We start from the raw sequence: 143,136 nt of genomic DNA, 5'->3' as shown, positions 1-143,136 counted from the left end.
CATCAGGAGGAGTGTATTGCCGGGCTATACTTGCTTGGGGACACCGGGGGTTTGCGGTTATTCTGAGTGTTTTGATGAGGGTCCTTCTTCCTTTTCTGTGGATGAGGAGCTGGATTTGAGTGAGCTTAACCTCCGCCAATGTCGGCGGAAGATTTCGATGGCCATTATCTCTGCCGTTGTCACGAGTGCTTTCTTCCTCTGGGGTCGCCCCCTACTCCGATGCCACTCTCGTGGCCTTGCGTGAGAAGCATCCTGTTGCCCCGCCTCCTTCCTTGCCTCCTCTGTCTGGGGATCATCATCCTCTGGTTGCCTCTTCGGCCGTGGTATTGGATATGATTAGGAGCTTCCCTCGTGGCACTTCCTGTGGGAGGGATGGTTTTCGTGCCCAGCACCTTATGGACTGTTTGAGTGGCGGCTACGTGGGTCAAGTTTTGGATGAGTTGATCACTTCTATTACTAGGGTGGTTAATCTTTTTCTTGAGGGCCGTTGTCCTCTTCCTCTGGGTGAGTACATTGCTAGCGCTCCTCTCACGCCACTCGTTAAACCGGGTGGTGGGGTTAGATCTATATTCTTTGTTGGTACGGTTTGGAGACGGCTTGTCTCCAAGGTTGGTGCGTCTGTGGTTGGTCCGTCCTTATCTTCTTATTTTGATGGGCTTCAGTTCGGGGTTGGGGTGTCTGGTGGAGGAGAGGCTATCTTGCATGCCTTGAACCGGCTTGTTGAGGATCGGGGGACTCAGGTAGGGCTTTCTATGTTGCTGGTTGATTTCCAGAATGCGTTCAACCTTGTTGATCGTTCGACCATGCTTCAGGAGGTCCGCCGTCGTTGCCCGGCCCTTTCCCGTTGGGTGGAGTTTTGTTATTCCAGCCCGGCCCGCCTTTTTTATGGGGAGCACTGCTTGTGGTCTTGTCAGGGTGTTCAGCAGGGCGATCCTTTGGGCCCCTTGCTTTTCGCTTTGGTTTTGCATCCGTTAGTTTGCAAGATCCGGGACACTTTTGACCTTACTTTGCAGGCTTGGTACTTAGATGATGGCACCATCGTGGGTGATACTTTGGAGGTGGGGAAGGTTTTGGACTTGATTATGTTGGATGGCCCTAGTTTTGGATTACATCTTAATGTATCCAAGACGGAACTCTTTTGGCCTGTTGAGGATCCACGGAGTCGGCTTCCTGGGATTTTCCCCGCTTCTATTTCTCGGCCACTGCGCGGTGTTACAGTTTTGGGAGGACTCACAAGATTTGTCCTGGTTTAGCAGTGAGATTGTGGCGAAGAGAGTAACTAAGACCATTGAGCTAATGGACTTGGTTGCGAGGATTGAGGACCCGCAATGTGAGTTGCTTCTTCTTCGAGCTTGTACTGGTATTTCTAAGCTCTACTTCTCTCTTCGTACTTGCTCCCCTTGTGTTTTTGGGTCTGTTCATCTTCCTTTTGATGCCGCTCTGCGTTCTAGCTTGGAACGTATTGTCACCGCGTCGGGGCCGGGCTTTGGGGATTGGTAGTGGCGCCTTGCTACTTTCCCTTTTCATCTCGGCGGTCTTGGTGTCTATGCGGCGGGAGATGTTTTATTTTATGCTTTTATTGCGTCCCGCTTGCGATCTCTTTGGTTTTGCGAGGCTAAGCTCCTCGGCCCTTCCGGTATTGTAGCTGCTGCCACGCTTTTGATGATGCCGCGCAGTGTTTCACTGCGACTACGGGTTCGATAGATTAGGTCACCCTAGTGAAATTGCTGCCCCAAACTTATGAAGAAATTGGCGGACATTTATTTCACGACGGTTCTTTCTTTGCCTCGAGTCTGTTTTCTCTTTGACACCGCGCCGGCTTGCTTTATAAGCGATCTCGGCAGGTTCTCACTCCTCGATTGGTTACGTGCGGTTCCTATCTCGGGGTTGGGGCGGACTATGAATGGGAGGACTTACCGTAGTGTCTTTGGGGTATCGTCTGGGGTGTTCCGTTATTCACGGTATCTAGGCCCCGTCTGCTTGCTCTCGGGTTCTTCTTTGGGATGTTTTTGAGGACCACGCTGTTTCTTGTCTTTGTCTTGTGGGCGTTAAACATCGGCATAACCTTGTCCGGGACACTCTTTTCGACATCTGCTATAGATCCGGTATTCTGCGGGAAGGAGGTTGACATCGGTTTGGTTGATGGGCATGGTGGCTCTCTTCGTCCTGCGGATTTATTGCTTTATTCTTGGGACGGGGGCGTGATGTGTGCGTCGACCGACGGGTTCTTCACCTTTGACTCGAGGCCGGTTGGCGATTTTGTGCGGGCCGGGTTGTCGCCGATCTTTGCTCGGCGAAAGTGTGCTAAGTATGGGGATTTGTGCGCGGTGCGAGCTGGTTTCCTACCTTTCTCTTTCTCTTCACTTGGGAGCTGGGTTCGGATCTTTGTTGCCTTGCTCAAGCGGATCCAGAAATTCTCGGTATCTCGGGATGCGGGGGCTCGGGTGGCCGCTTACATTTTTACTAGACTTAGCTTTGCTATTGCTAAGGGTGTGGGAGCCCAGATTGTCTCTCGGCTCCCCACCAATTTCATGTAAACTTTTATTTTTATTTTAATGAAAGCTGCGCGCATCCCTTCATAATAATAATAATAATAATAATAATAATAATAATAATAATAATAATAATAATAATAATAATAATAATAATAATAATAATAATAATAATAATAATAATAATAATAATAATAATAATAATAATAATAATAATAATAATAATAATAATAATAATAATAATTACAATAACAATAATAACAATAACAATAATAACAATAATAATAATAACAATAATAATAATAATAATAATAATAATAATAATAATAATAATAATAATAATAATAATAATAATAATAATAATAATAATAATAATAATAATAATAATAATAATAATAATAATAACAATAACAATAATAACAATAATAATAATAACAATAATAATAATAATAACAATAATAATAACAATAATAATAATAACAATAATAATAATAATAATAATAATAATAATAACAATAATAATAATAATAATATCAATAATAATAATAATAATAATAATAATAATAATAATAATAATAATAAGGGTAATAATAATAAGGGTAATAATAATATACGATAATAATTAACTCGAGACGGTAGTAATTGTGACGGTTGCTAGAAACTTTCACCCACCTTCCTTATATACTCCACCCTTATCCACCCACCAACTTTATCCTTTCATAATCTCACAAAATTCACCAAAAACATGAGAAAAGAGAGAAGAGAGAAAAGGAAGAGAAAATGGAGATTTCGTCCCTCCGCCTCGAGATCGTAAGGTAAAACCGTCTCACACTTGTTTATATATTATTTAATTTATACCGTTGACCCGCCTTGACCCCGACTCATCTTTGACCCGTCTTTGACCACCCATTGACCGTCGTTGACCATGTATATGGTGGTTTGACCGAGCATATAAAGGGTGTTATTGTTGTTGTTGTGTGACCGTCTTAAGACGGATTTTTATCCCCTTTTCGTGGCCTGACTTGGGGATACTTTCGGTGGTTATGGTTATGAGTAGAGTGGGGATCACGGTGGTGGTCTTGGGTGGTGGTTTGGGTGGCTATAGGTGGCGGAAATGGGTGGTAAACATGGGGTGTACAGTATTAGAGGATAGTAGAGAATATCGTATTAGAGAATATTACAATAAAATATAAGATAAGATAGAATATTAGAAAAATATATTATCAATAGATAGAATATTAGGAATATTAGTGAGATATTATCTTTAGGAATATTCTTTGGATTATTCTCTAATACGATATTCTCTACTATCCTCTAATATACAGGCTGTTTTGTTGTTGTGTCGTGTGTTTCTTGTTGTTGTTTGTTGCAGTTGTCGTTGTTGGTTGTGGCTACTGGTGGCGGCCAAGAGTGTGGGTCAAGCCGTGACCACCGTTGTGGTGGTGGCTCATGGTGGTGGCTACTTTGGTGTTGTTTAAAAGGGGCGTATTTGTTGCGGTTGTGCCATTGCTTTGTGTTGTTGTTGTTGTCGTTGGTCGTGCGTGTTGCTGCTGGCCGTGGCTACCATGGCTGGTGGTGGTGACCTACGGTGGCAGCGACAGGTGGTGGTCGGAGTATAGGGGTAGTCGGGAGTTGTGAGTCGGGTTTGAAATATGTTTAGCGGGATATGTGAGTCGGGATTTGAATTTAATTATATTTAATTATATAATTATAATTTAATTATATTTAATTATATAATTATAATTTAATTAGATTAGTTAGTAATTAAATGTATTTAATTATTTTATGTAGGTGACGATTTTTGTGCAAGATTATTATTATTATTCGGATTGCTTACGAAGTATGCTAAAAGTTAGATTAATCCTACTCAGTTTTAATATATTTGAATGGTCATGTGAGTCGTATTTTAATGGTCATTGCATTATAACATGATATTGGTTAATTGCATTGAATGAGTTGGTAACTGGCATGCTATACGGTATCTTGCATTTATTGTTTTGTCTTGTATGTCGGAGGATATGGTGTATTACTTGTTATGGAGACGTAAGGCGGTTGGGAGACCGTCTTACGCTTGAGTCGCCTCTTGGAGCTTTCCATTCCAAAAGGGATGTGCACATTAATGGCTTGAGTTACGGAGGGACTCGTGTGGTTGAGACACGATGTCTGGCAGGGGATCCGATTGGCTTCCGGACCCGATACGTTTGGGTGTGTCCCGGTACCTGCTTGTGGTTGTTGGTATGTCCGGGCGTGTCCCGGTACCAGTATTGTTGTCGGTATATCTGGGCATGTCTCGGTACCGTGGTGGTGGTTGTTTGATAGCATGCCATTCATATCATAGTCATGTTGCATATTCACAAACTTGAGTCGTGTCACACTTTATTTATTTATTGAAACTGGCGTTTGTGTGTCTGTGTAATTGTCACCTATTTCCGGGGTGGCCTGTGTCGATCCATATGATATTTCTGATCATATGAGGAGCAAGTTGAGTATGTACAGGTTTTGCTTGTTGACGTGATCAGGATTCGGGCCGCGCTACAGACTTTGGAGTCGAGTTCATAGTCACTAGGTGGATGACATAGTCATAGACGAGTTGTATTTCATTTATCATTAGTTTATGGTTTGTAATCCCTAAACTTGTTATTTATAATAAATATTTCTTGATTGTATCTCCGATTTACCGCCTCGGGAAACCGAGATGGTAACATCTCCTAATTACCTTGGCCGCATAAGAAAAGGTGTTACACACACCGCAGGTGGATGCCCGCAACCAGTCTACCTAAAGCCTCGTTCATCGCAATGAGCGAACCCAAGTCCATTAATGTGCACATCCTCCTTGCGTCGAGAGACACAAGAGGCGAACAATGGGGGTGAGACCATCTCTCGATGTGGCTCACAATATCCACACAATATCACCATCATATTCCAGAGTAACCACGATCATCATATTCCACAATAATCACAACCATCATATTCCACAATAATCACAATTATAGAAATAATTACACATCATTATACTGAGTAGGAAAACCCTACTTTTTCGCAATCCAAGCACCCACAAGTAATCGCAATAATAATCCTCCATGAAACCGTCACCTACAAATAATAATCGCATATAATTACTAACTCCCCCTCAACAATCAATCTAATCTGCCCAATTACCAATTCCCGCAAATCCCAAAATTAGGGTTAGGCAAACCTCTAAGATAAACAAAACTGACTAAAGGTACTGGAGACTTACTAAAGCTATTGATACGAAAATGAGAGATCCAGAAACCCACAACTGCTTAAACCGTGCTAGAGAATTGATAAAAATGACTAAAGAGGGTTTAGAGTATGATTAGGTTTTGTATAAAATGAATCAGAAACTGACGTGATGTTTTAAATACCTCTTTAATCATTTTAATCAAAAACGCAAAACAAACTCGTATCAGACTGGACACTCGGCCGAGTACACCACCGTACTTGACCGAGTACACGATACTCGATCGAGTACCACACATACTCGGTTGAGTATCTCTAGATCAGTAGCCTGACCAGAACACCCAACAGACGTACTCAGTCGAGTGCACCCTACTCGACCTAATACTCGACGACCAGAAAAGCGTAGTATTACAGTCTTCCCTCCTTAAAAATGATCTTCGTCCTCGAAGTTCATGCCTATATCTGTATAACACAACAACTTAAACATATTATAACACACACTGTACTTACTTAAACGCAACATAAAATTCACAAACACAGATGGAAACACGATTATTACATTCTACCCCAGTAAAACAAGGTTACGACCTCGTAACCGAACTTATATATGAACAACTAAAACCAATCATACCACCACAAGGAAAACAATACAAGAACTACGTTAAGAACCAACGATTGATTGATTGATGATTGATTGAGAAGATGAAGTTTGTGAAACCCCGCGATAAAGCGGAAAATATAACTAATAAATTGAATCGGAAATTTGTGATATTTTAAAAAAATTTAAAATTACTAGTTAAAGAATAGCACGCGGGTACCACTAATGAAATTATACGAATACAACAATAGACAAATTTAGGTTATTACAACCCAAGTCTAGAAAACGGGGAAAAGACATCCCACGAATAAACATATAAAGTGTTTCTAAACTAGCAACTAAGGTCCAAGGGTTTAGTTCTCGCTAGCCCACACGTCTTCCCCACGTAAGCATCTTCACCACCTGTCATTCATGTAAACATGAACGCCACAGTCAGTGGGGAGTAACTCAAGGTTCTCCCAACCACAATATGTCGAAACGAACATAACAAAGAACATAAACAAACAATCATATTAGATAAGACATGAGTGAATCGAATAATAACTAAACATGGGATCATACGTGTTTAAACCAACAAGGATAAAAAAAATGATGGAATAAACAAGTAAGGCATAAGCAACAATAAATGAATGGAGAAGGAAGACAAGGAAACAGACACGACCACTTAGCCACGAGCACGTATTTCAAGGAGATATGACCAAAGTAACCATCCAAATAATGCAAGACATTTACTACTCTTAGACTATAATTTCCCCGGGTAGGACTACGATAATGATACGGTCCTAGTCTAAATCTGCAGATTCTCGGGTGTACATCCCGATTCGACATGCGCCCGCCAAAGACAAAGACGCACCCAAGACTCGACTACTAAGGAGACCGAGTACCCCAATCGCGAACAAAGACGAAAGTGGCGGAAAGACTAAGATAAGACTCACTTGCGAAACAAAGACAAGTGGCCAAAAGCCGTACTTGCCAGAACAGCACAAGTAGGCCAAAACCGTACTTGCCAGAATAGCACAAGTAGGTCAAACCCGTGCTTGCCAGAACAGCACAAGCAGGGCAAAAATATATGTCAAGCACGTACGATGGTAATATGGTATTTCTACAAGAATACGACTCTTAGAAGTAATTATTTATAATAACCTTTTCATGCTTGTAACATATAAATAAACATTTCATTTCATAATTATACATGCCGGTTAAATAGAATAAACAAGTACAACAAACAAGTACATGAGACGGGATTATTAATGTCACACTCATACTTATGGCTTGCATCTCACCATAAGTACGGATGGGAACATCGGTCCCGACGATCATATCGCAACTAGAGGGCCTATGGCTCACCCCTAGTGTCCGATAGGACCACGACTCACACCACCGAACAATACAAGACATTATCAAGGATATGACCCTTCACAAATAATTATTTAACAATAAATACCTCATACTTGTCTTATGCAGATAAATATTTCATTTTATAATTTATCATGCCGGTTAAATGAAATATAATGAATGATAATGGATAATTTTACGTTATATGAAATATACGGGATAAAACGTTACCAAGCCTATAAGACCCACTTATGAGCCCAATAGTCAAACCATGCGAGGCCCAATACTAGAAATCACAAGGAACCCAACATGTGAACCATCACAAACCCAATGAATATAACAACTTAGCCCAACAAGCAAGCTAGACAAGTCCAACTAAATTAATAAGACAATTTTAATTAAATTAGCAATGCAAAACCAAATAAACCAATATGAGAAGTCCAATTAGATTAACAAGTCAAAACCAAATAGATAAATATGACAAGTCCAATTCAAATAATATGTAAATGGATGACATTTAACGAGCTACGTAATATAAAACACGAGACGGTCATTAAACTTATTCAAATGGAGCGGACTTGATACCAAAAATGCCCATAAATTAAATGTGGTCTAATAACTAAATCATGCAAACCCAACTAAATAAATATGTCGAGTCCAATTAAATTAACGATTCAAACCCAAAAGAATAGATATGACAAACCCAACTTACTAAGTATAACTAGTTCAATTCATTAACCTAACTAGTCCAATTTATCAACACTACTAGCCCAATTACCAAGATCAAATGAGCCCTCAAACTAAATCGAATAAGCCCAACAAAATAAATGTGTGAGAGAACGATATTAACGAATTACGTTATAAAAATATGAGACGGGAATAAAAGAATTCAAATGAACCGAACTTGCGCCAAAGCCACTTATCATCACAACTTAAGGGAAACCATATGGGCAGCCCCTTTCTCGCCCCAAGAAACACCTACAACCACCATCATTCCACCCCCAAAGTAATCACCATTCGTCTACCCACCAGTGACCCTCACACTACTCCATAACCCATCCCAAAACCAGTCCAAAAATAGGCCGAAACAGGCTACTAGAATCCATGAAAAACAGTCTGTATTGCAGTCTCAAAGCCGAGGTAAGCCTAGACCGAAATCTGGGTTTTCAAGTGGGAAAAACGAGGATACAAGTGACGATGTTACACGAAGAGGGCAAGCATATACACAGTCCCCACATGCTACCATATCCGTCCCAAAACGACTTGTAATACGACTTCTAAAACAGAGCCCAAACAGGCCGAGACAACCACCTATGACCACCATATCGACTCGAAGTCCGTGCAACACGGCTCCCACAACGACACCCCCAACCAGCCTAAAATGAACGAGCCATTTCAGTCATGAACAAGACGGAAATTAAAACGACACTCCATGAACAAAGCCATGAAAATCTCGCTCAGACAAACTCGGATTATCCGACTCAAAACAGCAGTACCAACAACAATTTGAGACGGAAATTAACATATGAAGGAGAAAAGGCGCAAGAACCAACCTTTATCGAACAAAAACATATAAAACGACCCATAAGACGAAAGTTCGACATTTTTGTCGAGTAACCTATCACCGTTACCTTAACTCTTCGAATTCCCGAGTAAAAACGTCCATACCACGAGCCTATCTTCAGTCTTCAACCAAAAAGGAGGAAAAACGAGTAACATGGGTCACAAAACCGAGTTTGTAATAAGGTGCCCATTTTGAAAATTCAACAAAATCAAAGCTTTATTACCTTAAAAGAACGAGGAAAGGACGAGGAAGCTAATGGAGTAAGAATTATGAAATTTGGTTGAGAATTGGAGGAGGGATCTTGGTTTTTAGGCGACGAAAATGGAGGTTAGGGTAGCTCTGTGTTTTGTTGGTGTTGCTGCTGCTCTTTCGAAAGGAGGAAGGAGAAGAAAAAAATGGTGTGGGGACGGGTTCATCAACAACCACAAAAACGTACTCCCTCCTATTCACCATTTTATTCCCTATTTCCTTATTTGGATTATTCGGGTTTTCTTCCCTATTTCCTTTTTTGGGTTGATTTGTGTGTTCCAAATTAAATTACATGTGGGGTAATGTGTTTTGTGTGGTCCAAAATCGGTTTCTTATTTCTTGTGCAAAAAGGAAAGGGGAAGAATATAGTGAATAGGAGGGAGTACAATAATAATAATAATAATAATAATAATAATAATAATAATAATAATAATAATAATAATAATAATAATAATAATAATAATAATAATAATAATAATAATAATAATAATAATAATAATAATAGTAATAATAATAGTAATAATAATAATATATAAATGATATATTTAGAGGTAAGGTGTAAGAGGGTAGCTGAGCGTGTTGTCAATTTTCGATTGGTCCGTGTTTAGATAACATTCCCTATTAAAATGTGACGGTCTAATGTTAGACAGATTTTAAGACATAAATTATTATTATTGCGGCCATTATTATTATCCGACTAAAAAAATGCGAATAAATATGTTCTTATAAAAATCATGCCTTAAAATATAATTTAATAATACGTATTTTTATAAAAACGAGCTTTTATATAATACGTTTATAAAAATCGTGTTTTGACATAAAATTAATTAAATTGAATAATTCAAAAATATATAATAAAGTGATTAAACGGTTTAATAAATTTAAATGTCAAAAAGGGAAATTCGCGGGTGTTACAAAGTTGCCTGAATTCAGTTTCGAGTAGTTGGGTTTTATAAATTTTTTTATAAAATAAAGTCTATGGGTGTTTTGGGCCTTATTGATAATGGACTGATCTCATGATAACAAGAGTTAGCTCAGGTGGTAAGAGTTGTCTTACCTCAACCAAGGAGTTAGGGTTTCAATTCTCACCCGCGAAATAGTAATGGATTGGATCTCATGGTAAAAGTCCGTCTTATATAGCAATTTGTGTTAATAAACGGAATTACTTTTTCACATACGGAAATTTACATTTTCTTTTTCATTATTTTTCCGTTTACTACCCTTCTTACCTAAAACTTAAGCATATTCATATTTTGACATTTTTCCTGAAATCTAATCCAAATTGTTTCACGAATTTCAACAATAGATCTAAATTCGCACTTGAAGTAATTTAATTATTGGACTAATTTCTATATTCAAGAAAAAGGAAAAAATTGGAACAACAGTCAATTTGAATTCACCATCCCTGGCATCTTCGCTCGATGTTACCTTCTTCTTCTTGCGATTGAGCCGAAGAACCAGAGTCTGTTGTTGTTGATTTGGGGATTAAGTCGTTTCTAGGGTTTCAGTTTGGGTGATTGTCTGATTGATGGTGAAGTTGACGTAACTGTCGTTATTGTTGGTCGAACAAGGTGGTTAGTTTGGAGGTGGTCGGCCGATGTTTTGACGAGGGTATCCGACTAGGGAGGTGGTGGTGACCGGTGGTGAGGTCGGTCGACGTGAAGTTTACTGGCCGGAGGTGGTGATGGGAGATAAGGGAAGTCGGGAAAAAAATTTAATTGGGTAAGAGAATGAAAAAATAACAAGGATAATAGTGTAAAAGTCGTATATAAAAGAGTAGACTTCGTATGTGAAAACGTACATACATCTCTTAGTAAACACAAATTGTTAGAAAGGACCATTGAAAAACCACAAAAGCCCAAATTACATCTATATAACACTATTAAAAGGCTAGTCTAAAAAAAGCCACATAGACAATGCCACATGGGATGAAAAAAAGCCATGTATGCAATAACAATGTGACTTGGCAAACTAATATGACATGGATTATCAATTTATTATTATATTGCATTAATTTAATTCACTTATTTCTTTTACAAATCCATCCATATTTCATTAGCTTTAAACTTAATTAACTAAAAAAAACTACAATAAAAAAATACGCATTAATTATAAGCTAATAATTTCAAGATATTTCATATGGAGTAGTATTATATGTATTTGAAATAAAAACGAATACATGAAATTAAGAACAAAGAAGAATAAATGAAGTTGAAAAAAAAAAAATTGTACATATACAATATAGTTAAAAGGCTACTAACAACATTAAATTTTAATTCACATGCCGATTTTTTATTGGTAAATACTAATTCATCTATATTGATTACTTGATTATTTATTTATACAATATTATAAAAGTCTAGATTATGTATTAAAAAGTTATCTTTAAAACTGTCACATGCTTATAAGTAAAAAAAAATTAAAAAAAATATTATTTACAAACACAAAAAACAAATTAATACAAACTCTTTATTTTCTCTCATAAATTTAGTTGTTAATCTACTTATTTATTTAACCTTTAATTTCTTTTATTTAATAGGATGGTTTTTTGGTTTTCTCTCACCATCATTATAATTTTTAGTTATCATAATTTTTTTCTCTCCCTTTTAATTCACAAAATCGTTCCTCTTCCCTCGAATAAATTAAATAAATTATTGAATTTAATCAATAATTAATAACAAAAAGTTTTCTATATAACTATTATAACAATCCTAATTTTCATTTTTATTCAATAAGTTGGAAGGTAAAGTATACATACATAGATAATTAAATGAATTCTTTCGCTTTTTATCCTTATTATGTTTTAAATTTATTAATAGTAATAATGTTATTTAGTTATTGTTTTTGTGTTTGTATTGAAATTTCAGGAAGATGACATACTCAATTATCAATAACATTGCATGAAATTTATACTATCTAATTAAAAGGGTAGCTTAGAACATTCAATTTCATTTCACATGACATTTTCACACCCCATTAATTCTTATTCATTTTTATTGATTATTTAATTATATTGACAATATAACATGCATGGAATAATATTTGAATTTATAAAACTATAATCTATAATTAAAAAGTAAGTCAAACTATCTACCATTATCTGAATGTCCTATTTTAAATTTCATAAGATCATTTCTAAACCACTCTTATGCAAAGTAGATTTTTTTTAAAAAAAAAAAAAAAAAAAAAAAAGAATATGAATAAAGCAAATATTTTACATTCCATTTCTCCTTTCCTTCATATTTATGTCTATATTAAATTTCATAATAATGAGACAAATCTATAACTCAATAATCTAAATATAAAATATATAAATCTAATTAAAAGGCAAGCAAAACTAACTATCATCATTTACATGTCATATTTTAATTACATAATAAGACAACATCTTAAATAATTCTCCTGTAAAGTGGATCTTGTAAAAAATAAAATTATAATAATAATAATAATAATCAAGCAAAGCTTATACATTTTATTTCTCTTTATTCCTTATTAATGTTTATATTAAATTTCATAATAATGAAAAATGATGCTCAAAAGTCGTGAACCTTGATTGATATTTATGCCTATATTAATTTTGTTAATAATGAAAAAAGGATGCTCAAAAGTCATAAAACGCATCCTCAATTCTGTATATATTTTTTATGGAAGACAAAATTTATAAGCCAAAATTTTTCTTATCTCTATCGTCAGTAGAACTAAATGTATCATTAAACTTTCCTATTATTCTATTAACATCAAGCCAAATGTATTAAGGTTTTAAAATTATTAACTAATTTATTTACCTTTTATGTAAGTTCCATTGGGTTATGAAATGTTCATCACATTTTCAATTCCATCGTTTGTGTTTGTTTTGTTCTCATTTAGGGGATATCAAGATTTGTGGTGTTGAGCTATTCAAAGGTAATATTCATTCTCCACGACTTCATTCTCATTCCTTTTTCTTTCAGTTTTTAAGAGGAAACTTAAGTTAACAACGATAATATTGTATAAAACAAATTTCACAATTTTGTTGGTTAATTCAGAATAATTATTGAGTTACTTTTTTTTATTATAGAGTCGATCGTTGGAAAAAGAAGACTATATGAAGAAGTAAAATACTGCGATAGCTTAAATAACTATATATTGGAGACTAACTGCAAGATTGAAGACATCCACGTGAATGACTAATAGTTTTTTTTCAAAAGTATATTTTTATTTTGGTATTTGTTTTTTTTCTCCATCATTTTACCTTCGAAAAAATAGCAATATTCACCTACTTTGGCTTATTTAATTTATCGATTTTGATCTTTATGTTAACATGTAAATGCCCGTAATCTTAGTACGCAATCAATGCTGAATTATCATAAGGGGAGCTTACTATATGTTTTGATATTTATAAAATTTCAATTAATAAAAACACTAGAAACATCACACTCAAAACAAAACATCCCGTGAATTTCACGGGCCACAAAACTAGTTATCTAATTATTAAAAGTGGGCATATGATAGAAAACCCCTTATTAAAAATCTCTTCAAAACCATGAATCCATGATAATAAAATCTGACGGTTTATTTCTATACACAAAATAGTCACAAATACTCCTATCTAATTTTAACTCCCTTTTCATCAGATCTTCCCATAAATTTATGAGGATCATACTCCAACTCTTGAGCTTCTAATTCATATCTTCTTATTCCACCAACGATATCAAGAATAATTTGGTAAACAAGGTTTGTTTTCTGCCCTTATTTTTTTATGGGTGATTAAGGATATCATGTTTAATGTTAATCCATTATAGTATGTTAAGCCACAGGGGTATGAGATGGTAGTAAAATATCTCAAGTCACCATTATCGATCATGAAGCTATTCATTCGAATTTTCCATTTAATTGTAAGATTGAATATTATGGTTGTCGAAGAGTTTTCTAAGTTTCACACAACATTCCAAGTTATTAACCTTGGTGAATTCACTAGCAAAATCATGTTGGACTTATTGCTAATATTCATGAATTAGATATGCTCATGATCAAATTTCATGTTTTTTACTGCTTTACTCCCTCCGTTTTTTTGGAATAGCACACTTTTTAAGATTTACGAAGAATACTTTAATTAAATAGTGCAATTTCAAAGAATCGAATGGAGTTTAATTTTACCCTATAATTTATAATTGTCAAATTTAAGTTATACCCATAATTTATATAGACTTCTTAAAGATAAATCGGAGCAGATTAAAAATACTATATTAATATTACTTTAAGAGATGCGAAAACCAAATGAAAGAAGGTGAGTATACTTTTTAGGTAAATCAGAGTCGATTAGCTCAAATGGAAGAGCGTGTGTAAAAAATATAAGGTGTGGGTTCGATTCCCATATCGGCTATCTATATATAAAGTTGGTCATTTTAAGTTGAAAACTGTCGTTTATAAATTGAAATCTCATGGTTGAATTTGGAATATGTATGTTTTAAGGTGGAAACGCAAAATTATAGTTTCACATGGTGTAAATTTATACTAGAATTTAAGAAGCTACTTTAAAATTTTCAACTTTTAAGTTGAAATCTTAGTGTTTAAAATTGAAAACTTGCGCTTAGATCGATGTAAATAATACTTGTTTCTAATTAGAAAACTCGTGTATTTTAGCTTAATTAGTTGTTCCTCCGCGCGCGATGCGCGCGGAGTTCCAAGGCACATCTCCGGTTTTTTTTAAAACTATATAGGTTTCGTATAATTCGGAAAGTATTATTGTATAATATTTTTTTAAACAACAATTGTCATCAAGTATTGTCAGAAAAATATATGAGCTTTCGAGCGCTCCTAATTTAGAATTCCCAGATAATAAAGAGTTTGCATATGGGCTCCATAAAGAGTGCAAGAAAAATGCAGTGCTTGTGCCTTTAAAAAACTCGTCATATCAATCGAGCGCTACACAAACGTATAAGAAATTTCTCCAATCAATATAGTGACAAGAAGTTTTTACTTGAGTTTGAAAAAATATGTAGGAAAGAGCTCCGACATAATCTCCAGTTTCATATCTGAGAACAAGAGGATGGTAAACTATAAGGATTATGGGTTAGTTACAATCAAGCACAAATATCTGAAAGCTTACATTCAGATAAATCCGAGGAGGACGTTTATGACCAAAGATAGAGACATAGAGTGTATCAGGATATATTAAACGTCAAAATAACCACCAGTCTGCAGTTCTGCACTGTTAAAGTTTCAGTGGACAACGTCAACTGCAAACAAAAGTGGCAGGGTATCAGAGATCACTACTTTTCAAGATTAAAAACGAAAAGTGATAGATCTCTCCGGCAACGACGACGGGGAATTTGGAAATGGAAAAAAAGGACTGAAATCTTTGGCCTTCAGCTTCTCACCATAATTGCTACGAATATATCGTTGGTTGCCCATGGTCTAATATGTGCTCATGTCGATAAAAAAAAATATTCTTTAGAATGTGTTTGATAAATGTGGGCTGTCAGTTCTCCAATGGAATATTGCCCGAGAAGCATAACCATAGGCTTAACATCTAGGAAAAGGCCAAGATCATGGGTTTAAAATTGTAATGGTATCGACGTAAAGAGTGTGAAAGATTGAGATTCAATATTAAACATACGCAACGCATAGTCGCATACTAACAACAAATTCATGAAAATGATAAGTTGGCTCTAATGGTTTGAACTTCTGACCATCGTACAATCTCTTGAAACAATCACTATTTTGAAACAAACTCACCAAATAGGAAAAAGTTGCAAGAGATTCTTGCGTGTTAGACACGCCAATTTAATAGGGCAGAGCCAACAACAACAACAACAACATCAGAGCCTTAATCCCAAGATGATTTGGGGTCAGCAGAGCCATTCGACAAAAAACACATCAATGCAGAATATGAAATTACGATTCCCAAATGGGCAGTAGGAAAGAGTTTATTTACCTAAGAGAGGCATCATCATCTTGAGATAGTCCACATAAACTATAGATTAGGCAGTCCCGTGGAACAATTTCAACAGTCCATCCGGTCTTATCGTGCAGCAACCCATCAGGCCACCTCAGCAACCAGCACACCCTGCAGACCACATACAAACATCATTTACGACTCCAATTAGCAAATGTTACCTTAATCCCCAGACACTTATGTTCCCAAATGCTTAAGGAGCCACTCCATTCTTAAAGTCTTGAGTTCTCATCCAAATTGAATGATAAACAAGGCTCTTAAATAGACAAAGAAGGGAGTAAATCAAATTTGTACAAATGCAAAAATTCATTAAGCTGCATAAATGAAATTTAACAAAGCTAAAATATATACTCCCTCTGTCCAGATCTATTCTATAAACTGAAATGTAAAGAAATGATTGAGACACTCAAATAAGAAAAACATAACGAACTGACAAAGACAGAAGGAATAAATTAAGGAAGAAAAAAACCCCAAAGAGATACAGCAGTATTCAAAACCCAACCGGGTTGACCGCTTAAAGAAAGATAAGTTAATCCCACAGCTAATGCAAGATTACCCAACACTCTTGCAGTTGTCAAATTCAAAATTAAACCCTTGATTAAACTTCAAAGTTGAGTGTTACTCTCTCAGAAATTATTGGTTTGTTATTCTCTCCGTCAGAAACTATTTTCTTCGTATCCTCCTTGCTCTTGAGCCAAGGTTGCAATACTGAATTAATCCAATTTGACCCGACCTAAACCTTCCTCGGACCCCTAAAGTATAGTTCGAAGCGAAATTATCCAAACCTAAACTGACTCAACCTGACAATCACACGAAAGAACTCATTTGAACCAAAAACCTTCATAATCACAACCCAGAGACACTTGACCCCTTATAACCCAACTATGAGCTACCCGTACCCAAAATAAGTTACGCTAATTGTCATGTCTACTCTCAACTCATTGTTTTTTGAAAGTATTTCAATGTACCATTTCTTGTTCTAACTGAAATGCAAACTGAATTTTGCTAGTGAATGTCTCAACAGTTCATGGTTGTCTATAAATCATTGACATTTAAATATGACAAAACATAGGTCCATAGTATGGTGTTAACTCGAAGAGTATTGGTTTGTTTAAGTGTATTAGTATGAAGTACACAACAAACAAAATAGGATGCGATATGATCATTCCCTCCAAAAAACTAAGCAAAAGCTCAATCAATTAGCCGTACCTCTGATGCATCAGCTCTGAGAATGATGAACAAAACATTGCATTATCCCTTCGCTTCTATCGCCACACCCACTCCACACGCCTTAACCCATCCTAATACACCAACCCCCAGCCTGCGCCGCCCCCTCCTGCATTGTTAATAACAAAGGAAGGTTTATTAACTTGAAAGTGATGATGCAATCTGAGCTTCTATGATATATGGAGCAGCCAATATCTCCAGACATTGATTTACTCAAGCACAGACTCCTTAATAACAGCCAAAAATGGCTTATGGATCATGTTTAAGAAAAGAAAATCAGCAAAATAAGCATCATGGCCACCCTCAAGTTACACTCTAATTTGACTCTTACTAACATCTAATTAAGAAGACTTGTCAAAGACACGCAATCCAAAGCAAATAAACAAATTACTTACCATCGTCGTGTCTCCTGACATCCTCATCGTCACATCACCACCACTGGCCATGTCGATACTCTGCGTGTTTGGGTAGCTAATTTAATCATCCTTAGCTTGCCATCATGCTCCTAGCAACAATGTTGGTTGTAACAATTATAACAACAAGAAAACATAAGCAATCATTAGAGAAATATAGTCCGCGTGTTTGCATTTTTAAAGAAGTAATCATAGCTATTTATGAGATATGAAGCTAATCTTCGTCGCCCTTACCAACTGCAACAACACCCACAAAAAATTCAGTCATAAGCAATGTAATCAGACAACTCAATTAAATTTTAACCTAGTTAACGAAATCAATCCAAATCTAAAATGAATAAATGAATCAATCTAAAATGAGTTAAAAGAAATAATTACAAAATGATACAACAACAGAAATCAATCTAAAATGAATAAATGAATCAATCTAAACTGAGTAAACAAATAAATAAATAAATAACAAATAAAATACAATGGCAGATGAATAACACCTTACCTATCAAATTAAATAAATACCGATTACACTCCCCAACCTCTTTGAAGTTCGTACGAAAATTAAATGATTAATTGTGAAAACGAGTAAAAAAAATTAGATTAGGTTATGATGTTATGAGGAGAGATTTACACAATAATATTTCCAGAAGAAGAAGAAAGCGAACCAACCTTCAAATCAATCGATCAACAATGGTCGAAGTTGAAAGGCGATTACAATGTTGATGATGCAGATTAAAAATGAAGAAATGAAGAGAGATGGAGTATTAGTAGTAAAAGAAGAGGGAGAGAGGCGGTCATCGATGAAGGAATGAAGAGAGAGAGAGAGAGTGAAATAATAACAGAAGTAAAAAAGAGAAAGAACACTGTGCATCACATGCCTCGCACGGTTGTTACTGCTCTACTGCTCATTTGTGAGTGAATTTCCAATGTTTAGACATTTAGAAAACAGAAGTAAAAAAGAGAAAGAACACTGTGCATCACATGCCTCGCACGGTTGTTACTGCTCTACTGCTCATTTGTGAGTGAATTTCCAATGTTTAGACATTTAGAAGGGTTTTAGAAAACTTGACGTTTTGGCTTGAAAACTAAGGATTTTAGATACACATTTTAATTTTGGATGCACATTTTATCCTGGATTTTTTTTAGAGAGTGTTATCCTTTTAGCATAATTTTTAATTTAACTGTGCTTTAAAGTTTAAAAGTATACATTTTAAGGTGAAAACTTAAATATCTAACACTATTTTATTAATTTGAGAGCTTAATTAATATTTTTAAGTTAGATACTCTTTTGTTTTAACTTAAGAACTAGGTTTGTGACCCGTGAAATTCACTGGTTTATCTGTTTTAGTTTTGATATTTTTATCGTATTGTTAATATTTGTTCGATCAATTAGTTGTTGATCCATTTAAAAATATATAGTCTTGAAATACATAGAAATTAGTTAGTTAATACCTTATTTCTTTGACAACTTTGGTTTATTTTTTAAATCGAATTGTGACACCCTTAAATATAGCGATAAATTAAGGCGTAAATTCTACGGAAAAACTGACAGGATATGTTTGTAATTGGTTCAACTAGACAAAACCTGTAATTTCAAAAACTTTCCTAAACCAACCACAAACATTTCCAACATTCCCAAGAGGAGGGTGCCAAAACCTGCAATGCTAACGAACTAATTTACATGCCATAGCTAACGATAAGAAAATATAATGATACAACCCAAAGAAAAAGAGGGAGACATATGTCCATTCAAAATATATACAAAACCAAAAGTCTAAAGGTTTACTATAAAAATAGCCAAAACTAGGTCCAAGGTTCTCTTGCTCACTAGCTCGTCCGTGAACCCCAACTAAGCATCAAGTACCTGTCAATCGCATTTTATACAAACACGAAAGCCACAATTCAGTGGGGAGTAACTTGAGTCCTCCCGCCCACGAAACGTCATATTTAATGTAACATGTAGTGTAACATGTAAACAACATGATAATTAATCTAATTTCCAAGTATTCTAACATATGAATACTAAACTCGACCAATTTAAACTATCATGTGAAACATATAACAAGTAGTAATCCAAACTTTATCAATCAGAACCGGCTTACATCTCACCTATTACAGTTCATAAAGTCACCATACAAGAAAGGGCAATATATCAAAGACAGGCATAAGTTTTTAGCACGGTCAATAGTCACTCAGAATCTCGAGTCTATACCACGAGGTAGGGAAGGTAATCGAACCGGTATCTTGGCTCGGCGGTTAATATTAATAAAACATGGCCAAGACACAACACAACCCTAGCCTAAAATCACTGCAGAGACCTAGACATGCGGATACACACCACCGCACCCAAGACCCACAATTTTTCTAAAACAAAGTGAGTACCCTAAGGAGTCCACCAAAGGGTTGGCTAGTACTTAAGCTGACCACTTACTATCAAAATAAGTAACGAGGTCATGCCCCAACTTGGATATAAATCCACTAGTCAGGAACACAAAGGCTATTAAGCAGTGAACATATACTCGTCAAAGACTATAAAGACCTATCTATGATGAAGGCCGAAATACTCACCTAGGACCTAGTCCCAGCTAGTCCCAGCTTGAATACTTTAGCCCACACCACACAAGACAAGTAAGACACCCACTTAACCATAAGAGGGCAGAGAGTCCAACTTACCAACATAAATGCTAATATTCTATCATGTGAAAGGCTATATATAAATGTCTATTCAGCAGACACTCCAACAATATCCTCAATAAGTATTCAATACCAATTTCCAATTCTAACAATATTAACCATATTAAAGGCTTCAGGGAATCTAGGGCCGTTTCTACAATATAAGAAGCTACTTAAATCAACTAACTACACATGTGAAATAAAAATATAATAAATGGCCTAAAACAAGAAAAAGGCCGATTATCTAATTCATTCAAAATTTCATCCAACCGAATTTTTACCCGCAACCCCAGCCCTGCGACAGGTACGGGTTAAATTGCGGCTGACCAATCACTCAATTAATCGACATCGAATCACCAAAGGGACTAAGGCTCGCTTTTCGCACAATCATCAAAACATTACACTTATCACTATAAAATTCATTTTGAGCCTATTAATTACAATTTCAATTTATAAACTATCCTAACATGTGATAACTATCAATATAAACATAATTTTTACCAACCTTATTATCTTTACTACTAACATTATTCATTTCAAAGGTTTAACCATATGTTACTTATTCTAATTATATCCTTAATGAACCTAAAATGACGAACAATGCATGGAAAACCGCGAAACAAGCAACGGGCTGACCCGGGCCAGCCGTGGGCCTCACGGCTCTTCCGCCACCCTTACACCTCCATTTCTCCATTTTTGTTCAAGATAAGACCGTCTGAAACATAATTAATCGTCCCTAATACTAACATGTTAACTTAAACTAACAAAAATACATGAATTAGCCATGCATGCAACCATTTTATCATATGGAATTAACTACTTAAATAAAAATCACAAAACATACAAAAACAACAAAGATTGCGACCCTTACACCTTAAGCTAGAAAATGAGCAATTAGCACCTTAAAACCCAAACCCTAACAAGCCACTAGCCGCTATCTTCGACAATATACGAGTCCCCAAACTCGTCCTCCAATTCTTCACCTAAATAAACAATAAAAACACAATAATAAGTACATAAACCGAAATTTGCCCAAAATTCGTCTTAAAACAACTTCAAGAAAACTGAAATTAAATTATACCAGGTTATAGATCTCGACGAGGGGATTCCGGAAATATAAATTTCGTGAAAATCCGATAAAAAATGAAGAAATTATGATGAAATTAAGCTTTGATTTTGTATAAAATGGTGTTTGTTGATTTTGGGAAATGTTAGAGAATGAAGAAGGAAAGGAAAATCAGAAAAAAAAAAAAAGAAAGGGGAAGGGGGTGCCGCGGGTTAGGGGAGAAAGAGAGGAAAGGTGCGGGTTTAGTCGGGATTTTACGAGTCGGTTTTGGCTCGTTTCAATAATAATTAAAACCGTTGGTCAAATGCAAATTCCGACAAGACCAAAGTTCTTAAACACGAGATTACAAGAAAATTGAATACTCATACGACCCATTTCCAAATTCGTTTGCCCAATTTTCAATAGAATTGTCATTTTCCCCCCGATATGCCCTTATTTCAAAATAAAAAGACACGGTTTAAACTATTTTTAAACATCTCGAAACTATCAAAATAAATACTTTACCTCAAAATATAATAAAATTATATTTCTTTGAATTATTTTTACTTTAAATACATTAATATCAAACTTTATTTGATTACTAAATTATTTTCGAAATATATTAACGGTCCGAAATTACGGGGCGTTACACGAATCCTGCAAGTGAGAATGTGGTAACTACTAATTTTGAGAAACTTGAAAACAGAGCAATGACAAAAATGACTCATTATATATACGTGTATTTTACTCCGCAATATAATAAAGTGAGTTTTTTAAATATTAAAAGTTGAAACCATCCGTATATAATAAATTCTGTATGGAAAAATCTTCAATGACGCCTTATAAGGTTGTAAACTCAATACCTCAGTATAGTCATCTCCAAATTATTTCCAGACCTCTCCATCAACCTTCCCATAGAAACATATTTGAAGTCTTATCACCACGTGCATGCTTCAAATATTATTTACATCCGAAAAACATTTATTATATCGATAGAAAAATATTAGATACGATTCAACGGTATGGTCGATATCTACTCCGTGTATGTATTACAAATTAAATTTTCATTTCAATTGCTCAATAATCTAAAAACCTATATTCCCTAAATCCGAATTCCAAAAGGTTCATAAATTTTTGTAAGTTCCTTATTACTATTTCAAGAATTTGATCCATCTCTTATAATACTTATGCCCACGATCCTATATAAAAATAAAAATAGTATTAAAGATTATAAAATAATCTATTCCGGTTTTGAAAAAAAAAAACACATAAACTTTAAAATATACGGATTAGAATTTAGAAACTATACTATTTAATATTTATCTGAAGGTTCACTTTCGCTTCCTTTTAGTACACTTCCTTAGTACATGTCTTGATAATAGTTCATATGAAATGATAAAGAAAAATATATGTTAGAGATGATTATACTCATGAATACAAAATACAAATTCAAATAGGTTGATCGGGAAAGCATAATAGTAAAATTACACAACAATATACGCTTAATAACAAATTTAAAGAAATATTATTAGATCTCCATTTTGTGATCAACGATCATCTTATAATGGTTAAAAACGCATAAACTACTTAAAAAAGTAAAGTAAATTTTATAGAAAAACAATCAAAAGGTGGGAGTAGGAGAAAACTTAAATTGGATGAGGAAATGACATAATTAAAATGATTAATTATTGTCATGATGGTTCAAAAAGTAAATTGTGAAATTTTAAAGATTTTTCATTCAATTATTTGTACTTATTTATTTATCATTAATTATGAGAGTTTTTTTTTTTTTTAAGGAAATTAAGATAGTAAGGTTTATGTATTATTCCTGTTTTGACAAAAAAAACACATAAACTTAAAAACATACGAAGTAGAATTTAGAAATCATACTATTTAATATTTACCCGAAGGTTCACTTTCGCTTCCTTTTATTACATGCCTTGATAATAGTTCATATAAAATGAAAAGAAAAATATATGTTATAGATGATTATACTCGTGAATACAAAAACACAAATTCAAATAGGTTGATCGGGAAATATAATAGTAAAATTACACCACAATCTTATCTCTATTAATTCAGAAGACAATACTCAATCCAGGACGTGTCATGTCATTAATACAACCTTTTTTTTTTTGGGAAATTCATGTATGGTGGGACCCGTTAGTGTGTAAAGTATTTATTTTGCTTCAGAATTCCGTCAATACAAATATGCAATAAATTTCGTCTTAGAACAAATACTATGAAATAATTTTATACATTCCGAATAAATGAAATTAATGGCATATAAGCGGTATGAATTACAAATCGGAATAAATGAAACTAATTACAAATTATAGAATTTACATAACTTTACAAAAAGAATTGAATAACAATAAAATTACATAATTACGAGAAGGATTTGTATTTAATTATGGGATTGAATTACATATAATGCGAATAAATTACAAGCATAATTATTTAAAACTAGATAGTACGATATATTTGAAAAAAAAAATCATAACGGAGTATTTACTTACAGTTAAAAACTTGGCAACTTAACTACTAGCCGCGCACATCGAAAATGGTAGGTGACAATGATAGGCTACCGAGTAAATTTACTCTTCAACAAATGTTGAGAATGTTCATTTCCAGTTAGATCACTGATCTACATTAAACATGTAAATCACTGATATAGAACTATTAGATAATTACAATAGAAATGTAAAAATAAAATATTCATCAAAAAATATTCATACCGTCCTAAATACATACCCCTGCAATTTTGCACGGGTTTAAAACTAGTATACGTTTAATAACAAATTAAAAGAAATATTATAAGACCTCTATTTTGAGATCAACAATCATCCATTTCTTATCAGTTTCTACCTTATGTTTTTTTTCCTTTAATTTTACCTTAGTTTTGTGCCTTTTGTATTTCTTTCCTCTTCAGATTACCCATGTGATGGTTTGCCTTATCTGCATTCACATACGTTTTATGGTGCTTTAAAGTTATATAAAAAATACATTGACCAAAAGATAAAACATCAGCCTCACAAAAACTTGACAAACGAATCAAATCATGTCAAATGTAAGTCACTTAAATTAAACCAACTGGAAAACATGAATTCAAATATAAAGCAAACGATTCATAAAACCAACAACATAACAAATTAAAATATACTTTATTAGACACATCATCATCATCAACAACAACAACAACAACAACAACAACAACAACAACAACAACAACAACAACAACAACAACCATACTCAACAATAATACTCGAAAATAATACTCAATATAATCAAAAAAAAAAATTAAACCATAAAATACAATCCACAACTTAGAAACTCATGACAAATAGACATATTTTAAATAAATAAAGTGATTAGAAACTATTATAGGTATTATTGGTTTTATAGTCATTACACAACCATAAATTCCCATATTTTAATTTAATTTTTAATTTAATTTATGGTATTATTAAATTAGATAATTGATTGCCGAGTACCTCAAGAGATGAATTAAATAGGACAAAATATTAGTGAAAATTATGGGTGTTGAGTAATATAAGGAATTTTAATAAAATTATTAACATATTATATTACAAAAATTAATTAAATAGGAAAAACTTTTAATTAATTTGGTGTGTGTTAAGTATTATGAAGAGTTTTAATCAATTTATTATCATGTTTAATTAAAAAAAATTAAATAGGAAAATGTTAATAATGGTGGGTATTCAGTAATATGAAGAAGTTTAATTAATTTATTAACAGGTTTTATTACAAAAATTTTAAAAACAATGAATTAAATAGGAAAATGTTAATAATGGTGAGTGTTTAGTAATATGAAGAGGTTTAATTAATTCCTTAACATGTTTTATTACAAAAATTTCAATTTTAGTTATAAATTATGAAATTTATTAACATGTTTTATTACAAAGATTTCAACTAAAATGTCAATATTAATTATAAATTATGAAATCTAATGTAAATTTGTAAGGGTTATATAAATTTTGGAAGACAATATATTTAATACACAAAATTAATTTAAGAATAATGATAATATCCTTTAATATTATAGATATAAGTGAATTAAATTAATTTATAGATAAATGATTTAAATTAATGTCATTTAATAATAAATTGATAATCCATGTCATTTTAATTGGCCATGCCACATTAAAAATATGCAACATCACATTTAAATATGCCACGTCACATTAAATTTTAATCTAGGTGGCTTTTTGGATCCTACGTGACTTTGTCTAGGTGGCGTTTATTTGTCATTTTAGGGTAGCCTTTTAATTATATTTTATAGATAAGGACTTTTAATTTAATTTCATAGGTTATTAGAGATATACCCTTAGTTTTTTTCTTAAAAATTAAAGGATTTACCCTAGAAACTTCAAGGTTGAATTTTACAAGCACGAGATATATTATAAGCAGTAAGCATTGATGTTTAGCTGCTATTCTTTGCTACTTGTACTTTTATGTTGTAAAATTGGGTTTATAGGTACATTAATTTGGTTTGAATATTGACGACTTGTTCTTTTGTGTTAAGTTTGTTTGACAATAATTAAAATATTTTTCACAAGAAATAAAATAAATAAATAAATAACTAAAACTGAGGGAGTAATTTTTATTTTATTAATCATTAATAATAACTTGTTATCAATAATTTACGCTTAAAAGTGAAAGTTTTAGTTTAATTATCGTAGATTTCATAGTAAAAAACTGAAAATTCACTCTTTAACGATGAAAACAAATGAAGTTAAGATTAACTTATGATACCTTAAACTCGTATTAAGTTTTCAATGGCTTCCGACAATTAATACAGTACTAGGTAGTATCCCGCGCTTCACGCGGCCTGTTTTAAAATTTTATTATTAGAATTGAAGAAAAATAATATAATTCGTATATAACCTTAAATATTTTTACATATACATTAAAATAAATTAATTTTTTTCTCAAATTTTATTTTTTTAGGTTTAAGTTCAGTGTTTTAAAATAAAATACATATAATTTTAATGAAAACTAATACTAAGTTATAGTTAATTACGCATGATCAACGTTTTACAAAAAAAAAAAAATTAACTGATCAAATTATCATATTAATTAAAATAAAATTTATTTGAATAATGCAACAATCAACATTAAGGTATCAAATTATATCATTTCACGATACGTTATGTTCCAAATCAGTTAAAAGATTTATTCAAAATGATGTGAATATAATTTTATGCAATTTTTAATTTTGTATGTATAACGTTTGATATTTATGTATCAAACATATATGGCCCAAACTAAACTTATTCAAATATTTTGGTTGTGTCTTACATGTGCTATGTGTCAAACATATCTATCAGAAATTTGCACATTTTGTTTTTTTTAACAACTATATATAACGATGTTTAAGAGTTTACCGTAAATAGGTTGAATTTTCTCAAATATCATTTTTATAAGATAACGTATAAAATATTTAAATAAAAGTAGTTAGTCATAACTAATGTTTTGTTCTTGACGTATACATATTTTAACTAAAGATATTAAAGAAAAATGTAATGTGTATTTTACATTTTTCATGTTGTTTATATAATAGGGTTTTTCTACATGATACTCTTGTACTTATTCGAATTCTATGTAATACCCCTCGCTTTTCAAAAATACCCGTGGTACCCCTAAACATGATAAAAACATCTTAAAATACCCAAAATGCTTTAATCAGCCTCTTTAGAATGTTTAATTTATACATTTTTTATTGATTTTCGTGGCAATAATTTGTCATGTCATTAACATAAATATCGTCTACTCAATTGTAAACATATTTTCTTTACAAAATATAACATATTAAAACGTGATTTTTAGAATATTGGGTATTTTTAGAACATTTTACTACATTTAGGGATACCACTTATGATGGGGCATATTCTGCACCCGCTGACCGAGTCAACATATTGAACAAGGTCAAAGCCAAAAGACAGCAAGTCAACGTATCGAACAAACCCTAACAAGCGCGACTGTCGGCTGTCACTGGGTCTCGGTCTCGGCACCTAGCCAGCCGGGAGGCATATCCGCGAACTCACATCCAAGTCCCCTCGGCATGGAGTCAACCAGGCCAGCCGGCCTGCCATGGGTCCCTCGGCCGAGGGTAGAACAGTCTTTCCACCTGCTAGCCACTTGGCCACTACGTGACAAAAGGTGAAAGTCTATAAATACTCCTCAATCCTCATTGAGAAAAGGATCCACAATTCATCCTAAAACTCACTTTTAATCTGGTATAAACTCTTTTATCTCTCTACAATATACTTTGTCAAGTAACACACAACTTAATCTCTTTAAGTTTACTGACTTGAGCGTCGGAGTGAGTACGCTCGGTACCAAGCCGAGCCCTCAGTTTGTTCATCTTTACAGGAGAGGCCGAAAGGAAGAGTCAAGCAAAGACGTCATTCATCAAGCTTACGTGGTAAACAAATCCTGCTCCGGAATTACACCCGGAACAATTGGCTCCGTCTGTGGGAATAGATACTAAAAGCTAGTCACCTCCCTTAAAAAAAAAAAAAAAAAAAAAACCAAACAAAAACAAAACCCACTCAGCAAGCTAAGAAGATGTCAAAACACCAAGAAATAATCGTGAGCGACGAAACTGCATTCTACCAGGATGACACGTTTCCTAATTCTGAGATCGGGCAGTCCCCCACCGGCCGAGTCATAGAGCCGGCGTACGGGATGCCTAAAGATCCAGAAACACCGCTGCCCACCGGCAAAGTCACTGTCATGGGACATGTGGTCGATGCAGCCAAACTAAAGCTATTCCTGGACCTGATGGGTAGTACGCCGATCACCCCAGCCGCAACGACGGTGACGGCAGCGCACCACAGGTGACCAGGGCCCATAAAGTGACCCCGAACAACTTGTCCGGGGCGATACAAGGAGCCGTGCATACTAGGACGCCGGCGGAGCCCATGGTGCCAGTGGCAGACCTAAGTCCTTCCCCCACTCGCGGGAGGACAGCGTCGCCGCGGCAACAACGAGGCCCGCCCCGAAGAGACGAAAGAAGTCCGACTCTCCAAAGTCGGACAACAAGAAGCCCTTCCCGCCGGATGGAGAGAAGCCGGACTAAGGTTGCGAGGAGCCGATCGCCGCGTGTCATTCGACACGTGGTCAGATAGCCCCTCAGTGCCTATGTCCTCAAAGTCTCCGTGCCGACCAAACTGAAGTTGCCGTCCCTATCATACAAAGGGGATAGCGACCCAACCGACCATGCCGAGGCTTTCGAGTCGTACATGTCGGTATGGGAGCAGCCTGATGAGGTATGGTGCCGAGTCTTCCCAACAACCCTGCATGGGATGGCCCAGAGTTGGTACAAGGGGCTACCTAATGGTTCGGTATACTGCTAGGCCTACCTAAGGGATAACTTCATAGCCCAGTACGCCTGCAACAAGAGAAGGGCCGTGAAGACATCGGATCTCCTCACTATTCGACAGGGGGAGGACGAGTCTCTACGAAGCTACGTGAAGAGATTCGACGCAAAAGCTCAGCAGATCCGTGAGCTGAACACCGAATTGGCGGCCTTCGCAATGATGAAAGGCCTCCCGAAAGGCGAGCTCAAAAATGAGCTGATCAAGTGCGAGGACCTCAACCTAGACTCCGCCAGAAATATGGCCGACCGAGCCGTAAAGGTGGAGGATTACCACAAGACCTGGGTAGGCCACAGTGAAGCTGGGCACCCAGAAAGGAGGAGCCGCCGGGAGAACGTTGATGAAGGTCGCCGTGACATGAATCGGTCACGGCCTGAGAGATTTAACAGGAAGCAGAACTCGGCGGGTGCCGGGGGGAGTTCGGGACCATACACCCAGAAGCGGTACAGCAGTCTCACCCCCCTGGTCAAATCACCGACCGAGGTCTTTGCCCTAAGCAAGAATGAAGGGCAGAAATGGGCAAGGCCCCCCAAGGCGAGGAGGGACGGCGACATGAGCCAGTTTTGTGACTACCATGGCCATGCCGGCCATAAGACCGACAACTGTCGGCATCTGAAGAACGCCATCGAGGAGCCGATCGAAAGGGGGCCCTCGGCAAGTATGTGGCTGGAGGCCCGAAACATGCTCCGACGGGCGAATAGAAAATCGATATTCCGGCGAATGGGAGTGATCCAGGTTGTCATCGGGGGGAACGAGAACGGTGGGTCAGCTAATGGGCACAAACGGCACCTGAATGAGCTATACCAAGCCATCAACTTTGTGCCCAAAACAGTGATCCCCGCTTCCACAATCCCCGATATAACCATTGGGAAGAAGGACTACGAGGGAGTCGTCGCTCCGCACAGCGACCCGCTTGTAGTCCACCTAGACATAGCCAACCACTTGGTCAAAAGGTGCCGATTGACACAGCGCCTACACAAACATCATGTTCGGGGAGTGTTATCTCAATCTCGGCTGAAGATTGAAGACCTAAGCCCCTCGCACCCACCCGCTATACTCTGACTTCTCTCCGGCCGGCCTGTACCCCTAGGGTCAATCGGGATCACGGTGATGTTTGGCCAAGCCGATGCGGCCAAGAACGTTTTATCTGAGTTCGTGGTCATTGATGGTTCGTCTGCCTACAATGTTCTCATAGGCCGAGTCACTTTGAGCGAGGCCGATGCAGTGATGTCCATCCGGGCCCTGACATTGATGTATGTCTCGGACCGGGGGGAAGCGCAGAAGCTCGTCTCAAAGGACGAAAGAGACGAAATCGTTAATATCCAAGTATCTGCCAGAGGGTGCAACATGCAATCCCTCAAAGTGGCGAAAAAATCAGAGAAAGGTAAGAGTCCATCCTTACAACAGGAGGGTGATCCAATGAGCACCAACAACGTCGGCATGGTCGAGGGAGCCGAGACCGAGGAAGTGGAAATTGACCCAGGACGCACCGTAACTATCGATGTCGGCCTGGAGCCAAAATTCAAAACCGATCTCGTAAACCTCCTGAGGAAGAACAAAGATGTCTTCGCATACTCAGCCGCCGAAATGCCAGGCGTGAGCCGGGAGGTGATCGTTCACAAGCTGAATGTACTCTCCACCGCTCGCCCTGTCAAACAGAAAATGAGGAACTCCTCGGCCGAGAAAGATGAGGCCATCAAAGCCGAGGTAGACAAGTTATTAGAGGCGGGCTTTATCATGCCTTGTACTTACCCTGAGTGGCTAGCAAATGTTGTAATGGTGAGGAAGTCATCAGGGGCATGGAGGATGTGTGTAGATTTTACCAATCTTAATAAAGCGTGCCCTAAAGATTGTTATCCCTTGCCTCGAATAGATAGTTTAATTGACGCAACGGCAGGCTACACCATGCTAAGCCTGCTAGATGCCTTCTCAGGGTATCATCAGGTGTTTATGGCCGAAGAAGACATGCCTAAGTGCGCATTCATCACCGGTAACGGCACATACATGTATAAAATGATGCCGTTCGGTTTGAAAAACGCTGGCGCAACTTACACTAGGCTGGTGGACAAAGTGTTTCAAGATCAAAAAGGGCGAAACATCGAGGCTTACGTCGACGATGCTATTGTAAAAAGCAAGTCTGACAGCGAGCACTTGGCCGACTTGAGCGAAACATTTTGTTCACTAAGGAAATATAAGATGAAGCTTAACCCAATGAAATGCAAATTCGGTGTCCTGGCCGGCAAGTTCCTCGGCGTGCTTGTCAGCGCCAGGGGAATTGATGCTAATCCAGAGAAAGTCCAAGCGATACTAGACCTGCCGGAGCCGAGAAATCGAAAAGAGGTTATGACGCTGACAAGAGCACTCCGTTCATCTCTCGGTCGGCCGACAAGAGCACTCCGTTTTTTACGGTGCTGAAAAGGAATAAAGACTTTAGCTGGGGGGAGCAACAGAGCACAGCTTTCAAGCAACTGAAAGCTCACCTTCTGACACTGCCGACCCTGTCCGTGCCGATCTTTGGGGAGACGCTATACCTATACTTAGCGATTACCTCGGCCACGGTCGGTGTCGTAATCGTCCGGAAGAAAACAAGCAAAGAAGACACCAATCTACTTTATCAGCCATACACTGCTGGCCGCCGAAAAAAATTATCCACTTGTCGAAAAAGCAGCCCTCGCCGTAGTCGTTGCCGCAAGGAAGCTGAAACCCTACTTCGACGCGCATCCTGTGACGGTCTTAACCGACCAGCCATTGGAAAAAGCGTTAGAAAAATTCGAAAAATCAGGCAGACTTATCAAATGGGCAGTGGAGCTCTCCGGCTTTGGCATTCAGTACAAACCAAGACCTTCGATAAAGGGGCAAGCACTTGCAGACTTCCTGGCTGAGTGCACATATCAAGAAGAATCACATCCCGGTGTGTGGGAAGTATACACCGACGGGTCCTCCACGGCAAACAGCTCAGGAGCCGGCATCCTTATCACCAGCCCTAACGGGGACGAGTTTGAGTACGCCTTGAAGTTTACCTTCTCGGCCTCAAACAACGAATCCGAATATGAGGCGGTGATAACTGGAGTCGAGTTAGCTAGAGCTGCCGGGGCGGAACATATTGTGTTGAAGACAGATTCACTCCTAGTGACCAACCAAATCAGAGGAGAGTATGAGGCTCGAGACGACGGGATGGTAAGGTACCTGGAAAGGGTAAAAGCTGACACCGCAAAATTGAAATCTTTCCAAATACAGTGCATCCCCAGGTCTGAGAACAACCGAGCCGACGCTCTCTCAAAACTTTCCAGTTCAAGCATCAAAAATGTCAGTCGAACCGTGCTGGTGGATATCAGGAATGCTAAAAGCATCACTGAGACCGTCAGCATGGTGGGCGACATCGAAGCCGAGACGACGTGGATGACTCCGATAATGAAATACAAACTAACAAAAGAGTTACTGGAGTACCGCAGTCTCTCTCAGAAGATAAAGAGGATCACCGCAAGGTACTTGGTGTTCGAAGGAGAACTATACAGAAGGTCCGTGATAAGACCACTTTTGAAATGTGTCGGCCCAGCCGACGCGGAGCTCATACTGACAAAGATTCACGAAGGCATCTGTGGACATCACATGGGGGCAAGAACGCTAGCCCACAAAGCTCTCCGAGCCGGCTACTTCTGGCCTACCATGCTTGAGGATTCCAGAGCTAAGACCAAGAAGTGCAAAAATTGTCAGATGCATGCTCCGGTGATATACGCACCTTCCCGAGACTTGCAACCAGTACTTAGCCCCCTACCATTTGCACAGTGGGGGATGGATTTATTAGGGTCATTTCCGACGGCCTCCGGAGGAAGGAAGTACCTAATCGTCGCCGTTGACTACTTCACCAAATGGGTCGAGGCTGTCGCAGTACCTGCCAAGACCACGGCGGCCGTAAGAAAGGTGATTTGGGAGAACGTCATAACGCGATTTGGGTTGCCCTAAGTCATGGTATTTGACCACGGCCGAGAGTTTTGGAGCGACATGATAATGAACTGGTTGGAGGAGCTCGGTATCAAATTTGCATACTCCTCCGTCTGCCACCCTCAGAGCAATGGGCAGGCGGAAGCAGCTAATAAAACAATCCTAAACGGGTTGAAAAAGAAGGTTGAAGATCTAAAGGGAAGGTGGGCTGATGAACTACCCGGCGTCCTGTGGTCCCTTAGAACCACGGAGAAAGAAGCAACGGGGTACAATCCATTCCACCTTGTCTATGGGTCTGACGCCGTCCTGCCAATTGAAGCAGCGGTGCCGACATTCAGAACGCAAACCTTTGACCCAGTCGAAAATGAGGAAGGCCTGAGAGCCTCCCTAGAGCTGGTCGAAGAAAGTCGAGACACGGCACGGCTTAACTTGGCAGTATATCAAAACCGAATGAGAAGATCATACAACCGTAGGGTCCACAAAAGAGACTTAAGAGTAGGAGATCTAGTCTTAAGAAAGTCGACCGCAACCAACAAAGGAAACATCCATGGTAAAATGACGGCCAACTGGGAAGGACCCTACAAAGTGGTTGAAGAAATGAGGCCGGGAACATACCGGCTGACAGACATGGAGGGTGTTCCTCTAATGAGCCATTGGAACACAGACAACCTAAGGAAATACTTCGTATAGCGGCGGAGGTGTCCGAGACCATTGTGGGCACCCCAACGCTTGATTATACCTTATGAAGAGTAATCCAAGTTTTCCATCAAAATGCTTATCCCCTCTGAAGTCACTACCAAAGTAGACGCCGAGGCCAAAGCCGAGCAGTCACTACCAAAGTATAAGAGCGTATAAGTACAGTTGAGACGCAAATCTGACTGCCCCGGCCAATCCGGGAGTGGCGGAGGAAGCGATCAATATGTCTATAGATACGGAAAGCAGTCGAACCGTAAACTCGATTGCCTCGGCCAAAGCCGGGAGTGACGAGGGAAACGCGATTTGCCAACAGCAGTTGATACTCGCGAAAGCGACCAACATGCTTAGGAACGTATAAGTACAGTTGAGAAACGCAAATCTGACCGCCTCGGCCAATCCGGGAGTGGCAGAGGAAGCGATCAATATGTCTACAGATACGAACGCTGTCGAGCCGTAACCTCGATTGCCTCGGCCAAAGCCGGGAGTGGCAGGGACACAACGACCGATACGCTAACATGTTCACAACGGCGGTTGGGAAGCGCAAATCTGACGCCTCGGCCAGACCCGAGAGTGAAAGAGGAAGCGACCGACATGCCAACATGTTTAAAAACGTTTAAGTACAATTGAGATGCGCCTTCTAACTGCCTCGGCCAAGCCGAAAGTAAAAACGAAAAAGCACTCAATATGTTGAAACGTAAGAAGACAACTTAATGGAGGCAAAATAAACAAACTTTATTGAAAAATGTTTACAGGTGAGGCAAAACAAAGTTGACGGCCGTCCCCATAGGGATAGCCTAAACGCAACCTACCAAAGTTTATCAAAAAAAAGAGAAGGTACAACAAAAGGTTACAAACATAAGACTTGAAGCGCCAAAAGGATGGCAGGGAGGAAAGGCTTAATAGTTGGCCCCCGAACAGCTGAAGCTGTCAGAAGGGCCTGGTGAATCCGGTGACGACCGCCCGTCTCCCTATGCTTATTTCTGCCCGCCACCGGCAGCAGTAGCAGCATCACCATCAGTGGGCGGCCCAGAAGCCGACTTGGCAGCTTCACCTGCCTTTGCCCTCCCAGCTTCCTCCCTGGCCTCCTTCACCTTAGCGTCCCGGGCCGCCCTCTCCACGGCCTCCTCAGCGGCCTTTGCCGCCTTTGCCTTCTCCGCAGCCTTTGCCTCCGCAGCAGCCGCCTTCTCGTCAAGAAGCCGGTCAAAATCTTTCCACGGGAAGGAGCCTTCAGGAAGGAGCTCTTTAATTACCTCCCTGGTAGCATCTTCGGCCTGGTCCCGGTACTGGGCACACATGCCAGGGATGACGACGGCTTTCAGCATCTCAATGTCCTTCTCCCTCTGGGCAAGGATAGCCTTTGTGTTCTTGTGCTCCTTCGCCTCAGCCGAATGCAGAGTCTTCCATCTCTCCTTTTGCCCAACCACGGCGTTATAGCCACCCTCCAATTTGTCCCGCTCCTCCCGCAGCTTAGCGGCATCAGCCAATGCAGCCTCAACCTTGGCCCTCTCGGCTAGGACCGCCTTCTCAGCGTCCTCCCTAAGCTTTCGCTCAGCGAGGAAGTCATTTTTGGCGGCCTGGAAGTCTCCTTTCGACCTCTCGGCCTCCTTCTTAGAGGCAGCAAGCTCGAGCCTAAGCCGTTCAAGCGCAGGGGCAGCTTCAGCCATGACCTTTTCTTGCTCCATAATGTGAGCGCCGGCTAGTTCAGTCCACTTCGCCAACTTCTTGGACAACCTTATGCCTTTCGCCCTAAGCTGGGCGGGGGAAGGCTTCAGGGATGAGGAGTCGACGGTGGCGTTTTTATCGCCCGTCTGCACAGGCTGCTTCTCCAATTGCCGTTCAGTGAGAGCGGCAGCCGGCGACGACTGATCTACAAAAAACCCAGACAAAGCATCCATGTCAACGTTCATTGACATGTCAGAAAGCCTGTCATCAGGAATGCCTAATGAACCTGCTAAATCCGAGCCATAGGTTAGATCCGTACCAGCCTTGGCCTTCTTGGTTGGAGGGCCGGCTGACCCCTTTTCTTTCCCCAAGATCGGTAACGGAATGGCGAAAGGCGTTGCCTCTTTTCTCTTGTTTGAAGGAGGAGGACCCTCCGCAACGGTGACCTCCTCTTCAACATCAACGACGACCACCTGCTCCTTTTGGACAGCGGGGATTTGAAGATTGAGCTGGAGCTGACGCCGTTGCCGCCGTAGACATTGTTTTTGGTCTCCGGCGCGGCACGTTACCGACAATATGCGCTTGAGCCGCCGCCACATCCAGTGCCTTCAACTGCTGCTCCATAAGTTCGCGAGGGGCCGGTCTGCGATCACGTGGCGCGGCCTTAGGATGCAGCTCAACAACTCTCCCGTTCTCGTCAAGTCCCAACCTCTCGAGGACGGAGACAGGCAGTTCCGGGCCAAATCGGTCTGCAAAAGAAACGAAGCAGGAGTTAAGCAAAAGAAATAAATCAAGGTTCAAATACAGAAACATAAAAAGCAAAGATGGGCCTCACACCGACCCCACTCACCCTGGCTGAGGGCCGGTATGAGGCCGACCCGGCATAGCAGCTCATCCCGAAGAACGATCTGCGTCGGGGCATCCATCCCTTCGGCGTGCCATCCTTCTCACCTCAAACAGACCTCATTGCCCGCGTTTCGTCCTCATTAAGATAGACCCTGCTTGCGTCCATCTTAAGCTTACTCCGGGAGACATATTTGTCACGCTCTCCTTGATTCTCACACCGCAAATTGACGCGCTCTCGAAAGGACCGGGCAATGAGTAGTCCTCCGGAACCTCAACGTATACCCACCGCCCCTTCCAGTCCTTGCAAGATGTCAACTTGGAAACGGTGACATTACCCGCCTCGGTCTGTATGCTGTACCACCCCGGGCCACCTAGGGTAGTCTGGCGAAGATGGTGGAGCCGGCGGAATAGGTTCACCGTTGGGGCCTCCCCTTTAAAAAGACACAACCATACAAAGCCAATAATCGTCCTGATGGCCAACGGATGCGGTTGGCCACAACGACATTCATGGCTTTAATTATGGCGAAACGTATTCATTCGGAGAAAACCGGAACCCATACTCCGTGTCGATGTATATGCCGATACAACCCTCGGGAGGGCAACAGACGGCCCGACCCCTCCTCGGGGATAACAATTTTATACCCCATGCCGAAGGAGTAATGGTCTTCAAAAAGATCGAACCGGAGCAACTAGCGAACTTGTTCGTCCGTGCACGATCGGGATCGATCGAACAAAGGCGCCGTGCCACGAGAAATGCGGCCTCTTTACGACAGAAGGGGTCGCCTCATCATCGTCATCAACCAAACCCTCCAAAAATTGCTCATCAATTTCAGGAGAAAGCGGCTTGGGACCCCCAAACCCTATCGGGGTGACAACCAGCGCCTCCTCTTCATCAGGACGCGACGGTTCGCCCCCCGGCGCAGAGGTACTGGGTTGAGCATCCGTAGAAGACATAGTGACAACAAAAACTTAACAATTAAAAGTTGGAAAAATTTGTTTGTTTACCTTGGAAAAAGTGCTACGCCGAGTAACGCTTTGAAGACTAGAGAGAAATTCCTTCGAAAAAACTAAGAGAGGGAAAATTTTTTGAGAAAATGAAGTTTGATGGCAAAAAAACGGGGCACACTGCTCTATTTATAGACCAAAGCCCATGAGGCGGACCAATCAGAGCAAAGCCCATGAAACGTCCACCAATCAATGCCAAGCCACGTGTCAGACATGCAACCACGGAATGTCAATCGACATACAATTACAAATCTTCTTCGACACGCTCCTTGGTATCTACTCGCCAACGGCCAGCTGATCAACCAAGCTTGGCAGCACCGACCGGGGGCAATCAAAAGCACGCGGCACTCTCAACCTTGGTTTCGGCCAGCGCCATTTTCTTTTCCACACTTGATGTCCATTACACATCCATGTGGAGGGGGGATACGGTACGGCCTGAACAGAACCAAGCCGAGGAAGAAGAAGCCGGGGAAGAAATTCAACTTGCGCAGAATACGCTCAACACTCATCGAAGGTCCATACCACGGCATAGACTACGCTGGGGGCAAATTGATGGGGCATATTCTGCACCCGCTGACCGAGTCAACATATTGAACAAGGTCAAAGCCAAAAGACAGCAAGTCAACGTATCGAACGACCCTAACCGACGCAGCCTGTCGGCCTGTCACTTGGGTCTCGGTCTCGGCACCTAGCCAGCCGGGAGGCATATCCGCGTACTTACATCCAAGTCCCCTCGGCATGGAGTCAACCAGGCCAGCCGGCCTGCCATGGGTCCCTCGGCCGAGGGTAGAACAGTCTTTCCACCTGCTAGCCACTTGGCCACTACGTGACAAAAGGTGAAAGTCTATAAATACTCCTCAATCCTCATTGAGAAAAGGATCCACAATTCATCCTAAAACTCACTATTAATCTGGTATAAACTCTTTTATCTCTCTACAATATACTTTGTCAAGTAACACACAACTTAATCTCTTTAAGTTTACTGACTTGAGCGTCGGAGTGAGTACGCTCGGTACCAAGCCGAGCCCTCAGTTTGTTCATCTTTACAGGAGAGGCCGAAAGGAAGAGTTAAGCAAAGACGTCATTCATCAAGCTTACGTGGTAAACAAATCCTGCTCCGGAATTACACCCGGAACAACTTATATTTTCAAAAATATAGGGGTATCACGTAGAATGCGAAGAAACACGGGGTATCACGTAGAAAAACCATATATAATATTATATTACTTAATAATCATTACTTTTCTTTTAATTATTCAAACTCATTCGTGATCACTGTGTACTTACATACTCGTTATCACAGTATTTAAACCTCTCAAAATTTCATATGTATTCATTTTGTCGCAATATAATTTTTTCGTTCCCACACTATAAAAACTTATATCTTAGTAGTTTTTTTTTTTAAAGTTTTGTTTTTAGTATATACAACGACTCTTTAAAATATATTTTTCTTAATAAAATTAATGGTCTAAGTTTTATAACTTTCACAAAATGTTTTTTTACGTAAATGTAAAACATTGTAAGATGCTCACTTTAATCATCTCTACATATCAAATTATGTTAATAAATATAATGAAAAGTATACTCGATTGAAAGCATTTTTCGCAATGAACGTTTTTATTTACAATTTAGAATTTTTATCAAAATATTTTTTTTAATAAATTTAGAATCAAATCAACATAATTATTTAATAAAATTTTATAATAAAATTTATTAAATTATAATTAATATTTACTGAGATTTATGCTGCATTTATTATCTTTATATTTAATGTTTAGCTGTAATTAATACTCGTATTTAATGCTGGGCTGACACGTGTCGCATCCACAGCGTTTCAACCCAGTTTTATATATATATATATATATATATATATATATATATATATATATATATATATATATATAAGATTCACGTCAAAAAAAGAAAGAAAAAAAGATAAAAGAATGGTGGGAGTGTGAGAGTGTGGGTAGTTGGTAAATTTCAGTTTCCATTTGTCCTTCAACTCCCTGTCCCACGTTTTCTACTTCAAACATCATTTTTTTTTTACTCTTATTTGGGCTGGAGACTTGGAGAACAGAAAAGGTTACTAGAGGTAGAGGAAGACCGAGACAGACATGGTTGAGAGTGATAGAGCACGATATGAGAGTTTTGGGGCTTGAGGAGAGTATGGTGACGGAGAGGGCACAATAGAGGGAAATGATACATGTGGATTTTTAGTATTTGATGTTTTTTGACAGATTTAGTGTTTTTTTATTTAATTTAAAGAAATTAATTTATTTATTTTTCTCCCCTTTATTACACTTTTTCACCAACCATTTTCTTATAGATTTTACCCGGTTCATTCCGGATCCTTAACTCTATTTCGGTTTTTAAAAATCGTTTTAATCTTTTCTCTCGATTTAAATTTTAAGTTTTTATAAAAGAAAGACGGAATTCGATTTTAAAACCCCTAAGTTCACCTTGACTTTCCATTATATTTTCGTTCTTCCTTTTTGTTTTTCATCTTCTGTTTTTTTATTCGCATTTTGAGGCGTGCGTTCACCCATGGACGGTTCGAAAAGATGATTCATGTCAGCCGACCCCAAATCATTTTGGGATTAAGGCTCTGATGTTGTTGTTGTATTCTTATTTGGGCTGATGACTTTTATTGGGCCCGTTTTATGTTATAAGACGGTCCTATAAAAGAGTAGCTGCTTAGTAAATATAGAAGAGGGAATTCCACAAGCTAAACAGAGGACTAGAAAAACGTTAGCTTACAGGCCGGCCCAAATTTATTGACAAGTTAAGCCCATAACACCAATGACATTATATATATCGTCACTATCTAAAAACCTTCTGCAACATTTATTCCTCTTTCCACTTTAAAACTAAAACCCTCCCCCCTTTTCCTTCTTCAACCCTCCGATTCCTTCCCTCACACTTCCAAAAACTAAACAAAACCTTAACAATGACGGCGGAGCTTAAACTTTCCGAATCCAAAGACCTGACCCGAATAGAACGAATCGGGGCACACTCTCACATTCGCGGTCTCGGGTTGGACTCAACCCTAGAACCCCGTCTAGTCTCCGAAGGCCTAGTGGGGCAACTCCCCGCCCGTAAAGCTGCCGGAGTCATCCTCCAGATGATTAAAGACGGTAAAATCGCGGGCCGGGGTGTTCTAATCGCGGGTCACCCGGGTACGGGGAAAACCGCAATCGCAATGGGTTTAGCAAAGTCGGTAAGTAAGGACACCCCGTTCGCAATGCTATCCGGGTCGGAAATATTCTCCTTGGAGATGTCGAAAACCGAAGCGCTAATGCAGGCGTTTCGGAGGGCGATTGGGGTGAGAATTAAGGAAGAGGCGGAGGTGATTGAAGGGGAGGTTGTTGAGGTAGTGATGGACCGACCTGCAGCAGCTGGGGTTGCTGCGAAGACGGGGAAATTGACGTTGAAGACGACGGATATGGAGACGGTTTATGATTTGGGGAATAAGATGATTGAGGCTTTGGGGAAGGAGAAAGTGCAGAGTGGTGATGTTATTGCTATTGATAAGGCGTCTGGGAAGATTACTAAGCTTGGGAGATCGTTTTCGAGGTCGAGGGATTATGATGCTATGGGTCCTCATACTAAGTTTGTTCAGTGCCCTGATGGTGAGTTGCAGAAGAGGAAGGAGGTTGTGCATTGTGTTACTCTTCATGAAATCGATGTTATTAATAGCAGGTACCGGTTTCTGTCTCGATTGGTTTTGTTGTTGGGCTGAGTATTTGTGATATTGTTTCTGCTACTTGTAGATTTCTGTAGTAGTGAGATACAACTCCGGCTCAATCATTTGTTTACCTCCGCCACAAAGAATAAGAAAGCGTACAGAAATAATTTTGGACCAGAAGAATTTTAGTTTCCTGAACACTTACTGCAGTTTGTTCTGAATTTTAACTCGAGCTGAAATTTAGTAGTCCATCCACCTCATTCATTTGTTTACCTTTTCTATTTTTCGGGAGGGTGTTTTAAACAAAGGTAAATAAATGATTGGAAGAGAGTTACGGAGAGAGTATAAGAGTGTGATTGTTAATTGATAGGACTATAGGTCTCTCTTATGCTACATTCTTCGCTTGGTGAAGGGTGAGGTATTTTGAGTGAACTCGAGATATATGTTTTTGTGTTTGTGGACTGTGGTGTTTATGTTTGTGTTTGTGTTTTAGCTAGTGGAAAATGGTATTTGAAGAGGATGGTACTATATTTTATCTTGTTTTCGGATTTGTCATGACCTGAATGGCGAGGAAGAAAGTTACTGACTTAGCTAGTTCTATGATTCTATTAGGAAATGTCATTACTTTGCTGGCATTTTTGCTTTTAACTTATCTAGTGAAGGTGCCTGAAGTGCTAGGGTGTTTACGAATGGGGATTGCTTAGGAGTGTTGCGACACAATTGAGCTTCGTTATATGGGGCAATGTGTGTAGAATGACGTAGATACTGTTGTATTGAGTTTGTATCGGAACATTGTTTACATTTGATTAAAATACCGTCACAAAGAAGAAAAAAGTAAACAAATGATTGGGATGGAGTAATATTTATTGTTTACTAACTTTGCTAGGGATAGGGAGAGTTTTTGTTTTCTGAACACTTAGTACAGTTTTCTTTAGCAATTCATCTGCTTTTCTTAGTAATAGTCGTCTTGAAAACAGTAGAGTTCTAGTACCTGTGAGTATATTTTTGATAGTTTAGTGAAAAAATTAGACACTTGGGTATTGGCGTAGCACTTGTTGATCTCTTTGTCATTGGAAGTGTTTTCAAATTGTTAATGTAAATGTAGGAGTAATCAGGCAAGTGTACATATGGCGGGACAGTCATGGGGGTTAAATTGTTTTTGAGATAGTTTAGTTTTGGGTGGGGGCACGGAAAACTGACTGAACTGTCTACGCGTTTTTGTCAAGTTGCTGACGTTCGATATAGTTTTCTTCACAGATCGGTTAGAAACCTTTGTATGTGGTAATTTGGATACATCAAACCTTTATCCGAGTTAACTATGCAATGAGGGTCTCAACTTTCATTTTGTTTAGCATCAAGGACCTAAACTATGATGGTTAAGCGTTAGGGACCCGAGTACCTTTCTCCGTTACTACTCCGTTAAAGAATGTCCCGTGTTTATTACGGAGATAGTTTATTGATGATAGGCACATGAACTCGACAACAATTTTATTCTGATTACCAAACACAAACTCAGGTTTATCCATACCACTAGACCTGGAAAATGGGTCATTTATGTATGGGTTTAGGTTGGGTCTCGTCATTTTCGGGTGACCGATTATCAGCTCATTTTTGAGTCCGATCATTGCGTGCTAGGTCAGCTCGGGTTAATTATGGTCACAATTTTGTTTCGAGCTAGTCGCTTTAGTTTACTACTTTACTTTGGGTGTATCGGGTTATTTTGGGTCACTTCGCCAAGTCTGGTTAATTTTGGGTCACTCGTAATTAATCGGGTCATTCGAGTCTCTTACGTCAAGTTCAGGTTACACTTTTTGGGTTATTCGAGTCTCAGTTAGACTTATCGTATCGGGTTCCAAACGAGTTAGGCCGGTTTTGTTGGCCTGCATATACTGTCACTAAAAGTAAACGGATAACCACAAAAAAGAATTTTGGACCAATATGAAAGATGGTGGAAATAAGAAAAATAAGTATTCTAAAAATTGGAAAACGTTAGACGTATAAATGAAGAGCAAAAAGTAGAAACACATTCTTTGATCAAGGAGTAACGGAAGGAGGTTTATAGGTCCTTAACGCTTAACTGTCATTGTTTAGGTCCTTGATGCAAAAAAATATGAAAGTTGAGAGTTGAGACCCTTATTGTATAGTTAACTCCTCTTTATCCTGTCATTCGTAGAATATGTGAGGTACTAGGATAATGTTGGTCTTTGTATAGTATTGGTTGGGTGATAGCATAAGACCTGTCCTCATTTATCATTGAAAGCGTGTGGTACAGAAATGGGAATTAACATTATACTTCCTTCGTCCCATTCATTTGTTTGCTTTTTTAAGACAAATGATTGGGAGTTGGGACGGAGGGAGTAGTCGTTTTGTCTATTAAGAAGTATGAACAATTTGTTCTGTTACGTTCTAAACGCCGTTAGTGTTGCATACGGAGTACTTATTTCTAATGGTTCTAGCTCTTTTGGTGTTCTCTTTGAGTATTTAGTGATACAGAGATGCGATTTTTTATTATTTGGAGGAAATATAACAGCTCTCCAGCATGAACATAGTAAGTAGTTTTATGTCTGAATTCACCCCACACTGAGATTGCGAAAGCATTTTTTAAATGGTTGAATGTATGTGCTTATACTTTTGTGGAAAAAGGGTTTTCCGTGGAGTTTAACTTGTAGTAGAATGCTTGGGCATACCTTCCATTTAAGTTTCAATGTGTTCCGCTGGAATGGAGTTTGAAAATAAATAGAGGTATTGGGGGTGAGAGGTGTTGTGTGATAGTAGATTACCTTGGCAGTTGAAAAACTGAAAATCATATTTTTGGAACTTTGGGTTAAATGAAGGATTTAAGCTCACTATTCACTATTAGGGATTCCAAATCTATGTGCCATCCATATATATTCTGTTGCAATTTGTTTGGATGGATAATTTCCTCTTATTTGATTAGCAAAATTGCGTTAGAGGGATATCCATTTCTCTTTGAAGTAAAAATCCCCTCTATAATAGGAAATACTTGGAAGGAAAACACTTATTTTCTTCCGCTTCCGGTTCATCTTCCCCCTCCCCCTTCCCCCCTTCAGGTTCCCTTCCCTCCGTTTTGTATCTGACTTGTTCTGCCTATCTAGGAACGTGTTCTTAGCTCACTGTTGTGCTAATTCAACTTCTGCATATGTATTTTTGATCTGATCTCAGGGTGATGTTTATCTCATCGGTGTTCCTATGCAATGAATGGTGACATTGGGTCACGGTTCTATGTTTCTTGTGCTGAAATTGTTACTTTGTAGTTCTTAGACTGTTCTTTTATGCTGGACTGTTGGTTGAAGTGGTTGCTATTAGTCATGTTACGACAGTAGTGTTGTTTTGCATCTATTCTTAACTCTACCGTAAATTCGTGTTTGCCTGTTGCACTCTGACAGTTTGTTAAAAGAGTTAGTTTTCTGACTTATTCTCACATTCTCTGAAATCTGAATGGAAGTTCCATCCTGAAATTTCTTTGGAAAAAATTCAGATGGATTTGATAGTTTATTCCATTTTTTTGTTCTAAAAATCATTTTCTGTTAGATTAGATATAGTTTATTTTGCTTCTTGGTAGTTTGTTTTTTATTAGTTCTATTGCAAGTATTCTCAAATTTTCTAAATAAGCTCGACTTGAAATGACATACTTAGAACTGGGTAGTGCCAGCAAAAATCTATATGAGCCAGTGAGCCACCGTCTTGCAAGTATCTTGACTGCTATGGAATTGTTCACTCAACTTAATGACCTTTTGTGTTTCTCCAGAACCCAAGGATTCCTGGCACTTTTTACCGGTGATACTGGTGAGATTCGGGCTGAAGTAAGGGAACAAATTGACACAAAGGTAGCTGAATGGAGAGAGGAAGGGAAAGCCGAGATTGTCCCGGGCGTCCTTTTCATTGATGAGGTGCACATGTTGGACGTTGAGTGCTTTTCCTTCTTAAACCGCGCTTTGGAGAATGACATGGCACCAATTTTAGTAGTTGCAACAAACAGGGGGCATACAAAAATCAGAGGGACCAATTACAAATCCCCACATGGCATCCCCATCGACTTGCTTGATCGGTTGCTCATCATTGCCACACAACCGTACTCTGAGGATGAGATTCGCAAGATCTTGGACATAAGATGTGAGGAGGAGGATGTGGACATGAGTGAAGAGGCTAGAGTCTTGTTGACCAAAATTGCAGTTGAAACCTCACTAAGGTATGCGATTCACTTGATAAACTCTTCGGCTTTGGCTTGCCAAAAACGAAAGGGAAAGACGGTGGAGATGGAAGACGTCAGCAGAGTATATGGGTTGTTTTTGGATGTGAAGAGGTCTACCCAGTACTTGATGGAGTATCAGAATCAGTACATGTTCAATGACGTTCCTGGTGGGGATGCGAGCGAAGATGCCCCTTCGGATATGGTTTATTAATGTAGGTATGCCGTTACACTTGTAACCTCTTGAACTGAAACCTTGGCAGCGGTGTTTGCACTTTTAAGTTATTTTATTTATGGTATGTTTATTGTCGATGATGTGTCTGAATTTCATTTTGTGCTTTTATTTGAACCACCTGAAATCTGAGTTAAAGGGGCGAATGCCAATGATGGATCCCTCCAATTTTGATGTTGATCAATTTGGTTAGGGTATTACAATTTGTAAGGTAACCCGCGTTCTGTAAGTTGGGAGTTTAGCTATGAAACTTGCATGTCTTGCAACAAGGTGCACCAAGGGGTTATGGTGTACAGAGTATGAGGTAAGAAGACAAATCCCTCAGCTAGGGTTTGTGATCGGCCTTCCTCGCTTGAGCTTGGAAGGTTTGTTTCATCCACAAGGAAGAAATGTAAAATTATACTGGATGATTTATTAATTTAACTTATTAAAGTTTTTACATTATTATTTTGGATTGAGATCATTGGTCTAACCTCCCGAATCGTAGGTTAAGGAACTAATTAACCTAGCAGCTTATTAGGTCAGTGTTTGATGTAGGGATCCCAATTTATGAGTACAAATTGTCATTTGTTACAAGCTTGTGACGATGAAACTTACAGGAAGGGCCACAAAGGGGTTAAGAGGTGGGACTGAATTCTCTATTAGGAAGTGACTACTGTCTAGGGCCATTTACTCGGCTAATCAGCATGAACCTGAAAAGTTTGTGCTCTCAAGCCCGACCTCTAACTTGTCGAACTAAAAAATGAATTATACTATATCACAAATTCATGACTTATTATAGGCTATAATTAGCCTTTGCAAAATTACTCAACCTTACTATTTTAATCATAACCGTTATATGGTCTCACCAAAATAGTCTTTATATATCGTTGAAATTGAACACCCTCCCACAAATAAATTATTATTTTTTATTATAAGAGGGGAGTGGTTGTTTCACTAATAATATGAGAGTTATGATTCAAGCATAATTATTACATTTAACATAGCTAGCTGAACGAACATAAGTGTGGTTTCCATCCTCATTTTCACAAAATCTCATTATACACGGCAACTATCCGTCTATAGCTAAAGACAGACCAAATAACATACCACATTACGCATAAGACAAACAACAACTTGCGTGGTGGGCCCCAAAAATGTCACAAGGATATTTGACCCGTCTATCGGTCTATAGCAAGACTTGCTGCCTCATTTTAGCGTTCGATGTCTGTACCGACTGTACATCTCTACTCGCGAACACCTTGGAACGGGTTAAACTTGTGTCAGTCACTGTAGCTGTTAAGTTGCAAGATGATACAACTAACAATGATTTTCTTGATCCAATTCTCCCATCTTGGCTCTATTCCAATAATTGAATATAGCAATATCAATAATAATAATTTAGGGTGGTGAATGAGCAACTATGATAATTTAATCGAATCAAAACCTCACAAAAGTGAAAAACTCTTCCTCACAACTTTTGAATTCTTTTAGAAAGAATTTGGGGGAAGGTATTTTTGCACATGATCGTGTTTGTTCTTCTACTTTATACCATCACATCTCTGTTGTTGAAGAGTACAATCCTGAAAAAAAATATCCAAATCTCACAAGCAAGAAGAATATACATCCATGAATCCATGATCCATTAAACAATGATTAACCTTAATTGTGTACATAACCCTACCAACTAAGGTATCAATAATTGTTTACAATTTACAAGTGCAAAACGCATGCCACAGTACTCTAAAAATTTAGTTAGTCTTGTTTAAGACCGTCTTTAAATTAGACCTCATCTTATTTCCACCTCTATTCTAATCGAGAGTCATCTCAAGTTAAAACGGTCATAAACACAAAATGGTGCCAAAATTCTACTCATTGGTCCCAATAAGAACTCACTTTCATTCATGGTTAATGTTCACCAACTCAGATTTCTGCAAATAGCCTACTTGGGGTTCTATTCATTCAAATGAACATCTGTCTGTATACATCATACTTCAATTAATAATAAATGTATGATGAAATTTTGGCCTATGACTACTACATTAACATTATTTTATAAAATATTTGTTTCGACTTTCGACCTCATAAATGGATTGTGTAAAAGAATTCTTCTTGATATACACCGCTAATTGGGCACCGGTCTAGTTCAACCGTCTGGACGCTAGGTAAATTTTAATTTTACAAGGGTTCTACTGACGAAGAGTCGGTTAAATTATGACGAGTGTACCCAAAATTCCTGAGTACTTGATTATCGCCAAAATTCAAGGCCTTCACCATGTTTCCCTCACACGTCTCTTTAGTATAGGACGGGTTGTGATCCCCACTACAGGGCTCACAACCCGTAAAATGTGTCACAAACGGCCTTCTCCAACTTCCGTATGCAAACCCATTAGTGTTGGCACCGTCAAGGTACTTTTGCCATAGAGCCTGGTACTTCTCCCCTGCCTTCTCAGCATGCCTACTCCTCAATGGACTCACTTGAGTCGCTAAGTCCGAGTAACGTCTTGTTACGTTCTCAAACTTTGCGACTATCTCCTCCCAATACCCTTGGAAATAATATTCATTCTCTAAATAGATTTTATTTCCCCATATCTCCTTCTCCATCAATATCATGTAACATAAAGCCGCTTGATCATCAGAAACAGGATACTGCTTATCGACAAATACAGACGCCTGAATTTCACCCCATTTCGCGTAGTTTTCACTCTGTGGTCCAAAATTAGCCCACCTCTCCAATATATCCATAGACCACTGACAGTTCCGGATCAAAAACACCCCGGCGTTAAGCATCATTGAGCCTTTATGCTTGATAACACCCTCTAGTAACCCATACGCGATGAGGTTGTAGTCCTTGTATTTCTCCAACGGGTGAACGAAGTCCATGTCGGTCACCACTGCATCTGAGTCCACCCACCATATCCACTCTGCTTCCGGGTGGGCCAACATTGCAGCCTTGACTAACGGATACTTGGCCCAATACCCGTGCATCCCTTGGTGGAGCAAAACATTGTTGTAGAAAATATCATGGCCATGAATCCGACAATAGTCCACCTTGTTCTTGAAAAGCCTCAACATCAAGTGATCTCCAATCGGGTTTTTACATTGTGTTGGTTGTGACCCGGTTACCATCACAATCCGCTCTACCGACCCAGAGTAGGACGGGTTAGCTTCCAGCCACTGTCGTCGCTTCTCGTCCCAATTTTTAATTTTTTTATCCATTGTGTAACCAAACTCAGGGTCATCATAAAAGGTAGTCAGATTCAGGTTAGTTTTTGTTTGGTTAAAATTAGTTTCAGCAAGTTTTGAAGCCGGGTTTTTGAAAGCGGGCGACAAAAAAAAGTCGGGATTTGAGCTAAGGTTGGATACAGACGGGTTCGTCCATAATATTATGAGGGCGACCAAAACGCCGCTTAAGAACATAATTCCGTCTGAAAGACGAGACGACTGCTTAACCCGACTGAATTCCAACATCTTTTTTATGATAGTAGAGTGAAATAGTTGTATGATAACTTAGAAATATGTTTTAGAAAGGAAATAATTTGATTTAAGTAATTAGTGTCTGTAAAACTAAGGGTTATATAGAATGTATATAGGAGGTGTACTTAAAGACTTTTTCAAAGTTTGGCACAGTTCACTTAGTAAGTAGGGACTGTAGCATGATGCTATGATTTGTAAAGACGATCATATAATTATCAACAGCGTACTATAGTCCGCATCAACTTGTCTTTATTAATATTAATAATTAATTCTATATTATGAAAAATCAAAAGAGAATTTTTATGTCAAATTGTCAATTATTTTAGTATTAGTTCATCAAAAAGTCAGATTTCACATTAGTAGTCCACACGTAATGCCAGAAATCCTGAATTATTAAGATTAGACAGTTTACCATATACTTATGTAAATTAATCTCAATGGAAGATTAAAGGACTAATCTTTACCACAAATTTTTGTTTAAGACGATAATATATACATTCTCATTTGTGATGTCTCAAAACCAGTTTAAATAATGATAAAAAGAGGAGGTGGTTGTGAGGTGTCACAAGTACCTTTTCATCATAAGCAAGAATAGCTGCCGCGCTTTAACACAAATGATAGAGCGGATTCAAATAGATATCATTGATAAGATTAGTTGTTTAGGTAATAGCGAAAAGTTTGTGTTAAAATCAAAGGTAAACAAATGGCCGGGAGAAAAGGAGTAGTATATAAATTTGTGTACATTAAAACGGGTATTATGTCTTAAGCAAGACTAGCCGAATCTTAACCACTAAAATTTTGGATTAGCCATTTAATAATATATTTTTGTACATGTAGTTAAGTAAATGTGGTTTCGGGCCGATTTCGAGTCCGAGTGCACATAGTGTGGATGATATACAAGATTACAAGGTGTTTTACCATGACTTTGAGGGATACACAAGTATCAAATTAAGTTCATGGTTAAACATGCATGATACTGTTCCATGAAACAACGACAATAAATGGTCCATACATAAATTAAACTAATTTTCAAACATAAATCATAGGAGTTGGCAAGATTTTGACTACGTAATTACAAAAATAGAATTCTCATCTTGGTAGATTCACATCAGGTTGGCAAGTCTTTGACTATAATAAGCAATACACTGTTCAAGTCGCCACCTCTTGTGGAACGTAAATGCATGGGATTAATAAGTGGCAACAAACTAAAAATCTGAACTAGTTGTCTAGTTCACACCTTCATTATTGTGATATAGCCTGATTTAGGTTCCGTATTTTTGAGTTGAATCGAAATTTGCTGAGATAACGTGGCTGAAGTAAGTTAAATAAGAGTTGAAATTAAGCGGAAAATAACATAACCTTACTTTGTATTGTCCTCAATGGTGTATTACCGCTCGTTTCGGATACTAAAATTTCGTAAGTTTTACTTAAACTTTTCGAACTATTTCGAGTTTACCTTGTGACATTACCAATCACTGAATTTTTTCATTGCTCTAAATGCGAATCGTGGATTCATAGCGGCAACACCTTGGTTAGTCAGTTTAATTAAGACTTGACAAGTTTAGTTAACTATCATTTTCTAGCAATTTGTTAATACTAAACATCTGAAAATCACATTATGTAACCATTATCCGAGACATTAATATTTAATACTACATAATGATATCTTTAATTTGTGATATCTCTATCCCTACAATTGAGTGTCTTTTTGTGTGGAAAAAAAACCAACCTTGATAAGTTGATATCATGAAAGCGTGTCAAAGACATAAACCAAAAAAGGCGCACCGTCACGTATACGAGATTACAACTTACACACAAAACGCTAAACACCGACGACGAAATTAATCATTATTGCATTTTAAACGAATTATTTAGACGAAAAAAAAAAAAGATGCTTTCCAGCCAAACTGAATATGAATAATAAAGAAAGAAACGTCGCTAGTGCATGACATTGTGCGGTGCTTCTTTACCTATGTATTTTGGTCGACTTCGACAATGTCAATTGGTCAACACGTTGTGACCCAGATTTTGAGTAAGGTTCGGTACCAATAATTGTACTTTTCTAAAGAATATCAACAAAAATAAACCCACCCCATACGATGCTTTCACTTAGACGTTTCGTCCAAGGACGATGATAGAGCATTATCGGATGGTATTAAGTAGTACTCTTTGTCCCAGTTATTTGTTGTCTTTTTTATATTAGGATATCTCAGTGAGTAGTTGTTGTCTTTTCTATTTTAAGAATAAACTTGATGAACAATTTGATCATTCACACTCAATTTGTTCCACATGTCATTTATTAATTGACCAATTTCTCTTTCCTTGGTCATTGTGCCAAAAAACAAAGGACAACAAATGACCGGGACGGAGGGAGTATTAAGTATAGAAAGAAATGTATAGGGTTATTCTAATACAAATGAGATTGTGGTAATAAAATTCGATATTAAGAAGTTGTCTCATTTACTAAAATTTGTATTATTGTGAGTTCACGGCTCCTCTTAGACAACACCAAATATCAGGTAACCATTTAAAGTGGTTCGAACAATTGGTTAATTGGTTTAACTGTGAACTGATTCATACAAAATTTTATCTCTTTTGCTTCAAATGTTAAAAACTAAAACGTTAATATTAAGTAATTTAAGTTTAAAATAAAAACAATGTTGATTTTAATATATCGGTTTCAAACTACTAGGTAATATACTTTCATCGTTAGCGAGCATAACAATACGATTTGGTTAATCGTTTTTTCTTAATTGAGAACATAAATCGAGTTATTTACAGGACAAATATTATAATTCGGTGCAATGGACGTCTAGGTCAACACGGTTCGGTTTGCATAATCTTAAAATAAAGCGATGGTTGTTTTTGGACGAATCGTGATTAAGTGTAATTTTTACAGATGGGTTATTTTTGTACACTACTACTGGTCTACTGCTACCACTAATGAAAGTGGATTTGTGTCTCAAGCTTTAACGTGTGAAGATTTGTTTTGGAATTAAAGAAAGGAAATGAGGTACGGAGGAAGTGTGGTTTTTTCTGTAAAACGGTTTCACATTATCACATTGTAAAATTATGGAGTATTATGTAAAACGATTTTATATAAGAATTGTTGATAATTATATTGTTTCCTGTCATTTTTCGAATATTTCATAAATATGTGCATTTATATATGGTGTATGAATATGTAGAAAAATAATTCATTTGTGATAGAAAATAAAAAAAATCAACTGCAGCCATCATATTTGAACATTTGGTTTAACATTTTTGGAACTATGTATGCATGGACCCGTTATGCACTTATGCTCAATTGTCATCCTGCAGATGTTAGTTGGTATGATCTTCAGACGGTGGGATTCATGACCTCAGTTCGAAGCTCAGACTCTTTTTATTAAAATACTCGTCATCCTGATACGACAACTTCACAACCGTTATGGGCTTATGGCCATTGTCCCATCAACAAACAAAAATTTATAATTTGATCCTAAAGCAACCATAATGTTATCGCATTTTGAACGAGGCCAGTAATAAAGAAAGCGTAATAGAAAGTTTAATGTATTAGAAAGTTGGAACATTTTATGATCCTAATACACAAAACTTTGATGAACAAAAAGGCATACACAAGTTTGAATGTTGTCTAATTTAAATACCAGGGCATAGTCTTATAGCTAAGGCATCTGATTCTGATATATCAGCTACTAACATTATGTTTCATATTTCATACTCCGTATTTTATTATACAAGTATTTGACCCTTTTAAACCGGTGCTATATACTGTACGAAGGCTAACTATCGGGACAAAGCCAGGTCAGATCCGCTTGTTCAGCGTAGACATCAACCCGGACAAGCCAAACTGCCAAAGGAACACTTCATTGCCAAGGAGGTAGATGAAAATATGAAATCAAAGGGGTTCTACGACAGGAGTGTTGGATATATCTCGACGAGTGTACCCAAAATTTCTAAGCACCTGATTATCAGCAAAATTTAAGGCTCTCACCATCCCCTTATCGCACGCCTCAGCAGTATACATAAGGTTGTGATCCCCACTACAGGGTTCACACCCTGTAAAATGCGTCATAAACGGCCTCCTCCAACTTTGACTCCCTGTAAAACCACCCGTGTTAGCCTCATCGAGGTACTTCTGCCACAGTGCCCTGTACTTCTCCCCTGCCTTCTCGGCATACTTCATCCTCAGTTCAGCCACCTGACTCTCCAATTCGTTGTATCGCCTTGTTACGTTATCATACTTGTCCACTATATCCAACCAGTACCCTTGGAAGTAATAATCACCCTCTATGTGAATTTTACCTCCCCACCGCTCTTTCTCCACCAAAAGCATGTATGTTAAAGCTGTTTGATCGTCTGAATTTGAGTCCGTCTTATCATAAAACATCGACTGTTGGACTTTACCCCATTTCGCGTAGTCTTTAGTCTGTGGACCGAAGCTGGCCCACCTTTCCAACATATCTATAGACCACTGGCAGTTCCGAATCAAGAAAACCCCGGCGTTAACCCCCATTGCGCTCTTCTTTTCAAATATAAGGTCAGGCCACCCGTACGCTACCAGGTTATACGCCTTGTACTTCTCCACTGGCAGATCAAAGTCCATGTCGGTGAAGATTGCATCCGAGTCCACCCACCAAATCCATTCTGCCTCCGGGTGGGCCAACATCGCCGCCTTGACTAACGGATACTTGGCCCAAAATCCGTGCATACCCTGGTGAAGCAAAACATTGTTATAGAAAATATCATGCCCGTGAATTCGACAGTAGTCCACCTTGTTCTTAAACAGCCTTAACAACAAATGATCTCCATCTGGCTTTTTACACGGCGTAGGCTGGGTCCCGGTCACCATCATGATGCGCTCCTTCGACCCAGAAAAGGCCGGGTGGGTTGCCAACCAATGTTTCCGCTTCTCATCCCAATTCTTAATTTTTTTATCCATTGTATAACCGAAGGCTGGATCATCATAGAAGGTTGTAAGGTTGAGTTTAGGTGTAACAGTTTTTTGTGACGGACTGGTGTCCGTTGAAGTCGAAAAAGCGACTGGAGTTGACTGATTTGAGCCCGGGTTCATGATAAATGGGTTAAACCAGACTAAGATGAGGGTAACCAACATGCCGCTTAAGAACATAACGCCATCTTGAAAAACCGATGACAGTTTAAGCTTCCTAAGTTTCGACATCGTTCGTTTTGATATATTCAATAAGACTCGAAAGGAAATGATTATATAGAAGCTATAAGGGCTGATATGAGGACTATTTCAAAGTTTGGCATAGTCCAACAGCGCCAAACTGTGGGATTATTTCTATTAGAGCTGGCAAAAGTTGGCCCGACCCGTCCGAAACCCGAAGATTGGGTAAACCGAAACCGACCCGACCCGACCCAAGGCTAACTCCAACCTGATCTGAACCGACTCGTGACCCAATATTGACTCAACCCGATGGATGACCCGTTAATGAACTAGTTTAATAAATAATAATGGTATATTTATGATAATTATTTCACTTAAAAATACAATTAATACACTACACATTGTTTAAACATAAAATTACCCAATCTGAAGATGTCCCGACATGAACTGTAACCAACCCGTACCCATCATTGGCCCGACACAACCCAAACCCGATATAACCCGACCGGTTACCGACCCGATAGACACCTCTAATTATGTCATGACTTAGGTGACACCGCGACAGTGATGTTGGATTTGTATTTGCGTAGGAAAATTCTACGTAATGAATACACTGAAAAAGAGATTATCATTTAATTATGAAGACTTAATCAAACAACGAAACAATAATCAGTCAGAATATACACACCAAGTCCACAAGTAAGGCTAAATTATAGAGAAAAAGACATTGTACCAATATTGGATTAGCCATCATAAAGACTTTTTTTGAGTGTAAAAGGAAGCTAGTCCAATGAGCTAGATGATGTAATTATCAGGTAGTTGCGGATTTCTGAGCCAATAATACAAGTTCAAGGTTTGAACTCGTAACCTCATGCTGAAAAGTGAAAATTGTACTTTTCTACCATTAAAGCAATGGGTACGCGTGACATTTTCATGTTAAAACTGTATACAGTAGTATTAGAATCGTAGAGAGGGGAAAGCATAAATAAGTCGTTCGTATTATTGATAATTTGTGTCTCGAATGATTACATTGTCTCGACATTTATAGTACTCCCGAGATTTAAATCGTATCAACTATTATAGGCAACATATAATAAGTTTATTCCTAATATTATATTATTCCGATTACGGTATATTGTAATATACCGTAATATCTGCTAACCTCCTCTCTCAAACCCATGGTAATTTGTCTAAATTTCCATGGGGTTGCAAGGTAGACAAAGAGAAACGGTTCTCTTTTCAAACAAATTACCATGGGGTTGCAAGGTAGACAAAGAGAAACGGTTCTCTTTTCGAATCGGTTTCGTCGGGCGGGAACGTCGTCGCTTTTCGAACCCGCCAAATCGTTGAAAATTCGTTGTCACGAACGTCGCATTTTTCGAGCTTGACAAATTTCGGTGCGTAACTCCCCAGTCGATGCGTATAGGACTCGCCAGACCGAATTTCTCGTAAATCGCCAATAAAGCAAAAGTATAAGAATTCCACGAAAATCAGGATGTACAATTATTTGATTTGATCTTTTCGAATTCGTAGAAATCTTTGCTTGATGTGAATCAATACCTCCTAAGTAGGCCATGATAATGAAATTCTTGTTCATGGTTTTTGAGCAACGCATAAATCCATGAAAATAATCGATTTTTTTTTTTGGGCAGATTAAAATAATATTAATAGAAAAATTGAATCGGCGGTAACGTAATCCCGCCGGAGGGCACCATAATTCATTAGTCCCTTCGGCAGGGCAGCGGGAGATCGTTTTTAGGCCGGAGGGCACCATAATTCATTAGTCCAGGAATAGCTTTAATTTGGCTGCATCGACCACATGTCCCATGACAGTGATTTGGTCGGTAGGCAGCGGTGTTTCTGGCTCTTTCGGCATCCCGTACGCCGTGTCAGTGACTCGGCGGTGGGGATCGCCCGATCTCGAATGCGGAACGTGTCATCCTGGAAGAATGCACTTCCTTCACTCACAGTTTCTTGTTGCTTTGACATCTTCTTAGCTCGCTGAATGGTTTTTTTTTTTTTTTTTTTTTGTAAGGTAGGTGACTAGTTTTTAGTATCTATCCCCACAGACGGCGCCAATTGTTCCGAGTGTAATTCCGGAGCAGGATTGTGACCACTTGAGCTTGTAGAATGATGTCGTTGGTCGTCTCTTCCTTTCACTCTTTCCTGTCAAGATGAACAAACTGAGGGCTCGGCTTGGGGCCGAACGTACTCACTCCGACGCTCAAGTCAGTAAATTTAGAAAGATAAGTTGTATGTTAACTTGGCAAAGTATATTGTAGAGAGATAAGAGAGTTTATACCAGATTCTTCAGTTAGTTTCGGATCGTTTTCTCAATGAGAGATGATGAGTATTTATAGACTTTCGCCTTTTGTCACGTAGTGGCCAAGTGGCATAGTAGGTGGAAAGACTGTCTTACCCTCGGCTGAGGGACCCATGGCAGGCCGGCAGGCCTGGTGGACTCCATGCTGAGGGGACTGGATGTGAGTACGCGGATATGCCTCTCGGCCGGCTAGTTGCCGAGCCGAGACCCAAGTGACAGGCCGACAGGCTTCTTCGGTTAGGTCACTTTTCTCTTGACTTGTTGTCTTTTGGCTTTGACCTTGTTCAATATGTTGACTCGGTCAGCGGGTGCAGAATATGCCCCATCAATATAAAAACCGGAAAAACTCGGGGCGGAACTAGAAATGAAATTTTGGGTAGCAAACTTTCTTCTTATAGTTTAATATCTTTGCTAAGGCCTCGTGCTCAGAGATTTTCAAGTAAAAAAATGGATGATTTTAACTATAAAGTATTTTTTTTTTATTTGAAGTTAATTGCTACCCTTGCTACTATGTAACTCCCCAGGTCCCAAAGCGACAAAAGTCTTCCACTATTAGCTATTAAACTCATTTAAGAGCGATATTCATGCTAAATTCCTAATCCGTTGGCATAAAAATACCCCAGTGAAATCCCTTTAAAACCAAAAAAATAAAAAGTAATCCCTAGATAAATCGTTGTCATTGTTCCATCTCTTAAACAAGCGATAATGAGCTCGATTCCCGACTCACATGAATACAAGAAACCATAATTGAAAAGGATTTGCTTATTAAATTAACTTTAGCAATCATTCAGTTTGCCAGCCTAAACATCACCAACCTTCATAATTTTATCTGTTCAAGTAGCCATCTTTGTAAAACAACATGATCAGTCGAACTCAGCCGACTGTTACTAGCACTTAACACAATTAGCAGTCTTTGATTGCAATTTGCTATCAGTCATTTTCAGTTAGTTAAATTAGCACTGGAATATTATTACATTTCTGTATTTTGTTTTTGGAAAGAATCTAAACACAGTTAGTCCAATATCTGCCTAACCATAATAAGCTCTCAGTAATTTCCTAATAATTTACTCCGTTCAAGCCAATTTCATACGTTTGTTCAATATTTGTGCTGTGCATTTTAATCAGACGTATCGAAAGTTGTGTTGAACAGAGGTAATAACACACAAGCTAAATGTTTCACAAAATAAATGCGCTTTTGTATTGCAAAATTATCCGAAGACAATTTCTTTGTGTTTTAAACCAAAGAGTAAAATTGCGTACATCAGAACCTTATTCCTACATAGGCAAGAATATTTAAGGGTTTGGATTATAGTATGTTTGTTGTTGTATACTGTACAAATACAAGGCTACATTGTATAATACCAACCCAAAGAACCTACAAAACACTTCAATCGGAAAAAGCTGGAACATAATTCAGCAGACAGGATTCGAGGTATGCCAAATTAAAGGGGTTCAACTGAGGAAGAAAGGGATAAATTATGACGAGTGTACCCAAAACTCCTCAAAACCTGACTATCACCGAAATTCAATGCCCTTATTATACCTCCGTGACATTGCTCATCGGTATAATGAGGGTTATGGTACCCACTGCAGGGCTCACACCCTGTGAAATGTGTCACAAATGACCTCCTTAACGGTCTTGGAGTACCAGCAGCCTCGAGATGCTGCTGCCAAAGAGCGCGATATTCCTCCCCAAATTTCTCAGCATGCTTCTTTCTTAATTCCGGTACCTTCTTCTCTAATTCAGAGTAATGACGTGTAGCATTATCCAACTTATCAATTACTCCCATAAAGTAGCCTTGGAAGTCATACTCGGTCTCGAGGTAGAACTTTTCTGCCCATATATCTTTTTCCATCAAGATCATGTAGCATAGAGCAGCTTGATCATCTGATGTAGGGTTCTCCATGTTAGGAAATACCGCCTTTTGAATTTGTCCCCATTTCGCAAAGTTTTCAGTCTGTGGACCAAAGCTAGCCCACCGGTCCAAGATGTTCATAGACCATTGGCAGTTCCGAATCAAGAAAACCCCGGCATTAAGACCCATTGAACTCTTATGTTCATATAAGGCGTCAGGCCAACCGTAAACTATCAGGTTGTAAGCCTTGTACTTCTCCAGCGGCAGATTGAAGTCCATGTCTGTGAAGACTGCGTCAGAGTCGATCCACCAAATCCATTCTGCTTCAGGGTGGGACAACATGGCAGCCTTCACTAACGGGTACTTGGCCCAGTACGCGTACATACCCTGGTGGAGCAAGACATTGTTATAGAAAATGTCATGCCCATGAATCCGACAGTAGTCCACCTTGTTCTTAAAAAGCCTCAACATCAAATGATCCCCGTCTGCGGCCGTGCAGGGCATTGGTTGAGACCCGGTTACCATCATAACCCGCTCCACTGATCTATCTAAGGATGGATGAGCATTAAACCACTGCTGTCGCTTTTCATCCCAATCCTTCACTGGACTATCCATCAAGTAACCGAATTTCGGATCATCATAAAAGGTAGTCAGGTTCAGGTTCAGGTTCAGGTCAGTTTTGTTAGCTGTAGGAGGAGACGGGGTAATAATTTTACTGCTGTATTCTGAGGGTGAAAATGGAACTGTATTTTCTCTCAAGCTGGGTGTTGTGATCGATGGGAACGACCAAATTACGATGACAGTAACTAAAACACCGCTTAAGAACATAACGCCATCCGAAAGGATGGATGATAGTTTAATCCTGGCGAGTTTAGACGACATCTCTCTGATATTTTCTCTCAGGAAACTACAGAAATGTTTAAGAGGATACTTATGCAAAATTTAAAACCCCTTTGATAAGTCTAATGTTGAAAAGCAAATCATTTTATAGAATCAGTAACAGCTGGCTGCTGGTGACTTTGAAACAGTCTGCAGTAAACCCATTCGTTTAGAGACGGCTACAAGTATTCGACACAGGTGCTATTTTATTAAATACGGTTTTTCTAATGTGCTTGTTTTTCTTTCAAAATAAAAGTATGCAAGTGTCAGGAGTAAACTCAATTGTTAATAGAAAGTGTAAGTAGACTTCAGATGACAATAACGTGAAATTATTTAATGAATAAAAATTCAGCTTCACGTAAGATAATTATTCAACAATGGAGTAATTAATTGAATAAATGTCACATATTGCAGTAATTCAAATTTCCTACGCAAAGAATTAAATATAAAGAATATAATGATGTTGTAATAAAGAAATAAAGAAAAAGACGGGTGCAAAACTTGGAATTTTTATGCTAAATTAAATAGAAAAGTCTCACATCCAAGGAATTCCACAATTTTGGTTTAGTGATTAAAAAGTCCTGTTAAACGTTAATAAAATAATAATGGTACCAATAAGGCCTACACGGAATGAGACTAATGCAAATGCAATTATCAACAGACCCCATCAAACAAATGTTAACGACGGGTCGACCGGTTATGTTATTTGGACACTTTGTTTTTTCGTCTGTACCCGTGTTAGACAATCAACAAACAAGTTTAAAAAGCAAAACAAAACAAAACAAAAAAAGAGTCGACCATTTTCAACCGAGCCTGAACAACATATTTACCACGTACCAACAGCCCTATGGGCCATGTTTTTCTTTTGTATTCTGTATCCGTGTTAAACAATCGACAAATATGTTGAGAAAGCAAAACAAAATAAAGAGTCGGCCAGTTGTAACCGAGTCTGAACAACATATTCTAGGGCGTACCAACAGCCCTATGGGCCATGTTGAAGAAAGATGGGGTGACGAGTTCAGCTGAATTGGACAGAAGGTTCATACTTCAATTGGGTTCTCGGATATGTCAGCAATCAGCATATAAAGTCTGACTTTCTTACCAATTATTTTCTGTTACTAATATCCTATGCTTTAAACTATTGATGCCTAGAACGGTGAATTCCCCGAAATTACAAATAAATCTTAAACATCTCTATTGATGCTCTGTCGTAAGCACCGACTGTTAATCAGCCATCATTCACTGCTTAAATCTTCGTATGTTTCGATAAATTGGCCAGAAAAAAAATTGTAGGGTGATAATACACACAGTCCATGTGTATTATCAGCCTAAGTGGAATACTACTTGTTCCATATGCGGTTATAGTAACTTTAGAAACCTTTATAACTCGGTCATAATACACACCGTCCATGTGTGGGAATAAATCGTTGATGTGGGATGATATATAGATGTCACAGTCCATTTCTTTAAGTTGGACGTAATGCGTTGATATATCTCGTGGCAAGAATACAATGTTTGCAGTCAAGTGCTGGTGAAGGCAAAACGATTATTAACTTATGTTCACACCTTTATCATGTCCTAACAAACTCAATCAGTTTAGGTTGTACCCCACCCAAAAAAAAAAAAAACAGATGGCCAAAGAACTGCCGAGGCAGCTATAAGGAAACAATAACCAAAGTGAGAGACTTCGTACAGAATATAAGAGCATAGTCGAGAAGTAACTCGGGAAATCAGAATGCTGGTTTTAAAGACGTTGCAAGAACGTCAATCTGCTTGTGTCAACTAGTATGATACAGAAGATCATATAATATAGATAGGTGAAGAAGACAATTAACCGGAACCCATAACATAAGTAACGAGGATGGTGAATACGCGTTGAACTGAGAAGTTTACATAACAGCCAAAAGCTTGATGCAGTTAAGCTTGCAGGCTTTGCTGTTATAATATCAGGTAGTAGGTACACTACTTCAGAGGTCTCAAGTATCATTTTTGTTACATTTCGAAGTAGTGACTTTAAAAGAGAAATAAAGATACTAATAAAAGAGTTGCACATAAAATTTATGTTATAAACTAGATTAAGGCAACTAGACTAACTGGCTGAGGAAAGCCGCGCCTGATCACAACTCTGCTCAGCTAACAGGACAAACAGCTACAAGGCTTCAACCGAGGAAGAGTTGGATATATCATGCCGAGTGTACCCAAAATTCCTCAACACCTGACTATCTCCAAAATTCAAGGCCTTTACCATCCCTCCCCGACATTGCTCATCAGAATATATTGGGTTACGCTCACCACTACACGGCTCACATCCTGTGAAATGTGTCACAAATGGCCTCCTTGAGATTCTGGATGTGCTTAAGCCATCAAGGTACTCCTTCCAAAGAGCACGATATTCTTCCTCGAATTTCTCTGCGTGTCTCCTCCTTAATTCCGGCACCCTACCCTCTATCTCCGCATAATGGCGTGTCACATTCTCAAACTTATTTATTATCGCCATAAAGTATCCTTGGAATTCATACTCAGTCTCAAGGTAGAACTTATCTGCCCATCTATCTCTCTCGATTATGATCATGTAACATAGGGCTGATTGGTCGTCGGAGATTGGGGCCACCTTGTCAGCAAAAATGGACTTCTGAATCCGGCCCCATTTCGCAAAGTTTTCAGTCTGTGGACCGAAACTTGCCCACCTGTCCAACAGGTCCATAGACCACTGACAGTTGCGGATCAAGAATACCCCTGCATTTAGTCCCATTGAGCTATTCTGTTTATATAAAGCATCAGGCCAACCGTACACTATCAGGTTATAGGCCTTGTACTTCTCCAACGGCAGATCAAAGTCCATGTCGGTGAAGACTGCATCCGAGTCCACCCACCAGATCCACTCTACTTCGGGGTGGGACAACATTGCTGCCTTGACTAACGGGTACTTGGCCCAGAACCCGTACATCCAAGGGTGGAGCAAAACATTGTTATAGAAAATATCATGCCCGTGGATCCGACAGTAGTCCACCTTGTTCTTAAAAAGCCTCAACAACAAATGATCCCCATCTGGGTTTGTACAGGGCGCTGGTTGAGACCCGGTTACCATCAAAACCCGCTCAGCCGACCTAGACAAGGACGGGTGGGCGGTGAGCCACTGGTGTCGCTTCTCGTCCCAATTCTTAATTGGGCTATCCATTAAAGAACCATAATGCGGGTCATCATAGAATGTAGTAAAATTCAAGGTGTCGGGTATAGTGGCCAATGATGGTGGAGTAGGTGAAGGGAATGAAATGGAAGGAAGAGTGATGGATGGGAAAAAATAGACTATGATTAAGGTAGCCAACATGCCATATAAGAACATTATGCCATCCGAAATTGTGGACGACATTTGAAGTTGGCCGCGGATTTTAGACATTGTTTTAGACACCATAAGAGAAAATTTGTTCTAATACTGCCTAGAAACAATAGAGTACACTTATGTGAAAAGCTTTGTTGTGATCAAAGTCTGAAAAGCAAATCAATTTATGCATTTACAAAAATCACCCAAGTAATTTTTATACATCGGAATGCAATCAAGGCGAATGATAAATTAATCAAAGTTACTTAGTGAACAATTAGTCAGATTTTACACATGTTTGCAGTTAATGCAGGAATCACAAAAACAAAGAAAGAAACCATATTTTTATAAGGATTTATAAGGGAATCGGGTTGTAATTTCGGCCCTGCCATTTCATTAATGGATTGTAATACATTTTTCAACTTAGGACAGATTAATCACCAATAAATTAAGGAAACTATAAACTACAAGACTCAAGATTTAAGCATATGAGAGGATTCAAAGATAATGGTATTACTAATCAAGCATGTGGGAGTATGACAGTAAGGTGCAGCAGGAAAGTCAACTATGTCTACTGGCTATACCTTGAAGTGCAAATTATGTCCAGGAAAAACTCTCTTTTCAGTCGGCTACTCGACACCATGTGGTAAATTGAAACTGTCAAATTTGGATCTAGGTTGAGTGTCCTTCCTACATGATCTGGCGCTCATCCGAATTATTGTCATTCCTGTCGCAAGTTTGAGCCCCGTTGATACTGTGACTTTATTGACCATGGGTTCGACTACATCCAGTATCGCATTTTTTTGTACCATGAAAATAATTAGGTTCTCTTTTTTGAGTGTCCTCAACATAATCAATCAACATTCAAAAGGTATAGATTTAAGTTTTCAGGCAACATTGTATCAGGCACAGCAGGAAATTTGTGTTTTCAGGTATATGAAGAAAATGAGAACTGCCAGTAACATAAGTATAAAAAACATCTCGATCTTTTCAGATGCTAGCTGCTAATCTGTACACGAGCGGAACATCACCAAATTTGAGCCTAAATCATTTCGTCTATTTGACTCTAAAAAGCAAAAACAAAAGCGTAAGGCCACAAAAAGCATACCAACAAGCAGAACATGGTTTTCTAACGAATTGCCAGACAACATATCAAGTGTAAGGCCAACTCAAATAACGAAAATGTATGTCTTAACAATACTCCCTTCGTTTCCAAAATACCTTTTGCATTGACAGTATAAGAATTTATAAGTCGGTTTTAGAAATATCAATACTTAAATTTTTGCTATTGTCCTAAACCGGTAAAAAAAACAAAAATAAAAGTATTAATATAATCTAATCCTACTCCGTGCTTGTAAAAATAAAAAAGTGGAAGGTATTTCTGAAGCGGGATTATAATTAAAATACGTTTGACAGTATTGAACTGTTCAAAGATGCACCTTGTAGGAAGCTGGCCATGAGATTGATAGAATACTTACAATATTCCCAATTGCCAGTGTTTGACTTTGAAGATCTGATCTAATCTCACAACGTGGGAAATTGTATCTGCAACTGAAACCATTAATCATAGGCATCAACTGTATCCTCCCATTTTCTCTCTACAATTCTTTGTCTTATCTGTGGAGAAAACAAAAACATAGATTCCTCAGAGATTACTTGAGATTAAACAGTGCAAAATAGACAAAATACGCGTATAGAAGCATAATTAATTGATTACTGAATATTGAACACGGAACAAATAAACTTATGTATACAAAAGATTCACGAATGTGTAGACAGGCTGAGCGGAGGCTTGCAGTAGTCAAGGCAAACGATAACATAAGCGATAGGTTGAGCACATCCAACTCCTTATCATAATAAACACGAGATGGGTCTGGCCTTACCCGCGGTGGAGGAGAGATGTCTAACTCACAAGCCCAAGAATGCTCTTATCTCCCAAAACCAATTGGCAATGGGAGAAACACCCCTAGGCCTTATAAGATAGACAATCTCTCTCTTTTTCACCGATGTGGGACTCACAAGTGGATTTATACTCCAACATATCAAGCCATAGGCGGATGTTCTCAACGTATTGATGTAATGTTGATACCCCCCGTGAGTCGGTTAGTAAAGTGGTATTGTAAAGGTATCGTGTAATCTTCACGACCCCTAGATGTAGTAGTATAGAACTATCCTTAAAACAATAACTATCCAGAAAACAATGTGCAAAAACAGGGTTACATCAAGGACAGTGCAGGAGCAGAATGGTATTGAAAGATGTACGCAATTCATTTGAAAAAACGTTACTAATGCAGGAGTCAGGAAGGTGAACAAGAATTTTCTGTCTTACAAATTATATAAAAGTCAGCAAGGCTAACATAATTGAAAATAGCTAACCAGAAGAACCTATAAAACAAAGAGATTCGCAATGCGAAAATGACTGTAACATCAGAATGCTAAGGAAGAAACGGAATTACAGGAGTTCAACTGAGGAAGAATTGGTTAGAACTTTGCGAGTGTACCCGAAATTCCTGAGAACCTGACTATCTCCTAAATTCAAAGCCCTCACCATCCCTCCCTCACATTGTTTGAGAGTATACATTGGATTGCGATCCCCATTACAGGGCTCACATCCTGTGAAATGTGTCACAAATGGTCTCCTCGAGGTTACTGATGTGTGATGCTCATCAAGGTACTGTTTCCAAAGAGCTCGATATCTTTCCCCGGATTTCTCCGCATGAAGCCTCCTTAATTCTGGCTCCTCCTTCTCTATTTCCATGTAATGAGTTTGCGCTTCCTCAAAGTAATCGATTACATCCGCAAAATATCCTTGGAAGTAATACTCAGTCTCCAAGAAGAACTTGTCTGCCCATATCTCTTTCTCGATCAAGATCATGTAGCATAAAGCCGCTTGATCATCTGATATGGGTGACGTCTTATCAGTAAATACCGACATTTGAAGTTGGCCCCACTTCGCGTAGTTTTCAGTCTGTGGGCCGAAGCTGACCCACCGGTCCAAGATGTTCATGGACCACTGGCAATTTCGGATCAAGAAGACTCCAGCATTAATCCCCATTGAGCTCTTCTGTTTATATATAGTGTCGGGCCAGCCGTAAGCTATAAGGTTATAACCCTTGTACTTCTCCAAAGGCAGATCGAAGTCCATGTCAGTGAAGACAGCGTCAGAGTCCACCCACCAGATCCACTCCGCTTCCGGGTGCGCCAACATTGCAGCCTTGACTATCGGGTACTTGGCCCAAAATCCGAACATTTTTGGGTGGAGCAAGACATTGTTATAAAAGATGTCGTACCCATGAATCCGACAATAATCCACCTTGTTCTTAAAAAGCCTCAGCATCAAATGATCACCCACACGGTTGGCACAGGGCTTTGGTTGAGACCCGGTTACCATCAAAACTCGCTCTTTTGATCCAGAGAAAGACGGGTGGCTGGCGAGCCATTCCTGTCGCTTCTCGTCCCAATTCTTGATTGGTTTATCCATGGAGTAACCAAACTGTTTGTCATCATAGAATGTAGTGACATTCTCATCGTCAACTGGAATTGTCGATATGGATGGTTGTGGGGTAAATGAAGGGGGCATGGAGGATGGAAAACACCAGACTATGATAAGGATAGCTAACATCCCCGATATGAACATAACGCCGTCCCTATAAGCAGATGATGCTTTTAGTTGGCGGCGGGATTTCATCATGTTTTCCAGTTTTGATGATCAATCTATGTTTTTCCTGACTTTTAATGTATTCTATCAGCCTAAAAGCTTTTGTTGTGATCAAATACCAAAAGTACATCATTTTATAGCATCAAAATTCAAAACAACAACTAATCAAGTTAGTTTTAAAATTACATTGACTCTTTCATTATCATAAAATTATGGCATGCTAGCCAGGAGGATTATTATTTAATCTCTATTCGACTCGGTCCACAGCAACAACCTTTTTCAAAAACGTGCTGAGGTGATCTTAACTTCAAATAATTGACTAACTAATTGAAGAATTAGTCATATTCTGGACATGTTTGCACCTACAGTACGAATCATGATTAAGATTCCTCGTCATACTAATCAACCATATGGAAGCATGACAGCAACATGCAGAATCAAAGTCAACTGTCTGCTAGCTAACCTCATCTGAGTTGCCAACTTGGTTAAGAAACCTCATATGAGAACATGAGATTACCTGGGTAAATTTTATTCCGGAAGCCGCTTCAAAGCTTATGTATACATTGTAAAGCGCCACAGCGGTGAAAACAGCATTTGGATGGTCCAACAACATTAACCCAGTACCTCGAAGATTTATCATAAACATTCTGGTTGCCTTGCCTCTGTAACAGCACAGTAAAACAGTGTCTGAATGGTCCATAATGAAATTGCGTCGAGAATCACAGTATATTAACTCTCAATTCACAATTACAAGCATAACTAATTAAGTTAGTCATTCTCCTCTATATATTTCATGACTCCATCATAATTCTTGACCAAGAAAAATCAATCAACTGGCACAAAGGTTGCACAAGCATGACAGTGCTTAGGGTGGTCAGCGCAATTTTGTCAACTGGGCACGATAAATTGGGCCCAAGTCAAGTCATTTGGTGGCGTGGCCTGTGGAAACCGCACAAGGCACAGTCCGACACGACCCATTTACACAGTTTATTGCTACCATTCAAATTAACAAAATGAGGTTAAGGAAAACTTATTTAGCAAAATAAGGTCCACATTGGTGTTTGTGTTCCAAAACAGGATTCAAACTTCAAACAAACACGCCACATAGCATGCCATTTCTACATTGTACAACGACTTCGAATGTATGTCATAGTTTGATTACGGAGTATTAAATAAGATTAAGAATACATTAAATTATGTTTGATAACAACAGTAAAAACAACAAACATTGCACTAGAATAGCTCATACACACGGTTTTCAACTAATTGATTGATCAGAAATTCTTGATTAGACATGATATATCCGCCTCAAACATAAAACGTGTCAAATAGGATAGACATGATAAACAACAAAATATTTGTCTCATCTACACAAGTGTGGTGCTATTCCAACACTGTTTTAATCTTAAAACATATATATCCGCCTTAAGAAAAACCAATTGTTTCCAAAAAGGCTCCTCGTTAGTCATTACACAGCACTACAACAGACAAGTTCTTTCATTAACATTATTGAGAAACCGTCTCACGCGAGAATCTTCCCAGATGGATTGTAACAACCACCATTAGTAAACAAAGCGCGCAAATGGCAAAATTAAGAAGACGAAATAACTTACAAGCACGTCTCAAATTTGAGCAAATATTTTGAATTGCATGTGTTGGGCACGTCTGTTAGGCAAGACATTAGCAAAAATCAGGTATCAATTTGGCAGTTTTTGACTTTGACATTGTATTAGCAGAATTATCACCACAAAATTTTCTCCCAAAAACCATTAATTCTCTCTTTAAAATGCTGCGTTTTGAAATCATGGAATTGAATTTCCAATTCAGTTCCAAAACCATAATAATAAAGAATTTGAGACATCCTTTGAATTGGATAGAGCAATTGGGAAGCCATGGATGAGCAGCGTTGGACGGTTGGACCGGTGGTTTTTTCCCTTTTCTATTTCCTTGATTAAACACGGGTGATTTGGTAAAGTTACTTTTCACAATCTTTCCAATAGTTTTTGTTTATCGGTTTTTGTAAGATGTGCTATATGAGAAGAGATGGAAGTGGGTTATGCTTCGTTCTGGTCCACCGTGTTAAGAGAAAAAAAATTGGGACAGCCCATGTATGTAAAGGTTGGCCTCGTGTTGTACACTTGTGAATTAAAAATGGCGGTTCAGGCATGACCCATGGCGTATCGTGTCGTGTCGTGTTATGCTAGGACGTGACCATGCAAATCCTTTACTTTAGCTTTATTTCTTTATATTTTGAGTGTGCCCAAATCCCATGAGTCCCAAAGCATGCCTTGTCCAAGTGGGTTGTGTCGTACCGTGTTGGGTCATGCCAATCCCGTGTCGTGCTAAAATGGGTTGACTATCCCGAATCCTGGACTGACTACCTTCATCCGTCACTTGACCACACACACCATCACAACCCTTCTCGTCACTTTTTTAGTTTTAAAGCACTAAGAGCTTGTGCCGTCATTTGCGATCATACCGTGAAAGACCGATGTGGACTAAACGACTCACTTCTAAAAATAATATTATTTCGCAGGATCCACAAATCCGATTCTCACCCTACTCAAGCTTGCTTTACCAAATAGTTGATTCAATTAATGACTCAGTCTCCAAGGCTAGTCTCCAGCATTAGCCTCGAGGCTGGAGCTGGAGCTATGTGCCGTAGATATACCCAATGGCGAACTAGCCCACACCTTTGAAGATACACAGCAATCCCAAAACAAATGCTCCAGCAATTCAAGCTCACTACCGTCGTTTGAACATAAGTGACACCATAATCAACCAAAATCTTTCGTTTGGCAAATTCACTCCCCACTGACAGAGAGTTAGTAACAATTTTCCACACAGACTTTCCATATTTGAGGATCCTGTAATCGCCACAATTTGGATCTACAGAAATTTTTACTAATGGAGTTCAATCTTGCCTTATCCTTATGTGCCCCCTTTTGCTCCATATACCTGTCAAAGAGGATGCCAAATCCACTTTTAACCGTGTAAGTACCACTATTAGTATGTCTCCAGTAGACCGCATCCCCCCTTCTTGATACACAAGACGGAATAGCAAGTATTCTACTCGCGTAGTCTTCACGAAATAGAAATTTTACTAAATCCTCATTCCAATTGCCCTCGGGCAGTCGAAGCTCCTTAACACGAGACTCTCTCCTTGAATCCATTTTGAATTCCATACGCTCTCAGAATCAACCCCAGGTTTCCGGCCAATATTATCAATGATAAGGTTAAGACTGTGTATAATACTCCGGGAACCCCACGAGACTGCCCCTAGCCTGCCTGAAGAAACATTTGACCCAAACAGTTTCTCCCTAAAAACACAGCATAACAAAGACTCCTGCTTCGAGATCAAATCTTCATGCATGTTTAGCCAGTAATGCTTGATTGAGGCACTCAATGCTACGAATTCCAAGTCCTCCATCACTCTTTGGTAGACTAAGAAAATTTTACTACACCAATTGAGAGTCTTACCCAGTCTACATCCCGCATCCCGCCCAGACAAAAGTGAGTTCAGCTTATTTGCCACACTTACCGGAATTTTGAAAACTGATAGAAAGTAATTAGGTAAATTTGATAAGACGGATGAGATCAGAAAAATAATGTGCAAAAACAGGGTTATATGAAGGACAGTGCAGGAGCAGTATGGCATGCAAAGTTTGCAATCCATTTAAAAAATTGGTCCGAATGCAGGAGTATGCACAAGAATTTTCTGACTTGCAAATTACTTAGTGGAAAATAGGCAACCAGAAGAACCTACAAAACATAGACACTCGCAATGCGAAAATGACTACTGTTACATCAGAACACTAAGGAAGAAAACGGAATTACAGGAGTTCAACTGAGGAAGAGTTGGTTAGAACTTTGCGAGTGTACCCGAAATTCCTGAGAACCTGACTATCTCCTAAATTTAGCGCCCTTACCATCCCTCCCTCGCATTGTTTGAGAGAATACATTGGATTGCGTTTCCCACTACAGGGTTCACATCCCGTGAAATGTGTCACAAATGGTCTCCTCGATGTTACTGATGTGCGAGACTCATTAAGGTACTGTTTCCAAAGAGCTCGATACTTTTCCCCTGATTTCTCCGCATGTCGCCTCCTTAATTCTGGCTTCTCCTTCTCTATTTCCATGTAATGAGTTTGCGCTTCCTCAAAGTGATCAATTACATCCATAAAATAACCTTGGAAGTAATACTCGGTCTCCAGGTAGAACTTGTCTGCCCATTTCTCTTTCTCGACCAAGATCATGTAGCATAGAGCTGCTTGATCATCTGATATTGGTGACGCCATATCAGTATATATTGACTTTAGAATTTGGCCCCACTTTGCGTAGTTTTCAGTCTGTGGGCCGAAGCTGGCCCACCGGTCCAAGATGTTCATAGACCACTGGCAGTTTCGGATCAAGAAGACTCCAGCATTAAGCCCCATTGAGCTGTTCTGCTTATAAAAAGAGCCGGGCCAGCCGTAAACAATGAGGTTGTAGGCCTTGTACTTCTCCAAAGGCAGATCGAAGTCCATGTCAGTGAAGACAGCGTCCGAGTCCACCCACCAGATCCACTCCGCTTCCGGGTGAGCCAACATTGCAGCCTTGACTATCGGATACTTGGCCCAGAATCCGAACATCTTTGGATGGAGCAAGACATTGTTATAAAAGATGCCGTGCCTGTGAATGCGACAGTAATCCACCTTGTTCTTAAAAAGCCTCAGCATCAAATGATCACCCACAGGGTTCGCACAGGGTTTTGGTTGCGACCCGGTTACCATCATAACCCGCTCTCTCGATCCAGAGAAGGACGGGTTGCTGGCGAGCCACTCCTGTCGCTTCTCGTCCCAATTCTTGATTGGTTTATCCATGGCGTAGCCAAAGTGTTGGTCATCATAGAATGTAGTGACATTCTCGTCATCGGCTAGAATTGTCGAGATGGATGATGGTGGGTTAAATGAAGGAGGCATAGAGGATGGAAAACACCAGACTAAGATAAAGAGAGCAAACATGCCCGATAAGAACATAACGCCATCCCTATAAGCAGATGACGCTATTAGTTGACGGCGGGGTTTTACCATGTTCTCCGGTTTTGGTGATCGCTCTATGTTTTTCGTCACTTTTAATGTAAAAGACAAGATGAAGATGAATGTTTTTCCTCACTTTTAATGTTCTCTATCAGCCAAAAAGCTTTTGTTGTGATCAAATCCCAAAAGAATATCATTTTATAGCATCTAAAACAACTAATTAAGTTAGTTTTAAATTATCATAAAATTATGGCATGCTAACAAGGAGGATGTTATTTAATCTCAGCTCGACTCGGTCCAATGCAACAACAACCTTCTTCAAATACGTGCATAGGTGATCAGAACCTCAAATAATTGAGTAATTAATAAAACAATTAATCACATTCAGGACATGTTTACGCCCGTTAAACAAATCATGATTTAAGATTCCTGGTCCGAGTGATCAAGCATATCTAAGCATGACAGCAACATGCAGAAATAAAGTCAACTGTCTGTTAGCTAAGCTAATCTGAGACGCAACTTGGTTAAGAAACCATCATATGAGGCTAGATGGGTAAATTTGTTTCGAAAGCCACTTCAAAGCTTACGTAAACATTATACAGCGGTGAAAACCGCATTTGGATGGTCTAATAACATTAACCCAGTACCTCAAAGATTATCATAAACATTGTGGGGGTCTTGTCTCTAAGGAACAGCGCAGTAAAACAGTGCTTGGATGAGAATTTGCGCCGAGAATCACAGTAGATAACTCTCACTTCACAATTACAAGCATAAGTAATTCAGTTAGTCATTCTCCTCTATTGCTATCGTTAAAATTAACAGTGAGGTTAATGAAAACTTATTTAGCAAACTAAGGTCCACATAGGTCTTAGTTTTCCAAAACAGAGTTCGAAAACACACGCCACATAACATGCCATTTCTACAACGTACCACCACTTTGAATGCGTGTCTAGTTTTATTATTTAAATATGCTCAAGAATACAGCAAATATGTTTGATAACAACAGTAAAAACAAGGAGTATACTCGTATTTGTTTTCAATAAACATTGCACTAATATGTCTCACACACACGGTTTTCAACTAATTGATCCATAGCAAAGCTATAGCCAATCGAGACATATGCGCATTAATAGTGCATGTATACCAGATTACGAGTTAAAGAAGTCTAAAGACAAAAAAAAAATACTTTGTAAAATCAGTAAAATATCCCAAAGCAGTGTCTGTGTTTCCCCTAAATTTTTTGGTTCAAATGAGCGCATTATGTCGCGGGTGAGAATCGAACCCCCAACTAAACTCAGTTTTCGAAAAAAAGATGAGAAGTATAGCAACACAAATTCTTGTTTAAGACGGATATAGACGTCTCAAACTTAAAACATGTCAAATAGAATAGATAGATGGGCAGAGTGCCTAAGAGCAAGTCCAATGGTTTAGTCTAGGGACTTGCTTGCAATTTTACAAAATTGTAAGCTAATGGCTAAAACATTGGAGTTCTCCATATAAGTTTGCTTGGTTTAAGCAACTAGCTTCATTAAGCTAGTTGCTTAAATAGACCTACCATATGGAAACAACCAATAAAAAGTCTAGTAGGTTAAATGTGGGTCCAATCAAGCTAGTGAATAATTAAGCTAAACCATTGGAATACATTACTAGCTCAAACATTTTGTTGCTTAAAATGTGAGGTGTTCAAGGTAAGCTAGTAGAAACTAGCTTACCATTGGACTTGCTCTAAAGAGATCAGCAAAATATTTGTTTTACTATTCCACCAGCTTTAATCTAATTACACAGCACGCAAGTTCTATCAGTAACCTCAACTCCTCAAGGCTCCTCATTACCAGCAAGGGCAGCAACATATTTGCTTTATCTATACAACTGGGTGCTATTCCACCCGCTTTAATCTTAAGACGGATATGCCCATCTTACACGAGAATCTTCCCAAATGGATTCCCACAACCACCATTAACAGAAAAACAAATAAATAAAGCGCAAATGGGAAATTAAAAACTCAAAATTACTTACAAACACTGAAGCACGTCGCAAAATTGAGAAGATAATTTGAATCGCATGTGTTGGCAGTTGGCACGTCTGTAACGGAAGACATTAACAAAATCCGCTACCAAATTAGAAGTCTTTTGACTTTGTTAATGTATTATCAGTACATAATTTTCTCTCTAAAACCATTAATAGACAAACCCATAATTCTCTCTTTAAAACGCTGCGTTTTGGAATATGAAGTTGATTTCAAGATCATGATTTCAGCAATACTTATTGAAATCATGGAATTGAATTTCAAATCCAATTCCAAAATAATAATTCGAGTTGGATAGAGGAATTGGGAAGCCATGGATGAGCATGAGCATGCCGGTGGGTGAACAATCGAACATCATGGACCGCGTTTTTTCTTTTTCTTGGATTAAAGCGGTGGTCTGGTAAAGTTACTTATCAAATTCCTTTTTAGGGTTTCCTTTAGCCACAAATTTTCATTTTACAACTAACAACCGTTGTAAAGTACTCCTATAAGGCAAGGGTATAGCAGTAAAACCGTTTTAAAATATCATATGGTAAAATTATATAACGAAAGATCTTAATGTCTTTATTATGGAAAGTTGTAATCACTAATCATCGGAGGTTATTTTAATGGGAAAATTCTTTTAGATAAGTAATCACTTGATTTTACAATAATTGTATATTCTACGGTGTATTCCTGAGTTTTTCGGTTTTCTATGTTGTACCCTCCTTTTTTTTATATTCTATATTGTACCCCTAAAGTCCTTACCTATTTCTCCATCATGATCTCGTTTAACTCTGAATTAACTTTATCACTATCAAACCACCGTACTTTGATCTTTATTTTGACGTATTAATGTTGTATCACCATTCTACATGAGAAAAATCACAAATTAGCTTTAATAAGCACAAACTACTATTAAAACATCTGTTATGATTCATGACATGATAATGGAGAATTGAAGGCGAGAATGAAGTTAATTGGAATGGTAAATAAACGATTTAATAGGTCAATTAAGAAATTAAGTTAGAAAATACAATAAATAAGGTCATGGTATAGACTAATGTATAGAGTTCAAGAGTACACCATAGAATTTCAAAAATATAGGGGTACACCATAGAATACAGGTAAACTCGAGGGTACACCAAATAGTTTTGTATAAGAATTTACCAAATAGTTGGGGATTGAGTGGAGTCGTTGATTAAGTAAGTGTACACAAACTTCTTGTATAATTGAAAATTACTGCTTAAGACATTGGGTAATGTCGTATTTAGGACGTAATCAGTTTGTTAGCAGAATTTACATAAGGGTGAGACTTCCTGTTGAGAGTAACAAAGCACCTAATCACACCATCATTAGTCACAAAAACAACTCATAAGTCATAATCATCATTCTCGGATGTTATTCCTCACCATTCTGAAATACTACGTGTCATGTTTTCATTGGATTACATTGTTGCAAATCAAACTTCATACAACATCGTATCATAAAGTAGTCGCTTTTTATCTAGTCGTATCGTACAACGGTCTTACATCATAATTTGTAGATTAAACTTACCGACTAAAACAAATAGAAACAATAAATTAAATTCTTATTAGATGACTGTGTTTAACAGAAGCACGCAAAAGAATTTTCAAAGTATACAATGTACAAAGGCAACTAAGCCACCAAGGTTCACTGGCTAAGTCTGACCGCAAATACGTCAATGCCGCCGAAATGAAGCTTTCAAGTTTTCAGCTACGATGCTTGGAGAAAAGCAACTAATAATACAAGGGTTCAACCGAGGACGAGTTGGTTATGTCTCTACGAGTATACCCGAAATTCCTAAGCACTTGACTATCCGCGAAATTTAACGCCCTCACCAAATTTCCCCGGCATGCCTCAGCCGAATACATAGGGTTGTGCTTCCCACTGCAGGGCTCACACCCTGTAAAATGCGTCATAAACGGCCTCCTCCAACTCCCATCTGTATATCCACCTGTGTTAGCCCCTGCAAGGTACTTTTGCCATTTAGCGCGATATATCTCCCCTGCCTTCTCGGCAAACTTCATCCTTAATTCAGGCTCCTTATCCTCGATTTCTCTGTAGTGATTTGTCACGTTCTCGTATTTGTCCACTATACTCAACCAGTACCCTTGGAAGTAATACTCGCTTTCTATGTGAATCTTGTCACCCCATTGTTCTTTCTCCACCAAGAGCATGTATGTTAGAGCAGTCTGATCATCTGATTCTGAGTCTGTCTTGTCGAAGAACATCGACTGCTGGACTTTCCCCCATTTCGCGTAGTCTGCAGTCTGTGGTCCAAAGCTAGCCCACCTTTCTATCATGTCTAAAGACCACTGGCAGTTTCGGATCAAGAAAACCCCGGCATTAACCCCCATCGCGCTCTTCTGCTTAAATATAACATCAGGCCACCCGTACGCAACCAGGTTGTAGTCCTTGTACTTCTCCAACGGCAAATCAAAGTCCATGTCAGTAAAGACTGCATCCGAGTCCACCCACCAGATCCATTCCACTTCCGGGTGGGCCAACATTGCAGCCTTGACTAACGGATACTTGGCCCAAAACCCGGTCATACCAGGATGGAGCAACACATTGTTATAGAAAATATCATGCCCATGAATCCGACAGTAGTCCACCTTGTTCTTAAACAACCTCAACAAGAAATGATCTCCATCGGGATTCGAACAGGGTTTCGGTTGAGTTCCCGTTACCATCAAAACCCGGTCTTTCGACTCAGAAAAGGACGGATGAGTCGACAGCCAATGCTGTCGCTTCTCATCCCAATTCTTGATGGGGGCGTCCATCGTGTAGTTCAAGTTTGGGTCGTCGTAGAAGGTAGTTAGATTGACAGGGTTAAGTTTAGACGCCACGAAAGGCGGAATTAAGGAAGGGGACATAGAAAGAACTGAATTTGAACTAGGAAGCATTATGCTTGGAAAAAACCAGCTTATAGCAAAAGTAGCCAACATGCCGGATAAGAACATAATTCCATCCGAAAACCGGGATGATAGTTTAAGTTGATGATGGTGGATTTTTGACATCGTTTCGACTTGTTTTGATGATATCTTTATCAAGATGAAGGTGTAAAGATCCTAAGAATAATGAAGAACTAAGAAATGATATATAGAAGAGGACTAATAATGAAAGAAAAAGACTCGAAGTTTGGTGAACAAGACTCAAAAGCAAGTCACTTTATAGCATCTACACCAAACAAAACAGTTAATTAATAGGATTAGAAAATTAGAGAGGTGTGCTTGCAAGGGGAGTCATAAACTAATCAAAAACTTGATTTTGAAGAAAGAGACCAAGCATCTTCCTCATGTAGATGTGAAAGCTACTTTACTTCCTAGAAGGCCTTAGCTTGCTTAAGACCGTATTAAGTTAAAACGAGTTACGAAGTACTTAATACTTCCTGGAACGTCTTGCTTAAGACAATATTAAGTTAAAACCTCACACAATCGTGCTTTTATTATTGCCTTATCTAAATTGGTTGTTACTTGTACGTGTTAGATTATTAATATTAATAACATCAATAGAGCTTTGGTACGTTATTCACAACAACCCGATTTTCATCGCGACATAATAAACGGTTTCATGCAGGCTCAAAGAACTTACATTATTTTAACTATTTCCTTTATCTCAGTCAATAGTTATATTTGACGTATACCCCCTCACAAAATAAAGCAGGTGTAAACTTTTCACGGGACAAAGAAGAATTTTTTGCTTAATTAGCGTTATTAAGCAAACTAATTAGGTTATTAGTGTTGAGTTGAAACTATTTACGTTTATGGTGTCCACGTCATCACTTATTTTTTTTTGCAGATTTTTCAACAAAGCCGCTAATGTTCTTAGCGGCTTTCTTTCTTTTTTTACTAGTCATTGAATTTCCACAATCCAGTGTACTGGACTCAAGAAATTGCGAGGATAACAGGCAAAGCCGCTGAAGTCTTTAGCGGCTTTGTCAACTTTTTTTTAAAAAAAAAATCTTACACCATAAACCGCTAAGAAGTATAGCGGCTTTGTGTAATTAGCAAAAAAAAAAAAGCAAACACCTCCCAGTCTCCATAAAGTTCCGCCATCGCTCTTTGTTTAGCCACCCAAGTCTTCGAATAAGAAATCTTGAAGTTGAATTCCTTTGTTATGGATGCCCTTAACAAACTCACCTTAGCCCCCCAATCTTCTTTCACAAGATGCTTAATAGCATTGCTAATAAACTCCCCCCTTAAATTTGGATGATCAAGAGATGGTTTCCGAACCACACAAGACGCTTCATGTGGACCTTTGTATGACACAATTGTGAAAACATCCATGGAAATGTTTTTTTTACTCGCTCTCAAATACCAACTACAAGCTAAGGGTTGTCTATTACACTTATAAGTCACGGTGTGAGGTCTTGATTCGGTAATTTTATAAACTTGGTTTCTAAGAACGTTGTAGGATGTGACAACTTGTCGCAAAATCTCTTTGCTTGCAAATTCTTGCCCAACAATAAATTCCTCTCCACTCTTAAATGGCGCCACACTTGACTTATACCAACTACTTACATAATCAACATCTAAACCATGAACCTTGATGAATTGGGTGTTAGTACATGGTTGAGAAACAAGGTCTATCATATCATCATCATCACTCAACAACAACATTGCATCCTCCTCTTCAATCACATTTTCAATTTCATCTCCAAAAATATTACCATCAATGGGCGCTTCATCAACATTATTAGATGACAAAGACAAAAACCAATTTGGATCCTCAACTTGACTAAGCATATTTGTGAATGACAAATTAGAGGGTTGTGTAGTAGTTTGTGTTATTTCAAGAGGCATCAACTCAATAAACAAATCCATCGATGCCGCTTTCGATTGACACACACTTGCCCACATAGCTTTCAAACTACGATCATTACTCAAGGATACTACTTTATAACCTCTTACACTTGGGAATTTCATTTTGATATTAATCTCATATTTTGTTTTATCCACCTCTAAAGACTCATATATTTCACTCTTGAGCTCATTAAGACTAATAGTACTATTAACAATAACAAAGCTTTCACAACCACCCTTATAGCTAATATCTTCACCATTTACCTCTACTTCACCATTCCACCAACAAGTCAATGGATAATTATTTATCTCCATTGTAAATAATCAAACTAAATACAAACTATATCAACCAAGCTACTAATTTGAACTATCAAAGTAACAAACTAAGCTAAAAACAATTACAAAACTAAGCACAAAATAATTACTAAATTGGGGGAAGAATTACTTAAGTATGCACGAAATTAGTAAATTAGGGTTGAATTATTACCTTTAGATGAATATAGGATGAATTAGGTTGATGGAGATGAATTGATTGAAAGAAATTTGGTGGATTTTGGGTGAGAAATTGGGTTTTTCGCACATTAGGGTTCCGGGTTTGAAGAGCAATTGGGGATTATTTTTGTTCAATGGAATGAATGAAGATTCCCGTGTTTTTTTTTTTATATAAGCATCAAAGCCGCTATACTTCTTAGCGGTTTATGTTGTAAAATTTTTTTTTTAAAAAAAAGTTGACAAAGCCGCTAAAGACTTCAGCGGCTTTGCCTGTTATCCTCGCAATTTCTTGAGTCCAGTACACTGGATTGTGGAAATTCAATGACTAGTAAAAAAAGAAGGAAAGCCGCTAAGAACATTAGCGGCTTTGTTGAAAAATCTGCAAAAAAAATTAAGTGATGACGTGGACACCATAAACGTAAATAGTTTCAACTCAACACTAATTACCTAATTAGTTTGCTTAATAACGCTAATTAAGCAAAAAATTCGACAAAGAAGGTAAGAATTTGTGAATACTTCATTATTTTCATATTTTATAAGAAAAAGTCAAATCCCGTATCGAAAAGCGAAAAATCATCTATATAAAATATGCAAGGGGGAGAAGAGAAATCAGAATTCACACGTTAACAATGGATTTGTAACGGAAAAAAGACGAGACGGTGAAAAATAGGGAAAACGAGTAGAAGTAAGTTAGGCAAGACTTTAGAAATGTTATACGAGTAGAAGTAAGTTAGCCACCTTTGTAGAAGAGAAAGTCAAGAAACCAGATAAGCAAAGAGCTGGCCCCATGAAGGTTGTTAGAGAGTACTTGGAATATTTAAGCATTTTAAACATTATTTTGACTTTGCTACCAATCGTTTTCCGTTCATATGTTACATCAGACAATGACATCCTCTCTCTTACTAACCAGTTTTGTCTACTCTTGAGTAATTATATTCTCTTCTTCTCCCATATGGTTGCCTAACAATGACTCATAAGTCTCCATTTTAAACTGTATCGCCAAAGTCTTGGTAAAATTAGTTAGAAGCTAATAAGGTAGTTGTTTTTATTAAAAATGATTGACAAATTAGCTGATATTTGGTAAAATAGACTAGTCCATGCGCATTTTATTCAGCTAGCTTACTATTACCAAATACTTTAGAAAAATAAGTTAGTTGAAATTTTAGAGAAATAAACTATTTTAATCAAACAGACTCGTTGAAATGACTTTCTAAACAGAGTAAGTGCCTTATTTAGTTATTCTGTTATTTTGGTAATTAATCTAGAACACGGAATTTATCGTCAATAGCAAGTGCGCACCTAATAAAAAAGGTGACGGTAACGCTCTTCAGCTTTAGTTAAGAAAAAACTTACTTTTTCTCCCAACAATAAATATCGCACCTAATAAAAGGGTGGCGGGCGCACGCTTCACCTTTAAATTAGAAAAAAAAAAAAAAACTCACTTTTTTCTCCAACAACAAATACATTAGAAGAGTCTTAATCTGTCTTAGTTTCAAATTGAGAGGATTTCAGCTAATATGAATTACTCCAACAACCAATACAGTAGAAGAGTATTATTATTTGAAAGGGTCAAAAATATAAGTAAAACATGGTCTTAATGAAAGAAAAAAAAAAAGAGTAAGCAAGTCAAATAAACAATGCAAGTACGACAAGATCTAAGGTAATAGACCAATTGGAGTTTAAAACTTAAAAATGCAAACACCGACAATAATAATTTAATTGTTCTTTAGAGCAAACAAATAAATAAATAAAATTCTAGATTCCCAGAGTGAATAAAATAAATGTAATTCCTTGGGTTGATCAATAAGAGCATGTTTTGTTGGGGTTTGATTTGGCTCGATAAACGGAATGGTTCACCTAATCTATTTTCACGCTTATGGTTCAAGTAATCCGAAAATAGTATCTTAAAACTTCCTTGTTACATGAAGTTTAACTACTTCTCCCACCAATTCCACCATCAACCGAACCACCAACAGCTTGCTCTCGCTCGCCATGGACCACGATCCCAACCTACCCACCGCCTTCATTACCACCTAATTACTACGAGGTTGTAGCCTTATCATAGGCCAACTGCATAATCAAGTCCAACATGGTACTCCATAATAAGTACCAGAATTATATGACTTTGACCTGTTCTTTCTAGCTTAATTTCAAATCATTTCAATTCGGCTTAGTTCTATTCAGTTTAGTTCAGTTCATTTCTTCATATAACTCTTACTTTAGCTTCATTCAATTTAGCTCAACTCCATTCAGTTCAGTGCATCTTCTATCAAAAAAAAAAAAAAAAAAAAAAAAAAAAAAGACGGTCACATATAGGCCATTAAGTGAAGGACTTTCACCTTTTTACCCAACATTTTCCTGATTGTATAAGGCGTTTATCAGTTTGTTGTGAACCAGGGAAGGGTGGATGGTCAGAGTCACATGGTTCAGTGTTCAATTTGGTTCGGATAACAATGTATTTCATAGACCGTGTCGCAGCTTGATTTGGGTTCAAATATAAAGAAATCCCTTGACCTAGTTAGAAAACAAACTCTAGTCCAGTATGGATGATCAATTAATCAAATCATTGGGCTTAATTACCTGTGTCATTTCTCATCCCAATTCTAGTATTGTTTCTTCATCAAGTAACTAAAGTTCAGGTCTCATAGAAACTGATGAGATCTGAGAAGTTTGTGTTAGTTGTTAGAAATGATAGCATGACTGTGGAGTAATGTAAACGCAGTTCTCTAACTGCTTAGAAACAGAAGGATACTACAGCAGAGACGGCCTTCCTTTGGTTATCAGGACTCAAAAGCAAAACGGTTTATGGCATCTACTCGGCTACTCCAGACGACCCAGGTAATGTAATACTCCGTATAAGATAGCAGAAGAGTGAAATGCATTAAAGGAGAATCATAAATCGGTTAGAAGCTTGACTCATTTGAAGTGACACCAACAGTACCCAGAACACATGCTGATCCTCAAATTGCATAGACATCAGTTGATTAATACACACTTCTACGAGTTAACAGAATTCACTTCTAATCTGGGAAACTCTTATTCTTAAAAGTCCACCGGTGAAAATTCATTGCATATTATAGTTTTATAGATCAGAATGTAAAACCCTTCTTTTGGCCGACCATCTCTCGAGCAAATCACTAAGTTCTTGTTCCATTCTTCCTTCTCTACAATTCTGAGTCGCCTCCTGCACTACTACTACTACTACTACTACTACTACTACTACTACTACTACTATAAACTTGACACCAAGTATGAAAAGTTGTGTTTCCATCCAATTCCCGAAATGGCTGAAGTACTTGTGAGTTGTGACTCGATGTTGTGATTCAACCAACAAATGAGCGCATTAGAACCAACTATGTAGCAATAATTCATCCAATCCAAAACCTCAATGCTTAAAACTTGACCCTATAGCATTCATCCAATTAGCTCTAGAAAAAGGCGAACCCACAGTCCTACAGTGTTGTATACCCCAGTCTAGGCAGTAAGACCCATCCCATTAATAACATGCCCAATCGAAAAACTCATTGATGAAATTAGACATTTAAGTTCCGCTATTCTCAACTTTAACATGTGCATTAGACCATTACAAATATTAGTTTGACTACATAAAAACCTCGCTTTACATTTTTTTTTTTGGTGTTGACCAGGAGTATCCCCTACCGACAGCTGGGGCAATCTCCTTCAGGGTACTGAAGGCAATTTAATGGGTTGACTCCTCCCAAGTTAGCACATCAAACTACTTTCCCATGGCCGATCTCATAATATAAGGACTACAGGAGAGTAGATGAAGGGCAAAATGGCACTCATTAACCCTACAAACTACTACAACTATCCACTTGACCGGATTCGGAGTAAGACATTTAGTTGGTCCATAAAGGTGGCCATTATTTGCATCAAAAAAGGTGGGCATTAGATTACTACAAGCATCAAAAAGTTCAACTACTCCCATTAGTTATAAAACATGTATTAAAGTACCCAACTGCTTTGTCGCTAACAAATGACACTCAACAGAAACACCTATAAACGCCGCCTTAGCAGCAACCAGGAATGCAGGACACAGTTCAAGCAGGTTATAATCAGCAAAACCAAGCACAGTAGCCTAATGCATACTATCTTAACTAATACTGTATCTAATACTCGGTTATATAGGCATAGCCTGATAACTCAAGTTACATGCTATATATGTACCGCTTCCTCTTGATCAAGTATAAAATTCAGCATTCTCGAGCTACCTATTTCCTATAATTGTTCGGGGAAATATAAACAAGGCATCAACAAACTGAATGTCTTTGAATCTAAATAAGTCAGTGGCGTAACCACATATAGGAAAATGGGGTCTTGAGGCCCCGCAACTTTCTGGACAATAGACGTTTTTTATTGTTAAATTTGTTTGACTTGAAAATTTTATGTCTTTTAGGCCCCATACTAAAAAGAAATGTAACAATTACACTAAAATTGACCCCACACTCTATCAATTCTGGCAACGCCACTGAATAAGATATGCAACTCACACACCGGAACAAGATCATAGTACCAATGTAACAACTAACAAGAAGGGGGTCCAGGAAACACATTAAGCTAAATAAGACAGGGCACAAACAATTGTCTTATGAATTCTTCCAAATATTCACACCGACAGGCGACAATGCACACCCTAGGCACAATCATCCATACATTCTAATCCCAACTCAATAGTGATTAGCAATATAAATTATCTACATTCTCCACAAACCAAAATTCTAAAGGCGCCTTATTAGTATTTGCTAACGCTACTGACTACACCGCACCCTTATAAGATTATCTATTCTAAAGGCGCCTTATCAGTTTCTAACAGCAACATTACTGTAGTAGCTCAAAGGTTTTGGCCTGTGGCCGTCAAGGATAATTGGATTAAAACAGCGTTACATCAAGAATTACGTTAACCAGGTTGCTAATACCCCCTATTTCTTTATTGAAAGTAATCGACAACTGAAAGTGAGTGATTTAAATCAGTAACTTTCAGACAAACGGAAACAAAACTGTGACTGAACTTTTAGGATACGAACAAAGTAGTACTGAGTATTAAATTACGTCTTGTCTTATTTCTTAAACCCGAAATGTCCAAGCTAATTTGCTAGACATCTTTCAATTACACAGCTTTCCATTATTCCATATCATACATTATTAGGCAATGCTAACCCAAATGCTCCAGCTAAATTGCAAGCAAATGAAGCAAAATATACATTAATACATCTTTCCACACTAGTACTATAAAGCACTTTAGAACATTAATAAAAAAAGTTAGCATTATTATACCTTCCTTAATCAAATGAAAGCGGCCTGACCGACGACGAATTATACAAATCAAGATGAACAAACCCATAATTCCTAAGCACCTGATTATCAGCAAAATTCAAACCCTTATTAATTCCATCCAAACACTTTTTCCCAGTATACATAGGATTATGTTTCCCGTTACAAACATCACACCCCGTAAAATGCGTTATAAACGGTCTCCGTAATCCGTTATTTTCCTTAAAATACGCCTCCCACTGCGCACGATAATCTTCGCCGCCTCTCTCCCCGTGCATCCTCCTTAACTTACGCACCTTTCTCTCAATCTCATTATAACTCTTACTAACAGTTTCCAACTTTCCTACTATTTCAACCCAATAACCTTCAAAATAATACTCGTTTTCTAAGTATATCTTGTCACCCCACTTTTTACCCTCTTTAACCATCAAGTAACCCAGAGCGGTCTGGTCGTCCGACTCTGGGTACAACTTGTCTGGAAAAATTGATTTTAAGATGGAACCCCATTTGATGTAATCAGGACTTGTTGGACCGAAGCTAGTCCATCGGTCCAACAAGTCCATTGACCACTGACAGTTCCTAATTAGGAAAACCCCTGCGTTTAACCCGGTCCAACTTCTTTTATCGTAAACCAAGTTGGGCCATCCGTGGATTACTAAATTATGGTCCTGGTATTTTTCCAAAGGTAGAGAAAAGTCCATGTCCGTAATTGCCGCGTCCGAGTCAACCCAATATATCCACTCGGCTTCCGGGTGGGCCAACATTGCTGCCCGAATAACCGGGTATTTGGCCCAATAACCCGGCATTTTCGGGTCAAGTAGGACGTTGTTGTAAAATAAGTCGTACCCGTGTATACGACAGTAGTCAGCTTTGTTCTTGAACAGCTTTAAAAGCAAATGGTCCCCGACCGGGTTTTTGCATGGACCGTGTTGTGAACCGGTCACCATAACAACCCGGTTCGAACCGGAGCGGGAAAAGGATGGGTTAGTGGCGAGCCATTGGGTGCGTTTTTCATCCCAGTTGTGGACCGGAGTGTCGGTGGTGTAAGAGAGGGATGGGTCGTCGTAGAATGTAGTCGGGTCGAGACGGGTTTGTGTACGGGTTTGGGTTTGGGTTTGGGTGGAGGAAGGGATGGTTGGGGGAGAAGGGTGGGTGGTGTAGGACCAAAGAGAAAGAAGGAAGAAGGCGACGAGGACGCCGCTGAAGAACGGCGTCGTTTTGTTTTTAGGAGGTAGTTCAGAGGTGTCCATAGTCATTTGAGACAACAGTGAGTAATCCCCCTCGCCACGGGTTGTGAATTATAGAAGAAAATGGAGAATGTGAGTGGGGAAGTGAGAGTGGAGTAAGTGAGTGGAGAGTGAGGAGTGATGGGGGGGCTTAAAAAGAGGCATAAATGGAGGATTAAATGTAAAATAGGAAGGGTAGGTGTTACTTAAGACGGGTTATTATTGTTTGAACAATAAGACATGATTTTGAGATTATTTTACAGTCAAATACGACCACTTTTAAAGTTCAAAAAAAAAAAAAAAATAACAATAAGCTGTAATATTAACTGGACTATTATGATTACATTGATCATGATCACAAAATTCCGTCTTATCATTAAGACAAAAATAATCTATGTTATTATTGAGGCGAAATAGGAATAGGGAGGAATAAAGGCAGATGAAGGGCAGTAAATGAAGGAAGAGGGGCCATTCTGTTAGTAAATGCATTTTGTTGGCAAGTGCCGCTACTACTGAATAAGTGAATGAGTGATGCTGCGCTTTAATGCCTCGTTTTCTCTTTTCTCAGTCTGATTGTGATTTCTATACGCACAATCTATATTTCATCATTGCCTCACGAAGGAGTTTTTAGCAATGGCGTAAACTTATCTCTGTCCGAGAGTGTTTTAGAAAAGGAATTAGATGGAAGGTGGGTAATTGGGCTTTTTCGGAAACTATTAAGCCTGTTTTTCAAATTTTTTAGAAAATTGAATCAATCAAATCGAATCGAATTGAATGAATCAATCGAATCGAATGAATCAATCGAATGGAAATGAATCAAATCAATCAATCAATGGAATGTGAATTTGATGAATCGAATCAATCAATAGAGTGAATTAATGAATCGAATCGAATAAAAATTCGAATTGAAATTTGAATCAAATCGAAATAATCATATTAATATTATTAATAATAATAATATTTAATATTATTGTTATTATAAACTATAATAATAATAATAATATTCATAGTATAATACTATTTATACTAAAATTATTATTTTTAAGAAAAAAATTATAATATTATACTCCTCTGTCCGGTAATTTGTTGTCCTATTCCATTTTGGAGTGTCTCATTCAATTATTGTCCTTTCTATTTTAAGAATGAACTTGATGAACAATTTGATCATTCACACTCAATTTGGTCCGCTTGTCATTTTATAATTGGCCACTCCTCTTTCCTCGTCTTTGTGCCAAAATCAAAAGACAACAATTGGCGACAAGGATAGAGGGAGGAGTATATGAATAATCATAAATTATAATAATGAAAAAATAGTAATTTTTTACTAATAATATTCTTAATAACAATAATAAATAATAATGTCAATATTAATAATGATATTGGTAAAAATAATTGTTTCAATTAAAAACACTCAAGTAAGCGTTGCTCGAATCCGGGTCGGGTCAACGCGCTTTTCTCAGACGATGACACCTCGAACCTATGCTTGCTCTCTCCGGATGGATCTTTCACGCGTAACAAATAGGGCCTCAGAGGGTTCGCAATAGGTCCTTCTCTGATGCCTTACGGTAATGTTGGATAGTTGGGACCTTGCTTGAAGCTAAGGTTTCCGTGCCCTCTCATAGTAGCTCGAGTAGTCTTACTTCTAGAGAGAGGAAGTTGTTGGTGAGAAGTATTTTACCATTGATGGGTGAATAATGAGGTATTTATAGATTTCTATGTGTACCTTAAATGATGGTCATGCAAGCATAGTTACCATATTCGCTATGAATACGCCTTATCGATTCGCGATTCGCTTATAGAAAATGTGTTATATGTATTTTCGATGAATCGGTTGATAGAATTCGCTTTTAACAATTCGTGATTCGTAGAGTATCAAGCGAATCCGTAACCATGTTGGCAAGCGTGTTGACTTGTATGACCCCGTATTGGCTCTTTTGGTCAAGTCGGTTGGGCGTGCCCCATCAATAATATTAATAATAAATGTTATTAATTTTAATAATAATAATAATACCAATAATTATAACAACAACAACAACAACAACAATACTACTACTAATAATAATAATAACAATAATAATAATAAATAATATTATTATTAACATTAATAACATTATTATTCATTTTAACAACAACAACAACAATATTATTCATTTTAATAATAATATTCATAATAATAATAATAATAAATAAATTATTAATAACATTATTATTAACACTATTATTAAATATAATAATAATAATAATAATAATAATAATAATAAAGAATAATATTAAAAAAAAATAGTATTATTGATAACAAAATTAATAATAACTATTAAATTTAAGATGAGTAAAAATGAAATGAAATTTGAACTTAATGGAGCTAATTTGAATCAATCAATCAATCAATGGAGAAATGAAGCCGAATCGAATCGAATGAATGAATGAGTGAATCGAATCGAATCGAATCGAATGGAGCCGAATCAATCGAATCGAATCGAATCAATCAATCGAATCGAATCGAATCAATCAATCAAAGTAGGTGAAAATAAGCCAGAAAGAACATGGCCTAACTCTCTCACTACCAATACAAATTTTGTGCAAGAAAACTATGGTTAGTGATTTGATCACGCCTAATAAGCAATGGAATTCTACAAAACTAAAATCTATTCTCGATTTGAGTATTGTTCAACAGATTCTTGATATCCCTGTCCCTCGGAATGAGATTCCTAATAAAATGGGATGAGATTTATCACTTGATGGATCTTTTTCTATTAAGTCAGATGCTTGGCTAGTTGAAGGGGTCTATAATCACAATCTCAACAAATGTAAATTTGCTTGGATTTGGAAATGCGACCTCCCCTCTAAGATTAAGTTTTTCTTATGGAAAATTTGTGTAGATGGACTTCCTGTGAGGGAGCGTCTTCAGCGTTCTCATGTCTTTGTGCCTGTCCATTGTATCCTTTGTAATCATCACACAGAAGATCGAGACCACCTTTTCTTTAATTGTCGCGCTTTGCATATTATTTCTCAAGTTGTTGGTGTTGTCGAGGTTGTTACCTTTTTTCACTGTCACAATCATTACTCAAGCTGTGGAAAATTGAATGCTTTTAAGGACTTTATCCTCCTTTTTTTTTTTTTTTTTTTTGACAGAAGGTTGAATAACTTACATTATTGTAAATAATACAGAGTAAGCTACTCGACTAGGTAGCACCAGACACTTAACAACTAAATCTAGCACTACAAAGCCATACATCGATAATACATAACATTTATATAAAAGAAAAGATACGATACTAAGATAAGCCAGATAAACGATGGTAGAAAGGCAAGAGACGCCATCTTGGCCACGAACGCTGGTATCATCATCATCCACACAGAAGACCTCCAAATACCGTCGATACATACAGACGCCGGATTGACAATAACAAGGTGCACTTACGCTCTTGCGAAAAGAACGTAGAAAGAAAAGATGAGAGACAAGACGATGTCCGCCCTCGACGGAGAAAAATCTCCTACACCTTAGAGATCGCAACCATTGAACGTAGGACAAACGGACCGGGAAATCCAACATGTCATGTGAAACACGAGCCCCCAAAGACAAAAACACCTCACCACCAACCCCGTAAAAGGGACTTGACTTACCAAGGCTCCTATAGGAGCAGCTTATTAAGAGGAAAAAACAAGACATGAAAATTAAAGGAAACACCATTCAACAAACGAGAAGACCACCACCTCCTACCCCGACCAACACCACCATCGAAGATCCAACAACCACCCTACCCAACACCCCTCAAACAGGAAAACAAGGACCCCAGCACACAGAAACTCACTCCAACGGATCCAACAAACACAACCGCGGAAATCAGCGACAGATCAGCAAGCACCACGAAACCAAATAGAACACCAATTTCCCCAAACGACTCCTCCCAGGACCACCGCCTCACATGCAAAAACCAACCTTAAACGACATAAAGAACACACAAGAAAAAAGTGGACCGATAAGGTGGGGGAAATGGGGGGATCACCTTGCGGTACCAAACAGACCCAATGAGCTATGCTCATAGACCAACAAAACAAGGACAAAGGACCGAAAGGTGGGGGAAGTGGGGGGATCACCACTCGGTCCAAGCCAACCCATAAACACAAAAACGAAACAGCCAACACACAGCTGTCACCAAACAAACCGGACCAAAGGCGTCGGACCCACCGACAGAAAGGCGACCGGTCAAACCCAGAACATGGGCACAGCGAGAAACACCGTAAGACGACCACGAAAACAATAAGATTCCGATTCACAGCCGGAAACAAAAGACAAACCAGGGGTGGGGGAAATGGGGGGATCACCCCTGGTTGCATGCAAGGTAACCGGCGACAGGACAAGGAGTCAGAGGGCTGGAACCCCAAGGGAGCAGCGACAACAACTGATCAGCCCGACAGAAAGAGCCGAGAAACGCCTTGAAACGCGGGATTCCACCAAACGTTGTGGATGTTGAAACAAAGGGAGGAGCAACTCAGGCCACCGGGGAACGCAACAAAGAGGAGAGGTGTTTAATCACCGGAGATGGGTCAAGGAAAGACCCTTAAATCTTTTCAAATGACCACTTTTATTTGGTGGAACTTGTGGTTTAATAGGAATAAACTTATTTTTAAGAACGTTACAATAGATGTACATAAAATTTCACCAGCCATTTCGAGTTCTCAGTTCGTATGGTTCACTCTTAAGTATAAGGACTTGAATAACAAGGACACGGATCCAAAGCATGGACATCATGGTTTTAGTAATTGTAATGATAATATTGTTTGGCATAAGCCACCAAATAATTTTATTAAAATCAATTTCGATGGATCAAAACGGGATGACAAAAATGCAACTCTAGGCTTTAGTATTAGAGATCAGGATGGTAAAATTTTGTTATTAGGTGCTAAATCTTGTGGTCAAGTTAGTGTTCTTTTAGCAGAAACTCTTGCGCTTAGAGAAAGCATAATTGCAGCTAAAACGTTGGGTTTTAATCTTTTAGCTGTGTTTTAATCTTTTAGCTGTTGAAAGAGATAATCTTTGTGTTATTAACTCTATTCGCGGGGCGTGGAAGGTACCTCGGGAAATTTCTTCTTTAATCGCTGATATTAGGGTCAAACTCTCTTCTTTCACGGAAGTAAATTTTACTCATTGTTTTCGTGAGACCAATAAAGTAGCTGACTTTATGGCCAATTTGGGGCATTCATTCATGTCCTTCTTCGAGGTAGGTTGAAAGTCGGTGGCTTTCACTCTCCTCTCTCATCCAAAAAGATGAAATAGGTTGATCCTACCTGAAAGGATCAATCTAGTTTTCTTTCCTAATAAAAAAAAAAAAAAAAAAAATCTGTATTGAATTCAATCTGTATTTCATCATCCCAACTTTTTTGGGTAGACGTAGACCCCTCGCGTTACCTACTAAGAGCATACACATTGAAGAGTATGTTCTATTCCTCTTATTTTTTCTCTTTCCTCCTATCTTTTTGACACATAATCTTCTCTTTCATCCAACTCATCTTCCATTATCTCCATCCTCCTCCTAACTCTTCTCCTATTTTTTCCCCACATCAAAGAGGATCTTCTCTAGTTCCTCTTTCATTTTTTTTTATAATAATTGATAAATTTGTTAATCACTTTTTTTTTGGTTATTTACAAATTAATAAAGTTCATATTAAAAAAAAGGTGGTGTTATTAAGTGAAATACGTTAACATATAAATTAAAAAGATACATTAAGTAAAATATAAGAAATTTAAATGTCATTTATATCTTAATTTTAGTTCAAGTCTTGGAACATAATCCATATATATTGGAGCCAGTTATTCTTCAAAAACGTGTGCATTTGTCCTTCATGTATGAGATGTATCACTTCCCACCTAGTCATAAATCGAGTAAATTTCTCTTCGTATATACACAATGGATAACGACAAATGACTCCGTAATACTACTAGATGATTTGGATTATTATGATCCACACATATTTTTGTTGTCAATAAAAACAAATAAGCAATGGGTTTCTAAGACGCACAATTTTTCTTGGATAGTAAAACATTAGTACTTAGTCCATTTTATAGAAGCTAAATATACACATTGTGAATTTGTGATGAACATTGAATATATTAGTATATAGTATTCAATTTAATACATTTACGTGTATACAAATATACAATGCAAATGCCTACACAAGAAATGTAAAAACTAGAATGTTAAGATGCATGCAGACGATGCAGTCATGCACACAGGTAAGTAAGTTTTTTTTTTTAATTGACAATTGAAAATCAAAATAAAATATAGTCCACATGTTACAATTTTATAGGAGATTGGGCACTTGGGCCAAGGTTGTACTTCCTCTAAAAATAGAGGAAGTCTTCCTCTTCCTCCTTTAAAGAGGATGTCCAATTTTGATCCCACATTGAAGAGGACATCCTCTTAGAAGAGAGAGGGTGCTAAGAGGATGCTCCATCCTCTTCAATGTGGGTGCTCTAATCCCAATTCCATTAATATATTGAATTCAATTCTCCGTACATATTCTTCCCCTCTTTAATCTTTCATATCACAAATTCTCACTTTAGACGGATATTATTCGTCTAAATCTGTATACGGATAGTATCCCCTTCATAAAATGACTAAATGAGAGTGAATAGTGCAAATGGGTAGGAAATAGATACCCACTTACCTTACCACTTGCATTTTGTGAGAGGTCAACTATCTGTCTACATCTTTAGACGGATACAATGAGATAGATTGCTTTATTATAGTGTTCTTTCTAATTGTTTTTTAACGGTTTTCAAATGTTCTTTGATCATGAATTGTATAATAATGCTCCGTAATAACATTACCTAATTATAGCAATGTTTCAAGGACGGCCTAATTATTAATTAATATCAACCATCTAATTAATCAGAGTTATTATATCTCATTTAGTTATTGTCCTACGAAATTCAACAGATAGTTCATAACATTGCAAAAAAGGCTATGGACTATAGTATAAGTTCTCTCTTTCCTTCTGTTAAAGAAAAAAAAGACTACTGCAAACTCCGGGTAAGGGATTGGATGTATAAAGCCTTACGTTTGTGTTAATCAACAACACAAAGAGGCGGGTTCTAAATGCACAAAATGAAAATTGCATCGAAAATGTGTTAAATGACTAAGAACTTCACGACAAAAAGAAGAGCAATTAATCTACTGAGTCGTTTTAGTATATTTAATCATAATTCAACAATAAGGCAGCAAGGGGTTTTGCGTTCAAATTGCATAGTGAATCTTCTTGTCATCCGGTGGTTGTACCTTTTTCCTTAACGTCACGTTCCAACATTATTATCCCAATAATCAGACCTAATAAACAGATTAATCGTGATTCAACTTTTTGTACTATACACTTAATCATACATCTAAAAATAAGATAAACCTTCAAAAACTTGTCACTTTATGTTAAAAGCGATGAAAACATACAATTACTACTAAACCCAAACAAGAAGGCTTAATTTCAGAACTTCTACGTCAACTAAATCAGGTGGCTCGCTCTTAGCCTCTTTTTACGCAGAAGAAAAACGAAAAGCACAGAAAACATGCGAATTTAACATAAAGAGATGGGGTAGGTACGAAAGATTAGTGGTGCGTGGATATGATAATGTAAAGAAGCAACTACCCTAGAGAATCATTCTAATTTTCTAACCTTAAAAAAAAAAAAAAAAAAAAAAAAAAAAAAAGCAAAATACTGTCGGTGTGATTTTTGGTATAGATTAAATCCATGGAAAAGTATGAATAACTTGTTATGAATCAGGAACATGCGTGGGTCGTAGCTCGTTCGAAATGTCATATGTATACTGCCTCTTTACCATTGTTTCCTCAAGTACATGCGACCGGCCTTTGGATTATGTCATCCCACACTATTTAAGGCCTTCTTGGCTCGAGGCTGGCCTACAAAGATCGTCAAAAATCGCAAGTAGTTGTGTGAACACCTTCAATAATACTTCGTACGGAATATATTTTATTTTGATAAGTTAGTAATATATTACGAATTAATTTTGGCAAAAATATAAAGGAAAGAGGAGTCATTTATATCAAGTATTATTCGATAATAACTAGAATAAGATAGCAGATAGCGTAGATGATCAAATTACCAATTTGTGTTAAAAGTACAACAAATATCATTTGTGATCGTTATAAGATTGTAACCTCTCACAATCCTCTCTCTGACTTGCTCGTCACTTACCATTACTTTAATCACAAAATCTCATTATAGATGGCAATTTTCCGTCTATAACTAAAGACGGACCAAATAACATACCACATTACGCATAAGACAAACAACAACTTACGTGGTGGGGCCCAAAAATATCACCACTTTAAGGGTATATAGCAAGACTTGCTGTACTTTAATCGTTGAGAGGTCACAAATGAGAATTTGTGGTTAAACAACAAATCTTGCTTGTGACGGTCACAAGCGAGTTCCCAAAATAAAAAGATAAACAAATAAGTGACACAACCAAAAATAAAATAGGTAAACAAAACGTCCACAACGGAGGCGGACCATTTTTTATAATACTCCGTATCTTTTTAGTTTGACTTACTTTCAACACAAATTCTTGTTTACATCCGTTGTAAATAGGAATAATTTATAACGGAGGTATAAATCCATCCAAACCCACACTTTTTTTGGGGGGTGATGATGCTTTCCACAATTCCACCCCTTCGTTACAATTTACAACGGTTGAAGCAATACTTAGTGTACTTTCACTTTGTTTTAGTAAATTAGTTCAACTTTATTTTGCTTTATCCCAACAATAACGAATTGTAAACAAATCACTAAAATAATGGACAAACCAATTAAACAAACCTCTATTTCTAATGATCTTAGCTCAGCATAGAAGAGTCCTCTAGGATTTTTGGCTTTGGGATGTTGGCATCAATGGCATGTTGCTAAATGAAAGAAAAAATATATACTTTGCTAGTTGAATTAGGGCATGCATAATGCCACGAAAACAAGTACTAACGCCACTGGATTAGTGAGTGTATGAGCAGTATCGATCATCCACTTGTAATTGCTTGGTATTTGTTGTGGCATTAGTGAAAAGTAGTGTGGCAATATCACTTCCCTTGAATTAGCAATGACAGTTTGAACATTTCTATTTTCTAATGATCTTAGCTTAGTATAGAAGAGTCCTCTTCGATTTTTAACTTTGCGAGGTTGCAAAAGGAAAGGGTGTTGGTAACAGAATCTAATCATGATTGATGATGATGATTGAATAACGTTTGTATGAATGTAGAGAAAGAAAGAATCAGAGAGAATAAACTTGTGAAAGGAATTCTTGTGTATTGAATGAATGATAACTTGTGTCTTACAATTGTACATATGGTCTTGCTTATATAGTCAGTGATAAACCGACCTAAGCTCTAACCATAGAAGGGTCATTCTAACTAACTGAAGTAGTTACAACTAACTAAAGTTAGTTGCACTAACAGCTTATAACTAACTTTGTAACTGATTTCTTCCTTAGTCTCCAACACCCCCCCCCCCCCCCCTCAAGTTGGAGGGTGTGGGGAACATCCCCAACTTGGCTTGTAGAAACTGATGCCTTGGTCCAGATAATGCTTTAGTGAATAAGTCTGCTGGTTGGTGATGTGTAGGTAAATAGGACAAAGTGATTAAGCCTTGCTGTAGTTTTTCTCGAATGAAATGGCAATCCAAGTCTATGTGCTTGGTCCTTTCATGGAAAACTGGGTTCCTGGCTATATGAATAGCAGACTGACTATCACATTTGATTGGTATTGCAGTAATGTTAGGAACTGATAACTCAGAGAGAAGACGACTTAACCAGGCAAGTTCAGCTGTTATACGACATAAAGATCTGTACTCAACCTCTGCTGAAGAAAGTGAAATAGTCCGCTGCTTCTTTGACTTCCAGGAAATTAAGGATCCTCCTAAGAAAACCAAGAAACCACTAACAGACTTCCTTGTGTCAGGACAGGATGCCCAGTCTGCATCACAAAAGCTCTGAAGAGAATAGTCTTCTTTATCATTTAGAAAAATACCCTTTGAAATATCCCTTGCAATATATTTGAGGACGTGGATTGCTGAAGACCAGTGTTGCTCCCGTGGAAAAGCCATAAACTGACTCAATAATTGGACTGCAAAGGCTATATCAGGACGTGTGTTAGTGAGGTAGTTGAGCTTGCCTACTAACTTTCTGTAAGCAGCTGGATCATCTATTAGATTGCCAGATCTGTTGTGAAGCTTGACTGTTGGATCTAATGGACAAGACACTGGTCTTGCAGAAAGGCAGTCAAATTCTTGTAATAACTCTTTTGTAAACTTTGCTTGTGTGATGGCTATGCCACCTGTTAAATGATGAAATTCCAAACCTAGGAAATAATTCAGTTTACCCAGTCCTTGATCTTGAAAGTATTGTCTAAGAAAGTTTTGAGAGCAATCATTTCATTATCATCATCTCCAACTAAAAGAATGTCATCAACATAAACTGCTATATAGACAACCTTGCCATTGTTATGCTTGGAAAACAAGGAGTAATCATTTAAAGATTGTTGATAACCTCTTGATTTTAAGGACTGGCAGAGCTTGGCATTTCATTGCCTAGATGCCTGCTTTAGACCATATAGTGTCTTCTCCAACTTGCAGACGATATTTTTATCCTGAACTTTCAGACCAGGTGGGACTTTCATATACACTTCTTCATGTAAATCCCCATGAAGAAATGCATTATTTACATCTAGTTGTGTCATTTTCCACCTCTTCTTGACTGCTACAGCAACCAACGACCTGATGGTAGTCATCTTGACTACTGGAGAAAACGTCTCTGTATAGTCAATGCCTTCTTTTTGTGTGAAACCTTTCACAACAAGCCGTGCTTTGTATCTCTCAATAGTGTCATCAGACTTATGCTTGACTTTAAACACCCATTTGCAAGATATGGATTTCTTCCCAGGAGGCAAAGTAACTAAAGACCAAGTATTATTGGCCTCTAAAGCACTGAACTCAGCAGTAATGGCTTCTTGCCATTCAGGATATATAGATGCTTCCTCATAATTTTTAGGTTCTTGTACAGGCAGAATATTTCTTATAGTGGAATTGGAATCAACAATAACAGACATACAAATAGAGTTTGATACTGATGGTGTGGGAATGCATAAAGAAGTAAGAGTGTGATTACAAATATCAGATATGGCAGCATTACAGGTTTTGTTATGAGATGGACACACATAATGTTGTAGATAAGATGGGGGACGTGACTGTCTAGTGGACTGTCTAACATGTGTATGAGGTTGTGAATGAGGAATGGATACTCTAGATGCAGGAATGGATGTAGTATCAGCTGAATTATGAGGATTAACAGTTTCTGGTATGTCTGGTATAGTGGTTGAATCAACAGTAGGAGCAGGTGACTCAGTGCAATCAGGTGCAGAGATGGGTATAAAAGAGTACATAGTATCTTTAACATAAGGAAATACATTCTCATGAAACACCACATCTCTTGAATACATAATGGAAAAATTGTTCAGATTTAATAACTTATATGCCTTCTTGCCAAAAAGGTAGCCTAGAAACACACAAGTAATAGCCCTGGGAGAAAATTTATCTCTGCCAGGCTTAGGTGAAGATGCATAGACTAGACATCCAAAAGACCTCATGTGACTCCGATCAGGTTCTTTTCCAAACAGTAACTGATAAGGAGAAATATTATCTAAAATCTTTGATGGTAATCTATTGATAATATAAGTTGCTGTTAGAATGCATTCTCCCCAATATTTTGTGGGCAAATTGGATTGGAAGCCTAAGGCTCTGGCTGTCTCTAACAAATGCTTGTGTTTTCTTTCAACAACCCAATTTTGTTGGGGTGTATGGACGCAAGAGGTTTGATGTAAAATTCCATTATCATTTAAAAATTGAGAAGTGATAGTACTAGTCCCAAGCTCAAATGCATTATCAGACCTGATACACTTAACTTTCTTACCAAATTGAGTATCAACCATTTTGATGAAGGATTTAATGAATACAAAAGCATTACCTTTGCAAGTGAGTACATGAGTCCAAGTACATCGTGTAAAGTCATCAACAATTGTGAGGAAATATTTGTAACCATTATAAGTAGCGGTGTGATAAGGACCCCATAAATCAATATGTAATAAATCAAAAGCTTGCAAAGAAACAGAATCATTTAAAGAAAAAGATAGCCTATGTTGTCTTGCCTTGGCACAGATAGAACAAGAAATGAGAGCATTTTCATTCATAGAAGAGACATTACATAGCTTCTTAAGTTTGTAAAGTGGTAAATGGCCTAGTCTATTATGCCAAACATTACAATTCTCATCAGTAATCACATTATTAGAGCTGCTACTATTAAGAGAAACATCAGGTACAACAGTTTTATTGTGTTGCAGTAGATAGAGATCATTATAATTCCTACCAAGGATCAAGTGCCTTTTGGAATAATCCTGCAGATAGCAAAGGGAGGGGGTAAAGCTAACTACTGAGTTGAATTGCTTATTTAATTTACTGATTGACATCAAATTATATTTGAAACAAGGCACATATAAAACATCATTCAAACATAACTCAGCAGTTACAGGCACTGACCCAATTGTGTCTATGCACACAACACTTCCATTTGGTTAAGAGATTGAATAAGGTCTTTGTAAGGTCTTAAACTCAGAAAACAAAGCCTTGTTAGAACACATGTGATCACTGGCACCAGTGTCCAGAATCCAAGAATTAAGAAATGGGTTAACTAAATACCGTGGATAGATATCAGGAGAAGAATGAGATGTACCTGAAAAATTAGCAGAAGATGCTGGTCCAATAGAGTCATCAGAAGAATTAATCCCAGCAAAATTAGCAGATGAACCAGGTACAAAAGAGAAGCCTCCAGAAGATGAAGCAGAACCTGTAGCATTATTGAGAACTTGACTTGAACCAGAAGTAGAACCCTGAGCAAAACCTTCAGATGCAGGCCCTACAACTCCTTCTCGCTCATTGAAAACGTTGCCTGCAAACCTCCTATTTCTATTCTGAAGATGTCTACAGACTTCAATCTTATGCCCATGCTTCTTGCAGTAATTACAGAAAGGAATGGGGACTAATGGAACAACACTTTCATCTGCAGCCGAACCCTTGCCTTTATTAGAATAAATTTGTTGTTGCTGAATATTCTGATGCTGAAAATTTTGTTGAGGATGCTGCTGATAATTGTTTCGTCTAACATTGAAATTCCCTTGCTGATTAGAACCAGTTGATTGAGTCTTGTAAAACTGACTTTTCTGATGATACCCATTGTTATGATAACCAATATTGTTATTGTTAAAACCCGTATTGTTATAGCCATTGGAATTGCTTCTATAAGCATTCTTGGGATTACCAGCATAGAGTGCAGCGGAATCAGCTTGGAAATTAACAGTATGATGTATTTCCCTTTGACCTTCTTCCTGAAGAAGATTGTTGTATATGGAAGACAACTTAGGAAGGGGATTCTGCATCAATATGGTGCCTCTAACAACTGCAAATGAATCATTTAAACCCATCAAAAATTGAACAATTCTTTGATCTTCTTGAAATTTCTTCTGCTTGATCTTTGCACCACATTGACAGTTACACGAACAAGGAGGGTTCATCCCCATGCCATCTATTTCATCCCAGATTGATTTCAGTTTGGTGAAATAGGTGGAGATGCTATCATTTCCCTGAGAAAAATCAGTTAGCCTCTTTTGTGTACCATATAGTTGAGCTTCATTGCTTTGGCCAAATCTGTCCTCTAACTCTGACCAAGCAATCTCTTCAGAATCACTGTAAAGAATTGACTTGCCAATTTCTGGTGAACAAGAGTTCAAAATCCAAGAAAAGACAATGTCATTACAGCGTTGCCAAGACTTTGCTGTAGACGCAGTTGCTGCAGGTTTAGGCAAACTACCATCAATGAACCCCACCTTATTTTTAGCTGAGAGAGCAATTAGCATGGCACGTTTCCACCCACCATAACCATTACCATCAAAAACAGTGCCAACCAACTTAATACCAGGAATGTCAGAATGATGGATGAAGTGAGGATCTTCTGGTCCAATAGTCGTGCTGATTTCAGAAACCTCTGGCATGGTTTTGAGTGATTACAAATTTGAAGAAAAATAAAAGAAATCTTGAAGGTGAAAAGAAAAAGATGATGAATGAAGTATGAATGAAGATGAACGTATGAGTATACACTAAAGAAAACTGAGATATGCAGAAACAAGATCAAATTAATGACCTTGCTCTGATACCATGTTGGTAACAGAATCTAATCATGATTGATGATGATGATTGAATAATGTTGGTATGAATGTAGAGAAAGAAAGAATCAGAGAGAATAAACTTGAGAAAGGAATTCTTGTGTATTGAATGAATGATAACTTGTGTCTTACAATTGTACATATGGTCTTGCTTATATAGTCAGTGATAAACCGACCTAAGCTCTAACCATAGAAGGGTCATTCTAACTAACTGAAGTAGTTACAACTAACTAAAGTTAGTTGCACTAACAGCTTATAACTAACTTTGTAACTGATTTCTTCCTTAGTCTCCAACAAAGGGAAAATATATACTTTGCTAGTTAAACTAGCGATGATCAGTTTGAACATTTCTAATTGGCTCAACATTAGAAGAGCCTTTGATTTTTGCCTTTGGGAGGTTGCAAAAGGAAATAAAAAAATATATACTTTGCTAGTTGAACTAGTGATGACATTTCAATTTTTTGCATAATTGCATACCTTATCTAGTTGACTAGTTACCCTGGATGTTTACATTATTAAGTCATTCTGTGCACAAATACTATTCCGTATTATACAACTTGTTGTACACTTCACTACTACAAAAGTAAGCTATTGCAACATTTCGACCGCAACACTTAGTTTCTGTGTTGCGATTTACAATAGAAGAATTAGCTATGCAACACTTTTAGTAAAAATGTTGCATAAAGTAATCTAATGCATCATTTCTATAAAAATGTTGCATATTATGATAACAAATGCAACGTTCATGCTCAAATGTTGCCGTATTTTTATATTTTTTTTTGCTACGCGGTTAATAGATTAGTGAAGTTAGGTGGGAAGCAAAAAAATAAACTTTCGAGAATACGCTACTTTAGACTTTAGCAAAACACAAATTCTCATTATAGATGGGAGATATCCGTCTATAGTTATGATTTAGTCAAATATCCACCCACTTTAAGATAAAACAAGAATAAAGTTGCGTGGTGGAAATTTCCAAAAATGTCACCACTTTAAGATATTTGACGTCACTTTTTTTTTAGGCGGATATATCCGCTATAAATGAGACTAATTGTTAGCAAAAATACACCGCTTCATCTTCTATTCATCTTTATCAAAAAAAAAAAAACCCCCGCTGAAGCCCTTTTGTCTTCTTTCAGGCGATCTTCATCTTCATCTTCATCATTCAGACGATCTTCATTTACGTTATACTGAAGCTCTTTTGTCTTCTTCTACGGACCATCTTCGTTATGCTGATTTCAGTACAACGCCGTAAAATGTAAGCTTTCTAATTACGATTCATCTTCTAATTTGTTTCAATTATTCTCATTTTTATTACAAATAGGATCTCATTTTATGGCGTATTATTGTAAATTGGAGAATAACTTTATGAATTTCGAGTTTTATCATGCTTGAGTTTGCGTAAGATTGGCTGAGTTTTATCATAGTTGAGTTTGGGTAATCTGAACATTCAATTTGTTGAACATAGTAACCAGAACGTACATCTTGATTCATTAATTGCTTTTAGATTCCTGAAACTATAGAATGTTAATTCGAAAGATGTATTTAATGGAACATCTCCAAACAATGGGAGAAGTCAATAAAATATCATTATCAAACACTGGAATTCTTATCAAACTGGAAAAACTTCAACCTCAGTCAAGGTCAACCCTAAATGTAAACAAGTGGTTTTTTAACCTAACTATGATGATTGTAATGGATGTTGATCTGATACTTAGGATGATGCTAATGTGAGGGGGATCTTGAAAGTAGCTGCTTTGTTGGTGATTGTGTAGTTTGGTGTTACTAGGTTGCTTTCGATTTGATTTCGAAAGCATGATAACAATTTCAATCTACTGGTTAGTTTAGACATTATAGGATTTGAGGTAGTATCCAAGGGGAATGATAGATTTATCTTCATTGATCTGAGTTTCTGCCTCTATACTTTGTCATAGTTTTAGTGCTTAGGGTTCTAAGCAATGCTGATTTGATTTGGCATATGACAGATGCTACTCCGTATATATTCTTGGTGTAATAGAAGCAACTGTGTCATTTTTCATGCTATTAGGTTTCAACCCAGTTCGTAAGTGTCACCATGTAATGATTTTACCAGCTAAGTAAAGACTGATAGGCTAATCTAATGCTGTAAAAGATGAAATATTTTCTCAGCCCTAAACATTCAGCAATAGTGAATATTAAGCTAATTTGAACTGATTGATGATCAAAGATGAGCTAGGAGTTTATGATTTTGCATTACTAGTGAGCTAAGCAATAGTGAATAGGATGCTAATCTTAACTGACTGATGATTGAAGATGAACTAGTGTCTATTAATTAATATAGAATAAAAATGATTCTGGAACATCTGCAAACAGAAGAGGGATATAGGAATGTTTAACCTTGTTCCTTATTAGTATATTAAGAGAATGTATTACTAATAATTCTTTTGATGGTGGATTGTTGTTGGCCTCGTTTTTAGTGGCATCATGTTATTTATGAATTTTTTTATTGTATGCTAATTTGTCAAGGCTAATCCCCTTTTATACGTATATTGTCTCTTCATCAGTATACAACCATGATTGATTTTGATAAGTCTCCTTATTATTATTCACTCTATAGTGTGATGAAATGAGGCAAAATGTATTTTTTCAGGCCTGGTTCCCTCTTGTTTACTCTTCTTACTATTGGGTGTTGCGGCTATGCAATGGTTGGGTTGTAGGATAGTGTAATTGTTGTTCTCTATTTCGCAGATGATGTTTCTCATCTTACTCCCAAAGCTGTTAACAAAGATGGTGAGCCACATGTTAAATTTTCTCTTATTTTTTGTTTAGAATAAAAAAATTATTATTTAACCATTCAACAATATAAAAAAAACTGCAGTATATGTGTTGAACTTCTGACTTCAGTTAATTGTGGGTGATAGTTGAAATTTTAAGTTCACGTATCAATTTTGAGGTAGCGTGTTTCAATAGGATCAATAGCCTATTCATTCTAAAAATATCATTAATATGTACCAGATCTGGTTTCTCACACTTTAGTTTGTTGTTAATCACATCCATATTTAGGTACTTTAGTCTTGATTCATGTCATTTTGATTCCCTTTCTTGCTATATTTGTTCTTTAGCATGGTCAACTATTTTTGTTGGATGGATCACTTAGATAGGCAAGGTACATTGATCTTTCTTACCGCTTTAACTGCAATGGACGCTTGGTGTATCTATGTTACTTTTAGAAAAGCAATATATTATCTTGATTAAAAATGTTTAAGCGTCCTGTTAATTAAGTTACACAAACCATAGTGGATGTATTTTGAGCATCGTCTTACCTCCCTTAGCCGACATTACTCCTTTGTTTTGTTTCTTGGGTGAAGGAATTGGATTTAGGGGTGGGTACTGCCGTCTGCCGTACTGGGTAGTGAAACTGTTGCCGATTTTGTTGTTATTTTAACTTCCGCTCATACCTTACATTGGTTTTCTCAAACGATTTTCGTGTTTCTTTTATTGAAATTAGCTTCTAATATGAAATACTATTATAAGAACTATGCACACTTGTTTTGCTTTTGGATCATGTGCCTGATCCATTTTACTACATCTTTTACTGATTTAACTTTGGTTGCATTATGGGAAGAGTGATACAAATAGGATGGTGCAAGATGGTGTTTGTCTATGCTATATGCAAGCTACTGAGAATGTTAGACCATTTTTTTTTTGCTGCAGGTATATATAGCGTAAAGTGTTCGACTTTGATGCATGACTGATTAGGAACTCGAGTTCCTACTTGTGCTCGTTGGGACTGGTTTATAAGCTGAAAGAGCTTTGAATCTTAATTACAGGGGAAGGTGATTATTACTATTGTGGTGGATATGGTTTGCTAGAAACGAAAGGAATGCCTTAGCTTGCTCCACAGGCCTTCAAGTGCTCATTACCAAGATTAAGCTAAACATCAAGACGCGGCTTAGATTCTTCACTCTATTAAGTTAGCAAGTTGTATTTTAATGCTATTACAATTGTTAGTATAAAGAATACACGCTCATTACAAAAGAAAAACAGTGTATTTGCGTTTTTTCTTGGAATGAAATTATCTCCCTCTTGCCCAAGTGTTGCATTTTTTATAGAAATAATGTTGCGTTATCGACATCAAAAGTGTTGCATCTATTTGTTGATTGTGTTGCTTAGTTCAATAATAAACTGTTGCAAATGATTTAAGAAAGTGTTGCCATTTAAATAACAAAAGTGTTGCAGTTGCTAGGAAAAAAGTGTTGCAGAAAAAAAGTGTTGCATAATAAAAAAAGGCGCAACACTTTGTTTAAGTGTTGCTTTTGATGAAAAAGTGTTGCACTAAGTGTTGCGTTGATTGATATCAGCAACGAAGCTTTAGGCAACACTATTAAAAATGTTGCTTAAAGTATAAGGCAACATTTTTAAGACATTTTGCAACATTTTCATGGTGTTGCTATTGCTTCTGTTTGTAGTAGTGCTTGTATAAGAGTATTGTACAATTATAACTAATTTAACTGAGTTTATGTGTATTTTTTTCGAATTTTTATAATTTTTTATTTATATTTTAATTTTTTAATGTCAAAAATTAAAATTTAATTGAGCTCATATATATATTATTTTTTAGGTTTATTATAATTTTTAAGTTCAACATTTTTATAATGGAGCTCGGATTCTCTCAAATAAAGCTCATGATCTGTAGGTCTAAGTAATTAGTAAACACATTATAAAACTCGGTTTCTGTTCTATATAACCAGTAGTGGAGATTATCGGTCCCATTTTTATGTCCCATCTTATGTTCCATTCCATTAAAATCTTGACACATCACACACTAGAAATAATAAAAATGGTAATATTATATCTCAATATGCTAATGTGTCATTACGAGAAGTAATGGGACACGAGATGGGACATAAAATGGAATCTCTGATATAACCAGTATAGCCGGTTGTATAGTTTACTTACTGCATTTTTTGCTGGACGTGCATATTCACCGAGTGATTCAAAGAACTTGCTCCAATAAAAAAACGAGTATACTTAAACCCTTTTATTAATCCCTTTTATTTTATTTTTACATGCATTGTCATTTAACATGATACACGCAAATTTCTGAAAGTATATGTATGAGTAAATATTATAAAATTTATACTCGTAATGCTCCTTTTGTAACGACTTTAATGGTAAAACTATAATAAACTTTGAGAATATATTTTTATAAAAAACGGATAGAGTTTTCGATAATTTGACTGGAGCTCCAATACCTCAATTCTCAATATTTCTCATTAGTGAAATACAGTAAAAGATTATCTTCAATCCAAACGTATTAACCCTAATATTCCGTAACAAACTTTATTGTCATCGAATTCCTCAATATTCCGCAACAAAAATTTACTACAGTTTCGTGTTAATTAGTTAGTCACATCCATGATCAGTTGATTTGATTCCGTTCTGTGCTCTCACTTCAATTCTTTCCCAATTCGAGTACTCGGATTCTCAGATAATTACAAATATTCACCTACGTTACATTCCTTTCATCAAATCCAATTTCCCTTAAAAAATCACAGAAATAATCTAATTTTTCCTTTTTTGTCATATATATTTGCCATTTACTCTTACTCCAAATTCATTCATTATTTCACTCTTCCTAACATTACAAATATTCTCAAATATTAATCATAAGAAAACAGTAATGGGGAATTGTCAGACGGCGGAGGTGGCGACGGTGGAAGTGCAACATCCCGAAAAACGGAAGTCCGAGTGGATATTGTGGTCAATTAGCGCAAATGAGGTCATGAGTTCAAATCCTGGATATTATGTTGCGCTTGTTGTTCCGCGGCCTCGTGGCGGTAAGAATGGAAAATCGGACAAGGATAATAATAATCTCAAGCTTCTTAGGCCTGGTGATACTTTGCACATTGGTCAGGTTTATCGACTCATCAGTTTTGAAGGTTATTTTAATTTTGAGTTTGATTTTGATTAATTAATTACGAATTTACGATGTTATTAAATATAAATGCAATTGTTTTTCTTTTTTGGTGTGTAGATGTTATAAAGGATTTCACATTGAAAAAGACGACGAAATCAGGGAAATTTCTCAAGGGAAGTGGGGTTTTAGATGACGACAACAACGAGAAAAAACAGGTTTTGTTCTGCTTTCTTTGTTATTAATTTCCTGTATTTAGAGTTGGCCTGTTCGACACCAAATTCAAAAATTCTTATCTACCGAAGCTGAAATATCAAATAAATTGATTGTTGCATTTGCTAAATTTACGAGTACTGTGAATGTATCGTTACACAATGGTTGAAAAGGATATTAATTCAATTATCAGTTTAGATTACTGATTGAGACGATGATTCAATAAATTGTTTGATATTCTAATTGACTATGGTTTATTGCGAGTATAATTTGTCAAAAATGACTCCAGGCTCCTAAGGTCTTGGTAAACTTTCCATGTTGCCTTGGGTCACATTTTTGTGTATTCTTTTGATTTGCGATTACCCTACCGTCGCAAAACTTTGAGACATTGGAGAATAGAATATGACGGTCAATTAAGAGTGTTTTTGTTTGTGAAGATGAATTAATTTGGAGGGGGAAATCAGCTTTAGGGCGTGTTTGGATAGCAAAAATGGAGAGAAAGGGAGAGGAGGGGAAATAAGGGAAGAGAAAGGGAGGGAAGGGGAGGGGAAATGGAGTGTGTGTGTTTGAATACAATTTCCCTTCATATCTTACCTATTGGGAAAAGATTTTGATTTGCATTGAAAGAGGGAAAATAGATCCCTCCAAATCCTTCCCATACGTTTCCCTCCATCCTTATTTGCTAACCAAACAAGGGAATTTAAATCCTCTATTCTCTATCCCTTACTTTTTTCTCCAAATCTTTCAATTCAAACACACACTTAGGGTGTGTTTGAATAGCAAAAATAGAGGGAAAGGAAGGGGAGGGGGAAGGAGGGAAGAGAAAGGGAGGTAAGGGAAGGGGAGGGCAAATGAAATGTGGGTGTTTGGATACAATTTCTTTCCAAATATTGCCTATTGTGGAGAGATTATGATTTGCCTTGGATGAGGGAAAATGGAACCCTCTAAATCTCTCCCCCTCCATTTCTCTCCATCCTTATTTGCTATCCAAACAGAGGATTTTCAATCCCCTACTCTCCCTCCCTTTCTTTTCCCTCCAAATCACTCAATCCAAATACACCCTAAAGGTTCTCACAAATACGCATAGTTAGCATGGGCGGCTAAGAGGTAGAGCATTTTAGCTCTTTGCACTGGGGCCCAAGGGAAAATAGGGCTCCAAAATTTTGAGCCCAATCCATACAAACAGTCAAATATTAATACTCAGTGTATGTCATATGATACATGCATAAGTGCATTTACTGTTCCTACTCCTTTGTTTCCTCATTTCCCCAAATTCTTTTTTTTATTATTATTATTATTTACTTGGTTCATAGAATACACGGTAATAGTACACTAGTATACATCAGTCAGAATTTTTAACGACATTTTTAACATTCTTGATTCTTGTATTCTTTTTTTTTTGACAATTTTATCTATCAACTTTTTACAGTAATTATTGTATAAGACGGTTTTATATTGTGAGACGATTTTATTGAGTAAAAAAAATCATTTATTAGCATTAAACAAATAGTTATTTTATAAAAAATGGATCGTTTCATAGTGTGAGACTGTCTTATTTTATAATTTGTTTTTTTTTACAAATGCCTAAAATATATCTTAGCATTTCCTTTATTCAAAATTTCCTTTTTTTTCTTTTGCTTCGTATAAATGTACGATGAGATCAATTACTATGAGTCAGTGAACGGTGATCAATAATCTTCGTTTAGGACCCCAAGTAAATGGTAATTTAATTTTAGTTTTGGGACCTCTACTTAATATTCGGAACAGGGCCTCCCGAACTCATTGGCCGCCCCTGATAGTAATTATTAAAGGAACTTGGTGAAAGCATAGACATGGAATGGAGAGATGAATTGGGAGATGAAATTGCAGAGGTAAATTGGGGTTTTGTTTTATTTGTCTCTTCACTTTGCCATAATACTGATTCGAGAGCCGTGTATGAGAAGTAGTTACAGTCTTACATAGAAAAGAAAATACGTAGTATACTATATCCATGTATCGTTATATGTAGGGTGTAACCGAGCCGATTTGAGCTTGAGCTTTAGTGGGCTCAGAATTGGCTCGGAAACTTGAGTTTGAGCTCGGAATTTTCCGAGCTCAAAAAGTCAAAGCTCGGAATTAGCTCGGATTAGGCTCGAGCTCAACTCGAGCTCTGTTCAAACATTATTTTCTCGAACTTTTAAATCAAATTTAAAATAAAAATATTTTAAGAAAAATACAAATATAAAGTACTTATCAAATATAATAAAAATATAATTATAAATGCTAAAATAACATTATATTAAGAATAAAAATAATTGTAAAATGCAAAAATTAAATATTAATAAAATATAAAACGAGCCTAAACGAACTTCCGATTCCGAGCACTTCTAAGCTCGGAATCGGCCCAAATATGGTCCACCTCGGCTCGAAATCGGCTTGGAATCAGTTTTGACTGATTTCGAGCCGAGCTTTGACCGAGCTGATTCCGAGGGGTCTACGAGCCGGCTCAGTTCATTTACAGCCCTAATTATATGTACTTCCTCTATTCAATATAATTCGTTACATTTTTCAAAATATACGAGCATAATTTCTGCTTCAAAGCATTCATGCACCGTGAACTCTGAAGTGCACTTCTATCACAGTAACAATGTGTCTATTCCCATTTCAAATCATTTTGTGAGAAAAGCAGAACAAAAAATTTCGCTACCCTAAAATCTTAATCCTGCTTCTAATCCTCGACATAATCGCATGCTTGTGAGTCCGGTAGGCTTTAAATCACAGGGACAATGTTATTAGTGGCGTCTGGTAATGATTTCTTTAAATAAGTCATGATAACGACCTCAATTAAGGATTTAAGGTTATGGCTTATGCATTGCTAAGTTGAACAAGATCGTCTAACATACTGGCAAGGTCGTGCCTCATTTATATACCACACTCTTAAGTCTTACGGAGTACATGTTAACTCGCTCGTGTTTGTGTTATTACCGTATAATTTATGTGATGGCTCTGAAAGTGTTTTACAGAGTACAATATATGGTCGTTACATTTGTCCAATCATATTTTTTTCACGCATCTATTGACAGATAGGAAGCGGGAGCAGAGGAGTAGGTAGGAAACGTGGTGGCGGGGGGCAATGGAGGCCGGCATTGCAAACCATTGCTGAGATATGATGATGTTCTTACAGGCTTACACCCATCCTAACCCCTAACTACTCTTCCTCTTATTCTCTAATACAAATTTTAGATTGTTGTACTAACAATAAGCCAAATATTCAACTAGGCGTATAGAATTCAAATGGGGATAATGATACTCAACGTACTTGTAAATTACACTTTTATTATTGTGTATCGAGCAGTCGAGCACAATGCACGTTATAAGCAGATTGCGATTCATGGATAGTGTTCAAACCTTTGGTTAAAGTTGCTCGTTTTGTACTCCCTTCATACTAATCCTAATTAATTGCTGGGACATTTCTCTCAGACCGACTTTTTTTTTTTTTTTTTATAAGGTAAAGAAACTAGATTGATCGAAATCAATCTATAAGAGCAAGTCCAATGATGTAGCTTAGGGACTTGCTTGCAATTTCATAAAATTGCAAGAGTTCTTCTGTGGTTGGAGAAGGATGTATATATTAGGCTTGGCTTAAGCTTTCAGTAAAACTTCATTAAGCTACTTGCTTAGATGGCCCCACATTTACCAAACAACCAATAGGAAATTAGCTCTATTAATTTTTTATTTATTCTTATTATTTGATTTGCATTTTAATCAAAACCTACATATAACTCAAATTGCTCGATGTATCGAATTGTATCGCCCGAATTGTATCGCCGACGCTAAATGCTTAGTTCGAGCATACTATATCTAAATGCTTAGTTCGAGAATTTGGAAGAAGGTAGAAAACAGAAAGTTGGCTTACTTTGCTGATGATCCAAATGCTATAGATAACTCCTATAGTCCTATATCTACAAACAACCAAAATCTACATATAACTCCTATAGTCCTATATACTTGTGAAATGTAAACAAACTTTCCCCTATAATTTAGAAATTAGTTCCATATTTCATGCTTTGTTTTGTTAACTTTCCTTATGCAAATTTCATGTTAAATATTTTGTCTTCCAATTTCGGATTATTGAAATTAGCATGGATAATGAAGATCCTTATAGTCAATATTACTCATTGTTATCAAATTTTCCAAACAATGATATACTACAAAATTCTCAAACACCTCTTCCTCGAGCATTGCCAAGAAGCGTAAATATACAATCTCCGAACTATTCACATATGGCACCAGAGAGCACAAGAAGAAATAGCTTGGGTGGCTTTTCTAACCAAGATAGTTCAACGCCGATGTCGGGTACCGAGTCTCAAACTCGTCAACATGAAGTTGAAGAAGAGGATGAAGTTCAAATCGTAGAATCATCAAACATGAAAGGCAAATTTAAGTGGAGCCAAACAAAAGATGAGGATCTATGCAAAAGTTGGTTAACAATTTCAAATGACGGTGCCACCGGTAATCATCAATCTTACAATAGTTATTGGCAAAGAATTGTTGACTACTACAACGAATGGAGGAAAGACGGTGATCCAATCGACATTCCAAAGGCTTCTAATCATTGGTTTAAGATGAGCGCCGAAGTATCGAAGTTCAACGGATGCTACATACAAATTAAAGAGAGTCATCCTAGTGGTCATAATGAAGAATCTTTGAAGAACATGGCTAATCAACTATGGAGTACTCGTCACAAGAATGTCCAACAGAAGACATTCCCATATTTGCATTCTTGGGAAATTCTTCGACACCAACCAAAATGGGAGGAATTTGCAAATAGGAATAAAAACAGCGGTGCATCAAAGAGACAAAAAAATTCGATGACAGCCACACCGTCTACAAACATCGATGAAGGTACCGATGTAGAAGAAATATCGGAGAAACGTCCAATAGGTCAGAAGGCATCTAAAGCGGCATCGAAAGGTAAGGGCTCTAAGAAGAAGGGCAGTGAAGACTTTGTGAACTCATTTGGAGAGTATAAAGAGTTACAAACAAAGAAATTTTCGTTATGGGAGGAACGCATCCGTATATCGGATTTTGAAATTCTAACCAAGGACACTTCAAATATGGATGATCGGGCAAGAAAGGATCATGAACAAGTGTGCAAGATTATTAGGGCTAAGTACGGAATAGAATGATTTCTGTTTAATTAGTCGATTTTCTGAATTAGTACGCAGGGTTTAAGCATAGATTACGTCCATTTAATTAGAAGTTCGTAATAATAAAAGCTTTGATTTGTTTTAGACAATTTATGCAAAAGTTCGCAAAATTGAATGAACATAATATAGATAGAAAAACTTCGGAGGTCAAAACAGAGGCTTTAACGGCCTTTTTTCGAAAAAATACTTGGCCAGGGACTTGTACTTGGCCTTGCCACGGCGTTCGTCTCGTCGAGATAAGCGATTTGAAAAAAAAAATTTGCCCCAAACGGACACCCGAGCGCAAAGTTACGTCAATTTTAAGAAATTTCGTAGTTTTATTAATTTTGCTATTGAACTGGTTGTTGCAAATAGTTGTTGTGAAGGAAAAGAGCTGTTAGATTGAGTCAAATAGTTGTTGTGAAGGAAAAGAGCTATTAGATTGAGTCAAATTAGCCGTTGCAAATAGTTGTTGCCACGAAAAGAGCTCGAAATTTGGCAATTGAATAGAAACTAGTTGTTGGAGACGAAATGAGTATTTATTCACAGTTTTCGTTCGTATGTATATAAGCACTTTGTTTTCTATTCTCTTCTCTTCTCTTCGCCTCTGTCAAATTAGCTTGAGTCTCTCTTCACCTCTGTCAAATTAGCTTGAGTCAAATTAGCTCCCTTGATTATCAATATTAAACATTACCTAATACCAATATGTCTCAAACTCATGATATTTCTTCTTCCGATTGGATGAAAGAAATGGATGATGACATTTGGGATGAAACAGATGATGAAATGGGTATTTACTTGCTTCAAAAAATTAAGTATCCTACAAGAACGTATATTCCTCGTGATCGTGAAAACGGTGCATTTCGACTTTATCGTGATTATTTCGCACCCGAACCAGTATACCCGGAACAAATATTTCGAAGAAGGTTTCGAATGCGGAGGGAACTGTTCCTCCGAATAGTAGAAGGGCTTGGTAATCATACTAACTATTTCCGACATAGAGTCGATGCTGCAAAAATAAAGGGTTTGTCACCCCTTCAAAAATGCACAGCGGCAATTTGAATACTAGCCTATGGAGCTCCTGCCGATGCGGTCGATGAATACATCAAAATTGGCAAGACCACGGCCATAGAATGTTTATCAGAATTTTGTCGTGCCATTATCGAAGTTTTTGGGGATACGTACATGAGAAGGCCAACTACAACTGATGTCCAACGCTTGCTCCATATGCACGAGCAATGTCATGGATTCCCCGGCATGCTCGGGAGTCTTGATTGCATGCATTGCAATGGAAGAATTGCCCAAGTTCTTGGAAAGGGCAATATACTCGAGGTGATCATGGTCATCCAACAATTATACTCGAAGCTGTAGCCTCGGTGGATCTTTGGATATGGCATGCGTATTTTGGTGTTGCTGGTTCAAGCAATGATCTCAATGTATTATGTCAATCAAATTTGTTTAAAGAGAAATTGGAAGGAAGAGCTCCAGAGGTTCGATTCACCGCTAATGAGGTAGAGTACAACATGGGATATCATCTTACAGATGGTATATATCCGGAGTGGGCCGCATTTGTTAAAAGTTTTTCACACCCGCAAGATCCTAAGAGAATTTGCTTCAAGAAAAAACATGAAAGCGCAAGAAAAGATGTCGAGCGAGCCTTTGGGGTTCTTCAAGCTCGTTTTGCAATTGTCCGTGGGGCCGCTCGATGTTGGCATAAATCTACGTTACATGACATAATGGATGCGTGCATCATAATGCATAATATGATTGTCGAGGATGAGAGACATACATACTCAAGAAATTTTAATCATTGTGGATTTTCGGAAACCAATACTATTGATGTTCAACAAGGGCCTGTTGGAGATTTTCGAAATTTTCTTTCTAGGGATGCAAACATCCGAGATAGAAATTTGCATCACCAACTAAAAGCTGATTTAGTGGAACACATTTGGAAGTCAACCCATTTGATCGATTAATTGGAGGTGTTGCTCGACCGCAACAACTCCGCTAAGCGCTAATCAATTTTCTCGTATTTATTACATGTATTTTTAATTTGCAAAATAAAATTCATTAAGTCTTTTTATGTTTAGGAAAAAATTAATTTGACATGTGGGTCCCATCAAACTAGTATAAAAGCTAATAAACCATTGGAATTGTTTATTAGCTTAGAATGTTACTAGCTTAGAAGATGAGGTGGAATTGCCAAGCTAGTTGATTGTCGCTTACCACTGTACTTGCTCTAATATCCTTGCGGATAAGAAAGGTAAAAGAAAATCGATGATTTTCAAAATTACCAGGAATTCTTCCGTGGAGACTAAGAAGAGAATTAAGAACCTGTAATCGGAATAAATGAGTCGAGTTTTATCTTTATTTGACTGTTTCGAGAATTCGCAAATGACTTGAGTAGTGAAAGTTCTATAAAACATCGACGATGAAAACTGTGCTTTATTCGTTCACTACTATACGTCTACGAGTATATCACATGCATTTCGGAGCCACACATTAGCCAGGTCTAAGCGTATTTTAACAACTAACCTTTACATTTTCTTATATGAACAAGCTTAAATTAAACATGGGTTGAAACTCAACTTTTGATTTTTGAAGATCTAATGACGTCTTACTTTAGTGATTATGATTGAGTATTAGACTCCGTTTGGTAAAATTCAAATTGAAATTATTCCTTTTTATGCATTCAAATAAGTCACGGGAATTGAATTGTATGATAAAATTGTTTATAGAATTGTAAATACACATTTTTATTATCTTAAAGCAGATATAACAATTAAATGATAAATTATGAATGTAACATATTAAAAGTGGAAATCGCCATAAAAATAAATTTTTTTTATTTTTTTTCATTAAGTTGTTAATAGAGATTTTTTATAACAAACTGGATTAAGAATGAAAACATATTAGTATTATGACATTCATATTAGCAAACTGGATCGCGTGATTATGAGAGTTTGTATGTCAAAGTTTCTTTGTTTGACTGAACAAACAAACTTTAATTGATGTTAGTGATTACATCTCTTGCCTATGAGTTCCAAATTTTTTTTCCCAAATTGTAGTTTTCGGAAAGATGATGGATTTGAAAAAAAAAATCGTCATTTTTTAAACTCGTTTTTAAAAAAAAAATGAATATTTCGTGCATAGTGCCAACGCGTAGGGTATCACATCAATTTTCCGATTTTTATTATCGGCATTTGGGTTGGAACTTGGAAGGCCTGCAAAGCCCCTGAGAATCCTGGAAAATTGAAGTACGAAAAAAGTCCCGCCTCTCATCGGAGAAATCCGCCATGGATGTCGTCGTACTTTATCTCCTTATCATTTTCTCGGCGTTTGCCACCTTCTCAACCACCTCCGCCATTGACGTCCTCACTCTAGGTTTTCTCCCTCTCTTTTTTATTGCACCGGTAAACTAGGGTTTAATTTGCATCTACCATGCTACAAATTTCTCCGTTTTGTTTGATTACCTGAACTACATGTACACTTAATTGAATTGTGCATTTCAGCTTACCATACTTGGATCATGTAATATACCCCCGTCCCAATCATTTGTTTAATTTGATTAAAATAGCCTCACGAAGAATATAAAAGGTAAACAAATGAATGAGACGGAGGGAGTATGTTTTTATCCGAGGAACATAAATGGGGGTTTATAGCGTGATCAAACGACACGATGTTATACTCATACTCCCATTTGTTATTTTTTTTGTGACCATGAATTTGGAAAATGGGAGGGGGTACAGTACTTACATATTAATGATTCTTTCCAAAAAGGAATATGAACTCGTTGGCCGTAGCTCGGTTTACTGTCTGTATAGTACAATGGGATCTTTTACGGACAGAATTAACATAATCAAAATTGTAAGCATATCGGTAGCAATTGGCGACTACTTTACGATTTCTTTAAGTGACATGATGATGGAAGTATGAAACTCTAGTGCAAAATACAAGTCTTGCTTAAGAGTATTAGGAACAGCTACATTATTTGTTCAGCTATTCTATGAAAGAAATATGATAAGGGTGTCTGACGTGGTATCTATTACCGCTAAGAGATATCTTAAGCCGATGAAATTGCACCATAAACAAAGATGCAGATTGCAGTGAGACTGAAAATATCAAAATCAGAGGGAGGCCGATGCTTAATAGATTTGGATCAATAATTTAAACTTTGATAGAGATTCTGTAATGCCAGACTGCCAGTCGTCAAAGTTGGACTATTATGACTTTTCTCTCCTTTTTTTATCCTTCTTAAAAACTATGAACCCGTAAATGGCAGAATCTATAAATATATGTCTCAGTTCCCGTTAGTGAGCTCATGTCCTTCATTTCCTCTGATACTGCAAATTATAGTGTGGATCTATTTACTATTTATGTTACTGAAATCATTTTATTGATTTACTTGATGTATGGATTGGATTTTGATTGGTCTTACGACCGTAGAATAATTGCCAGATTCTTGTATGATCTATTATTGTTCTATTAGTGTTATTCAAAGTTCAAACTATGATATTTGTGTGTAAATTTGCAGCTGTTGGTGAGTCCAAGGAGTTACATGTAGTCCCAAGTGTGCCGGTGGATAATTCACCTGGTTCCAAGCCTGGTTTCAGTATTTTTGCGGAGAGAGTTCACATACATGGCCTGTCAAGGATGAAAAATCTCCATAGATTTTCCTATGCAGTGTCAGTCAAAGTGTCATATCTAAATTCCAGTCTCCGCCTGCCAAACGCTGAGATATGTTTCCATAGGTAAGTAGTGCAAACCCATAAAAATAGAAATGTCATACTGAAGGTTATCGCATAACTGTTTCTAAGAGCTTGTTGCTGATGTTTATTTGTGTTGAGTAGTCCAATTGTCCAAATCCCTTTTCAGTTTAGATTTGGATAAGTGTGTGATGTATGTGACGGCCTTTCCAGGATGTTGGGCTGTTGTCTGTAGAATGCCGTGGGTCAATGGGTAGTCTTGCAAATTTTTGAAATTTACTTCTTGTTGCAGAAATCTCTCTCTTGGAGTAGGAATGTGCTCCCAAGGTCAATGGCAAAAACTTTCTAAGGATTCATGGTCTCAAAAGATGTCACCTTTTGACCACAAACTATTAGATGTACGGATGGCTGGTCCGTCACTGGAAGCATTGAAGTTGACACTTGAAGAAGGTAAATTATTTTGTGGTCTCAGCATAAAAGTGCGCTTAAGCTAGTTGCTATTGCATTGATATTGGTCAATTTATGACTTACTTTATGAGTATGCTCTGTTGGGAGGAACAGGGGGAAGTAAAGGGAAGGGACTTTATGAGTATACTTCATGAAGACGGGTTTAAGGATAGAATATAGATGCAAAAGAAAAGCACTGACTCCGGATGCGTACTTTCACTTACTTCAAGTTCTCTTTTTGACTATCAAATCAGTAACTTTCTTTGGCTTAGTCATGAATATGGGAAGTCTCCCTTAGACCTTAGTGATGGATATACAACTATACAAGTACTATGTTAATTTCAGTATAAGTTGGTGAGTAGCATTATTTTTATTTTTATGTATGGCAAGTCTTAAACAGGTTTTGACAACAAAGAAAATATAATTGTTTCAGGTGTTGCCTATACTCTTCAGGCCTACATTTAGTAGGGAAAAAATTTAGATGCAATAGTGTGCTTATATGACTATTTCGGCGTCAAACCTTCAGTAGACCGATATTATTTGTAGTGTTATACCAGATGTTGGGGAATCCTGCATACTAAACATCTGACAGGACCAATAAATTTTCATGAAGTTTAAAGGAGACACGTAGGTAAGGTTTTGATTACTGAACTGTCTAATTAATAGAAGAACAATTCTCTCTTTGGGAGAAAAAAGAACAAAATATTTCTGTTGAGTGTCGACTCCAATTCAACTCAAGGTTCAAATATTAATCTCTGGAAAGCTTAAACCAACTTTTGTGGGAGGGGACAACTTAGCCTGTTAGTTGTGATTCCCTCTATTCATTTAGGTTCACTTAGAACCATATGGAACTAGTCAGAAGTATATAAGGCGTTGGCCGTGCAACCAGATGCGTCAAACCTTTTTTGATTTCCAAATTCCTTCTATAATTTTCAGTAAAGTTAACTCCCGAGTCCAGACAACATTTGCATATCTTGAGCTAGATATGCCCTCATGTGAAATTGATTATGAATTTTGTTAAACGAGGTAGTGTACTGTGCTTCCCAGAGTCCCAGACTATCATGTATTCATGTACAAGTGATGCATCACCAAGAAGAATTGCTGCAATATTTTGTTCTTACAGTGGCTTGATTTTGCTAGCTGACTTTCATTTTTACTTGCCTTGCAGAATTTTCAGCATACCGCACTGTATTTTTAGTCCTTGGTACACTGTTGATAATGCTGGGACCCACATTCAGTGAGTCTTTAGTATTCTACTATAGCAGTGCAATGGTTGTTGGAATCATCCTTGTGATACTGATTGTCCTCTTCCAGGTAATGTTAGTTTGTTGTATGTTTGTACCTTGGTTTTTCAATGCTCGAATTTTTAGCCGGCCCAATTTCTCCAGTCAGAAACATGATATCTGATGTTGACTTTCATTTTGCCTTAGCTGGTCCATTGCTTCTTTCCATCAAATCGCACAGTAGTTTTTGCCGCAATGTTACTGTTGTATATCTGGACTTGCAAGAATCCTTTAAATACTCATATTTGTCGGTATTGCTGTTGTGAACGTTTGGCAGGGGATGAAACTTCTTCCTACAGGTCGAGGGAATTCACTTGCTATTTTCCTATACTCATCCCTTGTTAGTACTTCTTGTTTTGAATGTCCTGTTATGCTAATCTCATTAGTATTCTTTCTGAAAATCATTTGCTTCCTATATCCAGATCGGCGTGGGATCTTTTCTCACTCGCTACTTACCACGTTTGCTGCGCATGATGCTGGCTGAGATAGGAGTTAGTGAGGACATGCACAACCCTGTATGTAAGTTGTATTTGATATATTCTCACTGAGTATGTATGGAACGTGAAAATTGTGGAAATGAATAATCTCGTACGAGTATTATTTAGCTAAGATAGAGTGCTAATATCATTTGATATTTTGAGCCTGTCATGTTGTTTATGCTCTTTCATCACAAATATATACGTGCATTATCATATTTTATGTCATAGCACTTCGCCACTTCCCATTGCATGGCAATGGCAAGCACTTATACTTTCTATATAAATTTGTGAAAGACCTTGTCTCAGAGTGCAAAGAATAGCACATGAATTTGTGAGAGACCTTGAGGCACTGCGGTAATGTTATACATGTGATGTGTCTGTTATATTAATCTCAACTTATTTTAGCCGTGGATGGATTAGTGTTGAAGATTTTCGATCTATTTAGTTGTTGGAGTTGTAGATAAATAACTGTTTGTCAATAATGACCTGCAGCTGGTAATGTTTTTGATGGTGTTCATTTCCCTTGGTGGAGCATGGTTGGGCTTTTGGGTTGTACGGAAGCTAATTCTAACTGAAGATGGATCAATTGATGCGACCGTATCTCAATTTGTGGCCTGGTCAATCCGGATTTTGGGCGCTGTCATGATTCTCCAGGTTCTTTTTCATTTAACATTGCCAAAATCATCAAGTCTTGCCCCCTACTGTTTTCTCTCTTTGATGTGTGCCTTTCTAGCTAAATTCATATATTCAATTATGGTTATAAATTTTGATGTAACTTCATGTGCAGTGTTCATTGGATCCGCTACTGGCAGCAGAAGCTTTGGTCTCTGCCATTTGTATATCGTCAATATTGCGCAAGGCTACCAGGCCAAGATTGCTACGGCGCCTTTACAGGTAATTTTAACAAAACTCTTTATCTCCGCATGCATTTAAAAATTTTGTTGTTGTGTTAAGAGTTCAAAAATAGTGCAGAGTTGTATATATACTTTTTGAAAAGAAACTACTACTGCTGATCTCATTGTACTCTCCCTCGACCCAAATTATACGGTCGACTTTCTAAATTCAGTAATATAAAAGGAAAAGTGAATTTCCCATATGACCCCTTAAGCATTACTTTTATCTTAGTTATACATTTATACCATCTGCCTAAAAACTTACAAAATCTGTCATCTGTCCCCGGAAAACAAATGAGAAGAATCCTTCTGCGAAATCAAACTCACACTATTTGTAGAAAACAAATTTCCTAAAATCTCTCCGCTCTCAAACAACCCCCGGAAACTCCTCTATTTCTTCTTCCGAACAAGCTGAAATTCTAATTTCTCCAGGGTTTACTTAAAATCCTTCAAATATTTACCATTGTCATCACTCATCATTCATCATTCTTATCCACTCCAAAATGAAGTTAGAAATTACTAATTTGATCCACAATCAAGCTCCATTGAGATTTGCAGTAGTATAGTCTTTAGATGGTTCAACAAGACTGAAAGGAAATTGGACTTCACAATTTTGAGTTTGCTGAATTTAATTTTGCATTGTGAAGGTATACTACTTGTTGGAATGTTTTCTTCTTTTCTCTGAATCATAGCTTTCGATATTGATGTTGGCACTGCTCAGTGGCCAGAGGGGAGGTAAAGGGGAAAATTTAATAAAAACTTCACATTTGAATTTTTTAAGTTAAAAGGCCAGAGTGGTGTTTTGCCGCCATTCTAAATATAATCTCTTGTCAGACAGAGAAGCTATAATTAGGATGGAGGGAATGATGGGAGCCATGCATAAAAAGTATTTGTAACATGATAAATTAGGATGTTGTAGTAATCACATAATAGTAGGTGCTTATTGTTGATTTTAAATTAAATTCATTGCAGAAAGGAATCTGATTTCCCCTGTTATAACTTCTCGAACCCCTTACGGTTATAACTTCAAACTTCAAAGATTTCAGAGTCAGTGAAAAAATGCTGGACACAAATAATTATCTTCATTGTAATCGCAGTTGTGTAAACATGCAGGAAGTTTAGGAGAGCAAGAGGGAGCACCCTTCAGAAATCCAGCAACTATGATTCATCCCCAAGTGAGGGTACACGTTTCGAGGATATCGACAATTTTCAAAATTCTCAAAAGTTCAGAAGTCCAACATCCCAATTTACGTCCCGCCCCACTGCTTATTCTCCCCTCAAAGGTTTGCTTAGCTAAACTTTTTTTTTTAGATTTTACGAACTAATTACATTTGCTGTCTCTTCCTACTCATACAGTGGGGTCATGTGTTAATTCATCAGATTTAGACAGGAAGTTCCCGCCGCCTCTTTCTGAATCCGGACCCTTCTATTCTACTTATCATAAGACTCCAGAGAGGAGGAAATTCTCTGATGACGAGTGGAAATCCTTCACAAAAGAATGCACAAAGAGAGAACTGGAAAACCTGGTTTCTTCCCCTGAGTTTGGTAGGTGGGCAGTGGCGCATGCCGAAAGAATCACATTAGCTCCAGTAGAAAGGCAACAAACGACCAGGTGGCGTAGGTGGCTGTTCTGGTTCAGATAGGCCACTGGTTTCATATGAATCTGATGATTGTGAAGGACGGTCTCATCAAATTAATAAACAAGTAATGATTTGTAAAATTGTCTAATCTAGTTGATTTTAGTGAAGGGCTTTGGAAGAATTAGATCTAGAATCAATCAGTTTGGTAGCTAACCTCTTCCTATTCTTTCGGAGTATAGACGGTGGCTTACTGTTAGTAAATTTGTATCATCTGTGAGACTCTGACTATGTATGTAGAAACTACTACTATTATGTAACATCAATGTCGAATTGTCGATACTATCAAGTCTGAGTTTTTTGTTATTGGTGAAATGAAATAGATCATCAATCAATCTGAAAGATGAATGATCACACTTGTAGGAATGTTGATGTTTTTCTTTGGTAAGAATGTCGGTCTTAATTGATGAACATCGTTCATTACTTGTAACAGACATGATCCTTTTATGTATAATATGAAGGGTTTAAACTGCAATGTCTTGGCATATTATCAGGCCGATTTCTGCGAGAGTATGCATACAACAAAAGAGAAAACAGTACCGTTTATGCAGCAAATTGACCCCAAAATCTGGCAAAGACATCGCCTAAAAAGGTAAAGCAGTATCACTTGTATTGTATACAGTACTTTGTACCTGAATTATGTACATTCAACTTACAGCTCACAAAAAGGTGAATAGCAGAATACTGTGATACTAGAACCAGAATCGCGTAATAGGCTGTGATACAAGTACATATTATGGATACACACTATCCGATACACTGACTTCTTCAATCAATTGTCGCGATACATGTAGCCATGTAGGCATATGTGCTAGTTAGTTTGTGGTTTGTTGGGGTTGAGCAACTTCAGCAACCGGTTACACCACCAGCAATTTCAATTCTAAACTACATTGGTTTTAGTTTCATCCGTTTTCCTCATTTCCATCCAAGATTGCAGTATTTCTTCAGCCGAGGATAACTCAGAATCTTCACGAGCCTCAGCTTCTTCAAAATCACTATCATCTGGAGAATGCAGTTCGTCAAAAACAGTAAACTTGTGTTGTTTACAAGCCACGTCATCGACTAAGCTACGAAAATCAGTGCATAAGCTACTACTGACACCGTCATCTCCATCAGAATCACAGTCCTCATATTCAGCATTCACATCAATCCAATCACCAGATTGTGTAACAGATACCAACTTGTTATCTCTGGCAGAGTTTGGATTCTCATGAATAAATGATTTGCAGCTATCACCATCAGAACTACTACTACACGGGTCTTGAACTGTAAGAGGCCCACAGATGGACTGCAGCGCTTTAACCAATTCTAAGGCAGTGAATTCTTGTGAAATGCCACAATTGCCGAGGGTATCTGATAAGTTCTTAAGGTGATCGTTGTTGATTCGATCCTTATTCTTCTCAAATAGGGCAATCCAGACTTTCTTATCAAACTGAAATGGAGCATATGCCATTGTGTTGACAATTGTAATGGCTTTTTTATAATCATGCTGAAGCATGGCCTGACAGAGCATTTCAGAGAATAGCATTGGTTCAGGGATTTCCCCAGCCTCCAAAGTTGTGTCAAATGCATGCTCCAGTAAATGCCACTGTGCAAGGAATGTGAGTAAGATGATGAATTCTAGTCTATTGTCTTAAACTAAAGACAATTATTTGACAAACAAACAATCAAAAATAAAAGAAGAGACAATTGGGGTTTGAGAGTAAAAAAGGAGGGAGAAGGTCGTCAGAGGCTTAGTAAAAAACGTTCGCCTTGAACGTGCTTAAACCCAAGGGCCAAGGCTCATTGAGGCACTTCCCAAGTTCTTATTTTGTGCACTTCTCTTTGTCATCTTCTTCCTAGCTTTTACTCATTTATACACATATTAGCCCCCTTTAAAATCCAAAAAGTGTATTCTAGCAGTCTGAAAATACAAATTTGTTTGCAAAAACAATACACCTCGTGACTATGAGATGATCATCTGTGCCTCTGGCCTTATGCCTTCTAAAACGAAGGCCAAAGGATATCTGATTACACCGGAGGTCCTCAGAAGTTGTAGGTCAAACACGTTGCCAGAGTTGACGATGATCAGTGAAAGTGAGGAAAAAAATGGAAGGGAGCTGATATGCAAAAGAGGAAGGAAGGTAGGCGAAGAAATAAGGTGGTGGTAAACTGGTAGGAATTTTATTCTGAAGTGGTACAGGTTGAGAAGTCTCAAACTAGATTTACTCGGGTAAAAAAAAAACCGCAAACTTGCATACTAAAGGAGGGAGGGGGACTATTATACTCCCTCCGTCCTGGTCATTTGTTTATCTACCATTTATGGGTGTGTCATTCATTTGTTTACCTTTCTATATTCATTTGTTTGCCTTTCTATATTGGGATTATTTTTGAAGGGTAATTTGATCATCCACATAGCCTATTGTCCACCTGTCACTTAATAACACCACCCACAAATGGTCCCCTCCCCTCTCCATGGTCTTTGTGCCAAAATCAAAGGTAAACAAATGACCGGGACGGAGGGAGTAGTTTATATACAAGTATTTCGAAGACTGTCTTTTACCTTGCCTGCTTTTGATGCTTCCACAAGTAGTCCAGCATGCTTTGCCTGATCAAGCTGGTACCCACATAAACACATTTCCTTGTAAACATACTCAAAATATTCCCACTGCTGGGCATGCCCAGATATTTCAAGCATTGTAACATATGTATACATATCTGGGGCCAGGGGAGTGTTCTCATCATCCAAACAGCTTATGTCTTTAGTCACTGATCTCTCGGCTTTCTCAAACAACCCCTTAGCCTCTAAGAACATGTCATAACGGCCATAAACCTTTAGCATTGCATTTACTACTCCAATGTCTGGATGACAGTATTGCTGCATCTGCTCAAATATAGAAATACAATCATCTACATGCCCTCCATCCATTGAAGATAATATCATGCCAGTGAAAGTTACAGTCAGTGGTCTTGAATGCCGCAGTTTTTTCAACTTATCAATCTGCAACATCGGGGGCAGTACATTAAAATCCTATATCCGAGATATAAGTATGGCCAAGAGATAACAACAAAAGTTTCGTGTTCAATAAATCCAATCTCTAACAACCACGGTCATGACCGAAACAGCGACTGAGTTGTAAAGGTTTTGAAATGTATCGCGACTTCTGCGTAAAAAGATAAATAAAGGCAGCAGCTCACCTCCATCTTGGCTTCTTGCCACCTTCCTTTGTTGCATAGGCAACAGGCCAGTTCGTAGTACACACTAGCTGATCCCATTATGCCACTTTGTTCCATCTGCCTGACTATATGAATGGCCTCGTCAACTTTATCTTCCTTCCAGAAGGTTCTTACAAGAACTAAAACCAAAGATTAGGAGTAAGTCCACCAAATAAGCTGCTTGCGACAAAAAAACAGAGTACGGAAGCAGACAGATTACCTTTGTATGTAAGAGCGTTAGGAGATTTGCTATTTCTTTTCATCTTCTCAAACAGCTGATGAACTAAGTCATACTTGGACGATTGCAGCATTACCTATTAAAGTAGCATTCAACAAATTGAGTGAAGATTATGTGACCATCTACTACTGTCTGACTCGGGAAGTAATAACTAAAAAGCAAAAAGGACTGAACCTCCATTGCAAGTCCATATGTAGCACTATTTGCATGTAGACCGCCCTTCCGCAGTTGCTGAAAGACCCATGCCACCCCCTTCCAGTGATGAGTCGGAACACAAGCATTTAATACCTGAATATTAAGTTAAAATCACCCGAAATATTCAATAGGCATCGTCTGTAAATCAAACACAAAAGTCTATAGGAGCTTGTATGCATCGTTTTTCTTACTGAATTGAAAATAACTACATCTGGCTGAAGGGTGAGATCCCAGTGCCTGCGACGCATATTCTTAATTGATTTAGAAGGCTTTTCCTTCATGCACTCAATAAGGCTCATTAGCTCCCTCACCATTCCAGCTTGACCCAGAGTAACCGCAATAGTATGGTATGCAGCCATATCAGGATAGATGTAGCAGTCCCCCTAAGACACTTATAAGTAAAGATCTCATTCCATAACCCTACAAACATTGGAAGGAGACTTTGGCATTAAGAGAACCAAGTAAAAATTCGCCTTACACGCATATGATTAAAGATTCGTAGAGCTTCATATGGCCTTCTTCCCCTCTGGAGAACCGCAAGAAGTTTTGTGTAGACAAACCTACAACACAACACAGAGCAGATCAGTTGTTAGCTGCTATGACAAAATCTTACAAGAATCTGCCTCGAACATCGAGTAAAAGCCATAACGTTCTCCCTCCCACTAGGAGAGAAACCATACAGAAAAGCATTACAACAATACCATGGGATTCCGAGCGAATCATTTCAACTAAATTTATGCAGCACAAATCTTACTGTAGTTCATACATTTATGGCCTCATACGAAGCAAAATGAAAGAAAAGCCACAATCACTAGACATCATGCTTAACACTAACACACGCAAAAAAAGGGATTGAATAAAGTACCGGCTTTTGTAAAGCTTGAGATCTTTTCTACTGTAGACCCATCCCACAACCTCCATGGCCTGCCTCCAACATCCCTTCTCACCAATCCCACCTACAATTCTAAGCATCTGATTTTCAGTGAACTGCAATGCTGACTGCTTCATCATCCTTGTAAACTTCCAATCCTTCATTGTTATCTCACGTGCAGTTAACCTACACCACTCCAACCATAAATTCCACAAAAAAACACAAACTAACAAGCAAAATTCATCATGTTCCAAAAAACATTACAAGCATACAAGATTCATCAAACCCTTGAGATATGTTCTCTAATTTCAAGTTAAAATTTTCGATTTCTTTCTACTTTCAAATCATGGTTCAGCCAATGCTAACTTCAAATCATGGTTCTGCCAATGCAAACTCAGTTACTCTTCTACTGTTTCTTCAACTGCAACAAAACTCAGCAAAGCTCTTTAACTAACCAGTTAACTAATACCCACATCAGTTTTTCACTAAAAACCGCCAATTCTAATATTCTCATTGGGTAGGGTATACGATAACATGGTGCAGTCCCTGTACCTCAAAATTTCTCTATTTTTCAGCAAAGTTCATCAACTAACCTGTCAACTAGTATCCTTTTTCATTCTACTTGGATTCTCATCGGTTAGTTCACTAAAAATGCCGTCAATTCTAATATTCTCATTGGTTAGGGTACACGATAACATGATGCAGTCCCTGTACCTCAAAATTTCTCTACATTTCAGCAAAGTTTATCAACTAACCTGTCAACTAGTATCCTTTTTCATTCTACTCAGATTCTCATTAGCTATCCACAAAAAGAAAGTACGGTCAATTCGAATATTCTCATTGGTTAGTGTATACGATATCATGGTGCAGTCAATGCACCTCAAAATTCTCTACTTTTCAGCAAAGTTGATCAACTTACCTGTTAACTAGTATCCTAATAGCATCAGCCTCACTAGTTCTTCGTCGAAAAGGCGACCAATTCCCATTTTCACCAACCAAACTACCCTCATCAACCTCAACATCATCATCATCCAAAAACATAGACAAAGCTTCCATCTTTCTTTCCTCAAAAACCAAACCCAAATCCCTCAAATGCTCAAACTTCAATTTCCCATCAAAATTCCCCTCTTTTATCAAATACCCATTTGCTAATTCCGCAGAATTCACACTTTCCAACGATTCCCATGGCTTCCCAGCAAGGGATTTAGAATCAATTACTTTACTAAATTCCTTGTATTCCTTAGAAACATTTTGGAAATACAATTCATGGGCTAAAGTGTCTTGTTGAGATTGAGTTAGCGGTTCGAGAGGCGATTGAGAAATGAGGGATTTGGATTTGCGGAGGGATTTTTGAAGGTGTTTTTTGCGAAGAGTGTGGATTATTTTAGGAGTTGGATTAACACCTTTTTGAAGAAGACGTTTTTTGATGGTTTCTGAAAGTGGGTCGATTGAGGTGGATGTGGTTGTGGTGGGGAGTTGATGAGCTCCAGTTGAAGCTTCCATTGTTGATGACTGATGAAATGAGATGAGAGTGATGAGAGTTGAGGTTCAAGAGAGGTTTTTGAGATAATCAGTTGTAGACTTATCTCATGCCAAAAATTCCCATGTAAAACGGTTTTAAAGCCTGTCGTAACACTAAAATAACTTCGACCAACTGTAAAGTTATTTTGCTAGGAGCAAAAAATGATAATTTAATACGTAGTATTCTTGTTGCTCAAACTCTCGATTTAAAAGAAGGTGATAATTTATGTGTTATCAACTCAATCCGTAGTACTTGGAAAATCCTTGAGAAATTTCTAGTATTATACTCCCTCCTATTCACTCAATTTGTCCCTTTCATTTTGTGCACAAGAATTAAGGGTGGGATTAAAAAATGAATAAAGGACATGGTGGACCAAGGTGAATGGAGAGAGGAAAGTAAGATTAAGGAAACTTAAGTAGACATGCTTATGCTAAGCTTTCCCTCCAAAAATTAAGACTTGAGATTACATTGATAATTTCCCATTGGAGTACTTGATTAAAAAAGAGTACAAATACAGTACAATACCAGTTTTTTGTTCTACATACGATTACAAAAGATTTTGATAATTTTTGGAGTTCTACATCTGACATTAAAAAATTACACTTCATAAGAAAATTACACAGTAATTGAATTCTAAAATTAATAAAACAAGTTTGCTAAAAAAAAAAAAATTGACAAAATATTGTTGTTGGATTTGGACTTCAGATTTCAGCAAGGATCCTCTTATACCTTCATTCTCATTCTGGACGTCCATATTGAATAAGCAAACTGCCAAACTAAAGGATAAGATGGTAAATTCACAACTTAAAAACTTACCAAAAAAGGAATGAGGGACAAAAACCCGACTAGCTTCAATAAGGAAAGAGGGACAAAATGAGTGAATAGGAGGGAGTATTAGATCTTCAGTTCTTTGATGAAGTGATAATTAAACATAACTTTCGTGAAGCCAACAAAGTTGCCGACTTTATGGCTTCTATTGGACATTCATGTCCAACTCTTTCGAGGTGGTTTGAAAGCCGGTGGCTTCAATTTACCTCTATCATTCGAAAGGATGAGATAGGTTGGTCTTAACTTAGAGGATCAATCTAGTTAAAAAAAAAAAAAAAAAAAAAAAAATGTTAATGTTTGGGATATTCAATGACCGAGCCAAAGTTTTGGATGTTCAATGTCAATTCCAGTCATATATCCAAAATGTTTCGGATAGTTACAGCGCTTCGCGACTTTACGACGGAGTCGTCATTTCGGCTGACGGCTTTGTTTGAAGAAACGGCTAAATAAATAAATAATTCTCTGATGATGTACAATTTAACATTTTTACCTAGCATAGTTGATCATTCTCTGGTTACGAATCTTACCATGCTCAAAACCTATGACATCTAATTAATTAGTAACCTAGTAGACTCGGTAAACAGGTCAACTGAGTCGGATTTCGGATGTAAATGAACATACCGTATATTCAACATCATCAATAGCACACTATTTGAACAAGAGCCAGAGATATGTGAGTGCGAGTGTGTGACATTAACCGAACTAAACTGAATTAAGTGAAGTTGAAATAAAATCTAAAGCTTTTAGCTTCCCCTGTAAATACATCAAAGCACATTTCTGATGGTAATAAAGACGCACGACTGGTTTACAAAACGTTGAGCGAAAAAGAAGAACAAACCCGAAGAACAAGTCCTCTTGATTCAGAAACAGGGTAACGATCAATAACAAAACACTATAAATAAAGCTCTATATAAGAGAGATATCAACACACAGACTTCCAAGTTTAGCAATAACAAATACAAGAGTACTTCATTTGCACAAATTCGGAGCAACCATAAACATAAGAATATGGCCAATAAACCTCCAGTTTAGCTCTTCGATTTAGAATGCTTCACAAGCCATTCAATGACTGCATCAATGTTTGTAGAGTTCTTGCAGGAAATCATATAGCAGCATACCTCTCTGTCGGTAATTGATTTCAGATCCCTGCACAAGTTCAGCAGTTAAAGCGGTAAATATGGATATTCACAATGGGAGAAATCTCAGGGCTACAACTTATAAACATAAACAAGATCACAAGATTCATAACTATTGAGATTCTAGCGGCTCACATATATAAAGTCTGACATAAGTTCGAGATCAGTGGCAGATATTGCAAAAAAAACATATACACAAGGGTACGGTTTTGAACCCTCGATCTCAGGTTTGAAATATTTTTCCACTCAACCATTGGATATAGGGGTGCCAACTGCCAAGTGATCGTATATGAATTATGAACATGAAAGCAAGCTGGGCCAAGCCCCTTCCAAACAGAAGCTAAAACCTGACATTGTGTAACGACTTACATTTGGTCTGTAAGGGCATCTTTGGACAGAGCTCCAGCCTTGTCAATTTTGTTTCCGAGCACCAGCAATGGGATGCCATTCAGTGAGGGTTTGCTAAGCAGGTCATGGAGTTCACTTCTTGAGATGCTAATGTTATCATGATCGGCAGCATCAACAACATAACTGCAAATATTTTACCAAAGATCAGTGTTTTATCATGAGTTTTTTATGAGACGGTCTCACATGTGACTATGTGAGACTAACCCAAATCCTTGTATATTTCTCATTTGATTATAGGGTTAATGTGTTCATACTACTTTGCCTCAGTCACAAGTCACATGTAAGACCGTCTCATATGACTGTCATATTTTAATTTTTAAGCATCACGACTTCCGTATTATAGTTAAACCAAACAGCTTATCAAAAATGTTCAGACTTTTCAGTTTTCATAGAGTATGTCATATCTCAAATTTATTTATTACACGCTAAGCATTTTGTGATGTAATCAATTTTAAGTGCCACTGTTTCTGCAAAATCTGACCATCTTAGTAGTCCGGTTACAGTTACATGATTAACTGATTCTAATCATCCTAACTGATAGCTAGCAAACTTAAAATTTCTGACTTGGACTCAATAATGTGTGTGCACGCATACGTAAAAGCATGTGTGACAAAAGCAGAAAGAAATGCGTGGTGGGAAAGAGAAAAGAATCATACACTATAGCAGAAACAGCACGACAATATCTCTCCCACATACTACGGAATCTTGGTTGGCCCCCAAGATCCCACAATTTGATTGTAACATTCCCTTTGGTCACCTTCTTCATATTAAATCCCACCTGGCAAACAAATGCAAGCATAATGCAATTAGCTTTGTAAATAACACTCAGTATGAAATGAGCCCGTGGTTACAGTGTTACACGAGCTTCATATCAGATGAAAGTAGAACTTACAGTTGGGATCATATCTTCACTATATCCTCCAGTCGCTACAACATTTACAAGAGAAGTCTTTCCAGCATTCTGCAGTCCAATCAATGAAAGCTCCATTTCTTGCTTGAAAAAGAGGCTGCAGTGAAGTAATCAATATGGTGAATTCATATTTCTAACAGTACTATGAAGTGTGAAGCAAGCGAAGTCTAAACTGTTATTTTACACCTTCCTACAGGCTAGATAATTGTCTGCTATATAAAGCTCAGAACTGTAGGCTATTGCTGAAATGCTGCTAGTACTACCTCCATCATTCATAACTTTACCGTCACCATTGAATTTGGGGCTTAACCAACGTCCACTTTGACCTTTAAAATCTCAAAGTATATGTAGAGATACAAATCATACAACAACATTACCCCAATGCCTCAATGGCTCCCGCAAATTGCGGGGTAAGGGGTAAGGGGGGGTCGGATGTACGCAGCCTTACCCTTGTGTTAGCAACACAAAGAGGCTGTTTCCGAATGACCCAAGATGAAAATTTCATGTGTTTTATCAAAACAATTGTTTCCCTTTCCAATAGAGCCACAAAATAACTAGTCATTAACTCTCTCAATTATTATGGAATAACACATAATGGTTTACTAAACTGGTTGCGCTTCTTAATATTGTGAACTAGCAATAGTTCGTTGATGTTTTTGACGCTATTTTCATCATAGGTCATCTTGTTGTAGTAGTGTTTATCAGGAAAAAATAAATTATTAGAATTTTAATTGTATATTGTGAGATAAGTATGGGTCAAAGTTCAAATCGTTTGATTACCAAAGTCAAACACGAATAATATAAACAAGATGGACAGAGTACTACACTGCATGAGAACATGAAGGATCCATACATAGCACAACAATACGCTAGTTTGTGACTTTTTACCGACAATATCACATAGACAACCAAAAGCCTCTACCTTGGGCAGGATTGTGAAGCTATCATCCATTACATGTTGCAGCAAATCAAAGTATAATCAAGTCTTAACAGATAAGATAACAGACATACAGCTACCTCCATCGTCTATACTAAATCAAGAAATCCAAAATAAGCAGTAGGCAGGTTTATAAGAACAAACAAGCCTCCCTACGAAAGACATATAGTGAAGGAAGTTGAAAACAAATAGTTGTTCTTCTGAAACAACTGTTTCATTTCAACATTGTGCTTACTAGAAAAATAGAAAAGGGCTCGATTAAAATTTTGATTTTCAGAGAGAGAAAACTAAAAAAAATCCGATGTCTGCAGTATTTCATAAAGTTGGAGGAAGATAGAAAATGGAGTTAAGATTTGGATTGTCCGGAACAACGCAAGTTAATGCAATTTTATGCTGTTAATTGTATTTTGTTATACAAGCAAAAATAAACAGAAACTAAACTAATTCATCAAAACAGCTAGAATTTGTCCAAAGAATTCAAGTAGTGGTCATGGAGCATAGGTTAATTCATCAAAACAGCTAGAATTTGTCGGAGATAAACCGCTAGGAGGCTAGGACAACATGAAACAAAACCGATGAATTTATCTCCTGAAGTCAACTTGAACGATGATGGTGACAAATTAGGGTTATTTGACAAAAAAATCAAGAAAAAGTTTCAAATTTACGAATTTGAAGTAAAACAATGCTAAGCAAATTGTCTTTCAGCCATTTAAAAAATCAATTACGCCTGTCAAATGTCAATCCTTCCTTTCGCAGCTGCATATCAGCTAAACCATAGCTGGTTATGCTATATTTCTCCATTACTGTAATCACCCAAATCAAAATTCAATCCCAATTTAGAATTCAAAACGGCTAGACATCGTTTCGATGATCGAATGCTTAAAATTCAAAGCAACACTACATCTCGACGACTTTTCTACTACTTCTTCAATAAACCAGCTAAAAAACTTGAAATTTTGAAAATCCAAACCTCAATTATCTATCTATCCATATCTCATAGGCCACAACAATGCCGTTATCATCAAACTTACAACAACCGAAGCGGTCTTAGCCTAGTGATAAACTATCGTGGACAATAGGTCTCAGGTTCGAAAAAAAAGTAATCAATCAACTTTCAGCAGAAAATAAAAAAACATAAAATTCAGAAATCAAATTAAAAAAGAAAAGCAGAAAATAAAAGAGAAAAAGAAAAAGAAGAAGAAGAAAACCTTCGAAGCCAATTGAGGAAGGCGTCCCAAATACCCATGGCTTCTGAATGAAAACCAAAGGTGAGGTGAGAGAGAAGATGAAGGAAATTGAGAGATCTATGGATTTTTGCGGTCAAATAATATCTTCTTTGGACAATACACCTTTGTCTTTTTATTTGTCTTCCTTTTTTCTGCAATTTTGACCCTCCTCCTTTGCCTTTTTACGCTCCCCTTGTGGGAGAATTATTATTCGAGTCGGATTCGGTTTGGGTGACTCGAGTCGATTTAAGAGTCAAGCTTTTAAAGTATAAGAATAACTTGGGAAAGATTTGTCGAGATTATATAGATTCAAATTTTGTTACGGTGGTTTACTAATTTTAAATTTGTTGTCTTTCAGTAATGGTAGGATTGTCTGTGTTCGACATGTTAACAACTCAATCTTATCAAGCCTAAATGGAGTTGTTATAGGACTATTGAATTTTTATGGAATGGTTATAGGATTAGAATTTGGTTAGGAGAATAAATTATTTGATAAAAAAGAATTAAATTAGTTTGTCACATATTTTTACTTGTGACGATCATTATGAAAGCTCTTAAAACCGATTTTAAAATGTTAAAAAGAAAATAGGATTATAAAATTTTATAAACTTGATACCGTTACAGCAAAACTTACCCGTAATTTTTAAGGAAACCAAACAAGAAAAAAAGGTAGAAGAGCATGATGTCGAGGTTGAAATAAAAGAGACCCGAAACAATCGTGCTCTCAATTATTGTGGGAGGACAATTATAGATAACTAAAAGTAGCTTCGTACTCGCAAAGTCGCATATAGTAGTCGTGAAACACAAGCGCGTTGAGTGTGGATAAAGACACTATTTTAAGTGGGAAATAATTTACACGCGCTTAATTGAAAAAGTGTGTAATTGCAACAACTGTCACATGTCAGACAGCCTTGTTTATCTGGCCATACCATGTACACTTAATTTGGTGATCTGGCAAATTGGCATTAGCAAATTACCTTGGTCGGCTTCTGGAAGATGAGACATTTTTGTACCGCTTGAGACGGATTTTCATTTCAATCATTTGTTTAACTTTGATTAACTACTTTCCGCAGATAGTAAAATGAAAAATAATTGATCAAAAGTTGAGACGAAGGGAACATCTAGGTTCAAACCGAGGAGAACCAGAACGAAATTGTTCTTCCTTATTTTCATGGTAGATGCGCGCGCTAGTCAAAAACATATGTTGATCAATGAACTCTTTATTTCTAGCTCAGTAAAGTAAATTAACAAAGTATAAGGTATGGATGGACACTTGATTCTAGTGGCATATAGTATGAAACTACAGAGAGAATAATTTACTCGGACAAACCACATTGATACACAGCTACTAAAAACTAGAATAAGTTACATGGGAAAAGCTCAGAGACGGGCGATTCCCAGCTATTACACACCAGAACACAGTACACGGGCTAGAAACGAGCGGTTTCCAGTTAAGGGTAATCAAGATTATTCTGGCTATGGGTGGATACATAGGCTTTGGTGTGCTATTCAGCCTGCAAATATCCATGATCTTCCAAATAAGAGACTACAGTTTCAGCCATTTCGCATGGGGATATCTCTTCCTTATGTTGCAAGACTACCTGCAAAATTAGCACTCTATCAACAATTCCGGATCCAACCAAAAATTATATCATATGGGACCAACTTGGTATTTTTATCAGTTATTTCCTTTTAGTATTATTATTACTTCGTATTGTATTATTGTGGTCCGAAGGGGGTCACGATGACAATTTTTGATGCTTATGGATTTTAAACCCACGGCATGAGCCAGTTATTATAAACATCAAGCCATGATTGAAACTCATGGCTCAACAAAATATGAAACTGGGTATCATATAATAAAGGCTTAACAGAAAAGCTAAAGGACCATAGAGTGGCAAAGAGATTGCACCTCGCAGTTTCGTGGCTCCTCGTAAGGATCGTCTATTCCTGTGAAATCTGAAAATTTGCATGATCAGTATCACTATTGTTTCACAAGAATCACGATACAAAACAGCAGATTTCAGAACCTTAGAGATTTCTGTCAACTTTGGTACCAAGGACAGACTTAATATACGAATAGTTAACAATCTAGCCATTCAAGTGTATTTGACCAAGTTTCAAAGACCTAATTTGATAAAATAAAGCCAGCTACGAATTAACGACTTAGCTTAATTAAAAATGTTTAATAAGCTAGTCTGTGCCTTTGATTGCATATTTGTATGAGCTGATTTCAAGCTTTTAAAGAGCACAAACTGAAAGCTTGCAACATCAGCTCATCTAATCACCCAAGAAGTTGTATTGGACTTTTAAGTTATAAAGACGATTGACTACGTATTCTCTGCACAAAGAATAGAGCAACTTGATTGTCTACACTTGGTTTCGTTTACAATCCAAGTCCGAGTCCATGTGGGTGTTAGTGCATTCCGAGATCATTAAAACTGAGATCTAAATTGAGATTTCTCTTTATTACATTACTTGTTTGATGGTTTCGATGGTGGTTCACAATACTCAATCCAAATTAGTATACGATTAAGGCTTTGTTGTTATTATTATCTGTATGACTCTAACGCAATGAGCCAAAATGCGAGTGTCCAAAAGTGGCCATCACCAATCCCATTCTACAGGGTAACATCAAGTGATCAGTTTGATAACATTTAGTCCTTGGTCCTTACAGGCTTACGGCCACCTCCAAATCTAAAAGTCCTCCGTCATCACGTAACCACTACTTAATATTACTCCGTATTTAATAAGCAACCACTAAATAATAGATCAGCTTAGGATATGGCTTTATGTTTCCAAATGGCCACAAGCAACAAGCTGCCAATTTTCAAGTATCCTCAAAGCACCTTTACCTATCCTAATAAGTAATACATATCTAGTACTTCGGCTTTCGCAAAAGTACAAAGACAAAACAAACAAACAGAAAGCAATTATCTAATATATCAAACAATAAAACTGAAACATATGAGGGTAATTACCTTTAATTTTACCAGCCCGGGCAAGTTTGTACAGGCCCTTTGGGTCCCTAGCTTCACAAAGCTCAAGTGGAACATCCATAAATACCTGTGAAGTTGAATGCTATGTCATCATTCAACTAATAGTATGGTCCACTCTTCTTGACTTAACGTGCAAGAAACATGTGAGTTTGTTGAGATCATTTTCGTCATCATTTTTTACTAATTTAGTTTCCCAATAATAGAACGGGGCTTCTCAAAGGGATAAGAATTTACCTCAATGAAGTCTCCCTTAGGCAAAAGGGCACGACAAGCATCACGATCCCTTCTATAAGGAGATATCAAACTAGCGATGCAGATGACACCAGCATCTGAGAAGAGCTTCGCTACCTCACCTGGTAACACAACCAATTGATTTTATAAAAACCGAAGGATTGCTTACCAAAAAAAATGTAAGGACGGTGATGGTAAAAGTACTAGAGGGTCAAACAGCCACATACCAACCCTTCTGATATTTTCTGCACGGTCTTCTGGTCCAAACGTAAGGTCCTTGTTTAACCCATGCCTAACATTATCGCCATCAAGGACATAAGTTAATTTTCCTCTTGAGTGCAAACTACGGCTCAATGCACAAGCTACTGTGCTTTTCCCTGCGATAAAGGCGGCAATCAGGCAAAGGACAAAGAAAACTAAAGCTGTGATGCTCGGACTCTTCACCTGACCCTGAGGATCCGGTGGACAGGATCCGGACACGGATCCGGACATGGATCCTTGACGGATCCTTCTATGAGAAATCGATGTGAGAGTGTTTTGTTTTTAACCTCTGTTTTGTACAACATCCCTATATCAGGAGTGATCTTGACATGAATTTAATGCTGTAATAAAGTCTTCATTCATGTTAAACATGAAGAAACTACTTTTCCTTTCTTTTCTTTAATTTTTTTAACTAATAATCAATTTTTTTAGAAAAAAAAAAAAAAATTAGCCGAGTCCAAATTTAAATTTGGATCCTCGTATCCGAGTCCTTGTTTTTGAGATTTCAAGGATCCGACACTAGGATCCGTACCCGTGTCGGATCCTCGTATCCAAGTCCGAGCATCACAGAACTAAAGCATCAACGATGAAATGTTGATAAAGACTTAAATCAAATGAAGAAAACACCAAGTAAAACTAGAAAAAGTGAACACATAAATTCATGCTAATCTATATGATAATAGGACCCTGAACAGCTCAGTGCTGGCTAAAGAGCATTTGAGGGTTTACTAATCTCCAAAAACTTTACAAAAAAGTAATGTTGCATAAATGCCATCAATATACGCAGTTCATCCCAACTAATTGTCCATGTTTCCTTTTTGGGTTGTGGCAAAAAAATTTGTCCCATTTCTAATCTAGCAATATAAAATTGTACCATTTCTAATTGTCCATGTTTCATCACTTCTTAAATACTGCGTACAACCTTTAGTAAAACAAGGACAATATAATAGGATCGAGGGAGTACTTTTCAATGCACCATAGAATTTCAAAAATGTAGGGGTACAACACATAAAATCGAAAAACTCGGGGGTACACCGGAGAATATCCCAAAGAAGAATATATAGAACTATAGAAGGCACAAATAAGAAAATCCGATAGCAACACAATGTCGAACCTGAACCACTGAGACCGGTTATCCAAATAACACAGCCCTTTTGTTGTAGTAGCTGTTGTCTTTCAGGTTTGCCAATCGAACATTCATGCCACACAATGTTTGAAGATTTATCAACTGTCGACATCTGTTGTAGATAGTTACCTAGTCAGTAATCGGATAGTCTACGTCAGTTCCTCCAACATTCTAGCTAAGAAAGTGTTTCAGCAATTTAGCTACTCTCAGTAGTCTCAACCTGACTTCAGAGTAAGCAATTTTATAAATTGCAGCAAAATAACAACAGTTATGCTTTGTAACTAAAACCTCATATTGGCGCAATTGATACTACCATTTAATGCAGTTATGGACTTATGGGGCACGCAACCACAGGCGGCTGTTTCCTTATCAACAGAAATATACTACTCACATCATGTTTCTACAGCCTGAATGTTAAGATCACAGCAACAATTCGAATTCTATTCGTTTATATTTCATCGATAAAATATGATACACTGTAGAGCAACAGAAAGTGACCCATGTATTACACTACATCACATAATAATAAACCAAACTGAATGACAGCCAATTGTAGGGCATTCCAATAACACTATAATACCCACATAATCTCAAGCTTAATAATAAAGATAAGATAAAAAGCACCACCATGCATCTAGGCTCTAGCTGAATGGCTGTAATTCTTTTTAAAATCCTATGAAATTTTGTTTCCAATAATCAAAATTGAGGAATGTTTTCTCCAAACTTCTCCTCTTATACTCTCATAGATATAAATTTTGCTCAGTTGTTATCATTTCAATTCGGCAAAATATATTCTATTTTAGTGCCATATTAGAGACGGCTAGGGAGAAGGTGGAAAAGAGAAGGTACATAACATTCGTCATTAAAATTTATAAGAAGCAATCAAATACCAAAAGGGAAAACATCCACACCCCAAAGATCAACCTTTTTCCTATTTTCTTTGGGGGGATGTAAGAAATTGATCACAAAATCTCATTTGAGACCGTCTTAAGCTTAAGAAAGTCTCTTTTTATGCTACAATTACTTTCTCGTAAACTTAAGACGATCTTAAACAAGAGAAATTAAAGATGATAGATTCGATTGAACTTCCATCAATGATATCAATCAAAATCAGTAACAAAGATTGAAACTTTCCAACAATTAATCCACATGAATGAGAAAAAACGCCAGAAAACGATTAAAAACAGATAAAGATGCAGTAAAAAAAATACCTAAGAGATTAATTCAATCATCAATCAAATTGAACACGTGGTTTAATTGATCAACCAGATTCTCTCTTTCGCCAAATTACGCAAAGGAAAGAAAAGGAGGACCAAAATAAACAACACGAAGAATATAAATAAAGATGCAATTAAATTGACCAAATTATATTCTTAATTAGAATATACCCAAATAATAAGTATATAAACGTCAAATCGTCAACGAACAAATACCTAACAGTAAAAACAAACAAACTTTTAAAATTTACCATTTCAAAAAAAACAAATTACCATGGCCGTTAGGAAAACCGTTAGGGAGGTGGTTAAGATCTGAGTATTGAAACGACGGCGTATTATGGGTGTGGGGCGAAGCCATAACGACGGTGAGAGGTGGTTGTTTGGGGTGAGGAAACCGAACCGCATTGCGGTTGTATTCGGGTCGGAGATCCGAAAAGGTATGGTGGGCGTCCTGAACTTGCAACCGGGTCGACGGCAGCACGTTCAGAGCTGCCATTTTTTTTTGTGAATGGTGTCGGTGTCGGTGTCGGTGACGGTGAGAAGATGTGATTAACTGATTATTATTATTAATGAAGAGATTTGTGGGGGAATTAATGGTGAGAGGAGATTAAGGAGGGTGTGTGATGGAATCACTGGCGAGAGGTGATACATGCGCAGCGCAGATTCTGGTGAAACATGTGTGTGTAATTATTATGCGTCTTGTTAATCGTGGTTTTATAATCATTTATTTATCAATACCCCATGTCTCTATTCAATCCATCATGTGAAATGTAAGTCTCGTTTGACACGCTCCTCCCACACGATCTGAATGACTCGATTCCAAAAACCCGACTTAAATCTGACTTGACATCTAAAATTAAGACCTGAATTTGACTCAGATCCAAATTGACTTGACCCAATATAACCTTGCACGAATGTTTATTGTAACAAAATGATTATCTCTAAGAAATTAGAAGAAACAAAGTGAGGATATATTGAGACCGTGCTTGAAAGTAAAAAGTGAATTTAGCTGTATTTGGGATGTTATTTCAGTTTGGCTTATTTGACCAAAATTTCAACTAGCTTATTGTTGTGCAAGTGTTTTTTTTTTCTTTGAAAGAAGGAATTAATTTATTAATAAATACTTATACGACATCAACAACATGTGTCAAATTTGACCGGATATAACTCGGCTAGAACCAAATAAAATAAAATCTCGTTCAAAGAAAGATCTGTAAACTTGAATTGCTGCAAAGCACATCCTATATCATATAGCTGCAAACAGCTTTTCACAAGAGGATAATAGAATCTTGAGCCTAGATGAGAGACGATTTCATCTGATCAAATCGAGTGCAGCCAACAAATCGACAACATATGTAATACCATATAACGATCCATTGCGAAACTGATCTTCCGCATCTTCACCTAGACTTGGCAAACGGGTCAACGAGTCGGGTTCGGGTCAGTCCAATTCGGGTCGGGTCATTTCGGGTTAATTCGGGCCAGAACGGGTCATTTCGGGTTTCGGGTTTGTTGGTCGAGTCTGTTTCGGGTCAAGCGGGTCGAGTTGTTTCGGGTCGGGTCATTTTCGAGTCAATGAATAATTGAAAAATAGTCATTTCAAGTCTTTTCGGTTCAATTAGAGTTATATTTTGTCGGGTCATTTTCGGGTTTGTTGGTTTCGGATCGGGTCATTTTCAGGTCGGGTCAATTACGGGTCAAGAAAGCTCGGGTCATTTTCGGGTCGGGTCGGTTCAATTCGGGTTTTGGGTCACATTCGGGTGATGTAGTTCGGGTCACTTCGGGTCTCGGGTCAGTCTTTTCGGGTCGGGTTGCTTTTGTCAGATCTATCTTCACCATATGAAAAACGACCAATGCGCTCTTATCTATATTTCCAATAGAACTCAAACCTAGAAAGACAAGGACTGAAAAAACTCCGAAAATATAGACGGACAAACAGATATCACCAAAAGGGAGACTTTTATTGATTATTTCATAAAGTTTCATACCAAGAATTGATAAATAAAGCTATTTGGGGGCTTACCACCGGTCAATAGTCGATGTAAGCCTCAAATTTGATTGATGGAGGCTAGGTTTTTTTAGAGGGAAAAGTTAAACTTTTTTGAACATATAAAATCTGAACTAAACTTATGTTGTGAAAATGTTTATTAGGTACCTTAGAATAGCACGTTGATCTCGAGTTTGTAACTTTACTAGATCCTAACGCTTAACAACGTACTACCTAATCAAGTAAACCGCTCGTAAAAGCATTAATGATATTAAGCATACCACTTATCAAGAATAATTTCTTTCTTCAACCGTTAAAAGGGAACTCGCACTCTCCTGGCCTTAACTTAAAGCCCAACGGGCACTCTAATTCTTGTTGACTCGACCGGTAAAAACAAGATTTTAGATTAGATTTTTATGGTGTATTTGGATAGCAAAAGTGGAGGGAAAGGGAGGGGAATAAAATGTGGTTATTTGGATACAATATTCCTCCAAATCTTGTCTATTGTGGAGAGATTTTGATTAGGCTTAGAGGAGGGAAATTGGATCCCTCTAAATATCTCCCCTTCCATTTCCCTCCACACTCATTTGTTATACAAATAAGGGATTTTAAATCTCCTACATGTCCACTTCAACTAGAGCTATTAAATAGTGCGGGCCAGCTTGGCCCAGCCTAGTCCGGCCCATATCCATGGATCGGTTTTTCCTAGCCCAGCCCCAGCCAGCCCCTCTACCTAGGCTGGGCCAGTGCCCAAGATTTCCAGCTTGGCTTGGGCCGATAAAAATTTTAAAAAACTCTAACAAAAACACTATATGGGACTCTTGACTTTTTTTTATGCAATGGGACTCTTTCTTTAATTAGATGGTAACTGTTGAGTCTATTGATCCGGTACTTACGAGGGGGAGAAGGTGAATTAAGTGCCCTTTTTAAAATTTAAACGAGAAAAGCGTTCACGAGTGATTCTGAATCATTACACAAGTGAAGAGTTTAGGATTCAAGTACCTAAGAGGGGGAGAGGGTGAATTAGGTACTATTTTAAAAATTTCAACTTAGTCTTTATTGAATTAAAGCAAGTTGATTGATAATGTGAAGAACAAATGGATACATCAAGTAATATTGATTCATTAAGAGTGTATCACGATGTTTAAGAAGATTGCGATAAAGGCAACGGTTGATCTGATCGCTGCTTGTATGTCTTAGCTCATAAGAGAAGGCTATCGACCAAAAGCAACAAAGATGTCGGCGATGTTGTTAAATAAAACGTGGATTAACAATCGAGTAGTAAAAATGCAGCGGAAATAAAAGTAACGAGAGATCAACACGATATTTTTGAATTGGTTCGGTCAACACTCTAAGGGCCTACGTCCAATCTTCTTTTATTAATAAGTGAAGTGATCTACTCCGACTACTTAAACACTTACAATAAAAGGACCAACAACCTACTCCGGTTGCGACACAAGTTTCAAGACTACTCCGTCTAGAAACTTAAGACTCTAACTAGAATGTTTACAAAGATCAAGTTTCCTCAAACTGATTCTATGAAAGAATTGATAAGGACAACTTATAGATCAAACGATTCTAGGCAAGAGAAAGTAATACTTAAGGCAACGGTAGTGAAGACTGTTGCCACTGGAAGACTTAGAATTATTTTGCAAAGGAAGTAAACACTTTGAAGTTCACCAAGCCCTACACAAGATTAGACTTTGAGTTTAGGAACCCAAATAAATTTGGGTCCCTTTTTATCCTTCGCATTTCGCAACAAATCTTTTCTAATCCAAACTTGTTTTACAACCTTAATATTTTTGTTAATGTCATTATGTCTTTTCTTGCAAGCATTGAAGACATGACCGGTTTTACCACAATAGTTGCAAATGATGTACTCGGGAAGACCAACATATTTCCTTCTTCTAAAGTCGGTTTGAGTTGGATCCGGTTTTACGAGGCAACAATGGATCGACTGACTCCCATTTGAAACCAAGACCGATAGTTTTGTCACATCTCTTGGACTGATTAGTGAGGAAATTTAAGACCTTTTGACTTCCTTCCCAATTCTTAGACACATTCTTAGCCTCAACAAGTTCCTTGGTTAAATCATTGACTCTAGTGGTGAGATGTACAATCTTCTCCTTTTCTCTTTTAAGATCATCATTGTTTTCACTTTCAATGGACATTCTTTTCTCAACTATGATGTCACGGGTTTGGTCATTGAGTTTAGACACAAGATAACCCATTTTCTCCTTTGACTCTTCGTACTTGGATCTCATTTTGACAAATCTTTCATTCAATTCCATGAGATTTTCCATCTTATCTTGAACATTAAGCTTAAGACTAGAAATGCAATTTTCTAAATGAACAATTTTGGATCTAGATGAGCTACATTCGGGAGATTCATTTTGAAATTTGACAAATTTTTCATGAAGCATTCTAATCTCCCTTTTGTAGGCATCTAAGTTGACTTTAAGACATTCATTCTCTTTAGATAAATTAGTGACTAGTTCATTTGACACTTCCTTGACATTGTCAGAGGCAACAGTCTGAGACACTGTTGTTTTAAGTTCTTTTATCTCATCAACTAAGTCATCAATTACACCTTTAGATATGGATTGTTCATTTAGAAGTTCATCACGTTCCTTAGTTATCATAGACATTTGTAAAATCAGAGTTGTATTGACATTTTCAAGATCAGAAACATCATTGGGGTTCGACCTAAGACACCTTAGTTCGTTTGACAACTCCTTGTTCAATTTATTTACTCTTTTTACCTCATCAGAGGCAACAGTCGCACTGTCTGTTGCCTTAAGTTCACTTTTAAGATGAAAGTTTTCTTGAGCAATTTCCTCTATTTCATCTTGCATGAGATCCAACTTTTCAGTTTGTGAACGACACTTATCAAAGAGTTTGTCAAGAAGCTTACATACTTTTTCTTTGGAGTAAGTCCTAGCTTTGGCCTTTAGAAGTTTTACCTCATTGTCGGAATCGGAGTCGGAATCGTCGGGATGAGCCATAAGACATCTAAGGTGCTCGGTTTTGGAAGATTTTGAGACTTTATCCTTGAGACGACTTGTAAGACACATTTTAGCCTCTAATTCCTCCTCGATGATTTCATCGTCCTCGGAGTCGGACATTCCCCATATGGCGGACATGACTCGGTTTTTGTAGTCCTCTTTAGCCTTATCTCGCTTATCTTTGGACTTAATCTCATCCCACTTAGGACATTCTTTAATTTGATGTGATTTGTCACCACATTTAAAGCATCCAATAGTGGTGGAGGGTCTTTTCTTTGGAAAGCGTTTTTTCGTGTAGTTATTGTTGAACTTCTTATGTCCATGACCATTCACCATTCCAACTAAGTTCCTAGAGAACAAAGCAAACTCTTCTTCTTCTTCATCCTCATCATCAATTGAAGAGGATGCTAAAGCAAGACTCTTTCCCCTTGAGGACTCACTAGAATGCTTATCGAGATTGAACTCGTGAGCCATTAGTGATCCCATTAGTTCATGAAGAGATAGAGTGGATAGGTCTTTGGCCTCCTCTATGGCGGTAACCTTAGGTTGCCATTTAGTGGTAAGACTACGAAGAATTTTTCGAATGATGTCCTCGGACTCGAAATTTCTCCCTAGGCTTTTTAGTTCATTTATAATACACGAAAAGCGAGATGAAAAACTATTTATGGACTCGTCCTTTGACATGTGAAACATCTCATATTGTTGCATGAGAAGGTCAATACGGTGTTTTCTAACTTGAGACGTCCCTTCATAGGCAAGAACAAGGGAATCCCAAATTAATTTAGCCGTAGGACATCCAGAAATCCGACTCACTTCGGCCTCACCAACACATCGTTGAAGAATCGACATTGCTTTCGAGTTCTTTTCGGCCAATTTAAAATCATTTTCATTGTAATCTTTTTCGGCCTTGATTTTAGTATAACCCGTAATAATGTCGGTTTCCTCAATAACAAGAGGTCCGTCCT

General features: G+C 37.5%; 16 protein-coding genes and 1 long non-coding RNA gene across 23 annotated transcripts; 5 read left to right on the top strand and 12 right to left on the bottom strand.

Annotated features, from left to right (window-relative positions):
* The first annotated feature begins 40,113 nt into the window (after positions 1-40,113).
* On the top strand, positions 40,114-45,490 carry LOC141643573 (uncharacterized). Its single transcript, XM_074452774.1, has 2 exons — positions 40,114-40,981; positions 44,737-45,490. The coding sequence occupies exons 1-2, from the start codon at positions 40,230-40,232 to the stop codon at positions 45,389-45,391; spliced, it is 1,407 nt and encodes a 468-aa protein (XP_074308875.1). The 5' UTR covers positions 40,114-40,229; the 3' UTR covers positions 45,392-45,490.
* A 1,753-nt stretch (positions 45,491-47,243) lies between these two features.
* Positions 47,244-49,047, bottom strand: LOC141643572 (putative glycosyltransferase 7). Its single transcript, XM_074452773.1, has one exon. It carries the CDS (start codon positions 48,857-48,859, stop codon positions 47,567-47,569), a length of 1,293 nt encoding a protein of 430 aa, XP_074308874.1. The 5' UTR covers positions 48,860-49,047; the 3' UTR covers positions 47,244-47,566.
* A 3,343-nt stretch (positions 49,048-52,390) lies between these two features.
* On the bottom strand, positions 52,391-54,133 carry LOC141643570 (putative glycosyltransferase 7). Its single transcript, XM_074452772.1, has one exon. It carries the CDS (start codon positions 54,045-54,047, stop codon positions 52,764-52,766), a length of 1,284 nt encoding a protein of 427 aa, XP_074308873.1. The 5' UTR covers positions 54,048-54,133; the 3' UTR covers positions 52,391-52,763.
* Positions 54,134-57,493: 3,360 nt separating this feature from the next.
* Positions 57,494-59,342, bottom strand: LOC141643569 (glycosyltransferase 6-like). Its single transcript, XM_074452771.1, has one exon. It carries the CDS (start codon positions 59,055-59,057, stop codon positions 57,762-57,764), a length of 1,296 nt encoding a protein of 431 aa, XP_074308872.1. The 5' UTR covers positions 59,058-59,342; the 3' UTR covers positions 57,494-57,761.
* Positions 59,343-60,909: 1,567 nt separating this feature from the next.
* Positions 60,910-62,624, bottom strand: LOC141643566 (galactomannan galactosyltransferase 1-like). The gene has a single exon (XM_074452768.1). The coding sequence runs from the start codon at positions 62,464-62,466 to the stop codon at positions 61,204-61,206; it is 1,263 nt and encodes a 420-aa protein (XP_074308869.1). The 5' UTR covers positions 62,467-62,624; the 3' UTR covers positions 60,910-61,203.
* A 120-nt stretch (positions 62,625-62,744) lies between these two features.
* Positions 62,745-66,635, bottom strand: LOC141643568 (galactomannan galactosyltransferase 1-like). The gene is made up of 3 exons (XM_074452770.1): positions 66,549-66,635; positions 64,830-66,020; positions 62,745-63,990 (listed from the first exon to the last, which is right to left on the bottom strand). The coding sequence occupies exons 2-3, from the start codon at positions 66,008-66,010 to the stop codon at positions 63,987-63,989; spliced, it is 1,185 nt and encodes a 394-aa protein (XP_074308871.1). The 5' UTR covers positions 66,011-66,020; positions 66,549-66,635; the 3' UTR covers positions 62,745-63,986.
* A 3,048-nt stretch (positions 66,636-69,683) lies between these two features.
* On the bottom strand, positions 69,684-73,693 carry LOC141643567 (galactomannan galactosyltransferase 1-like). Its single transcript, XM_074452769.1, has 2 exons — positions 73,066-73,693; positions 69,684-71,059 (listed from the first exon to the last, which is right to left on the bottom strand). The coding sequence occupies exons 1-2, from the start codon at positions 73,110-73,112 to the stop codon at positions 69,865-69,867; spliced, it is 1,242 nt and encodes a 413-aa protein (XP_074308870.1). The 5' UTR covers positions 73,113-73,693; the 3' UTR covers positions 69,684-69,864.
* An 816-nt stretch (positions 73,694-74,509) lies between these two features.
* Positions 74,510-78,518, bottom strand: LOC141643565 (glycosyltransferase 6-like). Its single transcript, XM_074452767.1, has 2 exons — positions 78,371-78,518; positions 74,510-76,149 (listed from the first exon to the last, which is right to left on the bottom strand). Exon 2 carries the CDS (start codon positions 76,096-76,098, stop codon positions 74,815-74,817), a length of 1,284 nt encoding a protein of 427 aa, XP_074308868.1. The 5' UTR covers positions 76,099-76,149; positions 78,371-78,518; the 3' UTR covers positions 74,510-74,814.
* On the bottom strand, positions 77,059-78,198 carry LOC141641730 (uncharacterized). Its single transcript, XM_074450380.1, has one exon. It carries the CDS (start codon positions 78,196-78,198, stop codon positions 77,059-77,061), a length of 1,140 nt encoding a protein of 379 aa, XP_074306481.1.
* A 4,912-nt stretch (positions 78,519-83,430) lies between the features above and the next one.
* Positions 83,431-85,058, bottom strand: LOC141643564 (putative glycosyltransferase 7). The gene has a single exon (XM_074452766.1). It carries the CDS (start codon positions 84,921-84,923, stop codon positions 83,676-83,678), a length of 1,248 nt encoding a protein of 415 aa, XP_074308867.1. The 5' UTR covers positions 84,924-85,058; the 3' UTR covers positions 83,431-83,675.
* A 15,165-nt stretch (positions 85,059-100,223) lies between these two features.
* LOC141643563 (uncharacterized) lies at positions 100,224-103,227 on the top strand. The gene is made up of 3 exons (XR_012543733.1): positions 100,224-100,415; positions 101,787-101,926; positions 102,851-103,227. It is a non-coding gene; the product is annotated as an uncharacterized LOC141643563 (long non-coding RNA).
* A 1,135-nt stretch (positions 103,228-104,362) lies between these two features.
* Positions 104,363-108,691, top strand: LOC141643562 (uncharacterized). Its single transcript, XM_074452765.1, has 3 exons — positions 104,363-105,078; positions 105,174-105,271; positions 108,329-108,691. Exons 1-3 carry the CDS (start codon positions 104,820-104,822, stop codon positions 108,413-108,415), a joined length of 444 nt encoding a protein of 147 aa, XP_074308866.1. The 5' UTR covers positions 104,363-104,819; the 3' UTR covers positions 108,416-108,691.
* A 696-nt stretch (positions 108,692-109,387) lies between these two features.
* LOC141641729 (glutathione S-transferase T3-like) lies at positions 109,388-110,434 on the top strand. The gene has a single exon (XM_074450379.1). The coding sequence runs from the start codon at positions 109,388-109,390 to the stop codon at positions 110,432-110,434; it is 1,047 nt and encodes a 348-aa protein (XP_074306480.1).
* A 3,169-nt stretch (positions 110,435-113,603) lies between these two features.
* LOC141643559 (uncharacterized) lies at positions 113,604-120,188 on the top strand. Of its 3 annotated transcripts, none has more exons than XM_074452761.1 (10): positions 113,604-113,818; positions 114,969-115,185; positions 115,433-115,590; positions 116,756-116,901; positions 117,148-117,210; positions 117,293-117,385; positions 117,842-118,003; positions 118,137-118,243; positions 119,356-119,525; positions 119,623-120,188. In XM_074452761.1, exons 1-10 carry the CDS (start codon positions 113,731-113,733, stop codon positions 119,883-119,885), a joined length of 1,467 nt encoding a protein of 488 aa, XP_074308862.1. In that variant the 5' UTR covers positions 113,604-113,730; the 3' UTR covers positions 119,886-120,188. The 3 variants fall into 3 exon arrangements, with proteins under 3 accessions (XP_074308862.1, XP_074308864.1, XP_074308863.1); XM_074452763.1 differs by having other exon boundaries at positions 113,614-113,818; positions 119,633-120,188; XM_074452762.1 differs by having other exon boundaries at positions 113,614-113,818; positions 119,629-120,188.
* A 246-nt stretch (positions 120,189-120,434) lies between these two features.
* LOC141643558 (pentatricopeptide repeat-containing protein At5g67570, chloroplastic) lies at positions 120,435-126,009 on the bottom strand. 2 transcript variants are annotated; one of them, XM_074452759.1, is made up of 9 exons: positions 125,298-126,009; positions 124,373-124,564; positions 123,986-124,067; positions 123,699-123,890; positions 123,487-123,600; positions 123,295-123,388; positions 123,057-123,214; positions 122,422-122,859; positions 120,435-121,467 (listed from the first exon to the last, which is right to left on the bottom strand). In XM_074452759.1, the coding sequence occupies exons 1-9, from the start codon at positions 125,879-125,881 to the stop codon at positions 120,760-120,762; spliced, it is 2,562 nt and encodes an 853-aa protein (XP_074308860.1). In that variant the 5' UTR covers positions 125,882-126,009; the 3' UTR covers positions 120,435-120,759. The 2 variants fall into 2 exon arrangements, with proteins under 2 accessions (XP_074308860.1, XP_074308861.1); XM_074452760.1 differs by lacking the exon at positions 123,699-123,890.
* A 1,479-nt stretch (positions 126,010-127,488) lies between these two features.
* Positions 127,489-131,615, bottom strand: LOC141643561 (ADP-ribosylation factor-like protein 8b). Its single transcript, XM_074452764.1, has 5 exons — positions 131,328-131,615; positions 129,165-129,279; positions 128,929-129,050; positions 128,234-128,395; positions 127,489-127,874 (listed from the first exon to the last, which is right to left on the bottom strand). The coding sequence occupies exons 1-5, from the start codon at positions 131,363-131,365 to the stop codon at positions 127,757-127,759; spliced, it is 555 nt and encodes a 184-aa protein (XP_074308865.1). The 5' UTR covers positions 131,366-131,615; the 3' UTR covers positions 127,489-127,756.
* Positions 131,616-132,549: 934 nt separating this feature from the next.
* LOC141643557 (adenylyl-sulfate kinase 1, chloroplastic-like) lies at positions 132,550-137,976 on the bottom strand. 4 transcript variants are annotated; one of them, XM_074452755.1, is made up of 7 exons: positions 137,453-137,976; positions 135,951-136,091; positions 134,803-134,952; positions 134,579-134,697; positions 134,327-134,411; positions 133,258-133,304; positions 132,550-132,946 (listed from the first exon to the last, which is right to left on the bottom strand). In XM_074452755.1, exons 1-7 carry the CDS (start codon positions 137,673-137,675, stop codon positions 132,851-132,853), a joined length of 861 nt encoding a protein of 286 aa, XP_074308856.1. In that variant the 5' UTR covers positions 137,676-137,976; the 3' UTR covers positions 132,550-132,850. The 4 variants fall into 4 exon arrangements, with proteins under 4 accessions (XP_074308856.1, XP_074308857.1, XP_074308858.1 ...); XM_074452756.1 differs by having other exon boundaries at positions 135,951-136,074; positions 137,453-137,875; XM_074452757.1 differs by lacking the exon at positions 137,453-137,976 and adding an exon at positions 137,174-137,337.
* Positions 137,977-143,136: the final 5,160 nt, after the last annotated feature.

This window comes from Silene latifolia, chromosome 2, assembly GCF_048544455.1.
Source record: "Silene latifolia isolate original U9 population chromosome 2, ASM4854445v1, whole genome shotgun sequence".
NCBI classification, from domain to species: domain Eukaryota; kingdom Viridiplantae; phylum Streptophyta; class Magnoliopsida; order Caryophyllales; family Caryophyllaceae; genus Silene; species Silene latifolia.
The sequence above is the reverse complement of the archived record's forward strand: the minus strand, read 5'-3'. Positions and strand labels throughout refer to the sequence as shown.

Excerpts from the sequence above, each read along its gene's own strand:
- LOC141643573 (XM_074452774.1), top strand. The coding sequence starts at position 40,230 with ATGACGGCGGAGCTTAAACTTTCCGAATCCAAAGACCTGACCCGAATA. Across the intron at positions 40,982-44,736 it reads ATCGATGTTATTAATAGCAG|AACCCAAGGATTCCTGGCAC; the intron begins GTACCGGTTTCT and ends GTGTTTCTCCAG.
- LOC141643572 (XM_074452773.1), bottom strand. The coding sequence starts at position 48,859 with ATGTTGGAATTCAGTCGGGTTAAGCAGTCGTCTCGTCTTTCAGACGGA.
- LOC141643570 (XM_074452772.1), bottom strand. The coding sequence starts at position 54,047 with ATGTCGAAACTTAGGAAGCTTAAACTGTCATCGGTTTTTCAAGATGGC.
- LOC141643569 (XM_074452771.1), bottom strand. The coding sequence starts at position 59,057 with ATGTCGTCTAAACTCGCCAGGATTAAACTATCATCCATCCTTTCGGAT.
- LOC141643566 (XM_074452768.1), bottom strand. The coding sequence starts at position 62,466 with ATGGTGTCTAAAACAATGTCTAAAATCCGCGGCCAACTTCAAATGTCG.
- LOC141643568 (XM_074452770.1), bottom strand. The coding sequence starts at position 66,010 with ATGTTCATATCGGGGATGTTAGCTATCCTTATCATAGTCTGGTGTTTT.
- LOC141643567 (XM_074452769.1), bottom strand. The coding sequence starts at position 73,112 with ATGCGATTCAAATTATCTTCTCAATTTTGCGACGTGCTTCAGTGTTT. Across the intron at positions 71,060-73,065 it reads TGCGACGTGCTTCAGTGTTT|GGATGGCGTTATGTTCTTAT; the intron begins GTAAGTAATTTT and ends ATCTGCTTATAG.
- LOC141643565 (XM_074452767.1), bottom strand. The coding sequence starts at position 76,098 with ATGTCAAAAATCCACCATCATCAACTTAAACTATCATCCCGGTTTTCG.
- LOC141641730 (XM_074450380.1), bottom strand. The coding sequence starts at position 78,198 with ATGGAGATAAATAATTATCCATTGACTTGTTGGTGGAATGGTGAAGTA.
- LOC141643564 (XM_074452766.1), bottom strand. The coding sequence starts at position 84,923 with ATGACTATGGACACCTCTGAACTACCTCCTAAAAACAAAACGACGCCG.
- LOC141643562 (XM_074452765.1), top strand. The coding sequence starts at position 104,820 with ATGGGGAATTGTCAGACGGCGGAGGTGGCGACGGTGGAAGTGCAACAT. Across the intron at positions 105,079-105,173 it reads TCGACTCATCAGTTTTGAAG|ATGTTATAAAGGATTTCACA; the intron begins GTTATTTTAATT and ends TTTGGTGTGTAG. Across the intron at positions 105,272-108,328 it reads ACAACAACGAGAAAAAACAG|ATAGGAAGCGGGAGCAGAGG; the intron begins GTTTTGTTCTGC and ends ATCTATTGACAG.
- LOC141641729 (XM_074450379.1), top strand. The coding sequence starts at position 109,388 with ATGGATAATGAAGATCCTTATAGTCAATATTACTCATTGTTATCAAAT.
- LOC141643559 (XM_074452761.1), top strand. The coding sequence starts at position 113,731 with ATGGATGTCGTCGTACTTTATCTCCTTATCATTTTCTCGGCGTTTGCC. Across the intron at positions 115,591-116,755 it reads GAAGTTGACACTTGAAGAAG|AATTTTCAGCATACCGCACT; the intron begins GTAAATTATTTT and ends CTTGCCTTGCAG. Across the intron at positions 119,526-119,622 it reads TGCTTATTCTCCCCTCAAAG|ATTTAGACAGGAAGTTCCCG; the intron begins GTTTGCTTAGCT and ends TTAATTCATCAG.
- LOC141643558 (XM_074452759.1), bottom strand. The coding sequence starts at position 125,881 with ATGGAAGCTTCAACTGGAGCTCATCAACTCCCCACCACAACCACATCC. Across the intron at positions 123,389-123,486 it reads CATATGGACTTGCAATGGAG|GTAATGCTGCAATCGTCCAA; the intron begins GTTCAGTCCTTT and ends CTACTTTAATAG. Across the intron at positions 123,215-123,294 it reads TAACGCTCTTACATACAAAG|TTCTTGTAAGAACCTTCTGG; the intron begins GTAATCTGTCTG and ends CTTTGGTTTTAG.
- LOC141643561 (XM_074452764.1), bottom strand. The coding sequence starts at position 131,365 with ATGGGTATTTGGGACGCCTTCCTCAATTGGCTTCGAAG. Across the intron at positions 129,051-129,164 it reads GTGAAGATATGATCCCAACT|GTGGGATTTAATATGAAGAA; the intron begins GTAAGTTCTACT and ends TTTGTTTGCCAG. Across the intron at positions 128,396-128,928 it reads CGTGCTGTTTCTGCTATAGT|TTATGTTGTTGATGCTGCCG; the intron begins GTATGATTCTTT and ends AAATATTTGCAG.
- LOC141643557 (XM_074452755.1), bottom strand. The coding sequence starts at position 137,675 with ATGGCAGCTCTGAACGTGCTGCCGTCGACCCGGTTGCAAGTTCAGGAC. Across the intron at positions 136,092-137,452 it reads CGGTTTTCCTAACGGCCATG|GTAACTATCTACAACAGATG; the intron begins GTAATTTGTTTT and ends ATTACTGACTAG. Across the intron at positions 133,305-134,326 it reads CCGGGCTGGTAAAATTAAAG|ATTTCACAGGAATAGACGAT; the intron begins GTAATTACCCTC and ends GCAAATTTTCAG.